At 44.0% G+C, this 144179-nt stretch overlaps 1 protein-coding gene across 1 annotated transcript; it reads right to left on the bottom strand.

Annotated features, from left to right (window-relative positions):
• Positions 1-47778: 47778 nt before the first annotated feature.
• LOC146860216 (uncharacterized) lies at positions 47779-111199 on the bottom strand. Its single transcript, XM_085646327.1, has 4 exons — positions 111158-111199; positions 49052-49284; positions 48192-48579; positions 47779-47930 (listed from the first exon to the last, which is right to left on the bottom strand). The coding sequence occupies exons 2-3, from the start codon at positions 49242-49244 to the stop codon at positions 48194-48196; spliced, it is 579 nt and encodes a 192-aa protein (XP_085502453.1). The 5' UTR covers positions 49245-49284; positions 111158-111199; the 3' UTR covers positions 47779-47930; positions 48192-48193.
• Positions 111200-144179: the final 32980 nt, after the last annotated feature.

Raw genomic sequence — 144179 nt, 5'->3', positions numbered from 1 at the left:
ATGCTCCATGACCTGCCAGTACCACATTGTGCACTGCGACACTCAACATCATAAGCCTTGGCCTCACCGTAGGGCAACCATCACCGAGCCGCTGCCTGCACCGTGGTGTAGGGGCACCGCATGCTGCACCACTTCCCCTTCAAATCACAACCCTGACCGACTCATAGCAACAGGATCATCCACAACAGGAAGGTACTGTCTACAAGTCTGTTGACGCTTTAGCTGGCCTGTACCGATGTGGTCTGCTAGAACTGTTAGACTCTGTCATTTTCAGCATCGCGGTTTCCCCCGACGGAGATACTGACTCAGAAGAATTGTGTTTTTCAGCTATTCTTGCAAATTGAAGGTTATCTTGCAAAGTAACTATTTTTATAGTACTTTACGTTAGATTTTTTTTGTCGTTTTGGTCTTGTTGGTTTAGATAAGGTTTTGCTTATTTTTCTAAACTGGTGTGATGTCCATTTGTAGTATTTTCACCGTGTTACTGTATGCATGCACAAATGCTTTACACACTGCCTCTGAGATAAGCCTATCTGCTCGTGCCAAGCTACCTAGGGAGGAGCAGGTTTTTTTAGAAGTGTATCCCCCTTACCCAGACTAGGAAGAATGGTCTCTACTTGGACAAAGGTGCAAACCATTGCCAACTAGAGACCCCATTTCTAACAAAATCATTAATGACATAATGGATGGCATCAATGACGACATCATTCGTATCACTATAATTCTCATTACTCAATAAACCTCCACATGATTTTTTTTAAACATATGTTAGTAATAAAGGGACTATAATCACAAACAGCATAAACCCTGAAGCCAAGCCTACCTCTGCATGGCAAAATGTTTATGGTGGATTGTTTACCTAACACTAAAGGCATGGGTGTAATGAGTACTTCATATTAAACCAGGTAAAAGATGAGTGCATGTGATTTGAGTTACAGATACACATTTCTAGGTAGGCTGTGGATTGAACATAAAGACAGTATCCGAAAAATGTCTGGGTAAAATATCAAAGCTTCTGTTCACAATCTATTATACCCCTTTCAATATGTGTGCACATGCCCATGTTAGATGCATGTCATACACTGCTATAAACAGATTGTATGTAGAATGGAGATTTATAAGCTGTGGATGATTAATTGCAGAACTACCCAGAAGATTTTGAGGCTTTCCACATTATTAAATGATATACAATGTAGGGTTGACCCACTTAGATATTGTGCACCTCACACCGTGGTTGTAATCATGACTTTAAGGTTGTGCACTCTTTTGCTCTTGTCGGTAATGTATGTAGTGTTTTTACCAAGCTAGGAGGGGTTATCCGAAGGCCTGGAAGAAGGTGCCTTATCAGTGGCTAATGAATATCTGTGAACCTCTTGACTCAAAATTGCAAGTCACGTGAGGTTTTGAACAGTGATCCTATTAAGGTTAGCAAACAATGAACAATATGTTGTAGGGTGTTCAAGGTTTAAAAAGTGATAGACCCTATTAGACATTTGGATGTATTTTGTTTCTATAGCTTCAATAATTGAAACCCGAGTTCAATAGAGAAATTTGAGCTATGGCACAGAGCAGACAGTCTTAACCCCTTCGCTGCTAGGCCTTTTCCCCCCCTGTGTTAGGCCTTTTTTTGGCTATTTGGGATAGTTAACGCTTAGGCCCCTGTAACCTTTTGACAACATAAGGAATCCACGCCAAATTTGCATCCTTTTTTTCCAATATCATGGGAATTCTAAAGGTACCCAGGGTTTGTGGATTCCACTGGAGGGGACTCAGAAATTAGCCAAAATACAGCAAAATTTTGTTTTTGGGGGGAAATATGCAAACAAAGAGCTACAGATGAAAGCGTGTGTTTTTTTCCCCCTGCAAATGGTATCAAAAAAGGGATTGTGGTGCTGAAATCACCAGCTTCACAGCTTTCATGGACAAGCAGACTTTTTTCAGAAAACCACATTTTTTTACATAGTTTTGGCATTTTTCTGGGACATTGCCTATTTTTGCTTTTTTTTGTGCTTTCAACCTCTTTCAAGTTAATGGTAGAAATAGGTATTAAAGCAATAATGGATCCAGGAAAGCTATACATTTTGGAAAAGTAGACAAAATTCTGAATTCAGCAAGGGGTCATTTGTGTAGATCCTTCAAGGTTTCTTTATAGAAACTAACAGTTAAATATAGAAAAAAATGAAAATTAGTTGAAAAAACAGCCTTTTGTGTCAACGTTTTCACATGTAACTTCTTCTAATTATGACAACTCTTTGAAAGCAATATACCGTTACATTTGCTGGACATTCCTGGTTGTGGGGATATATAGGACTTGTAGGTTCACCAAGAACCCGACCAACCCAGAGCCAAAAACTAAGCAGCGACTTGCAAGGGTTTTTTATTAGGTACCGGGTATATAGCAATTATTCTGGGACAATGTATACCTGGAAAAATCGGTATGGAAGACACCTATGTATTTCTGAAATGGGAACAAAATATAGAGTTTAGAAACAGTAGATATTTGCACATTTCCGAAATTGGGAATACTCATACTAGCATGAGAATTATCGATCATTTTTCAAAATTACTTCTTTTTTACACATTGTCTTTCATTTGGAAGGCAGAAATGCATCAAAAGTAAATAGGTAATAACAGTTGCTTTACAAATCTGAATTACCCTAAATCTCCTGATAAAAATGGTACCTCACTTGTGTGAGTAGGCTTAGTTCCCACGACAGGAAACGGCTCACAACGCAAGGTGAACACACTACATTTTCACAATGAAAAATTACCCTTTTTTTGAAAAGTGCCTAGCTGTAGTTTTTGAACACTAGCTCTGTCAGCACCTTGGGAAACCTAGCAAACCTATACATTTTTAAAAACTAGACATCCAGGGGAATCCAGGATAGGGTGACTTGACTGCCTCTCACCAGGTTCTGTTACCCAGAATCCCTTGCATACCTAAAACATTGTCAAAAAGAACAAATTTTACTCGCATTTCTGTGGTTGGAAAGTTCTGGAATCAGCGTGGATCCAGAAATTTCCACCCACCCCGCGTTCCCCAAAGTCTTCCAAGAAAAATGGTACCTCACTTGTGTTGGTAGGCCTAGTGCCCGCAACAGGAAACGGCGCAAAACGCAACGTGTACACACCACAATTTCACAGTGAAAAATGACCCTTATTTGGCAAAGTACCTAGCTGTAGTTTTTTAACCCTAACTCTGCCGGCACCTAGGGAAACCTAGCAAACCTATACATTTTTAAAAACTAGACACCCAGGGGAATCCAGGATGGGGTGACTTGACTGCCTCTCACCAGGTTCTGTTACCCAGAATCCCTTGCAAACCTAAAACATTGCCAAAAGAACACATTTTACTCACATTTATGTGGTGGAAAGTTCTGGAATCTGAGTGGATCCAAACATTTCCACCCACCCCGCATTCCCCACATTCTTCCGAGAAAAATGGTACCTCACTTGTGTGGGTAGACCTAGTGCCCGCGACAGGAAACGGCGCAAAACGCAACGTGGACACACCACAATTTCACAGCGAAAAATGACCCTTTTTTGGCAAAGTACCTAGCTGTAGTTTTTTAACCTTAGCTCTGCCGGCACCTAGGGAAACCTAGCAAACCTATACATTTTTAAAAACTAGACATCCAGGGGAATCTAGTATGGAGTGACTTGACTGGCTCACACCAGATTCTGTTACCCAGAATCCCTTGCAAACGTAAAGAATTGTATAAACAAACACATTTTTCTCACATTTCTGTTGTGAAACGTTCTGGAATCTGCGTGGATCCACAAATTTCCACCTACCCAGTGTTCCCTAAAGTCTTCGGAGAAAAATGGTACCTCACTTGTGTGGGTAGGCCTAGTGCCCGTGACAGGAAACGGCACAAAACGCAACGTGGACACACCACAATTTCACAGTGAAAAATGACCCTTTTTTGGCAAAGTACCTAGCTGTAGTTTTTGAACCCTCGCTCTGCTGGCACCTCGGCAAACCTAGCAAACCTATACATTTTTAAAAACTAGACACCCAGGGGAATCTAGGATGGGATGACTTGACTGGCTCATACCAGATTCTGTTACCCAAAATCCCTTGCAAACGTAAAGAATTGTAAAAAAAAAACCACATTTTCCTCACATTTCTATAGTAAAACGTTCTAGAATCTGCGTGGATCCACAAATTTCCACCTACCCAGCGTTCCATAAAGTCTTCCGAGAAAATGGTACCTCACTTGTGTGGGTAGGCCTAGTGCCCGTGACAGGAAACGTCACAAAACGCAACGTGGACACACAGCGAAAAATGACCCTTTTTTGGCAAAGTACCTAGCTGTAGTTTTTGAACCCTCGCTCTGCTGGGACCTCGGGAAACCTAGCAAACCTATACATTTTTAAAACCTAGACACCCAGGGGAACCTAAGACGGGGTGACTTGACTGGCTCACACCAGGTTCTGTTACCCAGAATCACTTGCAAACCTAAAACATTGTAAAAAAACCACATTTTCCTCACATTTCTGTTGTGAAACGTTCTGGAATCTGCGTGGATCCACAAATTTCCACCTACCCAGCGTTCCCTAAAGTCTTACAAGACAAATGGTACCTCACTTGTGTGGGTAGGCCTAGTGCCCATGACAGGAAACGGCGCAAAACGCAACGTGGACACACCACAATTTCACAGTGAAAAATTACCCTTTTTTGACAAAGTACCTTTCTGTAGTTTTTTAACCCTAACTCTGCCGGCACCTAGGGAAACCTAGCAAACCTATGCATTTTTAAAAACTAGACACCCAGGGGAATCCAGGATGGGGTGACTTGACTGCCTCTCACCAGGTTCTGTTACCCAGAATCCCTTGCAAACCTAAAACATTGTCAAAAAGAACACATTTTACTCACATTTCTGTGGTGGAAAGTTCTGGAATCTGAGTGGATCCACAAACTTCCACTCACCCCACGTTCCCCAAAGTCTTCTGAGAAAAATGGTACCTCACTTGCATGGGTGGGTCAAGGACCTGTGACAGGGAAGGGCCCAAAACCTATTGAGGCGACATCAAAATTACCTATCACAAAACAACCTGGTTTTGCTAGGGGTGTCCCATGAGTTTTTGGCCCCGGGTTCGGCGGCCATCAAGGGAAACCTACCAAACCCACACATTTCTGAAAACTAGACACCCGGAGGAGTCCAGCGAGGTATGGCTTGCATGGGTCCCCTAAAGTTTTCCTTACCAGAATCCCCTGCAAACCTCAAATTTAGCTGAAAAAGTCACTTTTTTCTCAAATTTCTGTGTGGGAAAGTTCTGGAATCTTCGTGCATCCACAAATTTCCTTCCACCCAGCGTCCCCCCCAGTCTCCCGATAAAAATGGTACCTCACTTGTGTGGGTAGGCAAAGTGGCTGAAACAGGATATGGCCCAACTCATATTGTGGAGACTTCAAAATTACCTACAACAAAACTACCTGGTTTTGGAGGGGGAGGCACCTGGTTTTTTGGCCCTGGGCTCGCCGCCATCTAGAGAAACCTACCAAATCCACACATTTCTGAAAACTAGACACCCTGGGGAGTCCAATGAGGTATGGCTTGCGTGGATCCCCCAACGTTTTCCTTGCAAACCTCAAATTTTGCCTACAAAATCACATTTTCCACATATTTTTTCATGGAAACACCATGCAGGCACAAATGTCCTACCACCCAGCGTTCCCCTTGTTCTCCCGAGTAAAAAAATACCTCACTGGTTGCCATGGAGTTTTTGGGGCAAATTTTAATTAGGCCAATGCCCGCACCCTAATTAAAATTGCCCCAAAAAATCCCTGGCTTCTAGTGGGCTTTTTGCCCCCCCCCAGATGGGGCAGATTGGGGGCTACTGCCCCATTAGCCCCCCAGGGGACAGGAAAGCTGTAATTTTTGCAGGGTACGGGCATACCCATTTTGGGCAGCCTCCACCCTAATTCAAATGTGCCCAAAAATAATCCCTGGCATCTAGGAGGCTTCTTGCCCCCCCGGGGGGTTGGTTGGGGGGCTGATGCCCCCATCTACCCCCCCGGGGAGGCAGAAAGCCCACTAGACGGCAGGGATTCTTTTGGGCAAATTTTAATTAGGGTGGGGGCTTCCCAAAACGGGCATGCCAATGCCCCCACCCTAATTCAAATTTACCCAAAAAAATCCCTGGCATCTAGTGGGCTTTTTGCCCCCCCCCCCAAGGGGGTAGATTGGGGGCTACTGCCCCATCTGCCCCCGAGGGGGGGCAGAAAGGCTGTAGTTTTTGCGGGAGAGGGGGTAGGGGAATGGGCATGCCCGTTTTGGGCAGCCCCCACCCTAATTCAAATATGCCCCAAAAAAATCCCTGGTGTTTAGTGGGCTTTGTGCCCCCCCCGTGGGGGCAGATTGGGGTCTAATGCCCCCATCTGCCCCCCAAGGGGGGGAAGAAAGCCCACTAGATGCCATGGATTTTTTTGGGCAAATTTTAATTCGGGTGGGGCTGCTCAAAATGGGCATGCCCATGCCCCTACCCCTATTTTTCAGTCAAAAAAAATCCCTGGCCTCTAGTGGGCTTCCTGCTCCCCCGGGGTGCAAATTTGGGGCTACTGCCCCATCTGCCCCCCAGGGGGGGCAGAAAGACTACATTTGGCCAAAGGACATGGGGGAAGCAAAGGCCCTTGCCCAAGGGGCTGCTCCCCCCTCCCTGGTGCTAGTGGGTGGATCCCTGCTTGGGGATCGCCCTCCTGGGGTGATCCCCAAGCAGGGATCCACTAGGAAAGGCTACCATTGGAAAGGGGAGATTCTCTCCTTTCCAACAATACCTCTCCCAAGTGTTTCAGTGCTCGGGGGCTGAGATAGCCCTACGAGCACTGAAACACTGAAACCGAAACTAAGTAGCAGTTCTGTTTTGATCATAGAAACAAAAACTCAAAATAGGCCTGGGGAGGTTGGGGGAGCTCTTCCCCACCTCCCCAGGCAAAAAAAAAAGAAGGGAAATCCCTCTGCTGCCTACAGCAGAGGGATTCTCTGAGCATGTGCTCATGATGGAATGGTTCCGTCATGAGCACCGCAGCACTTGTGCTCATGAGCACTGAAAGAGTTAATTGAAAAAAATGTGTAAAGCATTTGGAAGTACCAAAACATTTTAAAGGCAAAAACACAATGACAACCCCATTCCAATGTATACATATAGAGAATAATCTAATAAACGAAATATCACAGAATGACTAAAATCCAATAAGAGGAACCAGAGATTTGCATTTTTAAAGTTTTAAATAAATATTGCGCCAAGAAGCATTACGCACCAACCACCGTCATTTAGTTACACTTGACTAGGACCTACACATGATATGAGGCTAATCACGATGGAGTGACAGTCTTTCTCTCATATTAAAGTTAAACTCAGTGCAGGCTGTGGCTGAGAAGGGCTCCATGAGGCCGTATAGCTGTTGGACAAGGTCCTGGTGAAGCCATTGACTTTGGTGGAAAAGTTTAGAGAGGGAGAAATTCACAATTTGTTTCCATGAAAGGTCCCTCACCACCCGGTGAAGAATTTTATGTTCAGATTTAGTCACTTTTGGAACTTGGATTCCTCCAGTTGGGCAAGGCTGCAAGCTGTAGTTGAACAAGGGTCCACAATCTCAGATTCCTGCTCTGTGACATCCCACTGAAATGGATTTGCTGCTGTGGAAAATTTCAGAATGGGAGCAAGCTCATGCTTTGACCCAGACTTGACTTGGAAGGTATGTGTAGGAAGACATTAGAACCAAAACGCTTGCAAGTCCCACCTTTTCAGTATATTAGGAAAAGTAGACTGTAACACAGCCAATATTCCCAGGACCTCAGGAACAGCACGTGGGGGTCAAGACTCACTCCAGCAAAAGTACACCAACAGGGCCCAGGGCAGATCTAGTTGGAACTGGTCAGCTCATCTCTTTAAAAAAAGAGTTTCTTGCAGCTTTGTGTAGCCCTCTATCTTGACAGGAGGTCATCCAAGTAACCATTAGAGTCCACTTTCTTTCCCAGGTTAAAGGTTAGAGCAGGTTTAGCACTTCAGGATTCCTCACAGGTCTCAACAGCAGGTGCAGTCCTTCTCTATTCCATGCTTCCAGAGGGTTCTGAAGGGGAGTATCCTAGGTGTCACATTTATGCCTAGCACCAGCCTGTGATGTAGGCTGGCCCCTCACTTACCGATAGGGTAAAAGTTCCCAGGGGCAGCCAATCCACCTTTGCAGCTCTGCATGTGTGCTCTACAGCAAGAGGTCTTTGGAGGCCTGTGCTGGATCCCACTGAGGAGAAAGAGAGGAGGAGGTGTTGGTGGCGAGGCAGTGTGGCACAGGGTCCGGAGGTGAGAAGTCCGAGTGAACAGTCTGAGCAGGTCGCAGCACTATCTTGCAGTTAGCCTGGAGGGCTTTCCATTCTGCCCTAACCAAAGTAGGCCTACATTCTGTGTGATCATCTCTAAAGCCTCACTAGCCTACCAAGTCTATAATTCAAAAGCCAAGTGGGCAAACAGACACTGGGGAGGGTACCATTAGGGCTCCCCCTTGGAGGGGTAAGTGGTTCCGGTGTCGTGTGCGGAGAACACTGGTCCTGGTATAGGTGCAACTTGTGTGCCCCTAGTCCCCCCTAGACTCCTGGAACTGCAGAACCCCCTGCATCCCTTTGCATATTTGGCACTACTATGAGATCTGGAAGGCTTAGATCTGCCCCACCAGTGGCCTCAACAAGAAGACGAAAATGGCAAACACCCCAAGTCAGGCCCTATCACTTCAAGGGCATCTCAAATACAAATCCACAGATTTATAAACAGCTCTTTAGCTCCTACAGTGGTTGGCCTGTTCAAAAATTCCAAAGAAGAGTGCAGAGTTGTTTTATTGTATGTGGAAGGGAAACAGCATTTACATTGCATGCTTTAGATCACGTGACATTACAACGCGGTCGTTACAATGACTGCGTTGTTACAACCCAAACCATTACAACGCAAGTCGTTACAACGATTTGCTGTAGGGGGTAGAAAGTGTTGGATTTACAGTACAACACCTTCCCTGCTGTTGCACAAACTTGAGTAGGAATAGTAAATTATACTATCCCTAAGTCCAGCGTGCCCCTACTGCAAGCGTTGTAATGGTTTGCGTTATAACAACGCTGTCGTTGTAATGACTGCGTTGTAATGGCATGTGATCTAAAGCGTGCATTGTAAAGAGATATATTCTGTGTGGAAACTCCAATAGGCGAGGCCTTGAAAAGCAGTGACATCACTAACCCAGCCAATATTAGCAAAGGTCTGGAGGTGGCTGGAAATGAGGGTCAACACCCAGCGCACAACTCTAGTGTGAATTCTCTGGAGCAGAAACTACAGGAAATGGTGCATTGATCTTGCTGCATTAACCTCTCCTTCAACCTTTAGACCACATTATTGCCAGTAGGCCGGATTGTATTCAGTTTAGTCTGTCTGCTCCTCATGAACAACAAGATGAAGAACTGGTAATGGCGACTTCATAGTCAAACTCCCTCCCCTTTTTCGACCCAAACCATTTCCTTATAAGAACTAATCATGACATTGTGGAGGTTCATTTCTTACCAGAAGGCAAGAAGGGAGGCAGGAATGTGAGGATAGCTGGCCTATAAATGAAAGGAGGGAAAAGATTAAAAATATAATTCCTGGAGATACAGAGTCCCTCCTCCCATCCCCTGGCTGGGGTCATTTCCCTTAATTTTAAATAGGCAAGCAACCACTGCACATAAACGTGCAGTTCTTGAAGGGAGAGAGATTAGCAGCAATACAGAGTGTACATTCCTACATACATTACAGGCAACCGTGGAAACAATTAACTCGGGGAAGTTAGAACTGCATGTTGACCTTCTAAACACCACAGCAACATGCATCCTAGGATTGGACACCAAATTGGAGGCTCTAAACAAATTAATCTCCAGAGTACAGAGAGACCCTGAAGTCACATTCACCACGTGTCACTGGTCACCTATATTGGTAATGCTGGGTATATTGCCGCAGTTTCTAAGCAGCCTTGTTGAGGAGCTAAAGAAAAATTCAAGCCATGCACATTTATCAAACAGTGATAAAGAAAGAACTCAGTTAACACCAAACATGTCTCCACCTCGAATTCAGGAGGTGCAGGTTTTGACTTTCCTCCTCATGCTGTCCTTTCTGTGAAAATATGAACTCTCACCCGAAGCAAAACACCTGATGCCAAGTCCCACCACACTTGGAGTAACACCTGGCCTATGGTTGGACCCTCTAACCATTAATGCCAGTGATGCAAAGGAGGACACTTCTAACGCAATAATCCACCTGGCCCATCCAGTGGACCCCTAAAAGCAAATGTATACAATACTTGCCACACAAATATCCATCTACAGGTGCCTGCGTAGTCAGGAAATAATGTAGCCCCAACAATTGGCACTCAGGATCAGGCATATCAAACCCTTAGGGTCCGCAATACTGGGTGATGAGGCACTGGATTCAAGCAAGCCTGGCTGAAGATGGCTGAAATGCCAGAAACTGGTCGTAGGAAGCTTGTTTCCGGTCCAGGGAAGACATGGCTTGGCAGTTTGGGCTGGACTGTTACCATGAGGCACAGGGTCAGACTGATTTGCATATGGCCATGTCTGAACTGAGGTGGCAGAGTGGGCAAAAGAAAGGTGATGGATTAAACCCAGATCAGTTGACTGGGGGTGAGTGCTTGCAATGTTCAACACTCCGTCCATCATTTCCTTTGGTTTTTGATGAGGCATTCAGCCCCGCCGATGTGATCAGAGTCAACGCAGTCAGTCCACAGAGAGAGCAAAAAGGCTCGTAAAAGACCCTAAAACAGCTGTCCAGGAAATGAAGAGCACTGAAAGGAAATCATTTCCAATCTTCATCACAAATTCAGCTCGGACAGAAGCATCGGCTGTGGCCAGGGAGAATGCTCATCACCCACGCCAGACTGGAGCCAAAACTGCAGATGGCGACTATGGCACATCAAGTTCCAGCGGGGCACGTGTTAGCCCACCCACTGCAAATATTTACTTAGTATCAGTGCAGTCACCATTACTGGACAAGAGAGAGAAGAGGCCGAAAGAGCACAAACTACTTGAAAAAAGAATAATACAAACCGATCCCAGCCAAGTAGCCAATAAAATGCTCACACCACTGATTGGACACAAGCCAAGAAAATAATTAATAATGTCCTGCTTGCGCCCCAATATTTATCGTTAGAGCCACATGATATACTAAATCATGGTAACCTGACAAAAACTCTTTAAGAAAATTAAGACTTTAGAAAATCTTAATGCATCAAACATTTAATTATTAGCATGCATAAAACCCAGGGAAGGCAAGCCACAGAGCCCAGGTGGATAACTATGGCTTTACCGGAACAAGCGTAAACGCTTTTGGAGCAAAATTAGCTTTTTAGGAATGGGGCATCAGATCTCGCGCTCTTACGAACGTTGCTAGCCATCTCTTTTAGTCATCGCTTACGAGTCTTCGGGAGTAACGGACACAAAGAGTATGTTACATCGGTCTGTTTCAGCTTCACAAAAAAATCTATCCTGGGCAGTACATTATTGAAGAGAATAATTGTTCATAATTAGCAGACTGAAAAGAAGCAGTCGGCACATATCCATTTTTCCATCCATCCATTAGCACTGTAAAGTCGGTTCAACGGGAACAGCCCCAGCTAGATTCAAAGATGGTACACTCCATTCCGGAAGCATCACATTGGGTCAGTGTCCTAGCAAAATCCGATTGGTCCTGGCTTCCCATCGCTACTGGCAGAAAAGAGAGAATTATGAAATCGTAAACATAGAGCAACCACTTGTCACTAGAAGCACAACTGATAAAAATGGATCGATCGTAGCCTCATTTCACATCTGTTCATGGAATATAGCAGGTATGTACATGGAATTTTCCAAGACAACGACTAGATCAAGTTCCAAAAGACGCCAGGAAGCAGGCTTACAAATATACATCTTGTTTACAGGTCAAGCAGATAACCTGTCCAGGGAGTTAGCTCCACATAGTTAAAATTGAGGCTTGGGCTCAAAGGGTAAAGCATTCATTCATGTTGCTGAATGTTTATCTTAATCCTTCTCATAAGGCCAAGTTGTCAGCCATACCGATCTTGGAACTGATCCTCAATAATCTGAACTCAGCTCATGATGCACATTTATAATAATCTCCAGGGATCTCTATTCAGACCTATTCAAAGTGCAAGAGTATTATGAAAGAAAAAGTATTCCGATAAGTTCTGGGCAAAATTGCACCATACATGCAACGCCAGAGATACAAGAGATTTATAGAAAATAATTCATGAATTAAATAAGGATCATACTGCGGTTTATGATGCAAACATAAATGAGGAATTTTGGGCACACCATTTGGGAAAACACTACTCAATAAAGCCAGAGGAGACCTTGGAAAATAGGACGTGAGAAGACTCTCCAACAAATGGACAGTTACCCAAGCAGCGTTGCTAATGTCACCAGGGCCAACCAATTGTGTAGCTGACGGAACCTGGAGGGGATCTAGCAGCCCATCCATCCAGATGTCCACAATAAACAGGCTTGACTTGATGGGCACGTCAAGGACGGATGTAAATGAGGATGGGTTCCATTGAGTGTATAGTTAAGGCCAGGATGGGGCTATCTAACAGGCAATCAGGGCTAGTTGATCAGAAAGCAAGCTAAATAGAAACTGTCAAATGGAAGAGTAGAACAGACAGGGCCCCAGAACTTAACGGACTACCCCTTGCCCTGTTCAGAGTCTTCCCAGATTAATGGGGATTTGGTGCGATTCCTGGTTCAGATCCATAAGCCGCTCGGAATCTGTCTTGGTCCACGAACTTTGTTACCAGCATTCAACTCACCGGAGGTATCTGTTGGGCGGAGAAGTGCGGGAGTGGTGACTTTCTTCTTCCACACGGGTCCCCGGGACTGCGAGTACCAGCAGCCCTACTGCCTTGCTGATTATTTGCTGCAGCTGCTGGCTCTTCTCGGCCACTCCCTCCTCGATTACTATAACTGTCTCCCCGCCTACGCGTAAGCGGGACGCGTGCGGGGCGTACCCCGGGGCGAAGACCGGGCAAAGAGCGGGCCGTTTGAGGCCGTTCGAGGTCTGTGAGGTCTGGTCTGGGCTACCCCCTTTTGTATTGTTCAAACTAGTCCGTGCGAGTGTAATTGTTATACAATTTATTATTATCATATCCACACAGTAAGGTTGGGGGTTGCCCCTGTTGGTTGTTGAGCTATGTCTAGCAGGTTAACACGGAGCAAGGCCCCAATTGGTGGTCTTCCTATCAATGGTCCTATGGACGATTTTATTACTCGTACCAATACAGCTATAGACCATGAAATTTCCAAACTCCAGACTCGTGTTTCCCTGGAATTGGCGTCCGCTAGGAGATTGTCCCAGGTAATCGATTTGTCGAAAAAATCTTCCCTGGGCAATATAGCCACAGCGGTTACCCCGCCACGTCCAGCTATCCCCCATTGTGTAGTTACACATGTTGATGTCCACCACACTCCGGCTTTCTCTGTACTACCCCCCACATTGGAGCCACTGATTCAGGATAGTGCTGCGAACCTGTCCATAACCCCTCTCAAGCAAGATACTGGTTCTAATAATCCTACCTCGGCAATGTTCTCCTCTAGGCACACTCTTAGTAGAGCCCATCAAGCTAAAAGAAAATGCACCTCTCGGTCTGCTTACCGTCGTAAGAAGGCCAAAATTGTGATTACTGAACATCTGAATGCGACTAGTGCTCCGGTCTCAAATCCTATAGGAGGGGGTGTGACCGGGGAACATTCACATTTTGAGGGGGTTAAAGATGAGCCAGCTCCTGCTTCCTTGACCACCTCCTTGGTTATTGAGGCAGGAGAAGAGGGCATACATGTTGAGAGTGGGGACAGGAACGAAGGGGAATTTATAAGTTTAGTTTGGGAAACCCTTAAGAAACTTCTTTCTCCTCTTGATCTTAGACTCTCACGCATTGAGAACCATTTACTCGAGATGGAAAAGAGCATTATTGCTCTGGCCACTCTCGGTCTGAGAAGTCTAGAAAACCAGGGTTTTCCTGTTGCTGAGCCTCTTCCCCATGATATGATCCCTCAAGTTCCACAACCTTCCCCTCCTTTACCAGTTATCGCACGATCGGTGCCTACATCGGGGCCTGCGGCTGGGCATCATAGCTCAACCGCCTCTATACCTAAAGCTCCTAAATGTCCCACCCCCCAACCAGTAGTTAAACCTAATATAGGTGTGTTGCATAGACCCCCTCCTAGGGAAGCGGTGCTCCAATCAACCAAGAGCCCTCCTGCTAAGAATAACTTTAGAGGGGGTTTTATCGATCTCCCTCCAGAGGCTAATGATTATGTGGTTGTGCTGACGAATGTCCCCCAGTTAGGAAATGGCCAATACGAGAACCATTGGTCTCTGAAGAATAAGACAATCCATTGGCTCAATGCGAATAGACCAATCCCTAATGGTCAGAGAAGTAGAATTTTAATGGTACGTAGAACCCCCTGGGTGGGCCCCTCAAGGAAATCTAGCGCTGGGGATTGCATAGTGGTGACCTTTGAAGATCCTTTCATGGTACACCACATCTCTTCCTGGCCCATTGGCGAAGGTTCTCTCGTTATACCTAGGCCTTTGTCCTTCTTTTATCCACCGTGTCTTAGATCTACACGTGATGAGGACTGGTCTCTAGTACACCACCGCAACTGGAGGAGCCACCCCAAAAAATCCCAAGTTTTCCCCATAAATTGGAATGTCTTTTCCACTTCTAATCGGTTTACTGGGCTTGAGGAGGTAGATTGACTGGCATGTCAACCTGTTCCCCAGGATCCTTTACCACTGGTACTAGGGCATAATGAACCATCTTCCTCTCCTTGTGTGACCGAACCCTCGGCTGTTAGCCCACCAACTTCAGAGGGAATGCTGTCTGTTCCATCTATGGAGGCGGCCTCGATTACGCTGTATTCTTCTGATTCTCAACCTGTAATGGACCAACTGGCCCTACCTTGCCCGTTTCCCACGATCTCAATCCAGCATGTTCCTTTAGCTAGGAAGCTGACTGATGTAACAATGGCTCCCTATTACCATCAGATTGAGCCATTATCTAGGCCAAATAGATCTGCTGCGGGGGGGGCAGGTCCTGTGATTAAATTGGCCACATTAGATGACCCTCCAAGACAGACTACCTCTGCCGACCCCTTGATAAAGATCATATGTTGGAATGTGGCAGGGCTCGCCCGTAACTTCGAAATTCCAGAATGGAATGCCTTTCTGGCCCCCTACAACATCTGTCTTTTGCAGGAAACCTGGTGTCTTGAGCCTAGGCATAGAGTGGGCTTCACGACTTACTTTGTTCCAGCTTCCCACCAAAATGGAGGTAAAGGTCGCCCGTCAGGTGGCCTTCTCATATGGGTTAACATTGCTCTAGGTCTAAGTGTCACTCAAAAGCCCACGCATTCTCCTGATCTCCAGAGGATAACCATTCTATGCCCAGGGGGTAGGAAGTTGGAAGTCTTTAACCTTTATCTAAGGGGGGCCAGGGGCGGGTCATCCACATTATCCTCTACAGGTCTGGGCAGCGATTTAGCCGCCTGCAGTATCGACTCTTATGTTCTTCTGGCAGGCGACTTTAATTGCTGTTTTGAGCCATTGGCTGTGGAGGATATACTGGATACTTGGGATGAGGACACAAGGAGAGGTATTCCCATCCTGACCCTAGATCCGATTCCCAAGTGGACCCAGAGTGCGGTAGACATCATCGCGCTCTGTATGGAACATGACTTAAGACCAACTAACGGCCGATCTAAATCGGATATCCTGGGTGCGCACACTTACAACCGGATAGGCCGTACCTCCAGAATAGACTATGTTGTGCTGAATTATAATTTGTGGGCATTCCATTATGATATGGAGGTCATTGCGTCTTGTGATAGTGACCACAATCCTCTCTCCTTATCATTGATTCCGCCCTGGCAGGTGGGAAGTCAAAATAAGATTCCCTACAAGTGGAAAACCTCCCATGAGCTTGTCCCCTCGGCCTGTGGTAGGCGCCTAAAATGGGCTAAAGTAGAAGCGGATGAGGGAAGGATGGCACAGGCAGGGACCGCAATGTTAGCGGCAGGGCAGCGCCTGGATGCCCTGGGTGTCTCCAGCCAATCTGTTTTACCTTTATTCACAGAAACCATTGTGGTGCTAAGCGATTTGTTTATTATACCTCAATCCAGCGCAAAGGTTTCTGTGAAGGGTGCTCCCAGGGCAAGAAATAAATGGTATTCTTCAAAATGTCGGGTTGCCAAGGGGGAACTTATTACCGCAGTTAAAAACAAGGATCCAGGCACCATCAGATTGGCGAGGAATCTCTATAAAAAAGTTGTGGCAGAGGCGAAGGAGGCCCATGACTTTAGCTTTTGGTGGGATTTAGCGGAGGCAAGTACCAGAAAAGACTCCAAAGGGTTCTGGGATCTGCTAAGAGCCAGGGACAAACCCCTTGATTCGCAGTTCACTTGTAATATTTCTGGCGATCTCTGGTTTGCCCACTTTTCCAAATTGTACTCTGTTCAAAGTGGGGTACCCATCCTTAAAACGGGCCTTCATGCCAGCCTACCACCTGAGATTTCTACCAATGCCTCCCCCTTCAGCATAGAGGAAGTTGAAGGGGCAATCAGTCGTATTGTTTCTAGTAAGGCTGCTGGTCCCGATGGAATTCCGGGGGACTTGTTGAAGAAATATCCATCATTGTGGAGTAGATTAATTGCCGCTCTTCTGAATGAGGCGGTGTTGGGTGGTTCTCTTCCTGACTCATGGAGTGGTGCTGAGGTCGTCCCCATTTTTAAGAAAGGCAGTCGGGACGACCCAGCTAACTATCGCCCTATTAGCCTGCTTGATTCAACGCAAAAGGTTGCGGGCAAAGTGGTTCTAGGTAGGATCCTGCAGTGGGTTGAAGAAAACCAGGTTTTGTCAGATTTCCAGGCAGGTTTCAGATCTGGGATGGGTACTATCGAGCAGACGTTCCGTCTTTTAATGATTTACTGGAAGGTGGTTGTGCTGGGTGGGGGCAGCTTGTACTTGGTCTTTATAGACTTGCGAACTGCCTTCGACCTGGTCCCTCGAGCCCAACTATGGAATGTCTTAGATAGGTTGGGCATACCTCCCTATTTGCTGGCCTTGCTTATAAAGTTTCATGAAAGCAACTTTGCCCAGATTAGATGGGGTACCCAGGGGGATAAAACATCTCGTATCTCCGTAGACAGGGGCGTCCGCCAGGGTTGCGTGCTCGCCCCCACTCTGTTTTCTCTATACGTTAACGGAGTGGTGGAGCATCTGCTTCAACAGCCGTCAGATGCACCATCCTTGGCTGGTAGGAAAGTTCCTACGCTCCTGTTTGCGGATGATACCCTCCTAATTTCCAAGTCACCAGTAGGTATCCAAAAGTTGCTTTCTAGCTTTAAGGCCTTTTGTGATACCAAGGGCCTGTCTATAAACATAAGCAAGACCAAATTCCTCGTTCTTAATCCTCCCAGGAAAACGGTTGTTCCCCCTACCTTGGACTCTGTTCCTTTGGATAGAGTCAATGAATTTGACTACCTTGGTATTCGTTTGTGTGCCAATATGAGTTGGAAGGCGCACCACCAGAAGGTGTTTCTGACACACAAGAGAGTTTCAGGGGCCCTGCTCAAGGAACATCGTGCCTCAGCTTTAAAACCTATAGGGGCACTGTTTGATATCTATAGGGCAAGGGTGGTGAGTGCAGCATTGTATGGTGCTGAACTGTGGGGTATACAGAGTGTTGACACCTTGACATACCTCGAAAATAATTTCCACAAAGATCTTATGAGGTTACCCCATAGCACCCCTACTATTCCTCTTTTGTTAGACGCAGGCACACGCCCAATTTGTGAGCAAGCTAGGCTACGTCCTCTCTTATTATGGGCCAGGATATGGAATGTCCCTGAACTGAGTAGTTATGCAGATGCCCTTAGCGAAATTCTATCCTTATCTGGCTGGCATAAGGTTACCTGGCTCAGGGAGGTTAAGCGTCTCCTTTTGGACCTGGGATTAGGAGATGCCTGGGCAAATAGAACAGCACCCTCAAAACAATTGCTTAAGAAGATCTATTGGCTCTGGGTGGATAATGAGAGGTTGTGTAACCCTAACCATTGTAAATCTGTCGCCCAGTTTTTCTTGGTTAAGGAGATCCCTTGCAGAGAACCCTACTTGGATTCAATCCTTAACCCGGGTGACAGAGCATTATACTTTAAATTTAGGGTGGGCGTTCTTCCATTAGGTCTGTTCACGTCTACTTGGAAACCTCCATACCAAACTATACCCTATTGCCCCTTTTGTGATTCTAGGGTCGAGTCTACAGCCCATTTGTTATTTGAGTGCTATGCTTATTCTGTGCCCAGGTCGAGATGGTTAAAGCCCTTATGTAGGTGTCTAGGCACAAGATCCTGTCTGGAAGCTTTACGCATATTACGTTCAGACGCCCGTCCCTTCTATGCCTGTTGCTTGGCTAAATTTTTGGGCTGGGCTTGGAGGATAAGATCTGTAAGAAAACAGTTGTTACAGTAATGTACTCTTCTTAATTTTTTTAGATATTAGACAGTCATGGAATTTAATAACTTTTTACCTTGTAATTGTATATGTGTTATTTATTGATTGTTATGTGTTGTATTGTTGTGCTTTTATGACAAACTGTCGAAATAAAGCTTTGTGAATGGAATGGATCCATAATCCACTCAATTTTTAAAGGGACGATAGATGTGACCCAGTAAACTACTGATTAGCAGCCCTACCTGACTTTGACTCAAAGTACTATGCAAGTCTAGTACTGAAAGATTTGCAAGAATGGGTTTGCAACCTGCCACTTATTCCATGGAACCAAACGGGACTTCGTACAAGTCAGAGAACATCATCAAATGTGTCGCCTGAGCCTGTATTCAAAACGCCTTTATTGCAAAATCAACACATTACATCTGTTTCATCTATTTAAGGCAACATTTGACAGGGTACCTCAAGATCTATTTCGGAGAAACTCAATAGTATTGGGACCCCACTCAAATAATGACAGCCATTCACCTTCTCTACACCAAAACGTGGTTAGGTGTTAAGCTTGGAGATGACACCAAGCTCCCACTGCAGTCGGCCTGAAAGAAGGGTGCATTCTGGCCGCCTTATAGTTTAATAGCTACATTTAATGCCAGTCTACAGAAATGGATCTCATAAATGCACATCCTCCAAGATCAGTGGGCTGCAGTCTTACTCAAATCTTGTATGACAATGAGTTGCTCCTGTAGAGTATGAAGCCTGCAGGACTGCAATGGCTTCTAGATTCTCTTTCATGCTTCACAAAGCTACACAAACTTAAAATCAATTTAAAGAAACGAAAGCTGTGAAATTAAACATACCTAGATCATAGATTATCGATGCGTTCCAGTTATCCATCATATCAAAATATAAGTATTTTGGGAGAGTATCTGACACAAGAGGCACTTTTGCCCTGCACATGGGCAGGATGATATTTAAAGTCGCCTCCCTGACCTCAGGATTTCACATGCTTTCACGATCACTGCAAGACCCGATTTTATGGCTACTACAGAAGGCCATGGTGGCGATGTTGTTCCCGTCCATTGTCTATGGCTGCACAAGAATGGTAGTAAAGAATGTGGCATGGTTGGTAGATCTGCTAATTGCAAAAGCCTATCAAACTGTCTGCAGGCTTTTACACTATACATCACAAGCACAACTGCACCTAGAGCTGGGTTTAATAAATCATTAACTTGCCATAAAATGCTCCTTTCTATAAATGTGCCATAGATTCAGACTGGCAGAGTATAACTCATCAACAGCACATGTCCGGCTTGAATAAATAAACAGAACTCAGAATCAACATCCAGACGCTGCTTAGGCGATGTCTGCAGTCGCTGCAAGCCCCTGATTTCTGGATTACTAAGGGCTCAATTCACAGAACTAACTTAAGACAAAATCCTAAACCTACTACCATTTTGGTATTCACAGAAGTTACTTACTCATTTTGGTATTCACAGAAGGCACTTACTCATTTCAGTATTCACAGAAGTTAGGAGTCCTAACTTTAGGACTCCTAAATGCCTTCTGCGAATACCGAAAGTCTTAAAGTTAGATTTTTTCTCAGTTTAGGAGTAGTAAAGTTAGGAGTCCTAACTTTACTACTCCTAAACTGAGAAAAATCCTTACTTTAAGACTTTCGGTATTCACAGAAGGCCTTTAGGAGTCCCAAAGTAAGGAGTCCTAACTCTACTACTCCTAAACTCAGAAAAATCCTAACTTTAAGACTTTCGGTATTCACAGAAGGCCTTTAGGAATCCTAACGGTAGAAGTCCTAACTTTACTACTCCTAAACTGAGAAAAATTCTAACTTTAAGACTTTCGGTATTCACAGAAGGCATTTAGGAGTCCTAAAGTTAGGACTCCTAACTTCTGTGAATAACGAAATGAGTAAGTGCCTTCTGTGAATTCCAAAATGAGTAAGTGTCTTCTGTGAATACCAAAATGGCAGTAAGTTTAGAATTTTGTCTTAAGTTAGTTCTGTGAATCGGGCCCTAAATCCTTAACTGGTGAGTTTTAAAACATTCTCAACAAACCCACTTGATTTCTTTCTATGCAAGAAGGTAAACAACCTTGGTGAGGCTAACCCATGCTTGGCAAATCCTTAATTCCTACAAGACTCTAAAGCCACAGCCCTATTTGACTTTGGATTCCCATTTTACATTAAGCTTAAGCGTCTGCATCTTCGTTCAGGAATCCACCCAACTTTGAACCAAATATCCACCTGGTTAAAGCCTGGCAAGTCCGAACGTATACTCCAGTGCAGAAAAGGAAACCATAATACATCTTCTTTTCATCTGCCTGGTGATGTCACCTGACTGCTGAAGGATGTTGAAGGGTGCCTTCAATCAGGCAGCCATTCGCTCATATAGGCAGGCCCTTATAACAGCACTCAATCTGGAACACAGATGCCTAAGCATCCAAGTGGTAAAGTTCCTAGAAATATTTGAAGCAAGAACAAAGACCATCATAGGAGAAATAACAAAAATGGAAAGACTCCTCACAGCTCTGTACATGGTACATTAGCCAAATGTGCACAGCAGCTGCTATGGCCACACGTATGTGTTGCCTGGAAACTGCCACAGGTATGCCAGCCAGCAAAGGACATTACAGCTGAGCATCGTATCTCGGTCCATTAGACTCCAGGAGGCTGATATTGGCGCCAAAGACATTAGCGACTGTCACGGCTGAGCAGTGACATTCTAACAAATTTTTGCTCAGCTACGCCCATGGTTGAGCACTTTCACTTTAAGAAACCTGGCATAGCCACACCCACATCCCATCATGATGTTGGAGGTTGACAATTGCGCTGTGGTTAGTACAGGACGCTGTGGTTGAGCATTAATACTTTGATCAGTTTTGCACAGAAAGGCCCATGGCTGAGCACAGACTCTTTATTATACTTTGCATAGCCACACTCAGGACTTAGTATCTACGGAGAACACGTTGTATCTGCCTCTTTGTCTATTTGTTGCCAGGCGCCTGGCAGTGGCACTGTGGGCAGCAGTGGCTGCTGTGGCTGGGCATTGACACCTTGACAAATTCCTCATAGCCCCATTTATGGCCAAGCACTGTCAATTTAATGATCCTGGCTCTGCCATGCCCACATCAGTTGTGCTCCTTCTCTTCTGCAAAGCTATTGCAGCTGAGCATTGCCCTCCAAAAAAATGTGCACATCTACGCCTACGGCCGAGCAATGACACTTTAATACACTTTGCACAGACAAGTAAACAACTCAGTGTTTAACAAGAATATGTTGCATTTTAAATAGTACCTCATGGTTCTTTTATTCAAATAAATTAGCAATTATTATGCATTTGTTTCGTACTGTTCCACATATTTTCTAATTGTATTATTGTTTTATTGTTTGGAGGTGTAACTGTCTTAATTAACTATGCCCTTTAGTAATAAACTTGAAACTAGTAAACAATCCTACATTGCCTCTCTCTGTCTAAATCAATATGGTGAGTCATTCAGCCCTTGCGCAGAGTCTGTGTATTCACCCCTACAGGTATAGAGAGGGAAATAATCAACCCTAGACTGTGGACACTTCAATCCTGTTTTGGGTGCAGCTCCTCTACTACTGGGATTGGTCTGAGCCTGACTGGGGAAAAAAGTACGGCCCTGTTGAGGCATCAGCTAAAATTTGCTTGTGACAGTGTAGGCTAAAATTTCCCGGTGAGAGGGTAGGCCTCATTGAATTTAATCAAGTTCCTGGTCACAGCCTAAATGTTCATCTTGTCAGAAGAACAAAAACGCCTCCCTACACCTAAGGCCTTGGCCCTGCTCTGGGAGCAGTTTTCGCACCTCATGGCTATTCAGCTACCAGTTCACAGTTGGAGCTTATACAAATGGGCCTCCAGCAGCTTTAGTCAGAGAAAAAGTAACTTTCTAAAAGTATCTCTTCCTTAAATTGTATTTTGAACAACTTTAAAAATAGTAGTTACATTTTATTTCTAGATGTTTCCTAACCAAATTTAGCATCATTAAATTTAATAATGTAGAGCAGTGTTTTCCTATGGAATAGCCAGCCTTGCTATATTAAAAACAGCTATTTACACTATCTCATTTTAAGAATGTCTGGCTTTTACCTGTCCTACGTTTAATTACAATGCAGCATCCTTTATAAGCAGTAAGGCCGACTCAGATGTAACCTATTCATATTTAAAAGGCAGGTTTAGGTCAGTCAAAAGGAGTTATTTTGACAGGTCGAACTTGCAGTTAAAACTGCCACAGCCAGGCTACAATGGTAGGCCAGCAGTCCTGTTTGCGCTGTCACTGTAATGAGTAGCACAAAGGGTGCTGCAGTCCACTAATGACATCTAACGTACAGGCCCTGGGTACACTTTGAACCATATCATCATTGTATCATCAGTCCACAAAAAATGGGGGTGAGCATGCAAAAGAGACACTTTCCTACACAGATGTTAGAAGGAATCAAAGCAGAGGTAATGTTGCTAAAGGGGCCCATTTCTTTAAGATGGTTAAAGAGTTATTAACTAAATGGTTATAGGTCAAGAAAGCTATTTAGATACCACAACCCAATTTGGGGATGGCTAATATTGTAAGGAGAGGTAGAGGTTGGGGGTAGAAAAATGAAAAAGAGACAGAGAAAGAAATTGCAATTACTAAGTAATCAGGAAGGTTGTAACAGTTCATGGGCCAATCACCAACTACCAACAACCTATCTGTACTGCAGAAATTGACATTAGGATTAACTAATTATCTGTTTCTCATAATATTAGGTAGGGCCTTAAATTTTGCTGTATAGGAGCTGGACAGGAAATTCTCAGGGAAATCATGTGTATGTAAGAGAAGTGCAAGATAAGTTTGAGCATTAACACAGATAGAGACAATTGAAGAAATCTAATCACCTGTCCATTTAGTGTTCCTCTATCCATCCAACTTTCTATTTAATCGTTCACCCTCCAATCCATCTACCCATGCATCCATCCTTCTGTCCATCCTTCCACCCACCAGCCCATCCTTTTTTTGTATTAATCTATCCATCTTTTACCCCACATCCACAGTTTATCCAGTCATCCTTCCATTCTTACATTCACTCATTTATCCTATGTACTTAATCAACTCACCCACCTCTTCACTCATTCATCCATCCAGTCATCCATCTTAGCATCCATACACTCACTTTCACCCATCATGTATCCATCCACCAATCCATCCTTTTGTAGTCCATTCACCATTGCACTCCTTCATTCACCATATCACCCTTCTAATAATCCAACTATTCACACGTTCACTCATCCATCCAATCACACTTTCATCCATCCATCAATGTATCCACTCATTAATGTATCCATCCAACATCCTATCACCTCTCATGTACCCCTTTGTCACCCATACATGCATGCCTTTACCCATTCCTTCACCTGCACATTATCAATTCATGAATTCACTATTGAGCGCATCCATTCATTCACTCTTTCAGCCATCCTTCTACAACCTTTCTCACATGGATCATAGCCACCCATCCATCTACCCATTCATCCATCATTCAGTTATCCATTCATTCACCCCTACACCCTTCCATTCACCCATTATCCATACCTCACAAATCCATGCATGTCGTCATCCATCTGTTCATCCATTCAGTCAAACATTCCCTCACACATTTACCGATCCATCCATTCTACCTTTGACATTTCCAGTTGCACATCCATTCACTCTTCATCCATCAAGCTTCTTTTCATCCTACCACACTACTGTTACTCCATCCACCCTTTCTTTTATACATCTATTCACTCTTTCACCCATAATTCGACCTTTTCACCCATTCACCATTTTGCCTACCTACCTTTCCACCCATCCATCATCCATTCACCCTTTTACTCTCCCACCTTTCTACAGATTCGCTCTTTTGCCCTTTAGCTCGTCCATCTACTTTTTCAGCTGGCTGTTTTTCCAGCCTTCGTTAGATCTATTTATGCTTCCAACCTTCTTTACATGCTACCACCCGCCCTCAGTTTGAGCTGTCAACCCTTTCACTCTTCGTTTTTTCCTTTCATTAATTATATTACTCATTCTGTCATCCTTACTTTCTTTCACCCTTCCTGTTACCATTCCACTGTTTCACCCTTCCGTCCACCTCTTTACCTTCATTTCCATTTCCCCCTTAAATAATGACAGTCATTCTTTCTTTTGTTTTCCCGCCTCCTTACTTTTTCTTTTTTACCTTTCTCTCACCTACTCGCAGTGGACATCAATTTACTGAAATGCAGGGGTAGCATGTGACATATGACATTGCAGAAAGTGCCATCACATTACCTTTGGCTGCATTACATCACAGAAAGTGATGACATATAACATTTGATACTAATTACATCAAAGTGAATGGCATCACTAATTTTAACAAAATTCTATAATAAATGGGAAATTAAAAAACTAGAAAAGTTACTAAAAAAGGGAAAAATATTGTTCATTAACAAATTATACATATTAAATAGGGGTTAGCTATGATACAACAGTAGGCTAGCCATGATGTGGGATAAACAAAGTATTCATCATATGCGTAAGTAAAATGTCTTATGGGTAGATTCAACCTCAAATGTTGATGCCTATTCTAAATGTCCTTGCGCACTGTAGTGATAGAGGCACTCTTGTGATTTGGCACCCTATGATGACCTTCGACTACCATCATTTTAATTGACATTAGTGTGATATTTTACCCTAGCCTGGATATATGAGACGGTCCTGCATATGCATGCCTCTCTCCTCTCTTGTAATCTTGTTGTCTTTCAATGGGAGCAGTCACGGAGTAGAATAGTCTTGCCAAGAATAGAAGGTGTGGAATGTACTTTTTGGTCTCGAAGTGTTGTATATTGAGAGATAAAGTATGTGATGCTATAGGACATTGAGACATAAAGTATGTGATGCTATAGGACATTGAGACATAAAGTATGTGATGCTAAAAGCAGTTGTGCAGAAATGTGCATTGTGTTGTACATTGGTGAGAATTATGAAGGTCTTACTATTGGCTTTGGCATGGCCTCATGTCATCTTGTTTTCTGGCTTTGGCTTGCTGCAGTTTTTCTGCGTGCACAGCAGTGCTTGCAAATTGTTTGGGTTATTCACATTCAAGGTCTTTCTGTTTTTCTGAGCGATTGCTTTTGTTTAATGTACTCTGGAAGGCCTTGTGGGAGCTTTGTCAAGATAGAGGCTGGAAGATGTGAGAATGTACAACTCTGCCTCGGAGTCAAATTACAGGAGCTTGGCCAGCCTCCATCTTGGCCTTGACACAGACTGGTACAGCCAGCTCTGTTATTTCTAAAGAGAAGGGGGCTGATGTTTTCTAGAAACTTCGCCTCACGTTTAGTAATGGTATTTAAGCTGGGAACCTTCGATGGCCAGGTGGAAGCTCGCCACAGAATAGAAGTATTGCTGTGGAGGTGACGGAATTAGAGTGCTGACCGAACTCCTTCCTGGGCTAGTGAAGGGTTCCCCCAGCTTGAGTTGGCAAGGATGTTGCTTAATCGATCGGTGAGGTGTTCCTAACCATTTTGTACATATTTTCTACTCTTTGCTACGTGTATATACTGCATTTTATTCTAATTGTACATTTTAATCACTTGACATTTGGGAATCTGCATTTATTGATATATTTGGCCTACCGTTCTAAAATGTTGCATTAATAAACTTGTGTGCGTGTTATTTTAAATGCACCTGAATTTGTTTTCTTGCCTCGCCATAGGGAGTGCTGCGTCCTTTCCTCGTCTTTAGGGAGTGCTGCTCAAATTGTATTATTTAAAGGTACAGTAGTATATTTACCTTCAAAGTGGGAGTGCAGGGTTTGGGTGTGTCCTTTTAGCAAAAAGCACATTCATTACATCTTGGCGTCACTTTCACAGGATTCGAAAAAGACTTAAAGGGGAAAATGCTCTCTAAAATGCTTACAGGATCCCATATGCCAACTGAGTTATTTCAGAGGGAGCTGGTCTCTCTCAAAGACGGAAAACAGTGTGGTATTTCAGACAGAAACAGTGGTGTCATTTTGAATGCATTGTTTAGCATGTATCAAAAATGTGAACATTTAGAAAAAGAATGTAGTGAGCTGAGACGGGGGTTGGCTGATATTCAGTTTGAAAACAAGTCTGTGAAAACAAGGTTAAATATGTACCAAGCTCTGAAGCCGTTTGTTTTGACCAGCTAGGGTGAGTCATATGTAAAAAATGTGAACTTAGAGAACGTGCCAGTTAATCTGCAGGCTTCACAGACGGTCTTAATTAATTATTTTGAGGATGTTGCTCAGCCAGTAAGGAATGTGCAGGGAGATAGACAGACCAGTCTGTTAGTGATCACTGGTTGCAAGTATAATTCAGACATGGCAGTGAATGATGAATTTTGCTTTACATGGAAAAACGCTATCTTGAAAAAAGATGTTTTAAAAATATGGTTAATTCAGAAAGGAGACAGTGTATCTTGTGTGCCAGTTCAGAAGCAGTCTGAGATTTTTAGTTACTGTGAAGATCAGGGAAAGAAGAGTATACTTTTAAACTCAGATGCTGGGAAAATACAGATGCTTTTGTGTTTTTGCGCATTGAATGACACTTAGCAAAAGGCAATAGAACACAATGTGATTTATCAGTGGGAAGAAGCCAACGTAATAAAATGGTGTATTCAGACAGAGACTGCAGTTTTGCATGAACAGTTTGCGCAGGTCCCAACAGAAAGTCCAGGGGTAGAGTGTGAGACATAGGATTCCCCAGTGAAGCGGCAGATTGTACTGCAAAGTGCAGCTATTGTGCATGACAGAACATGTCATTCCCTTGCAGATGAAAAGGCTAAAATCTTGGAGACAGAGGTGGTGACACATGATTGCATGACTAAATACGAGCACCTAGGAGATAAGGACCATACAAACAGGTGGGCAGAAAATGAAGGGATCCATATCCCCCTAGATTTACTCAGAACTTTGATTCTTTTGTGTCAGAATACACAAGCCAGAGCAGTCCCACAGAAGGTGAAGGGCGAGCTGAAGAAAGGAAAATGACCAGAGCAGACAGAGCAGCTGGATTGCCTTGGGCTTCTGCCAATTAATAAAGGGAGCACGTATTGAGCAGTGAGTGGAGAAATAGTCAGGAAGGAGACTGCCCCAGCCCTTCTTACTGTGCAGGGAAAAAGAGTTTCACTCCAATACCAAGAATTCAGAGGCTAAAGCGAGGGTAGAATTCTCAGTCAATTCGCCTGAGTCAGCAGTGAACCATGCAGACAGGAATGAAACTATTGTGCCTTAAGACTTAAAACACGGACAGGAAAACGTGCGCTTTTTGAAAAATGTTTTTTGCAAGAAGAGTTATGCTTGTTTCTTTTTCAGGTCATCATACTGCGACATGTTGATGTGCCTGATGTCTCTGCCTGTGTATGAGTGCCCCGTATGGGTGGGACCCCCCCACCCCATCCTGGAGGGATTACCGGACAGTGCAAGCTGGCATCCTGTGGCTGAATGGACCAGACAGACCTCCAAGACCAATGAACTGATTCAGTGAACATGATGTATAATGTACACAGTTATTGTTTTAGGTGCGAGAAGGCTGTGTGTCTTTCACACAGAAGAACTGTTTGTTTAAAAGAAAAAGAACGACAAACATGTTCTGCATTTGGAGAAAAATGTTGTTTGGGTTAAAGAGTTGCTTTTATTTTTTGGCATAAAATATATACGTTTGGATGCTACAACAGTAGAAGTTCCAGTATTAGCCATTTGAGACATTAGGAGCATTACTGAGTTCATATGCTTGATTCTATTTGCATCATTTATTTTGTGTATCCATCAAACATTTATTCTTGCTGAGTATCCAAATATGCATGAGCTATTTTTACGTGCTTTGAAAAGATTATTACATGCTTTTATGATTTCATAGTTTTATATTTGTGCTTTCAGTTAAGAAATGCAGTGCTTCAATTATAGTTGTGATGACCTTCGACTACCATCATTTTAATTGACTTTAGTGTGATATTTTACCCTAGCCTGGATATATGAGATGGTCCTGCATATGCATGCTTCTCTCCTCTCTTGTAATATTGTTGTCTTTCAGTGGGAGCTGTCACGGAGTAGAATAGTCTTGCCAAGAACAGAAGGTGTGGGATGTGCATTTGAAAGCGTGAGAAGGAGAGAGAGGTGTGGAACGTACTTTTTGGTCTCGAAGAGCAGTGTTGTGAGCGGTGGTGCACACGTGCCTGGTGTTGTATATTGAGAGATAAAGTATGTGATGCTATAGGACATTGAGAGATAAAGTATGTGATGCTATAGGACATTGAGAGATAAAGTATGTGATGCTACAAGCAGTTGTGCAGAAATGTGCATTGTGTTGTACATTGGTGAGAATTATGAAGGTCTTACTATTGGCTTTGTTATGGCCTCATGTCATCTTGTTTTCTGGCTTTGGCTTGCTGCAGTTTTTCTGTGTGCACAGCAGTGCTTGCAAATTGTTTGGGTTATTCACATTCAAGGTCTTTCTGTTTTTCTGAGCGATTGCTTTTGTTTAATGTACTCTGGAAGGCCTTGTGGGAGCTTTGTTGAGATAGAGGCTGGAAGATGTGAGAATGTACAACTCTGCCTCTGAGTCAAATTACAGGAGCTTGGCCAGCCTCCATCTTGGCCTTGACGCAGACTGGTACAGCCAGGTCTGTTTTTTCTAATGAGAAGGGGGCGAGGTTTTCTAGAAACTTCGCCTCACGTTTAGTAATGGTATTTGAGCTGGGAACCTTCGAGGGCCAGGTGGAAGCTCGCCACAGAATAGATGTATTGCTGTGGAGGTGACGGAATTAGAGTCCTGATCGAACTCCTTGCTGGGCTGGTGAAGGGCTCTCCCAGCTTGAGTTGCTTAATCGATCAGTGAGGTGTTCATAACCATTTTGTGTATATTTTCTACCTTTACTACTTGTATATACTGCATTTTAATATTTGGCATACTGTTCTAAAATGTTGCATTAATAAACCTGTGTGTGTGTTATTTTAAATGCACCTGAATTTGTTTTCTTGCCTCGCCTAAAGGGAGTGCTGCATGTATTATATAAAGGTGCTATGATATATGTGCCTCCAAAGTGGGAGTGCAGGGTTTGGGTGTGTCCTTTTAGCAAAATGCAAATTCATTACAGCAGCCCGAATAGCTAAGGTTCAGTCTCAAACGCCCAACTGCAACCTGAAATTATGGGACAGGACTCTGGATGGCTAGTCAAAACCCTGTTTTTCCTGTCTTTGTCTGAGACGCAGTTTTCAGGAGCAGTCAGGTTCACCTGACACTAAGACTCATAATGGCGGCTAGCCACCAAGTGCCAGGTACAGAGGGCGTGGTCATACTCTGTAGGTCGTGCATACAAGACCAAAAAACAATACGAAACCCTGAGGTCTGAAAATACAAATAATTAAATCATGAAGTGAAGTATAGAAACAGACTATGGCCATTAGATTATTGCTAAGGGCAATCCCTTTGTAGGACGTAATCCCTCACTCACCATAGGTGACATGCTTCATCATTTGGGATTCTCCTCCCAGAGGAAAAACCTAGTTCCTCTGGGGGCTACAACCCCCTCTCTGTAAGGGAGGAGCTCAGGGATGTTTTGAGATCAACTAAAGGATAGACTAAATCCACAAATGATGAGCGTATAGTATGAGTGACGGGTGTAGTGCAAGAGAACAAACAGTGTATAGTTTAAACTAGTTTAGGAACGGCAGGCGAATATGAAAAATATAACTGTAAATATTCCACAACCGTGCAAGACCAGGATTAAAATCATGTACACCTGCAGTCAGAAAATTTTAGACTGTGGTAGTCAATCAATCAATAATGGTCGACATGTTTCAGCCATAGCGCCTGGATGAGGCTAGGCTTTCATCAGGACCAAGCAAGCTACTGCACAAATAAATCTGTGTGGAACCACACAGGTAAAGGATACATAGGACACACGCAAACTACTTAGTTTGTGTCCATCAGTAGTGCGTTTCAACTCCACCTAAAAAAGAAAATACAAAACACAAACTTAGTGTCAGTGCATCTGAGATACTGATGCACTGTACAACACTGCGACTGAAGATATTATGTATAACAACAGTAGACTCACTCACCCGTGAAGACTGGGTGAGTCAATAACCTCCACCTGGCAACCGCTCAGGAAGGGAACACCGCTCTGGAAGAATACGGTGAAAATCACTGCTAAAAAGACATAGGGCGTGCATATTGTGGAGGTGTAGCGTACAACCTCTGTTACACAATAATCACTAAGTGGGTGAGACATATTCTAATATAAGGGGAGACTAACAAATTAATCTGTAAAAGGTACTCTCATATTGTACTCTGTTAGCGAGAAACACCAAAGTGTATTATGTGACCCAACGAGGTCGCGCATTGCACATAAACAAGAGAAAAAGGCAATGAAAAGAAAAGCGAACCAAGCACTCAGTATAATACTGGCATATCAGCTTAGTCCTGGTTAGTGCATAACGAATTACACAACACCTAAAAGGTGAACTGTAGAGGCATATTTATACTGCTCACAGTGTAGCTCTCAAAAATAATAACAAAGCTAACAGTTTAGCCAAACGTTAGCAGAAAAACGCCTACCTCTCCGTCGGGGAACCGAGGGAAATCAGAGCCTGAAGCCGGAGGTCCCGTGGTACGGCAAACACTAGAGATTTAAGCCGTCCGCTACTACGGACTATCGGCCAATCCAGGGGCTCATTGTAGACGAACCAATCAGAAGCGGTCCTTCCTTGTGGGCCACAACAGCCCGTGGTTACGGGTTGATAGGTACGCAAATAAACAAAGAGCCAAAATCCCGGTAAGCCAAACAATAAAAATAATCTAAGTCACCTCAATGTAATGAAATAACTAGTGATAAATAAACGCGTACAGTCTAAATGGAGTCACTAACTACAGGAGCATGCGTCCGGCATAGTAAGTAAACGCATGCTATGTGTTGCTAATAAAAAATCGGAAACTCTCGCTAATTCAAATGTGACTGCAAATTTCACATTAAACGTGAAGTTGTGCGCATAAACAGCAAATGATGTGCTGAAAGTTCTCCACAGTCTTAAAGTAGAACAAAATGAATACAAAAAAACAAATAATGAAATCTTATTAGTACACCAAACACTGTGGGAAAAAAAGGGGCTGGCATATGTAAATATCAAGCACAACAGGCAAAGGGCCAAAAAAACACATAAACAAACCCACTGGATCTACTATCAAGTTTCTAAATAGAGAACCATAGCCTATCAGTACGAGATGGAAAGAGACTGATAGGAAGGGGGGCTGCCCCATTTAAAGTAACAGCCATGGGATATCATCATTCAACCCGCAGACGTCTGTCTGTAATTTATGTACCCACCATTGCTCACGTTTGAACAAAAAGGAAGAGCAATCTGTCAGATGGGGAGGTATGAATGGTTTCTCAAGAACTGTCCATTTCAAATCATTAGGGACATGTTTGGCTGTAAGGAAATGGTTGGTCAATTTGGTGGAAGACCGACCACACCGAATTGTACTCTTGTGTTCCAAGATCCGGGTTTTAACACGGCGGGTAGTCATACCAACATACCGTAATTGACACGGACAAGTAATCAGGTATATCAAATTGGAACTATTACAGTTAGTATGACATTTCAGCGTCCAAGGTCTTATAGAGCCAATGTCAATCTCTTTAGTCACAGAAGTATGTCTGCAAGCCGCACAAGAACCACAGGGATAATGTCCCAGGACTGGCAACAAACCCCATAAAGTATCTTGTGTGTCTGATTTGTGAATGTGTGGTCGTGTATGTACCAACTGATCTCTGATGTTACTGCTGCATTTAAAAGCAAAAAGAGGTCTAGGTAGTTTGACTTCACCAATATTCAGGATCTTCCAGTTGGTCAAAATGGTTTTTTTAATTTGATTCGAAAACTTACAGAAAGTATGTACGCAAGTTAACCTGCTGTCTGTGTCTTTAGGAACTTTAGGTTTAAGAAGTGCCTCGCGATTGTTATTGGAGGCCCGTTTAGAAGCTCTTCTGATCAGTTTCTTAGGATACTATCTGATCTCAAGTTGTTTAGACAGATGTTGTGCGTGTTCCTGATATTTCGCATTGGAGGAACAGTTCCTTTTCAAGCGTAAAAACTGACCGAAGGGCACGTTGTCACGCAATGCTTGTGGATGAAAGCGGTCATACAAGACAACAATGATTGGATCCCTTCCTTATTGGATACAGGTGACGCTGTACTTAAATACCATGAATTATGTTTAGTTTTCCACCAGGCCTTTCTGTCTCTGTGACTAGACCACTTCCCTTCATTTGTTGAAGATAGACCTGAAGTTTCTTATGATAAAAGTTGCCTTCATATTTTCCCAGATTTGTGTGCTTGGCAATGATTCATTTCCCTCAGTCTTTTCTGCAGATTCCTTTAGGAAAAGTTAGTTCTTCATCGTGAACTAGGTTTATTTAACTACAGTTGCTTCCATATGTCACAAGACTCAAAAGGTGATCTTTCCTGTCTTTTCCACCCCTTTCTTCTCCAGAGGAGAAGCTGTTGCATTCTTTGGATTTTTTCCAAGATTCTCCTTCTCTAGTTGGAGTGATCTCACCTGTTTTGTAAATCTGAGCTTTGTCACCTTTAAAAACGGCTCTTCATGGTCTCAACTCCTCCCATTTGACAACCAGTCAGTATATCCGTTTGACTATTATTCTAGCTACCTTGGTGGAGGTCCTGCTCATGGCACATATTAAGGAGTAACCAACAATGGGACCTCTTGTTCATGCTCCATAACTTAGTCCACCATTACCAGCTTCAAGAATGCTAATGGGGTGAATTGTGGTATTGACATCCACAATTTCAGTCTGTCTTAACAGGTTTTATTAATAAACTATTAAGTGGGTCGCACACCGCTCGTCATACTAGCAAGTAGCCCCATAGGATTCTGGACAATGAAGTAGCAGCGGCGAGTACACCTATGCTACGAGTGTTAAATAAATGCCATCCCTGGACACGTGTTTCGAGGTAGTTGCCTCTCGTCAGCAGGGAGCAGGTCTGTATGTGGGGTGCCGGTAGACTGCCAAATATACAAGGTTAAATACCTTTCACGGCGCGCGGGTGCGGGATCCTGACTCGTCAGCCGTTTAGCTCGAGGGAGCTTTAAATTCAACCATTAAGTGGGTCGCACACCGCTCGTCATACTAGCAAGTAGCCCCATAGGATTCTGGACAATGAAGTAGCAGCGGCGAGTACACCTATGCTACGAGTGTTAAATAAATGCCATCCCTGGACGAGCGGTGTGCGACCCACTTAATGGTTTATTAATAAACTATTAATGGTCACATGGGTTACAGGACTGGTGCCTTTGGTTGTATTTCTCAATGGAACTGTGAACCCTGGTGTGGTTCTTTGTTTTCCTCATGAGTAATGTCTGCAGAGAGGATGAGGGATAAAGAGGTAATTCTCGGATTACTTACTTCCTCTTAGTTCTTCATGCCTTTGTCCCAGTCATTATAACCCGCTTGTCGTCTCGTGACTAGTTCAGCTTTCGATGGGCTTCAATATGTCAAGATATATGAATGTCCATTTATGGCTGCCTGTAATGAGGTCTGCTTACAATTTCAGTTTCCCTAGTAATGACTGGGATGAGGGCAAGTCGGAATGTGTGTAATAAAGATGTGGACATTTTGGAGTATTCAAACTGAAAATGCATTACCATTAGTTGCTTTGTTTTTGAATTCACACATGTACATCAATATAGAGCTATTGTAATTGGAACAAAATCGTTATAATGTGTTTTTCATGTCTTAAGTTAACTAGGCCTTAGATAGGCCCAGGCGCCTATGATGGATGCCACATCAGGATATTCATTCTCTGTTTATATTTCTATTTGATACTACATGCATCAATATGTGGATTGTTTATTTTTGCATGACACTGTTCTAGAAGGTCTTGCAGAGGAAGCCTTTTGATACAATATTGAAGGTTTTTCCACTTTCACACTGTATAGCATTCATTCACAGTGAGTTTCTGTTGTTTATAAGGCTAGTTTGTTCTGACACCTCCGGACAACATTAGGTGAAAAGAGTTGAAGCAATATTCATATAGTGGGTTAGTGCTAAGATATTGGGTTATTTGACATTTTATAGTGTGAAAATGTGATTTGTTAGAACAATGATCATTCCATTCTGGCTTTGTGTCTTAATAATTTCAATGCACAAAAACTAAGGACCCCATTACGAGCATATGACCGACATCGTAAAGGAAACGGTCCTGCCCGACAAGGAGTCGGCTGTCTCACTTCCCAAATTACAATGCGACCGCCTTCATGAAGGTCGGTATGTGTATCTTTCCTATTACAGCTTGTGCTGCGGCCCGCAGCACATGCCAAAATACGAATTATACACTTTTAAAACATTCCTGCATCGTGTGGGTGCCCCCCAGGCCCTATCATGGAGGACCAAGGGGAAGAGGGCCCTGCAAGGGGCACCCAAAGTCACTTTCCACCTGCCCTTTGAAAGGGCATGCAGAAAGTGAAATCGTAATCCCAACGGCGGAGTCAAGGCTGGCTCCAGTGCCATTTGGGGATTACCTTTCCACCTGCCACCTCTGTGAGCACGTCAGAAGTGGACTGCGAGTATCCTTCCGACTGCCAGTATTGTAATACGGCGGTCAGACGGAAACCACTGATGTCGACTGGAAAGCCTCAGATGAGCTGTCCGATGGCTTTCCATCCTACATCATAATGGGCCCCTAAATATCACCCTTTTGATTTAGGGGTGAGTCTGAACTCTTTGGGACACCTTTCCTGATCCTCTAGGGATGCTACCCAATGTCTTAATGATTTTGCTGCACACTTGAGACTTGGGGCCTATTAGGATGGCGGGCGGATCGCAGGGGGTAGCCACGCCTACCGCCAGTGGGGGCGATCCGCCCGCCATCCACGCCTGAATGACCCCCCGCCATATTAGGAGGATGGCTGGGGGGTCCATGGCGGACAGGAATACCATCCGCTGCTTTTCCGCCCGTCGACGAGTCGACCGTTCGATAAAGGGGTTTAACATGCAGGCGGAGATTGGCCGTTCCCACCATGGAAAGGCATGCGGTCTTCGCTGTTTGGGGCCCATAGCGGGCCCCCAGGATGTTGGGGGTGGGGGGTGCATGTGGTGGGTACCTATGGTACCCATTGCATTTGCATGCACAAGGTGGCAGGTACCGCGCACTACATGCATTTTTTACATTGCGGCAGGTGCTGCTTACAGCACCACCCGCTGCAATGTAAAAAATGCAGGATGTGCCCGCCAGTGTGGCGTGCGCATCTTAATTCATATGGCGGGACCGCCGCAACATTGGCGGGCGATCCCTTTTGCCGTCTGCCCGCCATTGCAATAGACCCCTATGCTCTAATATACTTTTATAGTGTAATTAAATTTCTAATCTCAAACTTGCTTTTTTGAGTCAGTCTTTATTAATTGACTGTATTTTGAAAGGCTGTTTGGATTTTGTCCCTACGTACACCTGGCCTCATAACTTTGAGGTTAATACGGTCCAGATCCACAATTTGGGCACGCTACTGTCAATCAGATTTAGGAGGGCCATGTGTGCCCACAGTTTTTGGTCGGAGAGGATGGTCCACCTACCTCCTTACCCACATGGAGCTCTAAATAGGACTTTACTAAAGAAATGTGAACATAGAGACCAAATAGGTCGGTATTTTATTTATTTATTTTTATATTGTTCATTTGAAAAGTTTTATATAGCACGAACTAGACCCATGCGGGTATTAGACCACTTTACAAGATGAGGAGACAATGACATACAAAACATTAAGCATAGTAAAGGTACATACAGTATAACAGAAACAAATAGCGAAGTGGGGGAGAAAGTTGAGGATCTAAACCAGGAATCTGTTCATTAACAGGAGTTTGATTCTTTTCTTGAAGAAGGTACTGGAGGGAGGCAGTCTTATATCGGGGGGCGTTCCAAATTCTGTTCTAGATTTATGTTTTTGAAACGTTGTGGCTCTAGCAGGAGGGTGGAAGCACTTCTGGTGGATCTAGCGCCTCCACATAGCTCAAGCTTGCTGGCACAATAGTTTGGGGTTTTCAAAATATAGAGCTTTGTGTGTCATGTATTCAATTTTTAGCTGTATTCTTTCTTCGTAAGGGAGCCAGTTGAGGGATTTTAGATCAGAGGAGATATTATTGTACCTTTTTGACACCGTGATGGGCCTTGCCACATAATAGAGTGATGCCCTTAAGGGAGCTGTTATGGCACTAGGCAGGCCAGTGAGAGTAGTGCTTCTATATTCCAATCTGAGGATTACGAGTGCCTGCATGGCCAGTTTGAAGTCTGTTTCAGGGAGGAAAGGTTTTTGTTTTCGTAGTATACTCAGTTGTAGGTTAACTCCTTTGGTGGTGGCACTGATGTGCTCTCGCATATCAAGATTTTTGTCCAGGATTATTCCTAGTGGTTTGGCAGATTCAATGAATTGTGGTGAGCAATTGAAAGCTGTTAAATGCTTCATCCAATCATTCTTTGAGTGTATCTGATTGGGTGGGGCAATTAGGAGAAATTCAGTTTTTTAAGTGTTAAGTTTGAGGTGGTTTCATGAGAGCCAATTTTAGGTGTTGAAGAATTCTACTGAGAGATCGGATGTCTTCAGGAGATGAAATTTTCAAGTACAATTGGATGTCATCAGCGTAAAGATGATAGTGAATGTTGGTAGCCCTTAGCACAGTTAGTGGCTCCACGAATAAGTAGAAGATAGTGGGAGAAAGAGAGGAGCCTTGTGAGACACTGAGTGTGACCAGCATAGTGTTGGAAAGGGATTGATTTACCTTGCCTTTTTGCGTTCTGTTTTGCAGAAATGTGATTAATCAATTAAAGACAGACCCAGATAATCCCATCCTATGCTCTAGTAAATCAAGGAGGTATTCATGCTTTACAGAGTCAAAGACAGAGGAGAGGTCCAAGAGGAATAGTAGGCAGGATTTGTTTCCGTCCATCATTTTTAGGGCATCATCCACTATATGTATCACGGCCAATTCAGTGCTGTGACTTGAGCGGAAACCTGACTGGTGCCGGTCAAAGAGGTGGAATTGGTCGATATGATTGCAAAGTTGGACATTGACTCATTTCTCAAAACTTAGGCCAGTACCTGGATGTTTGAAATGGGGTGAAAATTGTCAAGGTTGGTTGGATCAGACATTTTTGTTTTTACATAGAGGTGACCTGTCCAGCTTTTAGGCAGTCTGTTATTTTTTACCCTGTTTTAGTGAGGCATTTACAATTCTAGTCCAGAGTGGGCGAATCGACATTTTGATATCTTTGAGGAGGATGGAGGAAAGGGGGTCACTAAAGTGGTTTGAGGGTTTTAAGTATGAAAGCATGTTAAGAATTATGTTTTGCTCAATTGTTTCAAACGAAATCCAAGAGGTATAAATGAGTATGGTGAATGGAAGTTTTGAAATTGACTGCACACAAATAGGATACTAACTGGACCCGTGTGAGGTCTTGACGAAAGCCAACTACCCATAGGCATTGGTGTGATAGCTGAAACATGTTGACCCAGGGATATGTAGGACATTAATTTCCTTATTTCATCCCCACCTGTTTTTGACTCCATCAGGGTGAATTTTATTAAAAAATGAATTTAACCCTCAGTACACCCTAGATTATTTTAAATCTAGGGTCCCACACAATCCCCACATAGCTCCCTAGGCTACTAAGGTTGAGCCTGAGCAGATGCAATAGATATCTGGAGGAGTACTCTGTAATGAAGCATGACACTTGGAATCCCAGTGGGTGAGATTCCTTTTTATACCATAGGGTGAGCCCCTTGGGCTGGCATGGAGAGATTGACTAAGCACGGTAGGGGTTCCCTCCTGTTTTTGTATGCAAAGGTAACAAGAGCCACACAGGAACTGAAGGAACCTGTTAATGCTTATTATGAAAGACTTGTGCAAATTTGTAGCAAGTACAGTGGAGTCAAAGGGTCACAAAGGGAACACATTAGTAGATTCATATTAACTTTCATTTTGGGTTTGCGCCAGGAACATATTCACACATTCAGCAGAGTGTAATATGTTTGCAGGATAAGAGTACTAGTGAGATATTGAAGAATGCCAAATATTACAGCAAATATTTTGATGAGAAGCAGAAAAAGGTCAAGTAAAAGTTGACGACTGAGCAGATGAAACAGATTCAAAGAAGTACTGGAAATCAGATGATGTGACCTGGATACAGGTATTGTGCCACCTGGAAATTTGGATGTGAATGGAACACAAGGAATGCAAGGTGTTTAAACGTGGAGTGATATGTTGCACTTGCAAGTTCAGGGTAGAAGGCCTGTACACAGTTCTGGGGTGAATGTGAATATCAGTTTCATGAAGAAGAGCACTGCTTGTCATTTCTGCAGGAATATTAAGCTCTGGCAGTGCAAGGGTAGACAGATCTAAATCAAAATGATTTTGGTCCTCAGATGCAGCAAAATACAAATCAGGTGCAGACACAGTTGGCTATACCTGCCTACCAGGCTCCTATGAGAAATGTGCAGAATCAGGGATATAGCCACATGAATATGCCTGTAGCATGAGAAATAAAATGCAATGAATGGTCAGTCAAGGTTCCTGAGGGGGAGGAAGATTGCATGCTTAGTGCAGTACTAGAGATACATCAGAGTGGTCCATACATAGATGGTGCAGTGAATGGACAACTCATATCATTTTCAATTGATACTGGTGCTACCAACTCAATTGTTCATTCTGTGGAAGTCCCAAAACTAACCCTCTCAGAAAGAGAAGTCCAAGGTGCAGGAATAAGCAGTAAATAGATTGCAAATTAGATTTCAGCAAATGTCTGAGTTAAAATTGGATCCATGGAGAAAGGTCACCAATTAATACTGTGTGATTCAAGTCCTGCTAATTTACTTGGCAGAGACTCTCCTTGCAAGAAAATTGTGTGATATATTGCAAACACTGGATGGTGTTGCAATTGAAACCTAAGATGAAGATTCAATGTGTTTGAAATAAATTGGAAAAAGTAAATAGTTCAGTTGTTCACAGTTCCTATAGAAACAACCCTGCCTCTTGATTTAAGACACACAGCTCAAGAAGATGTATGGGACTTCACAGGTAAAGAGATAGCATTGATATACGTGCAGAATCCGTACAGATACAGGTCAAGCCAGATGCTGTTTATCCCTAAAGAAAACAATACAAACCTTCATGAGGAACAAAATAAGTAATGAAGTTCGTCATTCAGGAAAATGCTTGCTGAGGGTCATTTTACTAGAGGGAGTGGTAGTCCTTGCAATTCTCCTGTGATGGTCATTAAAAAGCAGAGTGGAAAGTGGAGGGTAGTTCAAGACCTTAGAAAAATAAACAAAATTGTGGTCCCATGCTGTCCAGTGGTACCAAACACTGCTGTAATATTGTTCCAAATTACTTTAGATGCAGAATGGTATACAGGTATTGACATTTTCTAAGCGTTCTTTTTTATTCCTCTTCACAAGAATAACAAATATATTTTCACATTTGGGTTCCTCAATAAAGTTCTCCTTTGGTGTTGAATCTCACTAGGGTATACTGAAAGCCCCTAAATCGTTAGGCTGATTCTAAAGAAAGATTTACAGAGTTTGCATTGCCCGGTAACTCATTGCTGGTCCAATATATCATTGATTTATTAGTGAAAAGACAAAGGACTATTTGAAGTATGATACCATTTCGCTCTTAAATCATCTTTCAGTTAATGATTATACGGTTTTATCTACAAAAATTCAGTAAAGAAGAATACATAACCTGATCGCCACATTAATAAAGAGGCAGGGAAAGTGCCCAACGAACGTGTTTATGCAATCTTGAAGAGAGATCCTCCAAATACCCAGAGGGAAGTGAGGGTGTTTTAGGGAATTGTTGGCAACAGTTGTCGGTGGATTCCAAATTTTACCCGGATTGTTAAGTCTTTATCAAGGCTTATGTGCAGTGACATAGTGGATCCAGAACTGTTTGATGGTGAATGCATGAAAGTCTTCCGAGAGCTCAGAGAAAATCATTGTAGCATACCTACTCGCAGAATATTTGATTCGGACTAGGCGGTCTATCTCATTTGTCATTAGAAAAATGTTCTTGTTCAAAAGCATGGTCCGGTAAAGTGGCCTGCTGCTTACGTCTCTACAACCTTAGGCCCAATAGTAATAACTCTTCATGGTTGTTTTAAATTGGTGGCAGCAGTTTGCCTGCCAACTGATCAATGTGAAGGAATTGTTATAGGTCACACACTCATTATGTTAGTTCATTTCTCTGTAGAGATTTTTCTACTCATACTCAAACTCAGCATATGAACAGACAAAACTGGCAGCTAAAAATACTTCAATTAGAAGGTATAATACCTTGAATCCTGCAACATTGCTGACGATTCTAAACAACGATGAAGACGATGATAAAGAGCACAGCCATGACTGTGTCAAAGTAACAGAACTGTTTACCAAACCAAGACCAGATATCAAAGTTTTTCTCTTGAAATGGCTGATCTGACTTTGCTTGTGGATGGTTCATGTTTGAGAGACCATCAAGAAGTATTGAAAGCTGATTATACTGCTAGTTTATTTCTGAAAATGTTGAAGCATCATAATTGCCTGACAACTTCAGCATAATTAGCAGAGCTAATCGCACTGACAAGAGCCTGTTTTCTGACCAAAGAATTGAGTGTGATAATTTACATAGACAGCCACCATGGATGTGGAGTGGTACATGACTTTGGACATTTGTGTTTATGAAGGGGCTTCTTACATCCTTTGGTACACTGATCCATAAGGGGCATACATTCTGGATTTGCTTAAGGCCATACAGCAACCAAAAGAAATATCACTTGTAAAGTGCATAGCCCATATGTCTGGTGACACCATAATTAACATGGCAATTCAAGTTGCAAAGTACTGTGTTCTCAAAAATTTTACTTTTAGAGCAAATCAGCAAGCACAAAATACAGAGCAATGCAAACTGATATGAAAGGTGCTTATACAAATAAAGTGAGCATCTTTTTGTTAAATCAAATAAAGACCACACTGAATTAACTCAGAGAATTGCAGGAGAAAGTACCAGAGGATGAAAAAAAAGAGGATTTGGTTGGTTGTAATAGGAATTTTAATGTCATTAGGGATATGTCTTACCAGACTCCAAGCTTCAGGTTAGGTCAAGATACCTGCATGAGCATACCCATGTGGGAAGATGAGGTATGGTTAGAATATTTCAGATTTATTGATACTACCCCAAATTCAGGTTACAGCAGATTTATGTCAGAGATGCATTACTTGTAAGAGGATTAACCAGGGTAAGCATACATTGATTACAATACATCACATAGGCAAATCCAAAGGCCGATTCACTAGTCTGCAAACAGATTTCATAGGGATGCCTGTTTACAATGAGCTCAGATATGTTCTCATTTTAGTCTGCTTGTTTTCGAAACAGGAAGAAGCCTATCCATCCTCGAGAACTGACAGCATGACTGTGGCCAAACTCCCATTGAAGTAGATAATACCAAGGTTTGGCATGCCTACTTCTTTTGAGATTAACCTTTTAAAAGTGGGGCCCTAGATCTGCTGTGTACTGCATTGCAAACAACAAACATTTCACCGTAGTTATCAACCAGAAGATAAATGGCACTATTAAATCTAAACTTGCCAGAATGTGGGACTCGACAAATCTTCAGTAGCTAGATTATCTTTCTCTTGTTCTCATGAGAATCAGAAGAACCCAAAACAAACAAAAAAAGGTACAGCGATGGGGAGCCCATATGTCCCCTTAATGACTTTTGAATGGATCAGTGACTAAATATCGAGGGACAGAATATAGACAGCCCAAAATATTGACTCCAAAATATCGAGGGACAGAATATAGAATGCCTATCTACAAACAGGTAAGTAGTAAACTAAAATATCGAATTTTTTAAATGTAATAAAAATACTATAAAAGTAATTAAATAATAAACACAATTACATAAAACAGTTAAAATAAGGTAAAAAAGCTTAAACTGTAAAAATAATGAATGTAATGTAAATTTCTTTAAAAAATATATATATTTACTTAACAATATTATAAAATATTTATTAATCTTAATTATAAAATATTTAGAACATTAATAAAAATATATTGACATACATATATAAATAAGTTTATTATCTAAATATAAACATAAATAATATATAATCATTAAAATATTGAAAGTAATAATTTTTATGTTAATTAATAATGAGTGCAACAGTAGGGAAAGCGTTGGATAGCGTAGGGGTAAAACATACTATTCCCACTCCAGAGAGTGCAACAGTAGGGAAAGCGTTGGATAGCGTAGGGCTAAAATGTACTATTCCCACTCCAGTGAGTGCAACAGTAGGGAAAGCATTGGATAGCGTAGGGGTAAAAATTACTATTCCCACTCCAGAGAGTGCAACAGTAGAGAAAGCGTTGGATAGCGTAGAGGTAAAAATGACTATTCCCACTCCAGTGAGTGCAACAGTAGGAAAAGCGTTGGATAGCGTAGGGGTAAAAATTACTATTCCCACTCCAGAGAGTGTAACAGTAGGGAAAGTAATGATTTAATATTTAAATAAAAATTAATTATTTATCAATACCAATTTAAAATTAGTTAAAATTGATTAACAATTAATAAAAACTAATTACCAATTAATAAACAATTAATTATCAATACATATAATTAAAAATACATATTTACCTAATTACAATTAAATTACTTCACACCCTATTCCCCTATAAACCCACAACCCGCTACAGAACTAAAACGCAAAATGAAATTAAAAATAATTATTAATTCATAAAAACTAATATTTAATTTAATATAATTAAATTCTTCACACCCTATTCCCCTATAAACCAACAACTCGCTACGGAATTAAATTACGCAAAAATTAAATAACATAACATACATTACTTTAAAAATATTAAACATACATTACAAAAATAATATATATTTTTAACACATATACTAACATACATAACACTAAAAAAAATCAAAAAAAAAAAAATCGATATTATGGAAAACGATATTTTAAATTCAATATTATAGCAATCGATATTTCTTACCATAATTTCGATATTATGACCTACTATATTTTGGTAATTCAATATTCTGTCCACTCGGGGGCCAATTCCGATTCCGGCCGCAAAATGAACCGACCGACACGGACCCGGACCGAATAACGACCGGCACGGACCAGCGCCATACGACCCGTGCAGTACGATGTAGTGCGTGTAAATTACAACCAACACGTACGGAATACAAGCCATACGACCGAGCCGTAGGGAAAATAGTGATCCGGCCGGAAAACCGACGCGATTTTCACTGACCGACACGAACCCGGAATGAACCCGACCGACCTGTACCCGCGATGTACGATTAGCGCAGTACAAAGTAATGCGTGTAAAACCAGACCGACTCGCACGGAGACCAAGCCGCACGACCGACATGCACAGACAACCCGGCACACAAGCAATAGAGACCGCCGCGACCGATGCGTACCAAACACAGAAGACAGACAGCGTGAACGAGGCAGAGAAGCCCGCACGAGACAACAGCAGCGTCCGTTTCCGTCACATGAACATCTCCTCCATGCCTAAAAAACACAAAGGAAAAGACAAAAAAAGGACCAAACAAGCAATGACAAAGCCAATAAATACCAAAGAAAAAAACATGGGACAAAGACACACCCACCACTCCAACTATATAAAGGACTACAATCACTACCAACATCCCTTGCAAACAGGAGACACAGCCGGCAGCAAACACCAGTACACAGCAACCACAGACACACTCACAACTCACCCATCACACAACTAACACACCATCAACACCTCATACAAAAGCACACACACATACACAGCAAAACCAACACCAACCCACCATCACTTTCACCCTCACACACACATCACTCACCACCACCACCCATCACCATGCCTCCAAAGAAGAATCCAAAGTTCACAGATAGTGAGTTAGAAGTGCTGGTAGACGAGATCATCAGAGTAGAGCCACATTTGTTTGGTACATTGTTTCAAAGGACCCCCATCTCACAGAAAACCAAGATGTGGGCGAGGATTGTGGACAAGGTGAATGCACAAGCACCAGCAAGGTGCACAAAGGACGATATCCAGAACAGGTGGTATGACGTGCGCAGGAGAGGAGGGTCAAGAAACTCATCGAAAAAGATCACTCCCTGAGTTAGTGCACCAGCGGTGGCCCTCCTGCCAAACCAGTCTACTTCAGGACCTGGGAGGAGAAGGTGCGGGACATCCTCCTACCAGAGAGCGTCCATGGCTTTACACACATCCCAGAGCCTGGTGAGTACACAAACAACATACCCAAGATTGTGTGGAAAGGGGACAGTGAAACCATGCACCGCAAGCAAAGCTACACTAACCAATAGATAATCATCCCAAGATGTGTATGCCAGTCACACAAACACAATACCTGCCATCTCAGAGTGACTGGGAACTGTGTCATGACATGCACCAACCTACAAACAAATAGAGCAAGCTAGTGGTACTAAGCCAAATGCACCCTGCCAGACAGTTTGCCACCACAAACACACCACCTCACAGTGCAGCTGACTGTCATGAAGGAATAGTGGGGATGCAGGCGAAGTGAGTGTAGCCAAAAGCATGATGATGCCTGTAGTCACAGATAATGCACACCCTCCTGAATTGGCCGATCAAGACCACTCAGAAACATGCCCACATCACAGGGAGTGGAAAATGACTGACAAGAAGGCTGACTCTGGGTCCTGCTGTGGGGAGCACAAGGCCCTGCTAGGGGTTGTGTGCAAATCAGAAGCAGGACACCACTGACTGACATCCTGAAAGACAACTTGCACGCCCCACAATGGAAGCACGTGTCATGATGGGAAGGAGGGCTGACAGCCCTGACCATACTAATCAGCATGGGGTGACACCTCCCCTCAACACAAACTCCATACAACTCACCGGGTACAATGCATTGACACACACCTCATTGAAATATCAGCAAAATATACCCCGTACTGGGTGCTGCTGTGTGAAGCACAGGGGCTCACTTGGGACTTGTAGCCAAACAAACACCAGGATTTCACAGTCAGCCATCTTGCCATTGCTGTCACACCCCCTCACAGGGAAGCAGAGTCAAAAGGGAGGAAGTGTGGGCATGCTGGGAAGGGGGGTGTAGCCAAGAGTATGATGGCACTCGCAGTCAAAGACAACCTACACCCACCCACATGGCCCAGCAAGATCAAACTGAACCATACTCGCCTCACATGGAGTGGGAAGGGACTGACAAGATGTCTGACCCTGGGCTCTGTTGTGGAGAGCACAAGGCCATGCTGGGAAATGGCCAACAACAAATATCAGGACTACACAGTCAGCCATCTTGCCATTGCTGTCACACTCCCTCACAGGGAAGCAGAGTCAAGAGGGAGGAAGTATGGGCATGCTGGGAAGGGGGGTGTAGCCAAGAGTGTGATGGGACTCGCAGTCGCAGACAACCTACACCCACCCACATGGCCCAGTAAGATCAAACTGAACCATACTCGCCTCACAGGGAGTGGGAAGGGAATGACAAGATGTCTGACCCTGGGCTCTGTTGTGGGAAGCACAAGGCCATGCTGGGAAATGGCTAACAACAATATCAAACTCTGTCTGTGACAAGCTGGGAAAAAGCAGTGTACAGGCAGGCATCTGTTTGAAAAGTAGAAAATGTCATGTTTGTGAACCAACGATGCATTTAGAAACATAAATCACATTGTGTGTCTCTTCCAAGCACAGGTGGTGCTGGGCACCCAGCACCAAATGACGAGGATACCCAGGCCCAGACTCTGGTGGACACTGAGCTCTCTGGTCTGACTCTCTCACTGTCCTCTTCTGATGACGACCAACTCGCCCCTCCGGTGTGAGCCATCATGCAGCACCAGCAGCATCAACATCTGCCCCCCCTGTACCCACGCATCCAGCATCTGGACACTGACAGGGCACCCCCGCCAACATAGACATGCCAAGGACAATCAACACCCACAGCACAGGGACACAGGACCCCCCGGAAGCTACAGCCAACAACACCAGCAACACTACCCAAGGGGTCCCAGTGTCACCTATGCGTACCGCCGCTGGCCCAGACTGTGTGGAGAGGGGTGCTGGGAGGGGTTGGAGGCACAGGGCGCGCCTTGCAGAGGGGTCTGGACTGCATGATAACCCCCAACTGGCACACATCTTAGATGCGTACCAGGATAGCACTGGAGGATTTGGCCAGGTAGTGGGGATCCTCAAGGACATGCAACACGAGCAGGTCGCCCACCATGCCCACATAGAGGCCAAGTGGGATGACATCACTGCAGTGCATCGGGACATACTACAATGCCTCCGCCAGATCAACACCAACCTGTCCACACCCCCCTGTGTGCCCACAACATCTGTCGCAACACCATCTGCCAGTGCCACAGGGAGGGAGGAGGACTCTGGCGGAGAGTCCCCTGCACCTCAGAGGCCTGCACATGAGGATCCTCCCCCCCCCCGGGAGAAGAGTGGTCGTCCGAAGAAGGACATGTGAGAGGCAGATGTCCCAGCACATCCCCCAGGGCCTCCAAACCTGTTCTGGACAATGTCCTTTGTGCGCAACCCGTTCACCTTGTCCAATCGCACACAACTCGCCCACATGACATGGAGGGTTCATGTTGGGCCAATGTATTAGATGACTGGACTTTACTCTGGACATTTCACCTACCAGCACTTCCAACTCCAATGTGAACTTTGGATTCCCAAACCACTGTACAGCACCCACCATCCTGTGCACTTCCCTCACACATGTTTGTAAATAAACTCACCAGTACACCATACTTGCCTCTGTTGTGATTCCAACTTGTGATGTTCAGGGGGATGTCGATCTGTCACACAACACATTGCATGCCAAATACTGCAACAATGTGACCAACGTAAGGTGAGTCATGGGGATGTGACACATGTGAGGGACACACACCACTATGGCAACACAAAAGATACTCACCATGGCCATGTCACTCATCACACACAATGATGTTGACCTGAAAAACATTGCATGCACAGACACAACACCAAGCCCAGTCGGTGGTAACAAGTCCACAGGTGAGGTAAGCAGATGTCACTCAGATGTGGGAAGACAGACAACGCACAAAACAAAGCATAGCACAGGTTCATTACACATCAGCAACATGTTTATTCCACACTAGTTGCACGGTAATTCTACGTAACAGTGGACACAAGCTCCCAATGTGTTGGAGAATGGAAGTCCAGGGATGTGTGGTACATCAGTTGATGGGAATTGTCAACTTCCACACTGGTGTTGGATTCTGGGTGTTTGGGGTCAGTGTGGACCACACAACAGGCAAAGTACCCTAGGAAGGACAGACAAGATACAGTCAAAAGCACAGAAGAACAGGAGAGAAATGCAATACACATGCACAAAACATGTTGCAAAACACCTACACAAACACTAGTTAGCAGTACTACCCTATTGGAGTACACACCACCTGAATGGACACATCCTAGCACGCATCCAGTCAAGTGGCACACAGACACACTCAGACAGCAACAGAGCTGGCTCAACACATTCCAGGCTACATCCATACATTCAGATAACAACCCTGTAAACTCACATTCAGGTGAAGAAGTTGTTCATGAGCTGGGAGTGGACGTCACCATCATCTTCATCATCACTGGCATCTTGGACCAGGCCGGGATCCTCCACAGGTGCCGGAGGTTGGTCATCGTCATTGTCATCCTGGATGAGAGGCACCTCCTTCCGCACCATCATGTTGTGTAGCATGCAGCAGACAAGGATTATTTTGCACACCTTTGCAGGCTCATATGGGAGGGCCCCTCCGGTCTTGTCCAGGCAGCGAAAGCGGCTTTTCAGGAGGCCGAATGTCGGCTCAATCACCCTCCTGCTCCGACCATGTGCCTCATTGTTGCGCAGCTCGGCTAGTGTCACAGGGTTCCTGAGGGGTGTCAGCAACCACGGCATATTGGGGTATTTGGAGTCACCTACACACAGAAAAATGAACAAGTAGCTGAGTGTGGTAGGAGTGCGGAATACAACAGTGACAAACAGACACAATGAGAAACAGTCAGTTCACACCGACAAGCCAGGCATGCTGTGCTGGCATCTGTGACATCAGCGTTACAATGCAACTACTCCTCATAATGTAGGCATCATGCGCCGAACCAGGGAACCATGCACACACATGTGTGATCGACATGTCAGCAAGACAGACCACCAGAGCATTGATCAAATGGTTGTGCTTCCTGTTCCGGTGTGCCTGCTCATGTGCCTGTGGTGGTATCAGGTCAACATGTGTCCCATCAATAGATCCGATGAAGTTCGGTATCCTCCCCAGTGTATAAAAGGCATCCTTTATTTCAGCTGGGCTCGGGAACTTGATATACAGGTCGAGGAATTGCAACATCCCCTCCAAGACATCGCGTACCACCCAACTAAACATCGTTTGCGACTTACCACCAGCAGTAGCCACAGTGTACTGGAAATTACCGGTGGAAAAGAAGTGCAGGGCTGCCATCACCTTCACCTCTGGGGTCAGTGCTGTGGGGTATGTCCAGCCAGGTAGCAGATGTGGCGCCAACTGCTCCGCCAACTCCGCAATCAGTGGCCTGGTGAAGCGGTACCGTCTGATGCAGTCGCGTTCCTGCATGGTTGCAAGGTCTGGGAACGGACGATGGACAGCTGGTACCCTGCAGTACAGAGATGCACAAAGGAAGATTGTCAGTTCATCCACCCATGTGGCCATGACCACGATCACTATCACATGCTAGTTCATTACATTACACAATGTACTGAGGTGTGTGCTGTTGGGCATGGACACATATGTCACCTACAAGACCACCACCTCACATCTCAATTCCACATGTCCGCATGAGTCCCATGTGGTGCAATGGCCAATCATCTGGCTGTGTCACCCAACATATGTGCTGCTGCAACGTTCAAACCACACACCACAGTGACAATTGAGGCCTCATGTCTCCCAGGCATCACAGATCTTTGACATGCAGAAACCCAGGTTCCCTTTATTGCCACATCAACACAGCAATGGACATGGCGTAGCACGTACACACCACAAGGCAAGCGTAAGTCCCACAGATAGGGGCCACTGTTGTTCCTGCTGGCCCTACATGTACGTCTTAGACACACACCCCATCAAGGTTGATGCATATACCACATGGATGTGGAGACTGTCACCCATTGGGAACATTTGATCAGACACATCTGAGACACAACATGCACACAGACTGTGGGTGCACATCATTATTTTGGCTACAGGTCTCACTGTGACGTACATGCCATCACCCCAGGACTCAGGGTGTATGTGACATGTCCTAAACATATCCAACCTGACACTGTGGCCTTGACTCATGCCCATTACTGTACAATTGCACATCACAGTGGCAATGTGCACAAAACACAAATGATTCTGCCCCCATGTACACGTGCACAGCCTGGGAGTGGCTGCACAAAGTGCCAACCAAAAAAACAGCTGTGGCCCCCCAAACACCCAGGGAATGCAGCCTTACATGCCATGGGCCTCTGTGTGGCCAATGCTGCAGTGTGGCAGATGTGCACAGGTTTCCATGGCCAGTATATGTGTGTTGCATCGGTATAATAGTCACACTAATGAGGTCCGATGCGTGTGACAATGCGTACGCATTGCACGGGTCATGTCCGAGCTGTGCGTACGCTTTGTTACTAAATGCCATGAGGTCCGACGCGTGTGACAATGCGTACGCATTGCACGGGTCATGTCCGAGCCGTGCGTATGCTTTGTCATTGAATGCAATGAGGTTCGACGTGGGTGACAATGTGTACGCATTGCACGGGTCATGTCCGAGCCGTGCGTATGCTTTGTCATTGAATGCAATGAGGTCCGACGCGTGTGACAATGCGTACGCATTGCGCGGGTCATGTCCGAGCCGTGCGTACGCTTTGTCATTGAATGCAATGAGGTCCGACGCGGGAGACAATGCGTGCGCATTGCACGGGTCATGTCTGAGCCGTGCGTACGCTTTGTCATTGAATGCAATGAGGTCCGACGCGGGTGACAATGCATACGCATTGCACAGGTCATGTCCGAGCCGTGCGTATGCTTTGTCATTGAATGCAATGAGGTCCGACGCGTGTGACAATGCGTACGCATTGCACGGGTCATTCCAAGCCGTGCGTACGCTTTGTCACTAAATGCAATGAGTTCCGACGCTGGTGACAATGCGTACGCATTGCACGGGTCATGTCCGAGCCGCGCCTACGCTTTGTCACTAAATGCAATGAGGTCCGACGCGGGTGACAATGCGTACGCATTGCACGGGTTATGTCCGAGCCGTGCGTACTCTTTGTCACTGAATGCAATGAGGTCCGATGCGGGTGACAATGCGTACGCATTGCACGGGTCATGTCCGAGCCATGCGTACGCTTTGTCATTGAATGCAATGAGGTCCGACGCGGGTGACAATGCGTACGCATTGCACGGGTCATGTCCGAGCCATGCGTACGCTTTGTCACTAAATGCAATGAGGTCCGACACGGGTGACAATGCGTACGCATTGCACGGGTCATGTCCGAGCCGTGCGTACGCTTTGTCACTAAATGCAATGAGGTCCGACGCGGGTGACAATGCGTACGCATTGCACGGGTTATGTCCGAGCCGTGCGTACTCTTTGTCACTGAATGCAATGAGGTCCGACGCGTGTGACAATGTGTACGCATTGCACGGGTCATGTCCGAGCCGTGCGTACGCTTTGTCACTGAATGCAATGAGGTCTGACACGGGTGACAATGCGTACGCATTGCGCGAGTCATGTCCGAGCCGTGCGTACGCTTTGTCATTGAATGCAATGAGGTCCGACGCGGGTGACAATGCGTATGCATTGCACGGGTCATGTCCGAGCCGTGCGTACGCTTTGTCATTGAATGCAATGAGGTCCGACGCGGGTGACTATCATGCATACGTGTCGGACAGGCATGGTCCGAGAACGGCGTACGCCTTGGCCATTGAATCGTATGCAGACGGGTGCATGTGTATATTCAAAATACGCGTTGTACAGTCAGTTGAACGAGCTGGGCGCACCCATTGGCTCTGGACTGCCATGGAGACGGATGCGGATTCAAAACTTGTACGAGTTGTGCACAGGAAATTCAGTTGGATGCCTACAACAATGTTGCAATTTCAAGTGTTCCATGAAGGTGAAGATTTGAACGATGCGGAAGGCGTGTACGAGTCGTACTTTTAAATGGATTTTCCAGATTCATAGAATGCAAACGTGATGGACCTATCACTTGGGACACATGGCACAGATTCTGCCTCTGCAGCACAGATATAAGGCTGGCTGGCCCCCAGGGAGCTCACTTGTCTGCACTACATGCTACTGGACCATATACCTGCTACCACTGCTGCTGTCTCTGCATCCTCTGGCTCCTGCTATGGCATGTACTCTGGAAAGGAACCCATCCTTCACTGTGGAGGAGAACCAGGCCCTGCTGGACGGGCTCCTTCCAGAGTGCAGAAAGCTCTATGGGAAACCAGGCGAGCAGGTGAGTGTGCAGTCCACTGCCTTCCTAATTATGCCTTTTGTCTGACTAGCAGTACTAGCAGTGTGTCCATCAGTGGCAAGCAGTCTCATTGACTACTTTCATCCCCCAAAGTGTGTAGGTACATGCAATGAAGAGTTTTCCAGCTGCTAAAGTGCATTATTGCAAGCTTAAACTATCCAGGCATTGTTAACATGTCAGACATGCATGTTCTTTTGCAAACCCCATGGTTGCGCTACCTGTGTATTTTATTTCCCTTTGTGATGATGATATGTCTATCCAAATGTGTGCTGCAGCAATCTGGGGCATGTGTGTTCATGTACTTTTCACTTTGTCCTCCTCACAGGTTGATGCCCACCAGAAGCAGGAGATCTGGCTGACCATCGCCCGGACTGTTTGTTCTGTGGGGATCTACAAGCGCTGGATACGCAACTGCAAGAAGAGGTGGCAGGACCTTCGGGGCTGGACCCGGAGGATAGCTAGAGTCCAGCTGAAGCTGTCACCTCCACACAGGAGGGGTGGACACTGGACCCTGACTCCCCACGTGCTCCGTATCCAGGCGGTGGTCTTCCTGGAACTGGATAGGCAGCTGAAGACCAGACAGCAGCAGGAAGGGGGTGAGTCCATGTCTGATCTGTGTACTATGACATGCAAATAGCAGTCTTTTTTCCTGGTCACACTTCCACATTATGTAGCTCTTGTAGTCCCAAACTCAGGTCCCTCATTTGTGTGATGCACCCTCCTCATCTGTTCCACAGGTGTGGCCCCTACAACCTGTTTCTTGTGTCACTAGGGCACTGTGTCCCTGCAGTCAGCTATGCTTCAGGTACCGGTCAGCATCAGTTCCCATGAATCTGTTGTGTGTTTCATGGGTGGGTCAATTGTTTACACAATGCCTGAGATCTGACGTGATCTGTGTGTGGTCTTGAGATGTGTATCAATTGCTGGTCTGACTCGCAACATGTGGCTGGGGTATTCCAAACAAACCTATGCAGCAGGGGACGTCAATTTTCTGGGCCTCGCGAGTATGTATAGCAAGTATGTCACACTTTCTTAGCCACCTGACTACTGTCCAGGGCCAAACACTTTTTCACTTAGTCCTGGCCAGTCATGCCCCCTCAAGGGCATTTAGAAACACTCTGTAATCCCACTCCTGTGTATGAAATTGAAGGTTGTGCTCAGTGACATGTGCCCTCAGGTGTCTGCCTCTGTATCATTAGGGTGTGGCTTGTTGCTACGTACAACTGGGGTGTCCATGATTCAGAGGGTCAGCATGACATCTGCGATGTGACTGTGAGGGACAAGACCTGTGTGACATATAGGTGTGTGATCATCTGACAACGCACAATAGTGTATGCAACTGTGTCCTTCATCCAGCTGGGTGACATGCATGGCAGACTGTGCCAGGGTCTTCTGGGTCCTGGATGTGTTGTTTGCATGGGATGGGCAAGTGCGCCGGTCATCTGCTGAGTTTGCTTTACCCCAGAGCAATATTGTGAGTCAGTGCATATTGTTGTTGTCTGGATGCCCTGCCCCTGTGACAGGACAGGAAACAGTGTTGACTGACTTTCAGGGCATCCCAGTGCCATGGCATTTAACTTGCTATGAGTGAGCCTGCATTGTGTTCAAGTGTGCACCATGCACCACATTGTGGCATTGACCATCAGGACAGGAGTACATCATAGTGTGTGTTGCTGGCATGCATCACAAGCATGTGGAATGAGTCTCTGCCCATCCCTTCATCCGGACACCTGTACTGAGTCAGTAGCAAGAGATGTGCTCTGTGTATAGTGACATTCTCCTACATGTTCACTTGCATGTACAACTAATGTGTGAGTGGTGCATGTTGGCACATTGGGGTGTTAGCATCCAACATGCAATGGACATATGTGTGAAAGTCAAGGAGGGATATGTGTGCCATGGTTGATGTTGAGAATGACAATTGTCTTATCCTAAACAGTGTTGGCACTTTCAGCTGTGTTCAGCTGATGATGCCAGGGCTTGCCCTGTGATGTGATGTACTCACTGTGGTGTGTGCAGTCGGTGCAGGTGACTGATGTTATTCTCTTACTTCCTATTCCTATCCAGATACATCCACGGCCACAGGAGAGGACAGCTCCACGGACCAGGAGGAGCCACAGAGCCTTACAGGGACAGAAGGAGAGGAGTCGAGTGGACCCAGTGGACCGGAGGGCGAGTGGAGCCACACAGACGAGTCGTCAGCACCATCCCCCCAGCTGAGGGCCACAGCAGGTCTGAGGATGACTCCCTTGTGAAGGCGGGTGTCAGCAGCCACCAAACCCCAGCTAGTGAGGCTGTCCCCGCCACTGCCACCGCCACCACCACCACCACCCACCTCCCATCGGCTCCCATCCCAGAGGTCCCTGTGGGCTCATGTGTTCATGAGCATGTCTCCTTTGTGCCAGGCACCACACCCCCTGCCCCTGTGTCCCCTGCTGCTGTGAGTGAGGAGTCTGTGGACTTACTTCGACAGATCCATGTAGGGCAGACGTCGATGCTGAAGGTCCTCCATGCACACACAGGTCTGTTGACACAACTGGCTGGTGTCATTCATGGAGTGCATTTCCTCGAGCATGCCTGCCCTACAGAGGACCAATCAGTCCATGGCCACCACCCTGACGGCAGCAGTGTCCCGCCTCCAACAGTCCCGCACCTCTCCTACCCCTGAGCCACCCACGATTCCTAGCACCCTACCTGTCCCAAGCACAGGAACCCCCAAACCAAGGTCTAGGCGTGCACACAAGCAAGCGCAGGGGACTGAATCCACACTCACAGTCATCCACAACCACTCCGCAGTCCTCCGAGACCGCTCCTTCCCAGCCCCCTTCCCTTGCCTCACCTGCAACCCCATCCCTCCAGAAGCTCTTCCTCTGTGACCTTGGCCTCTTCCCCACTGACCCTGCAGATCCTGATTACAAGGGGAAGAGGAAGTCCCCAGACACAGAAGGGAGTGCCCCTCACAACTGGACACCCTCCCCCAGGCGCAGTCAGACAGAGACGCCCCCATCTGACTTGTGCCCCACAGTTGTGACAGCACCCACCACTTCAGTCAGCTCCACTGCAGTTGCAAGTGTCTCGCCTGCATCCCCCACTTCTTCACTGCCTCCTGCTGCGCCCTGATCCGGTCCCTGCGATGCCTGGCCTGCCCCCATGTATGCCCCTCCGAGGGGATGACCCCGGTCCTTAGCAGTGCAGGCAAGCAAGGTGTGACAGTTGTCACTCTACTTCACTCCTTGGCATTTGGACATGGACTGGCCATTGGCCTTTTGTTTGCACAGACGTTTAGATTTTCATATACTGAATTTGTCACTCTAGTTCACTCCTTGGCATTTGGACATGGACTGGCCATTGGCCTTTTGTTAGAACAGACATTTCACTTTTAATGCGATGAATAAAGCTTTTTCTTTATCCCTGTGAACTTGATTTATCTGTACATTATGTTGATGTTGTTTTACATGCCCTTGCACCTGTAATGCTTGGTTTACAATGTTGAATACTGATGTGTTGATGTGAGGTACTCCCTGTGGTCCATGAGAGATGTATCCTATTCTGGTGGGTATCCATGTCATCCTTTGCAGCTACCTGGGTGTGTCAGGATCAACTATTTGTGTACATCTCTCGGTGAGCATTTCATTTGCATGGTCACATCTGTGGTTTGCACCCCTGCACATATGATGTGCTTCCCATTGTCCAATTTGTCACTTCCACATACTTTGTGCTCATCATCACTGAACCTACAGGTGTGGGCATCATTGTAATAGGAGCAACTGGGGCCTCTGTGCAACTTGCTAGACATATGTTTTGGTTATGTGCAGATGACTTAGGGGAGACTCACATACCCAGGCTCTTGTGACCAGAGCCTTCATTGTGTGGCAACTGATGGCTGACTGACCAAGTGTTCTGCAGACATGAGTGGGACTTGCGGGGCCCGATTCACAGAACTAACTTAAGACAAAATCCTAAACTTACTACCATTTTGGTATTCACAGAAGGCACTTACTCATTTCGGTATTCACAGAAGTTAGGAGTCCTAACTTTAGGACTCCTAAATGCCTTCTGTGAATACCGAAAGTCTTAAAATTAGGATTTTTCTCAGTTTAGTAGTAGTATAGTTTGGACTCCTAACTTTAGGACTCCTAAATACCTTCTGTGAATACCGAAAGTCTTAAAATTAGGATTTTTCTCAATTTAGTAACTACTGAATTGAGAAAAATCCTAATTTTAAGACTTTCGGTATTCACAGAAGGTATTTAGGAGTCCTAAAGTTAGGAGTCCAAACTATACTACTACTAAACTGAGAAAAATCCTAATTTTAAGACTTTCGGTATTCACAGAAGGCATTTAGGAGTCCTAAAGTTAGGACTCCTAACTTCTGTGAATACTGAAATGAGTAAGTGCTTTCTGTGAATACCAAAATGGTAGTAAGTTTAGGATTTTGTCTTAAGTTAGTTCTGTGAATCGGGCCCGCGGTGTATATGTTTGGCACAGCTGGGCTTCCACAGGAGTTGGGTCCCCCTCAAGTATGTGTTTGTCCAGTGACATGGCCTGGGCCCATGGTGTGTGTTGTATGAGCATGTTTGTGTGTCCACATCCCTGTTCATACACATACAGTGTTCCCTTGATATGTTCCTGTTGTTGATGCTTGCTGAGTGGTACTGGGTTCTTTCCACTACTTTTCCAATGGGCTACCAGATGTGTGGGTGCATGACACATTACTGTTAATTGGTGTATCATTAGGATTTGTCAGTTCTGAGTGGTGATGATGTTGTCACACAGATGGGACACAGTCAGGGTTCCTCAAGGAACCTGTTTATTTGCTAAATCATGTCGTTGTCCCTAGGTGGTAGTTTTCAGTGATTGAGACATTTGTATGTGTGTGTGACTGCTCCCACTTGTCGGGTTCATGGCTGCGATGCTGGCAGGTGTCAGCATGTGTGCCTTGTGTTTCTCCTTGGCATCTGCATTGTCCTGGGACTGTCGCAGGGATTCTGAAGGTTACATGAGCTTTGAGGTCATGGCCATGTACCGCATACTGTGCAGTATGTCTGTCATTCTCCAGGGCAGTGAACTGTCCTTGTGTGATGTGTGTGTGCACCTTAGTTCCTCCCAACATTCCTGTGTTTGTAATGGGTGCATGTGCAATGTCACATGTCCATGTGGGCTTCACAGATACACATTGTTGCAGTTCAGGATGTGTGGTGTTGAGGGTGGACTGATGTGAATTTTTGCATAGGTGGTCCCCTAGCTCCCGTTTGTCCATGGATGAGGGGCCATGCTGAGTGATTTGTGTTTGTGTATGTGTGATGTACGTTTGTGGCACAGGACACATGTCTGGGTTTCCCAGTTTGTACGACATCTGCCTTTGTCATCACAGTGGAGATGTCATGCATGCTTGTGTCACCCCAATGTCTGTTCCCTGGGGGTAGTGGTGTTGTGTGTCAGTCTCTTGCTGTGTTAGTTCAAGTTGGTGTTCATTCCAGCTTGTGTCACATGTGTATGTTGTGCTCCCTCTCATCTCCCAATGCCTGATTGCCCACTGAGGGTGTCCCAATGACGGTTTACTTTTGTATGGCACTGTGTCCACATCTGTGTCACTGTAGTTCAGCCCCCCTCATATGTTGTGTAGTTGCCTGTGGATACTGTGACACACACACACACATGTTGTGTCCGATGTGCAGTGTGAGTTTGCCTGTTTGTGTTTGTGCATCTGCACCAGTACATTGGTATTGCTGTTGTGGGCCTTTGTCTGGATGCTGTTTGTGATTTTGCTTGCTGTCCCTGTGAGTCATTTCACATCATTGTGCACATTCATCCTGGTTGTTGGGTGCCATTGCTGGCATGGAATGTGAGTTTGGGATCTGACACCTACAGTCTACACATGTTGTTTTGATTGGTGTGCCTATTTGAGATGTGTGCATGCTTGGTGATGGTCACTTCTGCTGTTGTGTCATCGTACGCTGTATGCATTGTCAGCCCCCATGGGTGGTGCTTGTCTGCACATGGCCGAGAGTGTGTTATGTTTTTACAGCACTGTTAGCCTCACCACATCTCTGTGTGGATGGGACACAGCCACTAGTTTGCCCCAGAAGTGTTTGATGTGTTGGGTGCAGGGATCATACATGCTGTTAGTTATTTGCAGCTTTGACCATGATGACACTTACCTTTTGGTCACTGTGATGAGGGGGGTTTCAATCAATCAAGAAATTTGTAGAGCGCGCTACTCACCCAGAGGGTCTCAAGGCGCTGGGGGGGAGGAGGGACCACTACTGCTTGAACAGCCATGTCTTGAGTTGCTTCCTGAAGGAGAGGTGGTCTTGGGTCAGACGGAGGTGGATGGGGAGGGAGTTCCAAGTCTTGGCTGCCAGGTAGGCGAAGGATCTTCCTTTCATGGTGGTTCTTCGAATGCGTGGAATGGCGGCGAGGGCGTGGCTGGTCGATCGTAGCTGGCGGGGGGGAGTGTAGAAGGTCAGGCGGTTGTTGAGGTACCTGGGGCCCAGGTCGTGGAGGGCATTGTGTGCGTGGGTGAGGAGTCGGAACGTGATACTCTTGCTAACGGGGAGCCAGTGCAGGTCTCTCAGGTGTCCGGAGATGTGGCTGTGTCGGGGGATGTCAAGGATGAGTCGTGCGGAGGCGTTCTGGATGCGTTGGAGTCTTTTCTGTAGTTTGGCTGTGGTTCCGGTGTAGAGGGTGTTTCCGTAGTCCAGTCGGCTGGTGACGAGTGCCTGGGTGACCGTCTTCCTGGTTTTGGTGGGGATCCATCGGAAGATCTTTCGGAGCATGCGTAGGATGTTGAAGCATGATGATGAGACGGCGTTGACTTGTCTGGTCATCGAGAGGGAGGAGTCTAGGATGAAGCCCAGGTTGCATGCGTGGTCCATTGGTTTGGGTGCGCTGCCCAGGGCAGGGGGCCACCAGGAGTCGTCCCAGGCAGAGGGTGATGATCCAAGGATAAGGACTTCCGTCTTGTCTCAGTTCAGTTTCAGGTGGCTGTTCATCATCCACTCGGCTACGTCTTTCATCCCTTCATGTAGGTTGGTTCTGGCAGTGGCTGGGTTGTCGGTAAGGGGAGGATCAGCTGGGTGTTGTCGGCGTAGGAGATGATGTTGAGGTTGTGTTGGCGTGCGATGGCTGCGAGGGGGCTCATGTAGACGTTGAAGAGGGTGGGGCTGAGTGATGATCCTTGTGGTACGCCGCAGATGACTTCGGTGGCCTCGGATCTGAACGGGGGGAGGCGGACTCTCTGGGTTCTTCCGGCGAGGAACGAGATGATCCACTCTAGTGCCTTCTCTTGGATTCCGATGTTGCTGAGGCGCTGCACTAGGGTGCGGTGGCAGACAGTATCGAATGCTGCGGAGAGGTCCAGGAGGATGAGGGCCGCTGTTTCTCCGTTGTCGAGCAGGGCTCGGATGTCGTCAGTGGCTGCGATGAGGGCGGTCTCGGTGCTGTGGTTGGCTCGGAAGCCGGACTGCGAGTGGTCGAGGGATCCGTTCGTCTCGAGGAAGGCGGCTAGCTGTCTGTTGACGGTCTTCTCGATGACTTTGGCAGGAAACGGGAGGAGCGAGATGGGGCGGTAGTTCTTGAGGTCGGTGGGGTCTGCTGATGGTTTCTTCAGGAGGGCGCTGAGTTCGGCATGCTTCCAGCTCTCCAGGAAGGTGGCGGTGTTGAAGGAGCAGTTGATGATGTCCCGGAGTTGGGGTGCGATGACGGAGTCGGCCTTGTTGAAGACGTGGTGGGGGCATGGGTCGGTTGGTGATCCGGAGTGGATGGTGTTCATCGTGTGGATGGTGTCTTCGGTGCTGACCGGGGTCCAGGCGCGGAGGGTGGTGTTGGGGGGCATCGGTTCGGTGGTTGGGTGCGTGGTCTGTGCTCCGAAGCTGTTGTGTATGTCAGCGATCTTGCGGTGAAAGAACGAGGCGAGTGAGTCGCAGAGGTCTTGTGAGGGAGTGATGTCGTTGTTTCTGGCGCTGGGGTTGGAGAGCTCTTTGACGATGCTGAAGAGTTCCTTGCTGTTGTGTGCGTTGTTGTCTAGTTGTTCTTTGAATGCTGTCCTCTTGGTGGTGTGGATCAGCTGGTGGTGTTTGCGGGAGGCGTGCTTGAGGGCGGTCATGTTGTCTGTAGTCGGGTTTTTTCGCCAGGCTTTCTCGAGGGTGCGGCAGTTCTTCTTGGAGTTCTTGAGGTAGTTGTTGATCCAGGAGGCTTTCTTGCTGTTGGGCCTGATGGGATGGTTTTTCAGAGGTGCGAGGTCGTCAGCGCAGTTGGTGATCCACTGTGTGAGGTTGTTGGCTGCTTGGTTGGGGTCCGTTGAGCTGGCGGGAGGGTTCTGGCTCAGTGATGAGGAGAGCTGGTCGGTGGTGATCTTGTTCCAGCTCCTTTGGGGAGCCTGTTGCGGGTGGTGGTGAGTCGTGGTTCTTCTGAAGCTGAAGTGGACGCAGCTGTGGTCTGTCCAGTGGAGTCCGGTGGAGTGGCTGAAGGAGATGTACTTGCTGGAGGAGAAGACTGGGTCAAGCGTGTGTCCGGCGTAGTGGCTTGAGTCCGAGGTTGGCGAGGTTGTTCAGCAGGGTGGTGGTGTTGTTGTCGTTGTTCTCCAGGTGGAAGTTGAGGTCCCCTAGGAGGATGTAGTCAGCGGAGGGGAGGGCGTGTGGGCTGATGAAGTCTGCGATGTCTTCGCTGAATTGTGTACGGGGTCCTGGGGGTCTGTAGATGAGGGTGCCTCTGAGTGTGGTCTTGGGTCGGTGTGTATCTGGAAGTGAAGATGGTCGGCGTCTGTGAGGGTGTCGTCGGAGTTGGTCGTGATGCAGATGGTGTTCTTGTGGACGATGGCGATGCCTCCTCCTGTCTGGTTGACTCGGTCCCTCCGGGTGATCTTGTATCCGTCCGGGATGGCGATGGCGATGTCGGGCGCTGAGGAGGCGTTCATCCAGGTTTCTGTGAGGAAGGCGACGTCTGGAGATGTGGTGTCGAGCAGGTTCCAGAGTTTCACGGCATGTCTGTGGATGGAGCGGGTGTTGAGCAGGATGCAGTTCAGGTGGTTGCTGCTGGTGCTTGGCTTGGCGGGTGCGGTACGGGTCCGGATGCAGGAGAACTTGCAGGATTGGCAGGTGAAGGGTCCGTGGGTGCGTCTTGGGGCGGCTCGGCAGCAACCGGGGATCCAGCTGGTGTTGAGTGCGAGGAGGGTGGCAGCGTCGTAGGTCCGGCGGGTGGGCTGGCAACTGCGGGGGCCAGGGGGTCTGGCGCTGGGCGCGGTCCAGGCGCGGACGGGCACAGACGGTATTGCCTTTGGCGCGCCAGCGGCGCGCCAGCGGCGCACCCGCTGCGCAGCCTCCATATGAGGGGAAGAGGGAGGGAGAAGCAGCTGGGAGGTGGGAGCGGGGCGGCCAATGGGGTGCAAGGGGGCGAAGCTACCGGGACGCGGCGGCGGGAAAACAGGCGGCGAGGGGGTGACGCGGCGAGACGAGGGAAACAAAAAGTAAAAGGGAGCACAATCAGGGCAACGAAAGTAAAGGGAGCAGAAATCAGGGCAACAATACCAAGGACACAGGCACTCTGGGCACAGAATGAAAAAGCGGACACAGGCACTCGGGGTTTAGTCCCCATCACCACAATGCTCGACATCTGCTGTATTTTCGGAGCCCCCACTTAACTTCTGTTCTACACAGTGACGGGGTGTTTTTTTTACATTGCCACAGTGCTATGGTGATTAGGGGTGGGCGGAATTTGCGAAATCCACTTTCGCAAATTATCGCGAAAATGTTTAAAATTATCGCAAACAAGCGGAAATATCGCGAAGATGCGGAATTTTTTTTCCCGCATGTTCGCGAGATTTTCTGCATGGTTGCGAGTCGCCAACTTACCCATGTGGTTGCTCGCGGGCGCGGCCATCTTGTTTTGAGTTGTCTCGCGGTGCATGATCGCGAGAAGAAAGACGTGATCGCGCGACGCATGACGTCACTGCGGGCGCGAACTGTCGCGAGACAGCACAAATGGCTAAAAACAATCCAACATCTCATGGAGAACGCGACCGGATCAAGAAAACTTGTCGGCGAACGCAGGGATTCAGGTAAGGCGATCGCGTGCGCGCGAGAATGTATTATTTTACAGCGCGACCAAGAAACAAATTATCGCCAAGCTGCGGAAAGCGGAAATTTTGACATTTTCGCGCTCTCCGCGGAACGCGAAAATGTCAAATTATCGCAATTTACGCGAACGGAACGAAATTTTTGCCGAGGCTTAATGGTGATGCTTGCCTTGTGTATGTCAAACTCATCTGTTGGTCACACATGTGCTGTTACTTACATTGTATGCTCGTAGCCATAATCACTGTTGTGGGCATTTGTCACAGACTACACACTGTTGTCATGATGTTAGGGGGGATGTATTTTGCGGACATACCTGATGTTGGAGTATGCTGGATGTGTTGCGCATCACCCATCCTATGGCTGGGGGTGGCTGTAGTGATGGGCAACAGGTCCCCTATGGGTGTGGATGGCAGTAGTAATGGGCAACAGGTCCCCTGTGAGTGGGGGTGGCAGTAGTGATGGGCAACAGGTCCCCTATGGGTGTGGGTGGCAGTAGTGATGGGCAATAGGTCCACTATGGGTGGGGGTGGCTGTAGTGATGGGCAACATGAGCCCTATGGCTGAGGGTGGCAGGGGTAATGGGCAACATCAGCCATATCGGTGTGGGTGGCAGTAGTGATGGGCAACAGGTCCCCTGTGAGTGGGGGTGGCAGTAGTGATGGGCAACAGGTCCACTATGGGTGGGGGTGTTAGTGGTGCTGGCCATGCAACCCCTATGGTGGGCTGTTAGTGGCCAGGATGTGGATCCCCTGTGTGTGTGCCATTTTGCGGGTACTTGTCATTTGTTTGTGTTGTAGGTGTCTGACTTACCGCCTGCGCCGTCGGCGTCGGTCCCTGAGCCGGTCATAGATGTAGAGTACTGGTATGACCTGCGCGATGGGATTCATGATGTGTTTGTGTCGTACACGCTGCTTGTTGCTCCGTCTCGTACCCGCTGCAAGCTGGTCCGTCTCGTAGCCGTGGATTGAGTTGTGGCGCGAATCGTAGCTGATATGCTTGTTTTCCGGATGCTGTGACGTGCCATCGTACTTGTCATGCCGGAAACTGCTATGGATATTGCTTTCGGGCGACTCGGTTTATCTTTAGGAGTTACGGCTCGGATGGAGAATGGGGCTTGATTCACAGCCTATGTGTCGGTCGTGTTTTTGACAGTTATGCGCATCGTACTTACTCTACAGGACGGACCGGCTCCGGGTACGTGTCGGTCGCATGGTAAGGCTACGGACAGCTGTCCGACCGGCTATCGGAATCGCCCCCTCTATATTTTAACTTCGATATTCTGGGCAGTCGATATTTGTGAATCGATATTTAGGGTGTTCACCCTTTTGAATCGATAACTGATGGTATTGTATTGGATTATTGGCTGATGTGGTAAAATCTATCTCAGTGATCCTGGTGAGTGCACAAGTGGCCAGTTTGAATATCAGTAAATTGAAAATCAAACAAATACACTGTTATAAAGTGAAAAGCAACAGAATTAAGAAGAAAATTAAACTGTTCCTGTTCATGAAAAAAAAAAGCTGAAAATCAGAGTATCAAAAACCCATAAGAGAAAGCAGTTCACAGAGAGCCAAGCTGCTGATACAAGTGTGCGTGAAGAAGATTCAGCAGCAGTCAGAAGTGAAGATACAGAAGTCAAAAAGTCACATCAAGGAGACAAGTGTCCTGTTTCTATGAAAAGCAAAAAGAAGATTGCACTGATAAACTCAGAAAACTGAATCAATTTGAGAAGAATGAGAGGCAACTGAAAATGATTCTGATAATAGTGATGGTGAATCACATGTAGCCAAAAGACCAATAAGGAGAGTAGCAACAGAAAATCTATGGATCACCTGGTTGGACCTATCTAGCATCAGTTTCTGAAGAAGAAGAGCCAGATATGTAAATCTGCATTTTAACCATCTGTTATCAATTCATCTTTGAGGATGAACCAGAAGTAGAAAGACGACCTTGAAATTTTACAAAATCATGATGAGTTTTTGAAACTGAAAGGTTTTCCAACAAAATCATTTTTTTTTGTTTTACACAGACCCAGGTGAAGATAATAACATTTCCTGCATCTATTTAAAAACATTTAAAAAACTTTTTTGAACTCTTTAAATTTTTGTTTTCCCTCAGTAGAAGATGGCATACAACAGATGCAATAACTTTTTTATTATGGTTTTACTAATTGAGGTAATAATAATTCTAATTGGTCTAAAGTTGTGTCTTGTTTCTCCAGTTAGATGCATCCCTCCTTCACTAGACACACCTACTACAATATACAACAAAGTACAAAATATGATACCAACACATAGGACTAGATTAAAGGATAGGTATAAATATAATATTTATGCTAATTTGATAAATAAATATGTCAGGGTTATATATAATAATTAAAATAATTAAAGTAATAATTTTTATGTTAATTAATAATGAGTGTAACAGTAGGGAAAGCGTTGGATAGCGTAGGGGTAAAAATTACTATTCCCACTCCAGAAAGTGCAACAGTAGGGAAAGCGTAGGGCTAAAATTTACTATTCCCACTCCAGTGAGTACAACAGTAGGGAAAGCATTGGATAGCGTAGGGGTAAAAATTACTATTCCCACTCCAGAGAGTGCAACAGTAGAGAAAACGTTGGATAGCGGGAGGGTAAAAATTACTATTCCCACTCCAGAGAGTGCAACAGTAGGGAAAGTATTGGATAGCGTAGGGGTAAAATGTACTATTCCCACTCCAGAGAGTGCAACAGTAGGGAAAGCGTTGGATAGCGGGAGGGTAAAAATTACTATTCCCACTCCAGAGAGTGCAACAGTAGGGAACGCGTTGGATAGCGTAGAGGTAAAAATTACTATTCCTACTCCAGTGAGTGCAGCAGTAGGGAAAGCATTGGATAGCGTAGGGGTAAAAATTACTATTCCCACTCCAGAGAGCTCAACAGTAGGGAAAACGTTGGATAGCGTAGGGGTAAAATTTACTATTCCCACTCCAGTGAGGCAACAGTAGGGAAAGCATTGGATAGAGTAGGGGTAAAAATTACTATTCCCACTCTTCAGGTTAAGGTGCAACATATCTTCAACTGCTTACAGTTTGTCTTGTAATGTTTTTGTCAGTATATTTAATAAGCAAGTGTGTTTCTGTATTTAGCTTTCAAACCTAATACTTCAAAGGAAGGACTTTCTGTTTCTGAACACTCACAGAATTTTGTAATGTATTCCAAATGCTTGAACAACCCAACTTAAATACTTACCAGACTAAAAAAATACCATATATGTGGTTTGAGGGAAAAAGCACCTGAGTTTCTTAAGGAAAATATTGAGAGCAGAGAGAGAGAGTTTTGAGATATTGAAGAGACAATGTTATTATTAGTAGGGGGACATTGTAGACGGTTTGGTGTGGTCAAACTAAAAATGCTTTACTATTAGCTTCTTTGTAATAGAGCACACGTGTACATCAATATAGAGCTCAGCAATTTAAACAAAACCATTAGTTCATGTTTTAAAATCTTTTTCAAATCTTACATTACCAATGCTTCAGATAGGCGTAACAGTCTCAGATGGATGCTGCATCAAGCTTTCATTTTCTTTTTATATTTCTGTCTGATACTATATGCAGCAAGATGACTATTGTTAATTTTTGTATTACATTGTTCAAAAAGGACTCACAAGAGGAAACCTTGTGATACAATATCTTAGGTCTTTCCCGTTCACACTGTATTATATTAATCCAGAATGATTTTATGTTGTATGTAGCTAGCTTGTTATAACGCTTCCGGATAGTATTAGGTCAAACGGGGTGAATCAATATTTATATAGTGGGTTACTACTAAGTTGATAGGCTTATGTGAGGTTTTAAAATGTAAAATATATGACAAGTTGGAGAAATAGTCATACCATGCTGACATTGCAGTTTTAATAATTTTTATCAACGAAAACTGTATATAAACCCTTGGACATGGGTGTGAGCCAGAACTCTTTTTGAGACATTTCCTGAGCCTCTTGGAAGCTGTCTGATTTCTTACTGATTTTGCTGCACACTTTTGGCAGTGCAGGACTGGGACCGTCCTGCTCCCGCACCGCCAAACCCATGTACAAACCGCACGCCAGATCAGGAGTTTTCTCCTCGTCTGGAGGGTGGTTCTTTGGCGTTCCCAGGGTGGTGACTATGAAATAGGTACCGCAATGGGAATGTCAAAGGCAGTACCAACATGGCATGGACTGCTGCACTCCATGCCATGCAGATACAGGGGTGTATGCACACAGGGGGACACATGTTAGGTCCCCCTGTGTGCTTCCACATGGCGTGAGGCACCAGGGGGTCAAGTAGGCCCCCTTTATTTCTTCTCCACCACGGTTTGCTATGAAAACCGTGGCAAAGAGGAAACTTGTGATATGCTTGGCATGACCACAGTGGTCCCACCAAGCATATTACTGCCTCAGGACCACCGCTCAACCACCAGAGAACAGCGGTTCTCTGGCGGTTGCATCAGTCCGAGAGTGGTCCAACCGACCTAGTCAGAATAGGGCTGTTGGGAGACCGCCATAGTGAGTCTGGCAGTCCATGGGCTGCCAGACTCATGATAAGGCCTTATGTTTCCTACACTGAGAGCCTTCATGGCAATTGACTTTCTGATTATAGTTGCATCTAAATTTTTTAGTTCTATATTGTGCGTACATGTTTTAATAAACTTTCATGGTTTCATGGATCTTGAACTCCCTTTTTTGAGTCAGTCTTCATTTATTATTTTAAAATGACATTTGACTCAGGTCTCATAATTTTGAAGTTAACACCATCTAATCCGCATTTTTGAACGCACCATTGTCATACAGGTTTTCCAGGGCCCTAGGCACCCGCAAAGATTAGTGGTTCCTAATCATGTCATTCATTAATCATCTATTCAGTAATTTCATGATGTAAAATTGTAGCTTAGCTATTTTAAAAGCAATTGGCCTTTCGCTAATCAGACCCATTAAGTGTTCATTTTTGAACTGACCTTTCTTCCTCAGAGGCCTAGCTGTATGAAATGTCAAATAAAGTTAAAGTACATTACATATTGTAGAAACACAAATCCATTATGCTGTCCTGAATAGAATTATGAAATAAACCGTGAACACTGCCCATAAGAATGTTACCAGAATGCAGATATGTGTTCTCACTGACAAAGAGGCTTCTCAGTTCAGGAGTGGGCAGATAAGTCAAAACAAAAAAGAACCTGCAAGGGCATACTAACAGAACAGGAAATGAAAGTTTGGTGGAAGAATGAGATTTGATGCAGTGCTGGGCTCTTAAGAAAACCTTTGCCCCACTGCCCCACTCTCATTGAAGGTACCCCTGGGTAAAAACATTATTTCAACGCTGTCACCATAAATCACAATTTCCTCAGTGGCGTGCAAGGTCCAATTTTCATAATAATTATTATTATAAAAGTTTTATAAAGCGCTCAGCTACCCCATTGGAGTTTCCCAGCGCTAAAGCATCAGGATAGGTCTATTCCAGTCACACTAAAATTAGAACAGCCATGTCTTGAGCTGTTTGCAAAAGGTCGTCAATGATGTACAATTTCTCTAAAAATCAGGGATCACATTCCATATTATTGGGCCCTCAAACGCAAAGGACCTGCCTCCCATACTTGTACATTTCATTGAAAGAACAACCCATCAGGAACTTTCACTAGAACGCAACATCCAGGAAGGTTGGTAGGCTTTCACAAATTCTTGCTGCAGCTTGGACAAACCCCTGCTCCAGCTCTGTGCACATAGCACAAGGTCTTAAACCGAATTCTTTTTTCTACTTCTAACCAATGTAGTTCCCATAGGATACCAGACGCAGACAGTGCTTAATTTGTAAAATATGAAGTGCAGGTGCTCAAATGTTTGTCGGAAGCCACACCCACGTTTACCGGCTCCACCCACTTCCTCCACTGGCTCCACCAACTTACTCTATTGACTCCACCCACATCCTCAACTGGTAAAAGTCAGATGTAATACCAGATCTGAATTTCAGCAAGGGAGCCTGCCTCATAGTAAGGTTTTGATGGGCGGTTCCAAACTTACACATTTGAAAAAGAAACTTCAATGTAATGAATTTAGGGATTAAGAATAGGAGGCCTAAATTATTATAGATATTTTGGACTCTGGTTTTGTTGCAGGACACACTAGAGAACTATTTTAGCTATGGAGCAAAATAGAGTACATTTTCAGCATAACCTTGTCCAAAAAATTACAAACATCGCTCAAAGGTGTTGAACAATCATGGACGCGCAACACCCTGTTTGGGAGCATAATGTAGCGGATGCTTTAATAAAGTGTGATGATTTAGCTCAAAACGTAAGAGTCAGACAATCTCAATGCACAAATGGGTGCAATGTCTGATATTTACATGTTTCTCTCATCTTCATTGCTAGATTTTGCTCCCCAGAAAGTGTCATTCATAGTCATTGAAATGTCACTCATAATTACACTGAAATGACAGAAATGATGAAAATGGCACTCATAGGAATCTGAAACCTTGGCAGCTATGCAGCGTGTGTCATTGTCACTGGGCGAATGGTGCACTGCGACAAGAGCAGAAGGACTTCATGACCTGGCAAATGAAACTCTCCACTGAGAGACCAGACCTCCGACTCGGTTCACTTCACACTTCATACCAAGTAAGTGACTACCCTCCATCACCTACTGACTCTTCTCCACATTACAGTGGTGCCTTTCCCCTGTCCTATAGTTTCCTAATACTAAAGACACTCATCTCCTCCTTGATCTGGTAAGCCATGCCTACCTACCCCACATCACATTGAGATCATCACGGTGGCAAGATCATCCTGCACCGTGGCGACGCTTGTTCCCGTCACTGTCTTGCTAGAGAAATCTGCTCCTTTCCAGTTATGGCAAGATGGTAGCTTTACTCTTTGCTAAGAAGGCCACATTGGTGCTCTGGGAGGCTACTGTGATGAGCACCAGAGGTCATGTAAATGGAACGCCGGCAACACCTATGATGCACCCCGCTCCAGGTGCACTCTACGGAAGTTCCTGAGGGTTTCGATGCCCTATGGCTAGCACTTTGACTGATGTGCTGGAACTCTTCCTAAGATCAGGGGTCACACACTGTTCTTGCGACCTTCTCCCCTGTCAGTCTATGCTCATTTTCCTCTAGATTCAGTTATATCTACTCTTCCTTGACGTTGGCTAACAAAAATGTTAATTGTTTACATATCCAAAGGTAATGCAATGATGGAAAGGTGAGCAGTAAGGGGTAAGTAGCACAAACATTAGCAAAGGCAGTAGATCTGGGTTTACTTTAAGAGGCATTACCACATTAAAGAGAGATACTTGGGAAGATTCCAGTGGTAGCTGCCAGAGAGGGTAACAGTTGTAATGTAGTCCTTTATGCAACTCAATGCAAGAACTGGAGCAGAGGCGGGGAGGATACAATGAGGCAGCCAATAACATTAGGTGAGAGATATTTACGCAGCAGGATTGATGCAAGATGTGGTTTATAAAGTCTCAAGCCATTGGCTCAAAGAGGCTAGTCGAAGAAAGACAGTGGTTGAAGGGGGTGGACTCAAAATTCACTCTATAGTGTTAGACATGTGTTAGTTTTACAGCTGCGATATAAGAGCACCTGAACAAAAAGGACAATGTAGGTTAGCCTGACAAGTCAGCATTGGCCAGAAACCAGGTGCCCCGAATCACCAACGTTGAAGTGCTCACAGGTTTACCATACTTTACACCGACTCTTAGAAGCAAGCACAGGGCCAGTCACAAAGAACCAGGCCCAGGGTAACCCTCAATCATTTTCGAACTGCAGTGATTTCCTGCATACTAGCCCGCAAGTGGAACAAGCAGGTGACTCATTTTTGTTCCGCACTTTGAGGCCGAGGCCGATATTTGAGCACAGCTCGCGTTATTAGGGGAGGGTGAGGGGAGGGCAGGGGAGAGCCGGGGCACTGCCTCAGCACTGTGGAGTTTGGTTTAACCAGTGGTCGAGGTGGGGAAAAAAAAGTAGGGGAACTCTGGGAGGAGAATCAGAGGGCGGGAATAACCCAAGGATTGGATCAGTGGGCAGTGCCAGAGGTGTGTCCAGAATGTGCAAACATCCCAACTTTTTGTATTTGTTTGGCATTTCACTGCCCAGTTTAATCAACCAATGGATACACGTGATTAATTAAGGTTATTATGAGTTATTGACATTAAAACACATTCACAAAGAGGGATATGCTTCTAATCACAGAATGTCCCAAATACGAGAAAATGTGGATGCACAAACCATTTGTCGCCGAGCCATGGAGTTTCTGTTATCAGCACTTCACCCTTTTTCCACAATAGCAGTTCAAACATGAATGGCAAAATATCCTAGTTTGCAAATGTTTTCTATATAATTATGGCTCTGCCATATTTGCCTCATAATGCAAGATCTGCTGCATGATCTGACCATTTAAACTAATAAATTGTTTATAGCTCAAAAAAATGTGACTTGTTTTGCTGCGGAGTAGATGGCTTATTGCAAAGGTTGACCGATCACCTTTCTCACTGTTGCCTTTGTATGTTAGACTGGTACTAATAAGGCAAAATCTTTCCAGAGACTGTTAGCATGTGTACACATGTCAAATAATAAAATATCAGAAAATATACTGCATTACTCTGCAGTCTTTTTTAAAATTCATAATTTAGTCAACACTGCGGCATAGTTTTGTCCTCCTTTGCTTGCTGCATAATTAATTCCAGTGGCCCCCAAGCAGGCAGCACATGGTAAAGTGCTTGTGAATGAAGCAGAGAGACTGAAGTTTGCGAACTTAATTTGGTGTGCTTGCAAATTCTGCATTGCCAATCCCTGGTGAGTTGCAGCTTCTACTTCTGAAACAAGGCCAATGGAGGTACCTATGGGTGAGGCAGACTGGCCTCAAGGGCAGGGCGCCCTTAGCACTGGTGGTGCCTTGTGCATTAATGTTTGTTATTGCCCCCCCAATGACCACCTCTGCCATGGATTAACCTCACTACCTCCCTTTAACAGTGCCCCTCAAGTCTCCATAACCACACTCTCTCTGATGCATTTAATTTGATTTACAGCGCCGCTCATACCAGTGTAGGATGTCAGTGCACTTTACATCACACACATTACTCAGAGACAATCAATATGTGTGTAAATCACTGTATAGACAATGTTACATAAGACTAAGGACTACAAGGTGTAGGAGTCACATGACAACCATACTAGTAGGCCATATAGGTTAATAGTGATTGGTCTGGAGAAACACAAACTCAGAATTAAAAACGTAATACCGTGGTTGGGGGTTCTCTTTAATAATCAGAATTGATTTCTGTCCAAAAGAACACTTTGCAACATTAGGATAACCAAAGACTGGGGGAAAAAACACAATGCTCTAATTTATATCTTGCAGTTTGTATGCAGCTCTTAGATGACAGTTAATAGCGCACTGTTCTATGTTAGGATTTTAACTTATAAACTGCAAGCAACAAAAGGATTTTTCTGACAAAAGCAGTAGCCCACTGACCTATTTACATTATGTGCACTTTTGTGATCTGCATGGTACATGTTCTTTGCAGGAGACACATTAAGCCTCTGTGCTACCTATACATGAGTCAAAACTTCCACTAGACAAAACTCCGATCTCTCTCTAGGAAGAACATTAAACATCAGCGTCATCATGACATTTTTATTGTTGCTGAAAATTGCTGGAGGCCAGGAAGGAGGCAGCAAGCACTTTTAAAACCTTAATATACTTGCAAACATAATGCTTCCACCCAAAGTCAGCGCCCGGTCACACCGGTTGCACTGCCCTAGAGCTGGCCCTTCTCAAGGGTCCTGTGACCCCAGTTGTTCTTGGCTGGGCTGCTTCATGGTGCCGGCCCGCAAGTCTGGAGGGGAACTTCAGTATGGACTGTGGTGAACAAACCTTGAAGGTTAACCCAGACTTGCCAGTGCTAGGGTCCACCTGCTGGTGCTAAAACACCAGCACTTCTAAGGTCTTGCGAAGCCTTCTAAGGTCTAGCATGGGATTGTGCTCTCTCAGGAGAGTCGTCTGGTGGACTGGTTATTAAGGCTGAACCTTGTTCCCCAGTTCCAAATTCAGCAGCTCTGGCCATAGTGCCACATCCTCTCCCCCACTGAACACCATACTGCCCCCACTGAGAAAAACACACTGCCTTCAACTACAACCCAATTGCTACCAGCTATAAACACCTGGATGAGGCTCAATTTAAATGACGCAATAGACAAGAGCAATATGTGGCCTACAAAAAAAGTAACATCATCCTGGATAAAGCAAACACTCATAGGGAATGCAAAATTTAGCAAACCATGTGAAATGTAAGCAGGAACAACATGGTTACCTTAACGCTTTTACACTCACTATTCAGAAATCAGTGAGTTCTTTTGCCTGAAAAGTTAAGGACATGACTACAGGGCCTTGAATGGACCCATTTTAACGTCCATTACTGATATCCTTACAAAACGTTAGCAGTATGGTAAAAAGACCACATCCCTGGACGCAGAGCCGCAGTACACATTTTGTTTTCCAATCCACACTTTGCAGTACCTCCAGGATTGATGCACTAGTTGCAAGCCCAGGGAAAACAAAGACAAGAAAACAAAAATAGCGCTTCACTGGCAAACTCTGAAAAAGTGGCGCTAATGTGTTTGGGTGTGAATACAATCAATCTGGCCAGTTTGCTACCACTGTCTTACTTTATTTAGTTATTTTTCATATTTTTAACCTTTTATTCCAGATGCTGCACTTTGGAATTAAAATACGATATTTCCAGCAAAAATTATTTTCTTTTTTGGATCCATTTCACAGGGGAGCACATAAAAGAAAGGAGAGGAAAGAGAGTGAGATCCCCGCCTTGAAGTCACTGGTTTCAGTAAGAGAAGAACTGCTAGACAGAAAGAGGGAAGAAGGAAAGAGTGGGGGGGTGGGCAGCTGAAGCGGCAGAGCAGAAGTGACACTGTTTTTTTCTCCTCTGAGCAAGAAGGGAAAGACAGAGTCCTGTTACTTCTCTGCCGCCCGTCCTCTAACGCCAGGAAACGCCGAGATTTATTTAAAGGCGATGGTGATTTCTTGCGTCCTGGGACGCATTTTCAAAATAAAAAAGTAGTAGCTGTTTGTAAATCTGTTTTTTTGCAAGCAAGCAGCATTGATTTGGCTACTTATGGTTACTGGTGGGCGGCACTGCCTAGGCCTGCTGCTGCCAGCCATCGACGTCGAGATGAACCGATGGTGACTGTCTGGTGCATGATTGGCAGGGCATGGCAATTTGAAAATGATCTATGCACGCACGCTGCGCACACAGCCCCTACCAGCAGAACCAAATCCAGCCCAATTTTACTGTCACGCCCACCGGCAACACGGAACTAAAGGCCTAATATTTTGAATATAGCTGGAATCTTTCTATCATTGGCTCGCACAGCCTCAAAACTCTTTACCGGAGAGCGGAGACTCGGGGGAGGAACAACAGTGTCTGCTGTGAGTCAGGAGGTAATTTTATATTTACTTTAACACAATGCCTTATGACGTGCCTACGCATAGTGTAGACCTGGCCCTGAAGAATAAGTGCCAGTGCTAAGCACCGGAAAGCACCGGCACAAATTAAGCACTGGACGCAGCGGCATTTTTCAGCAGTCTGAAAAGTGATCTAGCTGCTGAATTCTGGACTAGCTGCAACCATTTAATGGCAGCTTCATTCACTCCTAGGTGTAATACATTGCCATAATCCAGCCTAAATATTACCAGTGCCTGAATACCTGTCCTCTGAGCTGAAACTGGCAGCTTCCAGATAGTTTTTCGCAGCTAATTCAAGATGGCAAAACATGTGGCTGCTAACTTCATCACCTGTTGTCTCATGGATACCTTGTCATTTAATATCAAGCCCAAATTCTTTGCCTTTGTCACTGGCACCGGGAGAGTGTCCAGACGTTTTGGCCAGCGTTGAAGAATTCACAGGCAAGGGTTCTTTCCCTACAGGGAAGAATCCAAGGCAAGCACTTTCATCCTTCTCTCAAACTTTATACAGCTATAAAACCATAATATGATTTAGACTTTTAAACTCCAGACATACACTTAGAGAGAGCGAGTGCACATTGTAGAGAGTGGGGATCATACATTCTAAGTCACATTGGTCATTATAATATATTGTGCACAATCACCATTTTTTCTTTGCCTTAGTGCACCTTGGATAGCGAAAGCAGTTTAGCAGCACAGATGAACTCTGAAGTGTTTGATTAAACATGGCTTTACCTGTGTCTTAAATATAGAGTTGCACATTATTCACAAATCCATCATGTTAATACAATGGATGAATGCATGCACTATTTGTGAAGACTGGAAAAGCATACAGTAAATACATGTGTTAATTCGCCTAATTCAGGCTAGAATTGTGCCAAATGGTAGAAAAATAGATTATAAGCTACATCATCTTCTATTTAGTGTTCAGTGTGAAACTCTTAATGAAACATGAATTGTTCAATATATAGGAGTCAGAAACTAGATTAATTATACTGCTACACAACGTTATACTTTTCAATAAATGCATAATAAGGGGTGCCTATGATGTCATCAGTAAAACAACATTCCAAGCCTAGTCTTCCTGCCAATTCCTTGTGGGCGCAGGTGACCCCACAATTTCGACACATCAAAATATTCCCTCAACAGAATGCCCACAATTTGATCAATGTGAGACAGCGTTAAACTTCACTTTCATGAAGCAATGTGTCTCGAAGGTAAGACACTTCCCAGCTCATCAAAATAGTTAAAAATACAGTCAAATAAATAAAGGGCCCACATTAATAACTGAGTTCTGGATCAGCAGAATAGTGTAAGGGTGTTATTACAAAATTTAAAGCAGTATGGTACAAAATCAATGACATTAAGGATCTCAGCAAATTGATCATTACAGAGAAGTGAAAAATAGAAAATTATTCTAAGTCCCAAGTGCGTAGCAAAATCAAAAGAGGAATGGACGGCATCTGTAGCAGCATCTAAGTCTTCGGGAAAGACTTCTTGCTCATCCCAAAAATCGTGGATTTTTTAGACATTGTTTTCACATACGAAATTACTAAAATTGCAGAATCACTGTGGTGTAATGAAAAAGGTACTTTTTCAGTACATCAGTGCACAATTTTATTAAAAGTCATATTTCCTTAGCCCCTAAGCATTATCCCATAACATGAATATTGATTCTGCCCACTGTATGCTAATGTCACCCAGAGATGGTAGAAGAAAGGAATTAATAGGGTACAGTGAACTGAAGAAAGACATTGAACCAAATGTTGCAGCTTCATGACTGAACAGGGGAAGATTCATCAAGAATAGCATGAACAATGACATTAAGATTAATATGATTCTGCTTGACTGGTGCTGTAGAAATAACAAACAATAAAAAGTGGAAGGATGAAACCATTTTTTTAAGCAAGATGGCTGCTAGGCCCTTACTGAATCTTAGTTAACAAAAGTCAGGAAAGCACACCTCTGTATGTTAAAGGAAAATCGTTTTAAAGAATACAGCACAATATCAGTGTGTACATGTAGAATTGGGTATAAAATCTTTTTCTGCACATTGTTAATACTGCACAGAAACACAAATGTAGAAAATATCTTAACATCCTCTACTCAATTAATGAATCTGTCTTCCCTGCCACAGTTATGAAGCCCTGAAGTCTTGTATGGCTCAATTCACAAACTGCATTTTGTAGTATGTAAAGAAGTACTAGAGCACTAACTACTAACTTAAAAATCTCCACCTCTCCAATATTTTCTATAGAGAGATATCTGCACATGAACGTTTACTACTTAGGGGCCGATTAGGATGTCGTTCGGAAACTGTACGAACTAATTGATCTTGGACTTATTTCTGAACGAATCGGGTCCTGCAAATCCAGACGACCGATTACCATGTTTCTCAACATTGTTCGATCGGACTCAAATTGACTTCAATGGAAGCCTGTGTACTAAACAAGAAAACAGGCTCCCATTGAGAAAAGGGGTGGTTGGGGAAAGCCTTGCCCCCTGTGGTGGGCACCCCATGGTGCTAGCCACATTGTGCATGGTTGGGAAGAGGAGCCTTTTGGGTACCCCCACGGGCCCCATTCGTATGCCTCTGTGTGAATGGGGACCCACAACGGGCCTCCAAAGCGAGATTCCGACAGCTGTTTCGAGTCGGGCAGACCGAATCGGAACGGCTGTCCAAATTGGTCATCGTAATCACTCATCCAACAACTGTGTTCATAGAGCTGTACAACTTGGCTCTGAAAGACTCGGGCTGTCCGACTGCCTTTCGGAACCGATTTGGACTGCTCAACGGTTACCAGGCATTGTAGTCGGTCATTGGGAAATGTGTACAATTCGTTCAGAAACATGGGTTCTGAAACAGATTTTGCAAAACCAAATCCCATTCGGAGCCTTTAAGGACGAGATCATAATCGGCCCCTTAGTAGTAAATGTAGAAGGGAATAGAGTGAGTGGTGGTAAATGGGGCATATCCACTACTAAATGAGGGAGGGCTTAGGCAGGGTTAATGAAAGGATAGGGAGGGGTAAGGAGGAGTTTAGGGTGAGGCAGGCTAATGCAAAGACTAATTCACAAAACATTAAGACTGTTGCTATTCACAAAGCAGCATTAAATGTACCCCAGTCTAGCCTTGGAGAAAGTCTAGCACCACACAAGGCCATCCACAGGTACTTCAATAATGGAGGCAGAGACTTAACATAACACCCATAGAAAATAATCTTGAAATAATAAAATAGTTGAGACTTTTAAATCGCACATAAAATTATGCAGAACGAATAATTAAATACTGTATTAGTTTAAATAATAATAGTTAACATATTTTTAACTAAATACATTGATAAACATTTATCAAAAATAAGATGTAATTTGCAATAATTAAACACAACTTTTAATTAAATACAGTCAATATTAAGAATAAATGGATGGTGTTTCCATTTAGGTTTATTTTTATTCAAACATATTAATTATAAAATATATCAATAAATGTAAAATATGTCATTATTTAGCAAATATTTACTTTGAAGAGATAATCTGTTGTTACATGTTATTTTATTATTTATGGGTTGAAATGAATTATTTTAATTAAGGTTACCTTTATAATTTATAACCAAAAATAATGTTTTTTACAACACTTAACAAACTTTTATCATTTTTCTATTCTTTCAAATAGAGATATCTCCACCACAGAGGTGAAGATCTACACCAAAGCGGAGGACTTCTCCGCTTCTGAATAAAAACTGCAGGTAGTTACTTTACATTTTTATATCTGGCTCCACTCTGATTTTAGGGGATGGAAACATGTGACTGCACTCTTTAGATTAAATTTACACTCAGAAATGGTGAATTACCAAAAGTAGTAAATTTAGTCCAAAGTGTAAGAGAAAATTTACCTGTGTAGATACACTCATGTGTGTATTTACCTTTGTGAATTGGCCCTTACATTTTCAATCTGAAACTATGACTTACATTACCACTTAGGCCCCGGTTATGAGTCATGAGGAGCAGAATTATGATATGGAATTCCACTTTGCCTGGTTACTACTGACCCAGTGTTCCTATACCTGGTTTCTCAGGTGTGGGAACAAGAAGGCTGATTTTAAAGGCCAGTAATTCCGGCTAGTAAAACCACATGCGGCTTCGGCTGCAACAGCAGCTAAGCCTTGTCCCTCACACCAACTTGACTTTTTTCTCTCGGTCGGAGGGGCCGTTTAATGCTCACTCCTGCCAGAAAAATGAGTGGACCAGATGAAGTTCCTTGATATCCAATAAATACTCTTGTATAACAAACTATACGGTTTTGTAGGAGGCTCATGGGATTACTTAAAATAGTTTTAACCTAGAACCAAATACGAACATTTTATGCCACACACGACAATGTGATTTATATTGTAAAAGCATTTTGGGATGTTTTTGACATGTGAGAAAGTAGTCTGTATGGGATTATAAAAAAAAGCACGTCCGTTCATTAGCTTTCCGGGTTTCCAGATAAAAAGCGTTCTAAATACTCAGCGCTAATTTTAACGAAATAGTCTTATAAGCATACTATGGTATATTTTCAGTCCCTTCATGAAGGTGTGACAAAAAAACACTATTTACTAAGCAACGATTTATCGAGGATATATAGCATCGACAAATCAGCATCTACATGGCAGCTTCACTATGATCCGTGCGTATCAAGGATGAACAAGGGCATGGAATCTCTTTGACTCTATGAGAACCACCCTCTTTCCTGCACCCCTACAATCCCTGGTTTCCTCTTGCCAATGAGCTCTCCCACCGCTTTGTAGCACCTCAATTGTATTTATAGAAACTGCTCAGGCACCCCTTTGGATTTCTCTTCCTGATTATTTGTGTTCAGAAACTGTGTTCAAATCCTTTAGGAAAAATCTTAAAACATGGCTGTTCAGACAAGCTTATTGCAGCTAGGTTTGACCTTTTCGATTGCAGCTTAATAACATCCTCAGGTAGTTAGGGCCTTTTGTTGAATGTGCTCTTTATCAGGTATGTCTGACGTAACATCATAACATAACATTAAATGCACTTTGTAGCAATTAGTGCAGTCACTGTCGCTATAATGAGTGGTGGTGGATGAATACTTCCGTCAGGGAGAGTGGAGTTGAGACAATGGCTAAAAAATAATTCCAGACCAAATTCAGGTGAGGCTCCTGAGTCCAAGTAATGTGTGTGAATAACCTTGCCGAGAATGGGGATAATTAGTACATCCAATATTCTTTCTTCCACAGAGAAAGTGATTCCGCATGGGAATGGGTCCTATGGAGAGGTACAAGTATTTAATATAACTCTATAATAATGTACGTGTTTGTGTTCAAAATTCATTTGAGAATAATGCACAGATTTATAGACTTTATAGACCCTTTACACAAGAAAAGTAGTAAATCCACGGTTGTAGATTTATATCTATGTGCAGGTGAAAATGTACTACTATTTTTTATAAATCTTTATGAGCGCCCTGCATCACTTTTGCACCACGTAAAGTGGTACATGCATGACACATGGCTCTCATAAAGATTTATGAAGCCACGTGAAGCCACCCTGAGTGGCTTTGAGTGGCCTCATAAATCATGAGCCCACTCAGCTCCCGGGGTGGCGTGCCATGGGTGTTGCAGTAGGTTTTATCGTGCAACATCCATGGAATTTGACACTGCCCCAGATTTACAAATTTATGAAAAACTGGGGAATATGGTCCCCAAGGTGAGGCATAGTGAGGAGAAATATGTTAATTTCTCCTAATTTTTTCCAGCACACATGGAAAGAGAAAAACGCCTTGTGCAGCAATGTGCCCCTTCCTGGACATAAACACTCCTGCCTGCAACTGCGGCACCCTTGCACCATGGTGTAAGGGTGCCTATATTGGTGCTAGGCTGCCAAAATGGCGCCAGCGCATGCAAAAAGGACAGGAATGCACCATTTTGCTTAAATACGGTGCGTTACTACTTTTCACTTTGGTGCAGGGCAGCGCAGCAAGTTGCCTTGCAGCACTGCCCTATACCAAGATGCCACAAATTAGGGCCTTGTATTCCCAGTAATAAGCCTCAAAAGCTTTGCCAGACGTAGGTGTCCATGCATACTAACGGGAGTGTCAGGTGACTCTTACAATGAGCAAATGCTCCCGCTGTGAGTTCTCAATAGCAGAGAAGTCTATAGCGAGGGAAAGGAGCCCCTGTGGAAATGCAAATTCTTTTCTTCTCTGCACCATGGAGAAAGCTCTGTCCATCCACCTCCACCATATCTGGGGTGACTTCTTCCCATCCTAGAGGAGAGTTACTCCAACTCTTGGCTGGGGTAAATTAATGACCCTTTCCAGTTTGGAAAGGTGATGGAGAAGAGTTTCGGAATCGCCACAAACATTCATGAATGTTGCTGGTGAAAATGTCTTAGACAAACTGCACTTCTAAATGCCCTCTTTCCAGCCCATAAGTGGAAGTTATGCGTGGTGATGTCTGCACATTTGTGGTAGAGAAATAACTGTCAACACATTAGCCAAGAATACCTTTAAGATGTTCAGACAGACATAAAAAGGATACATTTGTTTGTAATCTTACATCTACAACACCTGCAATTCAACTATATGCCATGTAATTTATGTCCAGCTTAACAGGAACAAAAGGTATTAAAACTGATTCACAATGGTGTCAGGACAAACACTTTGCAAATGTTAACTGATCACCTTCATCTGTTAATTGTATTAATTACCCATTTAAAGATTTGACAATATTTCAACATGATGTAAACATCCCAATTTGAGGGACTTGGGAAAGAGTTTTTGTCTGCAGCACAAAGTTAAAACTTTAAAAAGCTACATGTAATTTAAACAAGGTGAATATAATGACTTATTCATAGTTGTAATTTTTATTTATGTGTTAAAACAAATGTATGCTCATATTGCAGGCACTCGTCTCAAAACTTTAAGTTAATTCAATAGGTCACTTGGATTTCAGAAGAATCACAAGTGCCATTAGCCGCTGTCATGAACCATTAGAGTATTTTCCATCCTGCGATCTCAGAGGTCTGCGGTTGTGTTAGTCTTATATCTGTGCTCTCAAGTGGCTGCATGACAGTGTGAAGACTGCACAAAAAGATATTAGCCACATAAGAAGAAAATATCAGTGAAGTTTATATTTCATAAATCACACCTGTCTTAACCTTTTATAAATCAGCAATTGGGTCTGTAAATAAATTCAAGTGACACCAATAAGAAACAAAGGGGAGTTAGGCTTCAAGACAAGTGGAAATCGGGTCCTTTTTTTATTTAACAGTTATGTAAAACATGCATTTACCTAAAAATGGAATCTAGCTTAAGACAAACTACTGGACCATTTTTGAGGACCTCATGAGTATCTGCAAAGACGGCACCTCCTGCTGGTATATATATTGGCTTGTGAGGCTGGCCAACTGTACTGAAGGAGAACATTACTATATTTATTCAAAGACTTACCAATAACACTGCCCAAATCAAAGCTAAAGTCAAAAATTCCTGTGACAAATTCATTTTGGGAGGTGGAAGATAGAATTTCCAGAAAAATACAATTAGCTAAAGTAGAGGGTGAACTAGGGTTGCCCAACCTAGAATGTTACTTTGCTACCGCTCAACTGATAATCGATATTGAATTGTCCTAGAGGAAGACAGAAAAACACTGGCCACAAATGGAACTCAGACTACTGGGGTGTCCATTTGGGATCTGATATGGCTTCTTGCACGATGCAGATCGAGAAGTGCTTACACCTCAGTTTAATTCTCCTCCTCATGGGACACACTATCACAAAACCCTAAAACCACTATCTTTCTCTCACGTAGCACTCATATATATTATTACCCATATGTTATCTTTCCATTGGAAACTGTGGTCTATCGGGGATGGAGAGAGTGGGGCCTCTTCATGCTGAACACTAAGGGGCCTATTAGGATGGCGGGCTGACGTAAGCGGTGCTGGGACCGGCTGCCAGTGGTGCGGCGGTCCCGCACCAGCAGTTAGAATGCCACCACCACAGTGGCGGTGGCATCCCCCATCCACATCATTGTGGCGGGCGGTGCACACAGCACCACCCGCCACAATGCTGTGGCTGCACATTGTGCATTTGCCTGCACAACGTGGCAGGCACCGTGCGGTGCCTGCCACATCGTCCATGCAAATGCAGGGGGTACCCCCCATGTGCCCCCCACCCCTCCAACATCCTGGGGGCCCGCAACAGGCCCCCAACTGTAGAATCCGCATTCCTTTCCGTGGCAGAAACGCCGCCATGGAAAGGCTGCTTCCCGCTGCAATTGTAATATGGATGGCGGTGTGTAGCAGACACCGCCACCATATTCAACCCTTTTCTACCCAGTCCACTCGTCGACCGGGCGGAAAAGCGGTGGACGGTCTTCCTGTCTGCCGCAGTATCCCCCGCCATCATGATATGGTGGGCGGAAAATGGGAGGTGGACGGGGGATGATGTCGGGTGGATCGCCACCGCCATGCGGGCGGTGGCGATCCGCCCGACATCATAATAAACCCCTTTGTTCCTTTAAGGAATAATGAAGTATTTTGATTCTTGTAAAAGAGATTTTGAAGTTGAAGAAATGGAAAGGTTTCACTACCTTCGGCTGGGTCACTGGAGCTCAGCGACGAGAAATTTGACACATTTTGAAAAACTCTTTCGCACATATGATACAATAGGGACTCATTTCCGATACTTATGCAGTGTTAAATCAAGCATAGGCACAGCCCGAAGAGCAATACATGACAAGATTGGAGAAGATATTTGGAAAGGCCGTAACACAAGACAAATGTCAAACGCTGTGGAAGGAAATCCTGGGTGCCTCATGTAGAGTACAGAACATAGTAACTTTCGACAAACTAATATTCAGCTCGTACTTCAACACCAAAGGAACACAAGCAAATGTACCCCAATCAAGATGGAAGGTTCTGCGGCGAGGGTGGGAACTCAAGTTCACAATTGATGGGACTGTCCAACAATTTCAACTAACTGGATAGAAATGTTATGCCACATCAAAGGATACCAGTAGATCCAGCATTTATAATTCTAGCTCTAAAGAAAACGCCTATGCCAGTAGTCAAGAAGAATGAGAGGACGCCTTCAACACATATGCTGTTAGAGGCTAGACACACAATAGCAGCTCAATGGAAACAGATGGCCTCCCCTACTTTGAGGGACGGGTCAAGGCGACCCTGGTGGCTGACAGGCATGAAGATGCTCTCACACTGTCTGCTAGGTGAAAGGAACAAGTGTGAGACCATGCAGACACTGCTAATAGATGGCCACCATCCTTAGCGTGCCCCGGGACGCTGAAAGCCCCAAAGCTCTTGTGGGACCCTGAATTCATGGGACACTACAGCGCTGAGTGACAGGAGGGTAAGCTACAAGGACTTCCTAAGAGGTGTTATTAGAAGGGTTGTTTAGCTAGCATATTACTCTTGTTAGGAAGATACTTTTCCCCTATAAAGGTGGATGTGGGTATTTCCTAATGGTTACGGGGAGATCTGTTGATCAATTTGAAAATGTGCGTTTAGTTTCAAATGAGCCATTGCTGTCCTTTGTGTTCATGTACATTAAATCAATATAATATAGTTAAAAAAATCATTGTAGGGCTAATGATATAGCCGGGGGAATAGACAACACTGAGGTTCTGCAGAAAACAAGAAGGTTTTTAAGGCTCTTCTAAATTGAAAATATTGGGAATTTGCTCTGAGGTTAGAGGGAATAGTGACAGTGAGAGACAGCAGCCACCTGCACGCATTTTATGAATTGTAGCTGGTTTAACTGGTTAATTTGCCTATGCAGACCAAAGAGTCCTAGGAGCTTGGTATAAGGAGAGCAAGTTATGGATAAAGAATGGGCTCTGGTAATAGATGGCTCTATGACAGATATAGAGGGCCACATCGCATAAAGTGGGCCCTCGTAGCAGCCACTGTTTTGTGGTGACTAGTGCCTTACATGGTTTACAAGCCAGAGCAGCGCTATTTTACCTCCTTAGAATGTGTCAAATGGTTGCTCCTCACAGGAACTTACAAGGCGAGTGCTGCTTTTTACTGTAAATATAGCAGCGTTTGATGACCTTTAATAACATACACAAAGCAACATAAAACCACAATTAAAACATAAAATTGTACAACACAACAAAAGAGTTAAAACAATGCATACCAAAAACTGCAGTAGAACAAAACCACATTGCAATAACGCAGCACAGTTTATGTCAAGTTACTATCTTGAGAATCTCGTTTTCATAAAGCAATTGTAAAATGTATTTAGAGCAAGCACATCCTTAATAGTACTAGTCAAAATGTGTTGTGATGTGCTACAGAGTCTTTCGAATTTTAATATTTTCTGAAATGGAAGCCAATAAAGTTGCTTTAGGCAATGACATCTTAAGGATTTTGGGGGCCCTAGGCCAAATATATATTGGAGCCCTCTGCAACGGCTTGGAATTTGTGATCCAGTTCCAGCTCTTTCAGCCCCTCCCCCCCTTCAAGGCTGGGGCCCTGGACAAGTGCCCACTTTGCCCATGCCTTAAAACGTCGCTGGGTTTAGGTGATAGGCAGGGCTTTAAGTAGGCCGGGTCTCACAGGTGCTGAGCACCGGCAGTTTTCTAAAGGAGGTCACGAAACGGCTCTCCCTCGGGCTCGGTTTTGTGCCTTCGCACAGGTGGTCCGGTTTTTTTTCTGGACTGCAGTGACAGCAGGCACACGATGTGCACTGCTCACTTCTCACTAGTGGAGGAGTTACGGCATGACGTCATGCCAGGTGAGCTGTAGGGGAAGGGAAAGAGCATCATTTTCTCTCTGGATGTCCCTTCTCTTTTTGAAACTCAGGAGCAGCAACATTGTCGTTGTGTCACCAGGCCTTTAACCCCTTCCATGCTGCGCAAATTCCGCCGCTGTGCTGACGGAATCTTGCGCGGGCGTGGTCATGACGGAACGGTTCCGTCATGAGCACAGCTCAACCGTGGCTCATGACGGAACCGTTCCGTCATGAGCACCGAGGGGGTTAAGTGGAAGCCTTTTCAATATTATATACAAGACATAGTTGCTGCTTATTTATCTTTATGCAACTAACAACCATTGACAAGGCCAATAGTGCTGACTTTTTGCAGGTATTATGTTACTTGTATCATATATATGGATGCAATGGCAGAAACAGCAAAATACAAGTCGGGTGGCACACTATGCTAAGCACAGATTTTTAGTTTAGGTGTTTAAGCCACGCTCTTAATTACATTGACCACGCCCCTTTGAGAGACCCCCCCAGTTTTTTCATCCCACTTAAAGCCCTGGTGATAGGAAATATGTACAGACAGCCCCGGGCCTAACACAGCATACGTCCCATTTTTCGGATAACTCTCAGTGCCTTTAGCTTTGCTAATCATCATATTTAACATCTTCACATTATAAACCTGGCACTAGCAGAGCCAGCAATGGAAGGCAATGCTTGTTTCTTCCTCAGTTCCCCTTCTCTCTCTCATCTTAAAACTCACTCCTCCAACACAGCCTCCTCCGCCTCCTCCTCCTCCTTCACCTTTGGCGAGGTCAAGGCCGGGACCAGCCATTCAGGGATACTTGTTCTTAGGGGACTTTGCTATAAAATAAATATAGGAACAGCATTCCGAACAGTTCCCAACCACTTCAATCTCTTTACACATAGGGGGGTTATCAATTCTCAGCTGGAAATTGACAGAGAGGCTTGATAAAGGCAAACCTAGCAACAACAAGGCTCTAGGCAAGGTTCCTCAACCCCACATCAAAAACACAACATTCACTGTAATACAAAAGCTGAAAAGAACCAAACTGTTTAACCTTTACAAACTCCATCTGTCACAGTGAAGCTTATTTGTAGTGAACCCACGGGTTTGCACCTACCTGGTGATTACGCCTGCTGGACTATGAATGTGCAGGAAGTACTTGGCAATAATTCTCACAGCTTAGTCATGTTCTGCTTTATGCAGCATTGCCTCTATACATTGAATTTTTTCTATGCATGCTCACTTCTGCGGATATGACTCAGCAGCCGCAGGGAAGCGCAGTGTAAAGTCCTGAAACCCGCTGGAGGTAAAACGCTGTAATTGGTTTGTTATGCGCGAGTTTGGTATTTTAGGCTGGAAGTACGACATTAAACAAAGATTTCAAATAACAAAGATTTCAAATAGTCTTCAGAAGATGAACTTAACAACAACTAGCTTTCTGCTGCTCTCCTTATAATTTCTATATTTTTGTTAGCCTGCAACGCTATAAATAGAGAGATGTTCAGTGTTGTTTGTACAGATTCGATTTAACCGGCAGTGAACAGCAAATACAAAATTCAACAGCGACCTCTGGTGCATGTTTTAATATCGCAGAGATTTTTGCTCCGGTTCACTTTGTGCTATGTAGTAGGTATACTAATATTAAGATGAAAAGTTCCACATTATATCGCACCTCAGGTCAAGTCCACGAAAGTCATCCAGGGCAAGTCCTAGACAATCCACGTTCATTTCGTGTAAAAACACATGGACGATTCATGCACTTGGGTTACACTGGTTTTCTTTTTAAAGATGAGGTCAAACCAATCACACGCTACAGTTGCATCGATTTGATGGATCAGGCCGAGCTAACAGGTGTCCGAACACAGGGCGATGCAAAACGACTGTTGAGGGGCAATACCGCCATCCTCGTTTCTAGGCGCTTGCAAACGACAAGTGCTACTATACCCAATTTAAGATAGTTTTTTGACGAGAGCTTGGAAGGACTGTAAAGCTGAAACTTCTATGCCGGGAGTCAAACTCATGACCCCCTGAGCACTGTAGTTATCAGTGAAGATTGTTCAGCTCACTGAGCCATCGTTCCAGTATCAATAGCCATGTGGGTGGTAGAGCGGCCTGTTAAGTTTCTGGATCACTTTCATGCCATAACCATGTCCCAAAAATCTCTCCATGCTAGCAATGACTGATTGCTGTTGTTTGTATTTGATGAAAAATGTATAAATACAATGTAAACATTTTTAAAAAAAAGTTCTAGATCACTTTCACAGAATGCTGGCGCCGGGTTTTTGTGTGCAGGTTTTACGGTAAAATGCGGCCTCCTTGCCTGTTCTGCTGAAAGTGCGCGTAAAATAAAAGATTCTTGGGGGCTAATTGATAAGATTATTAATTTTAAATTTTTTCAATTACCTCCAACTGCGACTGTGGTTGAGGTGAAAATGATATATATATCAAATGGAATAATCATGGAGCTAATCTGACAAGCAAGTGTCCACCTAAGCCTGCTGTGAACCATAACAATTTAAAGCAAACAAGGACAACCCTACATAGCCACGGAGGCCAGGGTTATTCAATATAATAACAAATCAGTTGTCCCGGACTCATTCCAGGAATCCATAAAGTTCAGCTTCAAGATATTCAGTTGAGTTGTATGACACTCTTTGGTATAAAGTATATTGTTCTTTCATATAACATACATACATCCAAGGTTAAAAGTACACAATGCAAAAGTGCAGATGGTGCAAATGATGATGAAATAAGCTTTATTTCGATAAAAATATCTTAAAAAGCACATACAAATATAAATTATACAAACATGTGATACCAAAAGACGAATCATTAATATAATAATGACATATTCCCAAGATATACAAAGAATTGTAAAATACATATAAACATTATAAATAGGACAATATAAAATAGATATGCAGACAAACGATAAAAACAGTCTGGCTACTTAGTCGGGGGCTGCAAGGCCTTTGGATCTTAAGAGCCAGGACCACCTCAAATATTTCGATAGAGCGCAAACGAACAGAGATCGTGTGTCTGATTTAAGAATGCGCAGCGCTATGAGGTGGTCGCGTGTGCCCAAGATTCTGCATAAAGGTTTAAGCCAATATGATCTTGGGATTTTGTATTCTGGGCATGCAAAAAGCACGTGTGCAATAGATTCAGGTTTGGTTACACAAAAAGGACAGGAGGGCGAAGTTTGGAAGGGAGGTTTCCAGCGAGCAGTCAGCTCGCGTACCGGAAGAGTGCCGATCCTAAATTTGAAATAGAGGGCTCGGTCGTATGGCTTCTGGATAATATCAAGATAAGGCTCAAAGTGAACGTCATCTTTGAGCAGAAGAAATTCAGTAGTGCATCTACTGGATTGGGAGCTGGAATTCCTTTTTCCTATAAACCAACTCCAGTAAAGTTTCTTCAGCTCAGCTTTCGGGGGCGAGGTTCTATTTACCCAAGCATCTTTTAGGCCAAGATCAAAGAGCAGGGACTTTACCTCTTTCAGCCATTTGATTTTATTCCAAGAAGGCATAGAGAGTATTTCGGATAAGCCCTCAGCATACTTGGCTAACTCGGGGGTCCGCCAGAGCCGGGCCCAGAGAAGTAAGGGGCGTACTTTTGCCAAATCTTTCAACGCATGGCACCCTAGATCCGATAACAGGGGCCCTATAGGTGTGCTCTGCGGAAGTGCCATCAGTTCCTTATAGAAACTGGAATCAGATTTGGCAAGTTCCTCAATATTATTTAAGCCCCATAGTTCAGCACCATAGAGTGCCGAGCTCACGCCCTTAGCTTTGTATATGTCCAATGCTGGGGCTATTGGTCTAGATGAAGAGGAACGATGTTCTCAGAGAAGGGCGCCAGTGACCCTCTTGTGAGTTAGAAGCATTTTTTGCAGATGAGATGTCCAGCGCATAGTGTCTGTAATGCGAATGCCTAAATAGTCAAACTCTTTGACCCTTTCAAGAGAGACTGCATTCAAGACTGGAGGCTGACCTAATTTTTTGGGGGGGATTCAAAATTAAATATTTTGTTTTGGGTGTGTTGATGATGAGACCTCTATCATTACAGAAGGATTGGAAACTGTCGAGAAGGGTTTGCAAGCCCATGGGTGTTTTGGACAGGAGGAGAGTATCATCAGCAAACAGGAGAGTTGGAACACGTTCGCCCGCCAGGGATGGTGCATCAGCAGGAACTTTCAGCAAATGGTCCACTACCCCATTCACATAAAGTGAAAAAAGGGTGGGAGCAAGAACACACCCCTGACGGACGCCCCTGTTTACTGGAATTCTCTCAGTTTTCTGGCCCTGTGGACCCCAACGTACTTGGGCATAATTGCCATCATGGAGTTTTATTAGCAAGGCCAACAGGTAGGAAGGAATGTTCATGTTGGTCAGAACACGCCAAAGGGTGTCGCGGGGGACAAGATCGAACGCTGTTTTTAGGTCTATAAAGGCTAAATAGAGACTGCCTTTTCCAAGGAGGACAACCTTCCAATAGATAAGGAACAATCTAAAGACCTGTTCTATAGTACCTGTCCCGACCCTAAAACCTGCTTGATAATCTGAGAGGATATTGTTATCATTTGCCCAAGTTAGTATCCTCTCCAGAATCACTTTCCCGATGACCTTCTGAGATGAGTCGATCAGGCTTATTGGGCGGTAATTAGCCGGATCTTCTCGGGCACCCTTTTTAAAAATGGGGACGACCTCGGCCCCCTTCCATGATTCAGGGACCGGGGCGCCATTAGTAATAGCATTAATAAGGGTGGAGAGGAGCTTCCCCCCAACTAGATGGGTCAAGTTTAAGCACATCACCGGGGATACCGTCCGGACCAGCTGCTTTCTGCGGGACAATAGACTGGATAGCACTGTGTACCTCCCTGTCAGAGAAGGGGTCAAATATCGGGACGTCCACGAGGGGGAGCGCCCCCTCGGGGAAGAGCTTCTCCACCTTCTCGGATCGAGTGGAATATAGATTAAGGAAGTGCTCATACCATGCTAGGCCAGTGATATTGCATGTCAGAAGTTCATGGGCTGGTCTATTCTTTGATCTGATTGTGTCCCAGAAGGCACCGGGGTTGCGTTTGAGGGAAGCCTCCCTTAGGGTCTGCCAAAACTGTTCCTCCCAAGACTTTTTAGCATTGGAAACCGAGGTCTTATAATCCTTCCTGGCTTTCTGGATCGTGGATATATTCCCGCTTTTTAAAGCCACTATTAGAGCAGATTTCTTAATCCTGCAACTTTGCGTGTACCAACCATTCTTGGGGGTGAGCTTTGGCCCTCCCTTCGGTGGGCCACCTTTGCTTTGTGTTCGAAATAAATTTCCCAGTTTGAGAATGGTGTCTTGAAAGACAGATGGAGCCCTATCAAGGACGGCCTGATGAGTATTGGTTGAGGTCAGCTCGACTTGTGTAACATATAAGATTGACCTGATTGATTCGACTTTACCATCATCCAGCATGACTTTGCGCCATTTAAGGCGCCTCTCACAGTTGGCAGGAATAACCTCAGAAGATTGAAGGGGATTAGCCACTGATGAAAGCAAGGACCCATGTGGTTCTGCCCAGAGTGATTTAATACAGAGAGATAGCGGATTATGATCGCTATCATGAGAGGGAATTATTTCCATGTATGTCCAGAGCTTGAGAACGAGAAGTATGTAGTCGATCCTTGAGGTGTGATTAGGCCTATTGTACGTATGTGCGCCCTGGAGGTCAGAAGATGTTCTGCCGTTGGCCGCCCTTAGGCCAAACTCTAGAGTCATGGTGTTCAGGAATACAACAGATTTAGTCCATCTCTTGATAGGGGGCAGTGTTAGTGACGGAATACTTCGCTTGGCGTCATCCTCGAGTAGATCGGGAAGGTCTGCTGAGGCAAGGGGCTCGAAGGAGCAATTGAAATCTCCTGCTACCAGGACGTAAGATGCATGGTGGCACTTGCATAATTCGCTCTCGAGAAATACAAGTGCAGGTGATAAGGCTCCTCCACTAAGGCCCCTCGCATAGACGTTAAATATCTCAAGAGACTTCCTTCCCTAGGCTCCCTTAAGGGTAAGCCTTAATATATCAGGGGAGACAATGTGGGCCTGCCTAATGGTACACCCAAGGGAAATACTAACCCAGATCAGCAGGCCACCCGAAGGACGACCTCTTCCTGTCAGAGATAGAATGGCCGGTATGAAAAAGGTGGTGTAACCAAACATATGGTGCGGCTCTGCGGCCCAGGTCTCCTGAAAAATACAGATGCTGTAGGATGTTATAAAGGAATTCCAATAGGGGAGATCTAATTTGCTGGCGAGGCCAGCTACATTCCAGTTTAGAATCCTGAAAGAAGGAGTAGTGATGGCTGCATCTTGTAAAATAAGTGAGTTGGAAAAATTAGGAGTAACCTGGGTCGAGCTGCAAGAGGAAGGTAATAGGAGATGGTTAGTACCCTGGGGAATTGAGGTAGGCTGGAGACAAGGCTGCTGAGCGTATGGACCCAGGCTGGTTTGAAGAGGATCCCTGTCAAGGTCAGTGGCTACTTCGAGATCATTTGCATTATTTTGGGCACCAGCAGAAAAAGGAATATCAGCCTCTGCGGAGATTCCATGTCAGTAATGCTCATAGCGGCTATAAGTGTCATAATATTTGCTTGGGGCAAATGTAAGAAAAGCCTTATCGCTGGTGTTCCAGACTCCCTTAAAATACCCATCGCAAGGTGGTTGGAAAAAAGAATGTTGGTAATGGGAGTAAGCAGTGTCAAAGTAAAATTGGCTTAAGTCTAGGCATCCTATGGCACTCATAGTGGGTTGATGGTAGTTACAGATTAGCCTTGCAACCCGAGGAGCTCTGAAATTTATGATAACACAGTCACCAGGCATATTTTTTGGTTTGTTACCCACCCAGGATACCCTTCTGACATGAAGAACATGACCGTCCAGATGATTTGGAAGCGGTCTGTTGGTGTTCAACCAGTGTGTTGTTTTATTACGCAATTCGGTATAAGATTCTGGCTTGCCAGCTTTAGGACGTGGAACTCCAGTCAGAACGGCAACAAAGGGTAGGCACTCCGGTGGAAGGTTAACATAGGGTAGGCTCGGTTCTTGGCCGGTGGAGGGGACTTTGGGATGGGCTTGTGTGAGATGATTTAGAGAAGTTCTGTGCAGGCTCTACAGAGCTACCAGTCGAGCGGGAAACCTGTTTTTTATTAATAGGAAGGCTGCCCGGGGGAGTTATGGGTATTAGAGGCCTTGGGCCTGATAGGGGAATTCCATTCTTTGGGCCTAAACTTGAGGCAGCGTTTGGATTAGACAATGCAGCTTGAGGCATAGGCTCATTGGGGATAATTAAAGAGGGGTCAACAGTGATGCCATGACCCTGGCCCATCTTTGAATACAGTTTGATTAGTGACTTAAGAGAAAAGAAGTTGTCCAGAGAGGCTTGCTCAAATCTCTCAAGCCTCTCGGACAATAATCTCACTCTTTCCATCATGGGAAGTAACAGAGATTTAATCATTAGTTCGAGTTGACCAATAAATGGAGGTTGGGGCTCGAGGACAATTTGTGATCCAGATTGTTGGGGGGGTTGCTCTATGGGAGTATGGGTGGTCGAGTTGGTCGGATGGACAGGGGATGATCTTATTCTCTGCTGATGTGAAGTGGGCAGTACTGTTCGACCCGCTTTCTTACCCGCGGTGGTGCGTGATTTACTTTTGTATTTCTTAGATGCTTTTGTATGATCCTCCTTGTTGCCACTACCCGCTCTTTTCCTTTTACTTGGAGCGGTTTTTGGGCCTACTACAGTGGGTGACTCAGTGGTCGCAAGGGTTACAGGAGGTGACGTGATAGTAATGGCAGAATCGGGAACAGCCTGGGAAGTGACTAACAAGGGAGAGTATGAGAGGTTTAGCGGTGTTACAAGAGCAGGATCAATGGGATTGGCAAGATTTATGTCCGCACTTGTCGGTGTACGCTGCATAATCTCTGTTATAGTGCCATCCACTTGAGTGTTCGTTTTGACGGGAGAAGCAGCTCGTGCAAATGCACCCATTGAAGAACGCTTGTCTTTTAGTGCGTCGAGGGAGAGTCTCCGCTCTGTAAGGGCAATTTCTTTCTCTAGTACAGAGCAGGCGCGAATAATAAAGTGGTCAAGAGTGCCACTAACAGAAGCCCCGCCTCCCTTTCCTGAACGTGTGGACATTGCCATGGACAATAAATAAATGCGCTAGTCACAACATGAAGTATAACAAACAATCAGTCACAAATGCAATACGCCAAGTCTATGGAACAATGAAGTTCTTTTACCGGATAGTGGGTTGAGGCGGGGACAAGAGGGGTGGCCCGGCCCGGCCTCCTTTGGCCCCTGACGGCCTCAGACGGCCCGCCCTTTGTCCGGGCTTCGTCCGGCGCCCGCCCGCGCGCGTCCCGCGACACGGAGGGAGCGGCGTGCTTTTGAGCGCCTCCGGGCGCTTGGGTGACGTCGATGGGGCGCTAGGGCGCCTGGGAGCTGAAGTCTCCTCACACCGGGGCCGCAAGATGGTATAGCGGCAACAGCAACGGCAGGGTAAGCCCCAGCGGAACACCAACGGAACTTCAAGGTGAGCGAGGGAGGGCAGGACACCAGCAACTTCCCCGTCGCAGACCAGACTCTCGACGATATCAGGGCTCCAGGTTCAAACTTCCCCTTGTCTTCGCCACCTTCCTGCCGGCATCCACTAATCAGAGGGTTAGGTCCTTCGGAATGCGGGCGCAAATATAAACAAGGGTGATGCAAAAAAACACTACAAATCCCTGGATATCAACAGTTCTGAACCTAGTTCGCATTGGAGGATAATATTATAGCCTTATAACCCGCCGTAGCGGGCTATCCGGCTATTAAAGGCCCGCTGCAGCGTTAAAGGCCCGAGCCGAAGGCGAGGGACATTAACAATAGCAGCGGGACTTTAATAGCGGTATAGCCCTGCTACGAAGGGCTATAAGGCTTTTAGAACATTCTGCCACTAGAGGGAAGAATGTTCTAACAAATTAAACAAAGGCTTCTCGAAGCTCGAGGGGATTTAAATCCCCTCGAAACTTTGAGAGGCTTTTGTAAAACATTGGAATGTTGCTCTGCGGGCCTTTACCGGCCCGTAGAAGCATGGAGCACTCCATTGTCTACAATGGAGTGCTCCACATTCCAATGTTCTAATAATTCATATAATCCCTCCATGTGATTCCGTAACCAGGGATCGGGCGTCAACGTTTCGACCCAATCTCAAAGTGTGCCCTGTCACTCTATAATAATGATGGCACCAGAAATCAGGACCTGTTTGCAGTGTCCCTCCACTTTTTGCCCCATTTGAGACCCCTGGATGCTGGTATTCTGACTCTGCTCTGGGAAGTGCTATGTTGAAAATACAGTGAAAACACACACATACATGAGAGTACACTATATATTAGGGTACACTTATAATTGGCCTGAGCTACCCTATAAGTCCCTAGTAGATAATAGGGCAGGGGGATTAAAACTACCTTTCTGTCTTTAACATGTAATATGGCATAGATGTTCAGAAGCCAACATACCTTTCTGCACTTGCATGTGTGCACTGCTGACAGCCTGGGTTCATTTTAAAAGCAGTCCTGTATTGCAGCACTGCTTTTAAATGTAAATTGTGCCCAAACTTGACTTTGTGGTGGTAGACGCAATTAAGAAAGGAGAAACTACAATATGTTGGCATATTAGGTACCCCCAGGGTTTTATAACGAGTATCCTTATAACAGATGTTTTATGTGCCCTGGTGATAGAGAAACTGCACCTTTCATCTTCCCCATTGTAGTAAAATGCTTTGCAAAGTTAACTTTGGTGCTAGGAGCACCGTAGAGTGAGAATCTATACTATATTTGCATATTCAGGACCCCTAAAGTCTCCCCTTGGTGTCCAGGAGTGGATGGGAGTGAGGTCCTGGTACTTTAGACAGGGCCCTTATAAAAGATGTTTTGTATGCCCTGGTGATGGAGAATTGGACATTTCAATACCCCAAATGGAAATGAGCAATACTGGAGGTTGATTTTACTAGTTCAAGCTCCTCTGCTGAGATGTCGGCCATACTGAATTTTGCGGAATAGTGCTTTCTGGGAGAAGATTATGCCACTCTTTGGTGAAGTGGTCATGGCTGGAGTGTTGCCGGGCACCTCATTGGACAGGAGTGCTCTCCTGCTTGATCCCAGAGAACATTGAATAAATATATGAGAGGAGCAGAGCCTCTCAGATCTGCTGCTTGAAACTAATAGAACAAGAAAGCTTACCAAGCTGGAAACTTGATTTGCACTATCAGGCCCTGCATTCTGAATGCCTGCCCCTGCTGCATTATCTGGGAATCACAACCCTTTGGATGTACCTTACTTCAAGAGGAATAAAGGGTGGACTCCCTGCAAGCTACAGGTTAACAGAGCTCACCAGGACCATAACCATCAAGAATCCCCTGCCTGGGTCAAACCAAGGGTCCGAAGTCCTCAAGAACATCACTTAGGGGTCAAGACTCACTCTAGCAGAGGCCACCAGCCTGGTCCCAGATTAAGTCCAGTTGGCACTCATCAGCTGTACTCTTCAGGGAAAATTCATCTTCTAGCTCATTGGTATTCTATAGCTTACACCGGGGTCAGCATACTAACCCTTGGATTCCACTTCTTTGTCCTGGATACAAGTGAGAGCAGGTTCAGCCCCTGAGGTGTCATCATAGGTATCAAACAAGTGGTACAGTCCTTCTGTTCCTTAACAGGCCCAGAGTATTCTGATGAGGGTGCCAGAAAATGCCACATTTATGCCTGCCACTTGCTAGTGAGTGGGGGTGACTGCTGGTCCCTCCCTTACCAATAGGGAAAAGTTCCCTGTGGTAATGCTACCCACCATTACAGCAGTTCCTATGTACACTACAACAAAGAATACCACAATGCCCTTCTTTGCTTAAATCCAAAACGGTGAAACTCATATCCCCTTAACCTGTGTGCTCACCCCCAGAGGTGTGGTAACGGCTCTTCTTTGGTCACTTCAAACAAGATCTGGGAACAGCTCTCTCCCCACTGGAATTGAACCCTGTCTGATTCTTGACCAAAGAAGGAGACAAAGCAAGTGCCATCTAACATCTGCCCATGACATGAGAGGCCCCTTTGAAGTTAATAAAGTTCCTCAGCACTGCCCAAACGGTCATCCTGCCAGAGGAACAGAAACACCTTCCAAACCCAGTTATTTGCCTGTGCTCTGGGAGCATTTTTCACATCTCATACAGGGCTTGAGCACTCAAAGGGCTGCAGCTGATGGCTACTGCAAATTAGCCTCCATAGGTTTTTGCAGAGAAAACATAGCTTTCTAAGACTACCTTTTTGTTAATATTCATTAAAAAAACCTCAACTTCACTGGTGAGTTGGGCTTTTAGTAAATATTCCAAGAAAGTCATTCCTAGGGGTTCCTTAACCGCAAATAGCATTATTAAATGTAATAGTGCATTTTAGTGTTTCTCTATGAAACAGCCTGCCTTACCACAGTAAAAATAGCTTTTGTGTACTAGTCAGTGTATGAACATGTTAACTTTAAATTTCTACATGTACTACTTTTAAAATAGATGCACTCTGTCTTGTGGGCTACACTTCCTACCAAGAGGTAACTTATAAATAATGTAAAAGGAAGTTTTTCTTCTCTTTGAAATGGTTTATTTGGCAGGTCCATTGCAGTTTTAAACTGCAGCTGCCAGTCGGCAGTGGCAGGCCTTGAATCATGCTTGTCTGGTCAAACATGCGGATGGCATAGTAGTGCTGTAGTCTATAGGTGAGATTTAACTTTCAATGCTATGGGTGTAATTTGTGCACTGTATTCTATGACACTTTAAGTAAAGTAAAATATGCCATTAAGAGCGGACCTGGTTGACAGTGTCCCAGTGCACAGAGAAAAAAGCAGCAGCATCAATCCACAAAAAATAGGGGCAGCCACATAAAAAGAGGCATTATCTCACAGTGCCTCATCAAATACCTTCTTGGATTACAGAAAACTGGACAGCGATTTACTCATAGTTTTTTCATGATTTTAACTGGGAAGGGAAAAGTAAAATAGAGCAGTAATTGCTCAAACATGACTGTATGAGTGATAGTTTTCTTAAGCAATGGAAACATTATCACCTTCTCCCAAGCGTCAGGGACTGCTACCTTTTCAGTCAATTTATAGCAAATATCTAGTAAGTGTTGCAAAAATCAAGGGGCAGCCTTTTGCCAAACTGCTGCTGGTAATGGATGGGGGAAGAGAACCTCATGAGATGGACTTCCCCATGTCCATAAACATTTCCATTGTAAACAGATCAACATACTGAAGAACAGATATCATTTTCTCTTTAGTTGATAAAAACAGATTGGAACTACCTGAAGGACTGATGGAAGTCTCCAATGTGTCACATATCTTATGAATAGTTTCATATACAGACAGTCACACAAATCTTGAGAGTGATGTACTGGCTGACTAACACAAGTTGGAGCAGACATCAATTGAACAATAGAGAACAGCTCCCTAATGGCATTGCCAGCAGAGAATATTTTATCCACATAATATTTGGCTTTTTCAGATTGCACCAGTTTCTTGTGCATATTTAAAGTGGGCTTTAATTTTTCTCTCACTTCTGTGGCATAAGCATTATGTCATTTCCTCTCTAAATATTCCAGCTGTTTTTGGCTTCACTTGGCATGGCATCAAGCATGGGGCTGATGTATGAGTGCAGAGAGATGGATGGAAGACAGTGCAATGACCAAGTCCAGGGACCAAGATGGAGAAGTTCTCATAATCTGCATCCATTGAAGCATCCTGTATGAAAAATATATTTTCCTTCAATAAAGAAGATAGCTCATTTACTGACAATCTACTCCATTGGCTATAGGGAGTTGCAGCTTAAAAAAATATATAACTTGCCTAAGGCACAATGTAAAACAACCCAGATTTTTAAAATAAATCACAATGTGTTCTGAGCAGACTATTGGTTGAATCTGACCATAATCCCCCAGATTTTTCTGAGGGGAAAATTCGGTCCAGCCTATGGCCATCTTGATTGTAATGTCCCTTATTACTTGAATAAGATTAAAGGCTGCTAAGGAATAATTTTAGGCTGTTGCATTTTTAAGGAGCTTTGCCCAAACATTATGTTGCCTAAACCAAAACGAGAGTAGCTGATTAATAAGAGAGACAGAAAATCGGCCAAAGATTCAGCAAAATCAGGGCAAGACCCCAGAGGGCGTTGGCACAAAATACTATCAATTGGGGGATTTCTCAAAACCATGATAGCAAAACCTAGTAGTTTTGCTCCAGAGAAAAGGGTTAGATTAAGAATATTGACTTTCAAGACTTCACTATATAATTACATGGTTGCCGCCATTTTTCACAGGACGCAGGATTTGAATAATTTTGTAGCCTGGAGGACAACCGAATCCCAAAACAGGGGCAGACTCTGACAATGTCCAGACTTCTGTGACCAGAAGCTTGTCCAGTATATTAAATGCAATAAGGGTGCATACATCTATCATGGGTTTAATCAAGAAGTGCACATTTAGCCAATCACAAGTAAGTTAAATCTTGTAGGAGTGACAACCAACGCCATGAGCCATTATTCCTGATGATTTAAGAATGGCTTGAAAATAAGTATCTGATACTTTCAAGATATGATTGTTCCTGATGACTTGAGGAGGATTTGAAAAGGAGTATGTGATTACTTCACAAGTACCATCTTGTTTTCAAGAAGACAGATTTTTGTCTGGTGATTTTAGCATGATTTGCTGATTACTGCAAGAGCATGCCCAAAGCTTTGGTTTCAGTTTTCTTAGAATAATTCAACCTGTTGAATGAAACCAGGATTATTTGCAGATAAATTCACAATAACAAAAGGGTTTTCTTTTATATGCAACTGAGCATACAATGTGGTTCAGAAATATGTGTGTGAGTCTCAGGTTATTTTTTATTAGACTTTTTCCTTTTTGATATTTTGTTTAAATAAGATGTAAAACAATGATCCACTATTAAAACAATCACTGGATAATATTAATAAAATGCACTTTGGCCATCATGTTCATGGTCACTGAAATTAAGTGTCAATGGAGTATGACATTATGTGGCAGGATTGACTAACTAACTTAGCAGCAAATGATAACACATCATATTTAGTGATCACTGAAGGTACATTATGCAGCACATTCTTTGTCTAGCTATCTTGATATTTTAACTATGGGGGTGTGGAGTTGCAAATTGAGGTGTAACACCACTTTGCTAATTTTTTAGGTTTTACCTTCTACACAAAGCAAGTAAAACCTACAAAAATTGAGGGTGTAGAAGAGAAAAAAAACAGCTGCACATGCCCTTCCCAGCTATATGATTCAGTGGATTTACTGCAGTTGCTTGGTGGCTGTCCACTACTACTGTACAAGTCCAACATCTGGCACTGTACCGCCCACCACGAGCAACCTCTTTCTCCTCTGCAAGGTCACAGTCTCTAGACATTATGCCTAGCAGATGAGATCCCACCACACACCAGCCACCGCACCTTGCACATGGACACACAAAGTAGTTCCTTTTAGTAGCAGGAAATACTAAAGCAATGTGTTTTTCAGATCAAAACATTATTTGTTTGTATTGTTTAGGGCCCAGTAGCTCTCCCTTCAATATAAGTGTATCAAAACGAGTACTTTCAAAGCCAAAGGTCTGGTAGCCAACACCGGACTTATTGGCTTTGGCAGTGCTTGTTTTTCTTTGTTTTGAGTATGAGTACAACATAGACTTTCAGCCACGGTTTTCTTGAAGTGTCACATTTTGGATCAGCCCAAGAGACATCATACAACGTGGTGATGCAGAGTCATCAGAACATTCACAATCTCTACATGAGGGTGTGTTTGGGATGGGCAAATGTTAAGGTGGCTGGGTTAGTCCTAGTGAGTTCTGGACTAGTTGGAGCTCTCTTCAGGCTGGCAAAGCTAATAGGTCTGGCTTTTTGTTAATCAAATAAATGTGACTCTTCTGTGATTAGTGATTTTGTTGATGATCAAGTGGGTCAACGCAAAAATTACTGAAAGGGTGGACAAATTGAAAGATGGCGGATTGAGTGCATGAAAGAGTTCACAGAAGAGTGAGTGCATACATGATCAGATGTCTGGAGGAATAGATGAGTAGATGGATGGGTGAGTGAATGTACTGATGCATGAATAGGTAAGATGATGAGGGAGTGTGGGGATGACTACTGTTGTGTTGGAGGCAGGAGGCTTTTTTCACTTCTACGGCTTCTGCTTAATGCTTACTCTTTTAGGCAGGTTACTAACTAATGTACACCGTAGGCATTTACATAACACTTAAACTTATTGTAAAGTCGATAAAATTACTAAGAAGCCAAACTGGGTCTTTATTTGCAAGTAGACAAAATAGGGCTGTTAAAATTAGGAAAGTACCAAAAGCAAAAGTTCCTAGTCAAACTGGTGTGATCTTTTATTTTCCATGGGTTGATGATTTCAACCTGTTTTGAAGCCTCGATATTAGTGCTGTTTACACATTAATGTGAAATGAGTAGAGGGACACTGAGAGAGGCATGATGCATCTTGTTGATATGGCATCTGCCAGGCCCAGTTTTCAAATATAATAAATTATAGCCCTTGTGGCTCCGCTGACAAAACAGTAGTGGTGTGCAGTTAAAAAAGCACCAGCCTAGTTGAAGATGAAACTGATCTTGAATGGCCAACAGGTAGAACAGCTTGCACTGCTATATTGATGTTCATTACTGACCTACCAATGGCCCCCCTAGTAGTTAAGATGTAATATTCCTGGTGGCTGTTGCAGGACAATGATAGAGGACGGTGGATAGTGATTTTGCCCAAGCCTAAGTAGTAGCCAAAGTCACTCCTGGCCATGCCTCGGTTCATTACCACCTGGAGAAGATTCATTTTGTTGAGTATACTGCATATGGTTTGATACTCATTAAGTGACATAGATGGTTTCTTTAATACAGGTTTTTCCATTCCTCCAGTTTTTAATACAGCCATCTTAAAGTCATAACCATAAAGGGTAGGTTTTAAAAATATGAAAGTACCTATGAATTAAGAGAATGCACATCTATTTTATGGGAACTAGTTACAGTTGTTATTGTTCTCATTCAGTATCTAGATCAGCACTTCTTAACTTTTGGACTTCTGTAGACTGCTAATTAATCTAAACTGGAATCTTGGAACTCCTGCATGAATCATTATTGAAATCTAGCGCACTGGCCCAAGCAATTTTGATCATTTGAATTGCAAAACAATTTGCAAATTTTGGAACATAAGAATCCATCACACAAATACACATATGTTGATATATTTTATTTAATCCACACAAAAAAATAAACAAAATCAACATTTTACTTTTAATGGGAAGGTTGGGGATTTTCTAAATTCAATGGAGGCCACCCATCGTCCATACTCTATTCTGCTTGAGGTACTTGCACTGCTCCAATAAATCAAACTGACGATAACAACTCAATTTCCAGCCTCCAATTTCAAATTGATGCACATTTATAGAACATTTTACATTTTCAATTGTACATTTAGTTTCTGTATTAATATACCTTTTATCAATCTGTTAATAATATTTAATTTTTTAAGCAGTCACGGACCCACTTAAGAACTGCTGACTTAGATTATTTAAAATCAAATGTGGTTTATCAAGAAACATACATGTAAGAGAACTTTGTATCATGCTTTGACTTAATCTATTTCAAATCAATTTGGCATTTCACTTACAAGTGATTCATTTTCTACATGAATGTAAAAGCAGACGCATTTTATCATTGATATGCTGATAGCTGTGATGTTGTTATCTTCTACCATATGAACCAGGTCCATAATGTCATGTGATTAATTCTTAAGTGGGTTGCTGAGCACCAGGTTGATAAACAAGTCTATCTGCTTACACTAAATGAATCTAGTGAATCTTCAATAGGAAAACAGCCCAACTTCTGTTACATATTGTATTACACTTTGGTCTCTCCTCTGAATATGGGCGTGATGTAAGCTGGAAACAAGAAGATTTATTTTTTCGAAAAATGTTTTGTTATATTCTACTACATCTAGGGCTGAGATATTAGAAATCTGAGTTACTGCTACATATTCAATCTCGGTTAAACTGCAAGAGAGTCTTGACCCCACACTGTGAATACAATTTTCTATTTTTAAGTATAGTTTCTTATATTGTGAACACATTATACTCTGCTAAAATTCTGTCCCAATACTATTAGGAGGCAAATGATTCTGCATCAACCCATGAATTACTTGTATCAAGTCTAGTGCATCTAGAACCAGCGTTTCTATGCCTGCTGCAACATGCACATGTTGTAAAAGGAAACCATTAAGATCTTCAAAAACAAAACAATTAGCAGTAAACAGAGGCCCTGCTGCTCTGACACTGTCTAGTAAATGGACCAGTTGATGAACCTCAATTGTCAAAACCTTTTTTCATATAACTCACTAAACAGTTGCACAAATTATGGCAAACACTGTTCTGCTACATTTAATTTCTTCCGCGGTAATGTTGTCATTTAAAATAACTTGTGAATTGCTTTTAAAGTACACAAAAGTGTAAATAGTGTGATTAATCTCAAACATGTTTAACACAAATATTCTATTGAATAAAAGAAAGTTTCGAAACTCTAAGGCCTTCCAGTACGGAGTTCCTCAGCAGACCTTGAAACTTGACTAATATCCAGTGTGGGTTGTATATGTCTCATTAACTACTTGACTTTTACATAAAAAGCGTATGAATGATTCTTATGTTCGATAGTGATCCAGATCAACAATTTAATAACGCCACAACAAACACCAAGCATGTCATCAATCACAAATCATTTGATTAGACACAAATATTTCAAAAACATGAACTAAATGATACCTTTGATCCCTTTTGCACTGTAATCAGAAAGTCTACTCTTGATATTAACTATTGCACTGATTAAGTCAGATTTAATACTATAAAGTGTCCTCGTGGACCTTTCAGGTTTTCAACATTGCAAGGAAATACTCTACCGTTCCCTTTTCCCAACACCTCTTTTAGACATTACCGACACCTAAACTTGCCGATAAACTGGGTGCTGTTTGAAACAAGACAGTCAGCTGGTAAGTAAAACTACAATTGTGATCTTTAAATGGCACTCCACCTTCCAGCTGTGCAAGTTCACTATATAATGGCTTTAAGGATGATCACATTATTGGCTTTCTAGAGGAAACCTAAAATATAGAGGAAAATATATTGACCGAGCTTTCTCTGGGATACAGACAGGTCATTTACCATCAGGTACACTAGTCACAATGATATTTTTGAACTTTTAAACACAAGAACACGGTTTGTGTTCATTGCAAATGTAAGACTGTTAGGGGTGTTTAGAAATCCACTGTCACTTAAATCCAAATACATTTTCCATTCATATACAGCTTATATTGTTTGTTCCCCTTTCTCCATAAAGTGATCAAATCAATGTTTCCTCACATTTTCTGTAAAGTGTTTTCACTAAAACACAGTCTGTAACTGAGCAATTAAACTCTGCTAAATGAAATAAGACACAGTCACTTTGAGTCAAATGTTTCACTCAATGTTAGCTAGCTCAGCCTAAGGACGTGATTCAGACACTTTTGTATACGTTTACAATTGTTTGCTATTTACAAAGGCATTTACAAGTATTATCTCTATGAGTGCGAGATCTCCACACATAAAAAGAGAGGTATTTTTATGTGCGGAGACTCCTCTCTCTTAAATATACTACTCGTGAATCCCTTTGTGAATAGCAAAGAATCCTAAACGTACACAAAATTGTGTGTTTACCTTTGTAAATTAGGCTATGGTTTTTTTAGCAATATGTGTATAGCAAGTGGCAAAATAGTAAGTAATATTAGGGGCCTTAATTAAATATTTTCTGTAAATGTTTGTGAAGGTGATAGATAGTTTTGAACGTTCTACTGTCTGTGGTAAGAGCAGTGGGGGTGTCCAACCCCCCCTAGACGGCAGACACAGGACTCTCGACTCCCATGTAATCTCTGACATCAGATGGCCTAAGCTTACATCGATGCCCCAAACCTCCTTCAAATGCAACCTAGCTACTTAGTGAATGTTCCAGTGCATGTAGTGGAGCGGAGTATAGCCCTCGGGCAATGAGCCGGCTGCATGGAGTGGGTATCGACGTGGAGGCGGCAGGCTCAGGCAGAAGCATACCGCAAGTGGGTGTGCTCTGGGGGGCTGTGGGACCTAACTAAAGCCTACTCACCTCATCTGCAGAGCAACTTGTGGCTGTGCCCCGGACTTTCACCACAGTGCGCTGTCACACGCTTAGATTGGCCCTGGCATCGGGAGCCCCCGTGGGGTTTACCTCCAGGGTTCTGTCTGTGGCACCTAAGGGCTAGTGCTGCTGCTGAGTATGTCCGGGAGGGCCTAAGTTAAGTGCCGGCACCCTGACTGCGTATGGCGCTGCCCCGGGTTCATGCCTCTGCTCTGGTGGGCAGCTGAGAGCGGCAAGGCTTCCCGGTTCACCCCTTTGGCCCATGAGAAGGTATGGCCTACTAGCTGGCGTGTCATCAGTGATGGCCCTGGCAATAGCAAACTCGGCCGGGCGAGCTGTGGGCTATTCTGCCACCTCCGCAAGGCCGGCCAGCCTGAGGCGCCCGTCTGGCATATGGCGGAGGCTTTGGAGACTCCTGCATGGCCATCCTGCATGCTCGCCTTGATCGGCTGGGAGCCATCGGGGCAGTGGAGAATGTGATGACAAAGGGTGAGGAGCCTAGCCATACAACAGGCCTACAGTGGGACTCGATTTAGCTCATATACAGGACGTCCAGGCTGCACGGCAAACAACGTTAGCACTGTGTACCCTTCTTCAGCCCACCAATTCCTGAATACCTGCAGAGGTTATTGCAATCGCTGCTATTGGGGATACCGGCCTGTTGATGGGAAAGCAGTGAGGTTTTGTTCTTCAGCTCTCAAGGGGCACAGTGACAAGAGCCTGCCATGGGTCACACCAAGCGTAAACCTCCTGGGCAAGACAAAGAGCTTTCGATCCCACTCACCACCATCTGATTGCTCGTCCACCCCGACCCTAGCGGATTGCATTTCCCCTACAATAGGAGCACCCCAGTGGATAAACTAGACATAATCCTACAATAGATTTGTGATTCTAGAGCTGCCATGGAACAACAACAGGATGTGATTACCACAGACAGCAGTTTCCTTAAAGATCAACACTGCAAATTGGCTGACCGAGTCTATGCTACCGAAAAATCACTGTCAACCATAAAGCGAATCGTGGTGGAACAATGATCCTTGGTGACACACTTGCATGAACAAGTGGAGCAGTTGCAGTATCACACCCATGATGCCGGGATAATATACGCATGGTGGGGCTTTCCAAGGGCACTGAAGGCATCACCACATGCAGTTCATAGAGACATGGTTACTTACACACGGTGGTGTTCCCATCAATCTTTCTGATCTCTTTACAGTGGCAAGGGCACATCACCAATGCCAATCACATGCCAATGAGGAGACCCATACCTGGGGCACTCTCATGCCCTATCGTGGCTAAGATCCTAAACTACAGGGACTGAGATCAGTTGTTGTGTGCAGCAATGGAGCGAGCTCCACTCATTGTTGATGATGTAAGGGTCTCCCTGTTCCCTGATTATACTCTCGCAGTACAGTGTCAGTATTTTATCGCTCATTGAAGCGAAGAACCTTCCCCGTGCAGCGGGCTTCATCTATGCCTTAATCTTCCCAGCTAAACTTAAAATTCTCCATGAGCAGCGCTCACACTTTTTTAACTCCCTGGAAGCTGCAAAGACATGGCTTGACTGCAATTTCCCAGACTCCTAACAGCGGGCCAGTCATCAATCACCACCTCCAAAGCCTCATCTGCAGTCTCGGCTCTGGCGTGCGCCATTACAGGCCATGCACCTGTTGTGCCCTCCCCCCAAGAGGCATGTGAGAGTCAGAAGGGAGCTCTTATTACGGCGACAGCACTGCGGACCATGACAAGACGATCTGGCTCGAACTCTTTGGAAGGTAGTATCTCGGACACAGATGGCAGCATGGCACTCTTCACTTCTATAATGCCACAGGTTGCCACTGACGTTCTAGGCAAAAGGGTTGTAAGTATACTTGGACAATGTGTCAAATGCATTAAGTTGGGCAATAGGGACTTAGACCTGTTGTCAAGTTGCTTCTTCTGTGACCCAAATAAGCATCCATTTATGCTCACTGTACACCTTGTTGGAGTATCTCTGGTATTGTGTAGGGCTAACAAGATAACACTTTGTCATTTTTGCTGAATTAATTAAAGGATAGATGGTTTGCATTAATCTCAAGGCAGATAACGTATTTGTAATGTTACCTTGACTGTGGCCTGGGTCCAGTCATACAGTAAGTATCCAGTAAAGAGTTACGAAACCGGAATATGTATGCTAATGTTTGTGCAATATGCCCCATTATTGTAGGCTTATGTTTACCATTGTTTTGCATGTTAAGTATCATTTGGTTGTTTGGTCGAACAAATGTTGCTTGCTGGACCAAGTATTGATGATGTTGCTGCTTAGCTTTAAGTCTGTCATCAATATTCATCGAAAGCGAGAGGTCAGGTCTCAGACGCGGGTCAGACAATGTCAGCTGCTTTATAAGCTCCTATGGCTGCTACTCCAAATGCTTATAATCGACTCGCCTGAAACATATATGGGCAGGGCTCCCTACATAAGCGACACAGGGTACTGACCCACTTACATAGGCCCAGGACACATATCACTTACTTACAAGAGAAACATGTCACACTGGTGGAAGCCCAGAAAATGGAAGGGTCAACTTTTTCACATCTTATACTCAGCTCATGCTAGAGGTGCAGACATTTGGGTGGAGGTGGGTGTCCCCTTCGTGCTCCAAGAATCTAATATTGATACAAAAGGCTGTTATACCCTAGTACATGATAGCCTAGATGGTGAGCTGGGAAGTTTGGGCTGCATTTATGCTCCAAATCAAGAGCAACATGTATTCCTTTCCCACATGTTATCAACACTAGCGGACTTGGCACATCTTCCTGGGTACAGTGAGGGGACTTTAATGCAATAATGGATGTAACGTTAGACCGCACCCACACCCCTTGCCGAGTGCGGGCCCATCCCGGCAAGCCAAGGGCCTGCAGTGTTGGGCATCGGACTGTAATCTTGATTGTCTAGTGTGACCGCAACCTAGGGATGAGAGGATATTTGTTCTACTCCCTACCACATGCACTATACTCCAGCCTTGACTGATTTATTTGCATTTCCGATCCACAGCCTCAAGTCACCCACTCCACTTACCTTGCCCATTTTATTAATGTGGAACTCCTGCCTACCCCAGTTCTCCTTATATTCTTACCACATCACGGCCCAAATACTACCCACTTAGAGAGCAATAATGTGTTCAGAGATTATTATACTGATGTATATAGCACTCCACCCACATTGATCCGTACACAATAACAACTTACTTCAGTCACTAAGCCCTCCACCATGTGACAGCATCAGACCGGATAATACTTTAGGCATCGATTTCAACAAATGAAATACGGGGTGCCGTTAAAGAATTGGCCAGAAATAGGATGCCGGGCACTGATGAACTGCAGATGGACTTTTATGCCACATATGCCACGAGGCTGATTCCTTGAATTGTTAAACTTTATATGGACTGCTTGGAAGCAAAGAGGCCCTGGTAACATCAATCATTAAACCTGGCAAGTCCCATGACGACATGTCCTCATACAGGCCCCTTTCCTGTTTGAGCCAGAATACAAAATCCTCAGCAAAGGTGGTGGGGCGCTGGCTCCTCCCTCTGCTCTCTCAACTGTTGCATGTAGACCAGTAAGGCTTTGTACCCCGTCGCAGTGCCTCCTCAAACATACGCCATGTATTCCTCATCATGGACTCGATGAAGGACCGGCACCCAAATACAGGCTGTCTTTCCCTTGACATTAGGCAAGCATTTGATTTCCGAATTTGGAGACCTGTCTGGTCTAAATGCGAATAAATTCTATGAGTTCTCCTTCAATGGGACATACCGGGACCCACTAGTCCCGTTCGCACCCTTACAGATACAGCTGGCGGCGCAAACATTTTGTTACCTTGGTATACAAGTCTACCATAGTCAAGATGGTAAATTACTTCAGGCGATCACGTCACTCAGGTCCCAGGTGGGTTTTTGGATTACTCTGTCCCTGTTGGTGGCCGTCTACTATATTACTTCATGAACCTGCCAATCCTGATCCCACCCAGGGTGTTTATCACACTAAATTCCCTATTAATAGAACTAATATGGGGCACGGGTTGCCATAGACTCAGCCTGGCAAAAACAGTTGCCACCAAATAAATGTGGTATGGGTGCGCCTGACCAGAAGTACAACGGTTAGCCTACTGGTTGGCAGGTCGTAATCTGCAGGACATTGACTATACTACCTTAAAGGTGCGATTTGGTCAATTATATAAACTACTTTGCCCTGGTCCCTCATGGCCCAGTACAGGACGGCCCTCTTTTACTATAGATAGCTCTATCCTATTAGAAATGTGCCGTGATATACACACATTCGCCGGTGCCATATACTACAAATATACCTCTGCATCGCCTGCCCACCTCTCTGGGCACCCTGATGTCCAGAATTCTACTTCCCTGAGATCGGGGTGAGGTGCTAACTGTGGGTTCCCTTTATGCAGATTTTTCCCTGATGCCTCACCTCAAGTTTACACAACCTTATCAAAGTGCCCAGAAACACATTTCCTAACACATGCGAGCATTATTGTCAACATTCACCTGCATTGTTCCCCGGATAGTTTGGAGCCCGGAACACATAAGTTATTGCAAGCACTACAGACTGTGGGTCACAGCAGACACCCAGTGAGATGGCTATAGCAAGGACTCTGTGCCCATCTTAGAGTCTCTCTTGACTCACTTAAGTGCAGGTGGGAGGTAGACATTGGTCGGGGCGCATAAATAGAGAACGGTCCTTCCTGTTACAGGATCCGAAGCAGATCTCGTGTAATACAAGCTTTAAATTCATACAATTCGCAATTTTTCATAGGGTCTACCTTAAGCCCCACATAATCAATCCGTTTTTGTAAAGCGCAAACTACTCGCCCTTATGGGTCTCAAGGCGCTGGGGGCCATCCTGGAAATTAAGGGGCACATTTACAAGCAGGCGATAAAAAATTATCACCGCTTTTGTGGCCATTTTCGGACGAAAAAACGATAAATTATTGCCTAATTAGCAAGGCCACGCTAATGCGTGAAACCTTGCTTTAGCGTGGGGATTCCTAACGCCCAGCTTTGCATCTCTAATGAGATGCAAAGTGGGCGTTCCTGACCTAACATGACAGGAGAATGTCGCTAAGCGACATTTCTCTTATCATCAAGCCCCACGCTATGAAGCATAGCGGCAGGAAAAGTAGCGATAACCCCTGTTATCGCTACTTTCCTTACGCCTGCTTCAGGACTGACTTATCCATGATATCCTATGGAAGGTGGATATCATGGCTAAATTTGTGAGTCCCTATCAGCAAGCTAATGCCACATTGCGTGAGATTATCGCTGGGTTTCCAGCGATAATCTCATGTTAGGCAGTTAGCGTCAGGATTTTTATCGCTGAGGAGATAAGCGTTGCTAATAGCACGCTATCTCAGTGATAAAAATCCACGTTACCCGGCGAAAATTATCCTCACGCTAAGAGCGCTGAGCGATAATTATCGCCGGGTGTTGCTGATCTGCCCCTAAGTGAGCTATTGCCCAGAGTCACATGGTGCTGAGTTGAGCTGCCGCCGGAGCCGAGGATCGAACTGTAAACCCTGTGCTCCGAAGTCAGCTGCCCTGGCCGCTGCACCACACCTCTAATCAACAAAATCGTCCCCGTGGCCCCCGTGGGGTGCTCCAGGTGTCATACATTGGACGTAGATCTGACACATAAAATATGGCCTGTCCTTCACAAACAACATACTGGGTAGAAGTGGGCACTAAACTATCAGCACAGACAGAGCACGATCAATGGCGCACACTTGAGCAGTGTATCCTGGGCCTATACCCCAGACCTAAATCTACTAAAGTGGCCTCTTGTTTCGCAGATTTGACTCCACTACTAGTGAAATGTTTGCTTACAAGGCACTCGACGTCGCATGGGTCCCCTGTATTGACCGTTGGAGGGGGCACAGTGGGGACTAGCGGAGAATGCGGCAATCCACCGTGAGGAGAACAAAGGGTTGCACAAGAAACCGATATCACTGGAATGGAGCACATTATTAGAAAACTTGAAAGTACATGATATCTAGGAAGACGTGCTACATTGATAACATATAACACCCCCTCATGTTGGGCTCACATTGGGTTATCTGCACCTCCCTTTTAGTGGATCCTATCACACCCTACTTTTCACCATCTCATATCCACCTCTGCCCCCGTTCTGGGTGGACATGCTTTAGCCAATGATGTGGTATCATACTGGGCCCTTTCAACTAACGATAAACACAAAACAGTCCCCTCCAGGTTCCTTTGGCAGAACAATGTGCTCTGTTTTAAAATGAACAATAAACAACAAAAACTCCCCCTATTAATTTATCATAGGTGGTACATCCAAAAAGTCATAGGTGAACCTCATTGAACCACAGAAAATATTTTCATTTTAATTTATTCAATGACATAAATATTGAAGAATAGAAATCTACAAAAATATATTCAATTTAAACGATAATCTACGACACTATGAAATGTGAAACAAGCCAGTCATTTTGGGAAGCCCTAAAGAGCAATATACAGAATTATATCTCACAGAGCATACCTCGTCAGCAAAAACAATAAGCAATACACCATAACAAAAAGAGATAAGAAAAAAAAAGAGAAAGAAAAAAGACAGAATATATCACATAATTTCACAAAAATGTGTATAACCATTTGCATGTATACAACTGTACATCACAAAGGGAGTCATTAATTTCCTTATGTATACACATAGAGCGCCGACGCGCGTTTCGGAAAGGACCGAAGTCCAGACAAGTCCTTCGTATAATATATTGCTGGACTATGACTACTATAATACGGGGGTGTATTTCTTAAGTTTTTAAACCGATTTAGCAACGCATGAGTCTGTCATACATTTCAAGACCTGCCAATATTAATCAGTTAATGCATAGCCGATTTATATAAGAACGCATAAGTTTGTTAAGATCCTTCAAGATCTGACAAGGTAAATCGGCTAATATTCCGACATGATTAAATACTCCCAACACATCAGCACAAATCTATTTATAAATAATGCCACTATATAGATTTCAATTCATGATCCTAATTATACCAGACTTAAAGATAATGGCACCAATAGACATTTACTGGCAACAAATACCACGGTACCAATGTAATATCTGTTTACGTTAAGACCTTGTCAGCGAAATAGTAGCATACGTGTAATCTGTAACACGTTGGCTTTTCCATAGGTAGTGCTGAAACAACATAAAACGCTATCGTTAAGTCAAGCGGGCACCACCCTACCGTTATCATATTAGAGCACGGCGACCAAACAAAACATCCATCCCAACTACATATGGGTTCGGGATTTTAATATAAAATTACGAACTACAGGTCCCACCCCCTATGTAGCATATGCATGCCTATATACTTTATACAGCGCGATTCTATACTTACGGCAACAGTGCTGCCCTCTGCAGAAATATGGCAATCCGGTTCCCTCCAGGTGGCGATGAACCGAACGCCTGTGTTCTGCCTCATTTTATACAGATTGCCAAATGCTCTAACCTGTGAGCATCTCATGTCCCCTGACGGTCACATGACCTCCATATACAGTTTACGCGCCATCTTTTAAGGTGCAAATTTGCCGAGATTCAAAGTAGAAGTAGTCTAACAAATAGTTTAAAAACAGCAGACACAATTGTTTGGCCAAAATTCCATATCGTCACCTCAATATGGTAGATTAGATTTATCCCCGCATACAATTTCAATCATAATGAGCTCAGTCTGCCAAAATTTTTGGAACGAACGAGCAGTGTGATTTGACAATGCCTACCGGTCTTGTGACCTCCGTCTAAGGTTATGCGCCATTTTATAAGGTACACCTTTGCCAAGATGCAAAATCGATGTAATCTAACAGATTATTTGGAGCGGGCGGACATAATGATTTGCAAAAACAACAGTTGATGAACAGAATGCAGAACAATGTCATACATTCACCCCAGTACAGAGATCTGGGCCTAATCCCATCGTTTTTTTGCTCACCATACCGTTCCAGTTTGAACCCAGCCATATGCATAATGGTTTGGCCAAAATCCAATATCGTCACTTGTGTAGCGTGGCGGGGCCTGTGTCGCAATTGTAGCGGGAGCGATAAATAACGGACACAGGACCACCACTCACTTCTCGTGGCCGGAAGACCCCGAGCGGTCTTCGACCTCATTTATTTATACCCTCGGGGCGAGCCCGCCCGAGGGGGGTATGTATGCGTGTTTAGATGATACATTGTAAGAGAAAGCCCGGATGGCTCTCTACATCCCAACTTTCTTTCAGTTCAGGACTATCAAGTTCTCCCCGTTCATGGGGATGTATATACAAAGTCCTTCAGCCTCTGACTCGGGACTGGATTTGGCCGGAGACCATCCTTCTGGCTCCGGACACAGGGCTCCAACGAGATACTCCCAGTTACCTCGGTGGCAGTGTCCTGGTTGGTTGGCCGGACAGTGACAGCATGGCCCGAACCGGTTAGCTGAGGTGTGATCAGTGGGGTGATCCTCTCACTAGGTGACGCAGGGGTAGAGAGGCTCAGAGGCGATCCTTGATAGCCGGACACATCTCGATCCGTATCAGCCTCCGAGATCTTCTTGAAGCCAGATACGTTCCTCATAATGGATTGTTGTCCCCTTTTAGCCATGACCATGGTCCCTCAAACACCTACCACGGTCCACACTTCAGGCTCATAGGGAGTCCGGAACTTCCACCCAGGGTGTCGGTCTTTGATCACCACGCGGTCTCCCACTCTCAGCTGTGGTTCTTGGGCCCTTCGGGCCTCGCTGGCCTTCTGATTGGTTGTCTCCCTCCTCGCTTGGATGGCCGCGTCATCCCGCTCAACGGGTATCCACGTCGGATCTGATGGAATTCTGTCCCGTGGGGCCCTCTTGAACAGAAGGTGAGCCGGAGCACACTTGGGGGTACTGTGAGGAGTCTGGCGGTATGCACCTAGGAACTGGTCAAGAGCTGCTTCCGGGTCTTCTCTGTTCTCCATAGCGATGCGCAGCGCTTGGTTAATAGTTCTCATTAGTCGCTCCACTTCCCCGTTTGTTTGGGGCCATAGTGGGGTGATCTTCCTGTGGCGTACCGCTATATTTTCGAGGTATTCCTGGAACTCTCGCCCCTGGAAGGGGGTCCATTGTCCGACTTGACCTCTTCCGGCAACCCCATCATTGTGAAAACTCGGTCTAGGACCCTCTTCACATGAGTGAACGCTGTTGACGCTATCACTTCATTGATAGGGAATTTCGAGAACGAGTCGACCATGACCAGCATGTGACGGCCGTCTGGAAAACTCCCAAAGTCCACGCTGAGATGCGTCCACAGAGTCCTACTCGGTTTTTCGGTGATCACTGGGGCCAGCGCTGGGTCCCCTCCGGTGATTGTACAGGCATGGCATTGCCTTACCATCTCTACTACCTTGGAGTCCATCGCCGGGAACCAGACTTTGTTGCGCAGCCTGGCTTTGGTCTTTGACATTCCTTGATGGCCCACATGTGCCAGCGCAAGGATTCTTTACTGTAGACTTTCCGGAACCACTATCAGGTGTCCCCTCAAGACGACTCCTTCTTCCCCCACACTGAGTTGGCTCCGGGCATGCCACAATTGTTGGCGAGCATGGCTGACCTCTTGCTGTAGGGCGCGGGCACCATCAATGAAATGGGCCCATCCATTATTCTCCAGTGCTCTTCGAACTCGAGAGAGAGTGGGGTCCTCTCGAGTTGCTCGACCAATCTCTTCCAGCGTCATGACCTTGGGACACGCCCCTTGAGACACCATGTTGACGAATGCTTCGGTGCTGCAGGTGTCCGCCGATGGGTTGGATAGCACCGCTGACTCCGGGTGATGGGACAGATAATCCGCTGGGTTGTGGGCCCCGGGACGGTAAATTACCTTGAAGTTATAGGCTTGTAACTGCACCGCCCATCGTACGATCGTCGGGGGTGCTAGCCTAGATGAGCCAGCAAACAGCGGGAGCAACGATTTGTGGTCAGTCACAACATGGAATTCTTGTCCACACAGATACAGGTGGAAATGTTGGCATGCCCATTTGATGGCCAATGCCTCCCTCTCGATTTGGGCATACCTGGTATTGGTATCCGTGAGAGCTTTGCTGGCATATGCGATGGGCTTCCACACTTCCGGGCCGTGTTCTTGCAGGAGGACTGCTCCTAGGCCCACCGGGCTGGCGTCAACGACTAGTTCTGTTCGCCGTCTGGGGTGAAAGTAGGCCATGACCGTCTTGTCTAGCAGCCCTGCTTTGATGTTTTGGAACACCTTGTTGGCAGTTGGAGTCCACTCCCACTTGTGATTGGGGCGCGTGAGGGCGCGCAACGGCTCAGACATGGCTGCAAGATTGGGGATGAACCGTCCACAGTATGTGGCCATGCTGAGGAAACTCCTCACTTCGGTGGGGCTTTGAGGTGTGCTTGCCACCCTGATAGCTTTGGCCTTCTTCGGGGCTACCAGTAGTCCTTCCGGGGGGAACGTGTACCCAAAGAAATCTACGCTTTCTTGATAAAAGGAGCACTTGGATTTGTGTAGAGTCAGTCCACAATCTGCCAGCCTCTTGAGCAAGGCCCGGAGGTGGTCGTGATGTTCCTCGAGCATGGTGGAGAACGCAAGGATATCGTCACTGAGGTTGATCACCACTTGCAGCCCTGACAGTGCTTCGCGGATAGCATTTTGGAAGACCTCAGCAGCTGATGATACTACGAAGCTGAGCCTTTTGTACCTCCGGAGGCCAACATGCGTTGAAAGGATGGTAATATACCGGCTTTCCGGGTCCAGTTCCAGCTGGTGGTAGCCGGCGTTCAGGTCCAGCTTAGAGAACCACTTCCTCCGTTAAGGCCTGCCACGATGTCATCTATCGTGGGGGTGATGTGACGTTCCCTCTTTACTGCGGTATTGGGCAGTCGCATGTTGACACAGTCTAATGGCCCCGGTTGTTTGGGCTTGGGTGCCACGACCAGCGGGGACACCCAGGGAGTGGGGCCCGAGACCTTCTCAATTACGTCTAGCTCTTCGAGCTTTCGCAGCTCCTCCTCCACTTGCGGGCATAAGTTGAAGGGCACCCTCCGGTGCCTGAGAGCCGAAGGGTCTATGTGGAGCTTGAACCTCTTGCCCTTGAGTTTCCCCAGGCCGGTGAAGAGCGCTGGGAATTCCTTCAGTATTGCTTCCGCATGGGAGTCATGGATCTGATTGGCGAAGAAAACAAGTCCTAAGTCCTCTGCTGTATGGCAGCTGAGTAGAGTTCCTTTCTTGCCTTCGGTGATGTGGAACTGTGCCTCGGTGGAGTAGCTCCCACTAGCGATGGTGGCCTGAATGACGCCACGGAGAGGGAGAGGGTCAGTGCCTCCATACGTGTATATTCTCGCCGTGGACGTGGGGATCGCGGTGACAGACGGTTGTACTGGTTGGAATCCATCACGTTGACAGATGCACCGGTGTCAATGAGGGCTTGTACCTCCATGCCCTCAACTGAGACTGAGCACATGGGAGGTGGTCTTCGCCGGGAACCTGCCTGGCTGACATACGACACTACGAACACGTCATCGTCTTCGTCCTTGTATATCGGGTGTCGTGCCTGTGGCTGGTCATCTGGCACTGGCGGTGGGTCGTTGAGGGAGATCTGGTGAACGTGCTGTGGCACGCTTCTGGGTCTTGTCGATGGCTGCCGGAAACGCCCGCGGTGGCACACTCTGGCATAGTGGTTTAGCCTTCCGCAGCGGGAGCACGTTTTTCCTTTGGCCCCACAGACGGCTGTTGCCGGGTGATCTTTGCTGCAGTATCCACATGACCCACCTGATGGCGGCTTGGGCGCCTGGCGAGGTACTGCGGGGCGCCTCTGGATGGCCTCCACCTTTTCTTCTTTGATGTGCGGGGTCCTAGGCACCGACGCCGTGGCAACCGGAGTGTGTAAGGCAGCTTCCATCTCTTCTGCCCGAGCGTCAGATAGTTCATGAGAGCGAGCTAGGACCAGGATCTCGTCCAGCAAGATTCCGGGTTGTCGGAGGATTAGCTTTCACAGGAGCTTTGAGCGGCAGCCTAAGATGATCTGATCCCGGATTTCCTCCTGCTGGTCTGTGAAGGGGCACGTGCTAGTCAGCCGGCGTCGCCGCGCGTAGAACATGTCGACCGATTCGGTTTCAGTCTGCCACGCCCTCCGGAACTTAAATTTCTCGAAGTCGGGGTTGAGCTGTGGGTCGAAGTGTCTATTGAGCGCGGTGACTGCCGCTTCATAGTCGTCATCATTCCCTGTGTTGGGGAGCGTCTCAAACAGGTCGTAGATCTCTGCTCCTCCATAGTAGATAAGGAGTGATCGTTTTATGGTTCCATCAGTTTCCCGTGTCCCTTTAAAGTAATGATTTAGCCGTCCGACCCAGGCCTTCCATCTTGGCACAGCAGTGGCGGGATCCGAAACCTCACTGAACGGGGGTAGCGGTGCAACTGCGGTGTGGGTGAACATTGGTGGCGGTGGGTTGGCATCGACGACGGGATTTCGCCCTCCATCTTGCTGGGTGGCCACGCCTGCGGCTGGTGCTGTGCTCATTGCAGCCAGGCAGGGGCTCGTAGGCACGAGGGCGCGGCTTGTGCGTCAATGTGCAGCTTTGGGGCGTGTGCCTTCGCCCGTGTCCTTGTTGTGCTGACTGTGCCGGGGACCGTGTTACTGCAGGTAGGGGCGCGGCTGACTTTGCGGCGCAGTTCTGCGCATGGGGTAACTGGGCGCCAGCAGGGTCTAAATACCACAGCCCCCTTCGGTTGGCGCACTGACCGTCCTCCTGGTCAGAGACGCCCACGTGGCGCAATCCTGCAGGTGATGCCTGCCGCCCTCGACTAGGCCACGCTGCCCCTTGGGTTGAAGCTACTAATGCTTGTTTGTATGCAGTGTCCCTTTTGATGCTGCCCATACTTGTTTAAACTGAGTGTGTGTCCCTTTGATGCTGCCAATGCTTGTTTAGACTGGGTGTCCTTCCCCCTTATTTTTTTTGTTTTTTTTGTTTTTGTTTTTCTATTGTCCTCAGGCAGTAGAGGGGGAAGCCTTTCCAAGGCCCCACAGCACTCCGGCAGAAGCAGGTGGGGGAGCCAGCGTCAGGCAGAGCAGGAGCAGAGCCGCTGCAGTGCCGGTGAGGGCACTCCACTTACCCCTCACAGCACGTGCATATGCGCCACCAGCTGAACGCCCTCCCGTTGGCAAGGGAGACCCGTGGGCAGGCACAGCGCGATCGGGCCAGAAAGCGGGTCCGACGCTCAGCACAGGCGGCCAGACTGGAGCGGCGCGTGTGGGCTCAGCGAGCTCCCGAGAGGAAAACCAGGTCAGCAGCGATGGAGCAGGCAATGCGGGTGGGCTCCGCACGCTCGCCAGAGGGAGCCGCAGGATACGGAAGGCACTCGTGGGGTTCGACCGGCCTCGTCGCCAATGTAGCGCGGCGGGGCCTGTGTCGCAATTGTAGCGGGAGCGATACATAATGGACACAGGACCACCACTCACTTCTCGTGGCCGGAAGACCCTGAGCGGTCTTCGACCTCATTTATCTATGCCCCCGGGGCGAGCCCGCCCCGAGGGGTGTATGTATGCGTGTTTAGATGATACATTGTAAGAGAGAGCCCGGATGGCTCTCTACAACTTGTATACGGTAGATTCGCTATATTCCCACACTCAATTATAATCATGATGGACTCGGTCTACCAACAGTTTTTTTTAATACAGACGGGCAGTATGGTTTCAATTACTATCATAGTGGACTCAGTCAGCCTAGCTTTTTAAAGCAGATGACCAGTAAGGTTTCAATGTGGTAGAAACGATTTATACCAGCAAGCAATTACATCTCAATATTATTCATGAGGCACATCTCTCGGTTAGTGCGTTTACACCGCATTAATCGAAGTTAAAACAGGCCGCCATATTGGAATATTTTTTCTTTCAGTATTACTATCCCAAAAATATCTTAGGCATGTCCTGGTTGGTAAAAATTAAAACTTTTTTATTAGTGGACCGCCTCATTTTCAATGTACAGGCTGCTCAACATCACCAACATCACTGGTATCACTAGATAGGCTTTCAAGCCCATTCTTTAAGATCGAAGATGATCTCTTGTATGAACATCAGCAAGTGTGGTTTGTGTAATTTCTTTCTTTCCTGAACTCAATGCTCTGTCTCCACACTGCACGAATTTGAAAAAGCTTGCAGTGAAATGTTAAGTGCTAATCTAACAATAATTTCATTACTTCCATGTTCTTTCTATTAGGACGTTGCATAACTAAACTATGAACTCAAAGGTAAAGAAAATGGCAGGATGTAGAGCAGATCATATTTTTTTGTGAGGCGGCCTGTTTCATTCACACTGCTGCCTCACTTAAGGGCATATTATCAAGGGCTTTATCTCCGCTTTAGCGGCACTTTTCGCTGCTAAAGCAGAGATAATGCCATCGCCCTATTAACAAGGCAGCGCAAACATGCATTAGCGCATGTTTGCTGCCTTTTTAGTTACGCCTCGCTTTGCATCGCTAATGAGATGCAAAGTAGGCGTAACTTCAGGAAACAACAGGAAAATGATTGCTGACCGCACATCGTTGTATTTACAAGCCGGCCGTGAAAAAGCTTAGCGACGTAAAAGTCTGCGCTAAGCGCGGATATCGCCTAATACTAACGTCTGCTAAATTCTCGACTTTGCCATGTACATAATGGGAGGTGGATTGTAAGGTCACATCCACTTCCCCTATTAACAAAATTTTTCTAAGCGCTGGTCAAACATCGCTGGTTTCCATGCGATGTTGATGACAATCGCGGTATATTGCCGGATTTCACATCGCCTGTGAGCAAATCGTTGCAAATACTCCGCTAACATGGCGATGTGATCCGGCGATATACAGCGATAATGAAAAATGTGCTAGATGCATTTAGCGATATTTATCGCTCGTTTTTGATAATATGCCCCGAAGAAAGATGTCTCAGCCAAAGTACTATTGATTGCACCCTACAGCATCTCAGTGTCTGGGACAATTGCTATCTTCGGAATCGCAAAACTCTAGGCAACCCAAATTCCAAGGCAAATGTTCATCTGAAAGTGACTAGTGTTGAAATGTAGAATTGTCACTATAGCACAGAGTGACATGAATTTATTTTAAATGTAAAATGAAAACAGGCAATGGCAATACCAGCAAATCTGGCTTTTTTTTATAATTAATAGTGCACCTGCCTAATGTCTCTCATATGCCAAAATGCCACTTTTTGTTACATGGACATACAAAAATGACAAACACAAAATGCTCTTACACACTGAAACACACAAGAACATTCTGATGATAGTAAACATGATGGTGATGGTAGTGGTGGCAATAGCAAAGTAACACACATTCTCAGCATGCAACCTCTCAAGCTACACCAAACATCTGCAGGCCATTGCCTTGTGCTTTCCGATGGCTGCTCCAAATCCCCCCATAGAGGTCTCTATTACTTATTGAGATCATTGGCATTACTGAATTGTGCTCGGCCATAGGCTTAGTACTCTTTGGTAAACTCAGTACAAAAGTGCATTTCACATAGAAGTTTTCCAAATATATTGGCTGAAAGATTAAAAGGAGCAGGCTCCATGGCCACAGCTCAGGGTCGTCGTACCTTTCCAAAAGAGAGATGCACTAGGGTCGAAATAAGGTGGTAACACAGTTTAGGACAACCAGGGTCTCGGCAGGTGACCATATCAAGGAAAAGACTTGTGAGAAAGAAGGGTGAGATCTATCTGTGGGGGCTGGGTCTCAACATAGTTTCCCCATAAAAGGCCTAATTGGAATCTCCTGTGGTTTGGAATGCTTTCTCTTTTCCCATCCTATGATCCATTCCATATAAGTAGTGCTTCAGACGAGTGATCACGATGGAGTTCAGCTACCTAAGCTAGATCCTACTAAAAGTCAGGGAGACAACAAGGGAGGCTTTAAAAGCTTATTGCTGATCTCTTTTTCCACTGTCTCCAGGCCAGTGGGACAGACTGGGAAGGGTGGAAAGGATGCAATTATGGTCTTCCTAGGGGACGTAAGTGGTGGTTTCTTTGAGGTCACACCATCAGTGCATTTGAGCAGGCATCACAGATCCTATTTCTGAAGTTTCTCTGGTTTTTGTTAGGTTGAACCCTCAGTGTTTCTGGGTACTCCTCAGAGACTCAGGCTTCTGTGATTTGTTTTAACTTGAGACTTAAGTACTTTTAGGTTAACCAATAAACCCTTTACTCAGGTGCCTGTAGTTTACTTTGCAATGTGCCTCTGGATGGATCCCAAAGTCCTCTGACTGACACCTATGTGAACTTTTGGCAGCTGCACCTCCTACAGTCTTTTCAGTATGCTTTGTTAAGGAAAGAAAAAACGGTCTTTCTGAAGTCTTTGTCTAATGAGCTGTGCTACTTCATTTCACTAAGCAGAGCGAGGCTTATGTCAGGACTATCGAGTAACACAGAGCAAAAGTAGAACACCTACAGTACATGGTCACATCGTACTAGCACTAAAGTGCCAAACTTCTGCACTTTACAGATAGGCAGATCTGGCCTTCTTCACAAAGCTGATTTTGTGAACCTCACCAAAACAGCACGATGGTGAGGAAAAGCAGTCCTTCATCTAGCAGTCACCTACTGCAGATGAGCAAGCTGGTCAACTTTTCAGATTGCCTACTGGTAAAATTTCAGGGTCTTCAGTGTGCTTATGTGACACATCAAAGTGTGACAGTTTATGGTGAGTAGAACCATGAAGTACTGTCCTTGTGATGTGATAAATTTCAGAAACTACCTAATTTTGTGATTGTAATGCTCTGGAAACAGATTTACAACAGTTACTACACTCACGAAGTGCTACTGCAGTATTACAAATTTACCTCCAATTTGAAGTTAGAAGTATTTATCACGTTTAGTAAACACATAATTCTGGAGTAATAGGATCCACAGAGTGTGGTAATCATCCCACCCTAATCACTAAAACTTTGAATATGGGCTTTTGGCCCTTATTACGAGTGGCTGGTTTGATCAGCTGAAATTTTGCTACAGGGTCGAACTTTATTACACCTGGTAATTACCGGGTGTGTTTAGCTGCATTACACATGTCATTTTTAGGTCGAGCATTTGGGACCTCTTGTATATATATACGTATATGTGTATGTACTTTGTGGGCTCTGGAGATCAGCCCTAGGACTTGTCTGCTTTCACTTAGGGACTTTTCTTTCTGTTCAACTGCCTCTATTTACCTGGCTTGATAGAAAACGACCAGTAGAGGTCAGTAAAATACCAGAATTGCTTTCTGCTTGTTCAACTGACTCTATTTAACTGTCTTGATAGAAAATAACCAGTAGAGGTCAGTAAAATACCAGAATTGCTTACTGCTGAGGGACTTCTTTTATTTTTATTTTTATGGCAACTGCCTCCATTTAACTTTCTTGAGAGAAAACGACCAGCAGAGGTCAGTAAAATACCAGAATTGCTTACTGCTGAGGGACTTAATTTTTGTAATTTTACTGGCAACAGCCTCCATTTAACTTTCTTGATAGAAAACGACCAGCAGAGGTCAGTAAAATACCAGAATCACTTTAGCATTCTCTAGATTCCAGTCCATAGAAGTTGTCCTCCACGAGCACCCGGAGACAATAATATTTTTTTCAAATCTTGTTTTTTCAATGATCTGACCATCAGAGTCCCTGATTTTATAATAAAAACAGTGCTTTGGACTATACCATTTCCTGCTGAAAGGCCAAATTTCTCTCCATGTGCTCCCATACGTGGCATGTCACGCAGTCAGTTTAGTGCTTACTTTCCCTCCATGTTAAAGAACAGTAGATGTTTTGGAACCCAGGCTAATCGGCTGCACAGCTAAATACATATAAGGTCCTAAAGGCGGCTTGAGACCCTCACGGGTGTGTAGGGTGCTTTATAAATCCCTGATTGACTGATTGAATGAGGGCGAGACCGATTGCATTTTAAATGCTTGTTTGGCAATGTAGTAAAACTAGCACTGGCAATGCCAAGGTGTTTGGCTTATACTTTAAAGCACCCCTTCAGTCACTGATGTGTTTAGGCACTTAGTAAGTCAACCTACATGCATTTATGCATCAATGTATCTACCCACTAACTCATTCCTGCATTCACCAACTTACTGATCACCAATAAACAGACACCCAAACTCAATTAGAAAAATCAGTGAAGAAGGAAAAAGAGAACATTTGCCTCCACCTAAACTTAGTGGTCACACGCTTCCAATAGAAAAATACAAAGAAACATAGCAGTGGTTAAACATCTTGCAATGATACTGTACATAGTATATTGTTGTTCTAAAGTTCCAATGTAGCAATGTGTTGGCCATCTGGGAATGAAAAAAAAATAAAACACAATGCACAATACAATTCCATGTTTGCTCAGTAAACATTGCAGAGGGCAGCCATGTTTAAATGCTATAGTGTAAAATGAATCACTGTTGTACTCATCCAAGGTGGGCAACATAATGGCTCTAAACATGGTGCACAACTTGGAATAGTAAATCAATGATATATTATAGACATTCCAAGATGGCCACACAGTTTAGAAATAGAGGCTGCAGAAGATGTGGCACACTGCTAATGAAATGAACGACAAGTGACCATCCTGGAAGGACTGTTTGGGGAACTGCAGACTATTCACAAAAAAAGAAGGTAGAAAGAAATGAAAGAGGACCTTTAGAAACACAGGGCAATTGAATCAATAACAGAAATTGCCTGACCCATTATCCCATGCATTATGCTGCCATAGAGAGAAACAGAAAGTTAATGGTATCTAAACAGACTGAAAAAGGTGGCCCAAAGATCCTCTATAATAACGTATACATATTTTTGATTTTTTTGCCATGACCGACCCAAATATCCTCTATGCCTCTTTGTATGTAATTCTATCTATCTATCTATCTATCTATCTATCTATCTATCTATCTATCTATCTATCTATCTATCTATCTATCTATCTATCTATCTATCTATCTATCTATATCTATATATTATCTACTGGCGGTCGCCAGTAGATAGTTATAGTTAGGACCGTGTTTCCATAGGAAATCTCAAAATTCTATTTTGAATAACTTTGGCGCCGGTTGACGAATCCTCGCGAAATTTTCAAAACTAATGGGGCGCTCCGCTCAGCTCCTACCCTGAAAGTCTCGGGGTGATTCGTCAAGTGGGGGCCGAGAAAAAAGGGGGGTCCCAAAATGCGTTTTCCCCATGCATTTTTCCATAGGACCGTTAGTCGCAGCTACAGCCCGAACGGCTGAACAGAATTACTTGAAATTTGGCAGAGAGGTAGCCATAAGGTCAAGGAAGTGCCTTTCGCAGGTCTTGTGTAAATCTGTTCAGTATTTCTTGAGAAAATAGCATTTAAAAGCATATCAATATCTATACACGCGCAGGGTGCGCGCACTGTGCAAGCCCTGTGCGCGAACCCTGTCGTGCGCGAGCGTAATTCTGATTGGTTGTTAGATGTCAGTAAACATTCGAATCGGTCGAAATCAGGAAGTGGCGGCCGCCATTTTGTCTGTCGCACTGAAAAGGAAAGGTGGAGAACGTGAATAGGGGGCAGAGTAGGGAGTTCTTGACCCCCTAGCCATTGTCAGGGGGTCACAGTAGGACCACGAAGGGCCAAAAAAAAGATTTTAATTTTTTTTAAAAACATCGCGAGGTGCACGCACTCTGCGCGCAACCGAAAAAAACCATTTAATAAAATAGAAAAAAAAATCAAGTTTAAGTGTTTAGATATTAGGTGGCTCTATATATATATACATATATATTACCTACTTATGGTCGCCAGTAGGTAGATATAGTTAGGACCTAGTTTCCATAGGAAAAGCGTTTTTTGTTTTCCCAATAACTTTGGCGCCGGATGACGAATCTTCGCGAAATTTTCAAAACTCGTAGGGCGCTCTGGTCAGCTCCTATCCTGAAAGTTTATATATATAGCAGCGGGCGTTCCCAATCGTTTGTGGACTATATATATATTCACTGAAAAAACCATAGGTTTCACACACGTTATAGTTAGGAATTAGCATTTAAAAAACCTTGCAAATTCACTTAAAAAACCATAGGTTTCACACATGTTATAGTTAGGTGGATATTTCACTCGTAAAAAACCCATGAAATTCCCCCGTTATAGTTAGTTCAGATAACTATAACTCGCGCGACCGCCACTCTATCACAAGGATGATTTCATCAGTGATATCATGAGTGATGCCACTGACCATGTCATGAGTGATGTAATATGTGACGTCATGAGCAGTATTGCGGGCGCGCGAGTTATAGTTATCTGAACTAACTATAACGGGGGAATTTCATTGGTTTTTTACGAGTGAAATATCCACCTAACTATAACATGTGTGAAACCTATGGTTTTTTAAGTGAATATATATATATATATATTACCTACTGGCGGTCGCCAGTAGGTAGTTATAGTTAGGACCCCTTTTCCATAGGAAAACCTCAACATTCTATTTTGAATAACTTTGGCGCCGGTCGACGAATCCTCGCGAATTTTTCAAAATAGGTGGGGCGCTACGCTCCACTCCTACCCTGAAAGTCTCGGGGGGATTCGTCAAGCGGGGGCTGAGATAAAAGGGGGGTCCCAAAACGCGTTTTCCCCATGCATTTTTCCATAGGACCTTTAGACAGGGCTACAGCCCGAACGGCTGAACAGAATTACTAGAAATTTGGCAGAGAGCTAGTCCTCAGGTCAAGGAAGTGCCTTTTGTAGGTTTGGTGTAAATCTGTTCAGTAGATTCTGAGAAAATAGCCTTTAAATCAATATATATATATCTAAGCGCGCTCCGTGCGCGCTGGGTGCGCGCACCTCGCCGTGCGCGAGCGCAATTCTGATTGGTTGTTAGATCTTAGTAAACATTCAAATCGGTGGAAATCAGGAAGCGGCGGCCGCCATTTTGTCTATCGCATAAAGAGGGGGTGATAAACAAAGGGGGAGAACTTGAAAAGGGGGCAGAGTGGGTAGAAATAGACCCAGTAGGCATTGTAAGGGGGTCAAAGTAGGACCTTGTAGGGCAAAAAAAAAGATTAATATTTTGTTAAAAAATATCGCCGAGTGCGCGCACCCAGCGCGCACCCGGAAAAAAACTTAATAAAACAAATTTTAAAAAAAACGCATTTAAGTGTTTAGATATAAGGTGGCTCTAAAAAGAGCCCTTGTGTTTATTGTTTGTTTTTTGGTACATACAAGTAAGTACCGATGCAGAGTCTGAGGTTCAAGAGGAAGACTCTGTTGCTTCCATCTCTTCTGCCCGAGCGTCAGATAGTTCATGAGAGCGAGCTAGGACCAGGATCTCGTCCAGCAAGATTCCGGGTTGTCGGAGGATTAGCTTTCACAGGAGCTTTGAGCGGCAGCCTAAGATGATCTGATCCCGGATTTCCTCCTGCTGGTCTGTGAAGGGGCACGTGCTAGTCAGCCGGCGTCGCCGCGCGTAGAACATGTCGACCGATTCGGTTTCAGTCTGCCACGCCCTCCGGAACTTAAATTTCTCGAAGTCGGGGTTGAGCTGTGGGTCGAAGTGTCTATTGAGCGCGGTGACTGCCGCTTCATAGTCGTCATCATTCCCTGTGTTGGGGAGCGTCTCAAACAGGTCGTAGATCTCTGCTCCTCCATAGTAGATAAGGAGTGATCGTTTTATGGTTCCATCAGTTTCCCGTGTCCCTTTAAAGTAATGATTTAGCCGTCCGACCCAGGCCTTCCATCTTGGCACAGCAGTGGCGGGATCCGAAACCTCACTGAACGGGGGTAGCGGTGCAACTGCGGTGTGGGTGAACATTGGTGGCGGTGGGTTGGCATCGACGACGGGATTTCGCCCTCCATCTTGCTGGGTGGCCACGCCTGCGGCTGGTGCTGTGCTCATTGCAGCCAGGCAGGGGCTCGTAGGCACGAGGGCGCGGCTTGTGCGTCAATGTGCAGCTTTGGGGCGTGTGCCTTCGCCCGTGTCCTTGTTGTGCTGACTGTGCCGGGGACCGTGTTACTGCAGGTAGGGGCGCGGCTGACTTTGCGGCGCAGTTCTGCGCATGGGGTAACTGGGCGCCAGCAGGGTCTAAATACCACAGCCCCCTTCGGTTGGCGCACTGACCGTCCTCCTGGTCAGAGACGCCCACGTGGCGCAATCCTGCAGGTGATGCCTGCCGCCCTCGACTAGGCCACGCTGCCCCTTGGGTTGAAGCTACTAATGCTTGTTTGTATGCAGTGTCCCTTTTGATGCTGCCCATACTTGTTTAAACTGAGTGTGTGTCCCTTTGATGCTGCCAATGCTTGTTTAGACTGGGTGTCCTTCCCCCTTATTTTTTTTGTTTTTTTTGTTTTTGTTTTTCTATTGTCCTCAGGCAGTAGAGGGGGCAGCCTTTCCAAGGCCCCACAGCACTCCGGCAGAAGCAGGTGGGGGAGCCAGCGTCAGGCAGAGCAGGAGCAGAGCCGCTGCAGTGCCGGTGAGGGCACTCCACTTACCCCTCACAGCACGTGCATATGCGCCACCAGCTGAACGCCCTCCCGTTGGCAAGGGAGACCCGTGGGCAGGCACAGCGCGATCGGGCCAGAAAGCGGGTCCGACGCTCAGCACAGGCGGCCAGACTGGAGCGGCGCGTGTGGGCTCAGCGAGCTCCCGAGAGGAAAACCAGGTCAGCAGCGATGGAGCAGGCAATGCGGGTGGGCTCCGCACGCTCGCCAGAGGGAGCCGCAGGATACGGAAGGCACTCGTGGGGTTCGACCGGCCTCGTCGCCAATGTAGCGCGGCGGGGCCTGTGTCGCAATTGTAGCGGGAGCGATACATAATGGACACAGGACCACCACTCACTTCTCGTGGCCGGAAGACCCTGAGCGGTCTTCGACCTCATTTATCTATGCCCCCGGGGCGAGCCCGCCCCGAGGGGTGTATGTATGCGTGTTTAGATGATACATTGTAAGAGAGAGCCCGGATGGCTCTCTACAACTTGTATACGGTAGATTCGCTATATTCCCACACTCAATTATAATCATGATGGACTCGGTCTACCAACAGTTTTTTTTAATACAGACGGGCAGTATGGTTTCAATTACTATCATAGTGGACTCAGTCAGCCTAGCTTTTTAAAGCAGATGACCAGTAAGGTTTCAATGTGGTAGAAACGATTTATACCAGCAAGCAATTACATCTCAATATTATTCATGAGGCACATCTCTCGGTTAGTGCGTTTACACCGCATTAATCGAAGTTAAAACAGGCCGCCATATTGGAATATTTTTTCTTTCAGTATTACTATCCCAAAAATATCTTAGGCATGTCCTGGTTGGTAAAAATTAAAACTTTTTTATTAGTGGACCGCCTCATTTTCAATGTACAGGCTGCTCAACATCACCAACATCACTGGTATCACTAGATAGGCTTTCAAGCCCATTCTTTAAGATCGAAGATGATCTCTTGTATGAACATCAGCAAGTGTGGTTTGTGTAATTTCTTTCTTTCCTGAACTCAATGCTCTGTCTCCACACTGCACGAATTTGAAAAAGCTTGCAGTGAAATGTTAAGTGCTAATCTAACAATAATTTCATTACTTCCATGTTCTTTCTATTAGGACGTTGCATAACTAAACTATGAACTCAAAGGTAAAGAAAATGGCAGGATGTAGAGCAGATCATATTTTTTTGTGAGGCGGCCTGTTTCATTCACACTGCTGCCTCACTTAAGGGCATATTATCAAGGGCTTTATCTCCGCTTTAGCGGCACTTTTCGCTGCTAAAGCAGAGATAATGCCATCGCCCTATTAACAAGGCAGCGCAAACATGCATTAGCGCATGTTTGCTGCCTTTTTAGTTACGCCTCGCTTTGCATCGCTAATGAGATGCAAAGTAGGTGTAACTTCAGGAAACAACAGGAAAATGATTGCTGACCGCACATCGTTGTATTTACAAGCCGGCCGTGAAAAAGCTTAGCGACGTAAAAGTCTGCGCTAAGCGCGGATATCGCCTAATACTAACGTCTGCTAAATTCTCGACTTTGCCATGTACATAATGGGAGGTGGATTGTAAGGTCACATCCACTTCCCCTATTAACAAAATTTTTCTAAGCGCTGGTCAAACATCGCTGGTTTCCATGCGATGTTGATGACAATCGCGGTATATTGCCGGATTTCACATCGCCTGTGAGCAAATCGTTGCAAATACTCCGCTAACATGGCGATGTGATCCGGCGATATACAGCGATAATGAAAAATGTGCTAGATGCATTTAGCGATATTTATCGCTCGTTTTTGATAATATGCCCCGAAGAAAGATGTCTCAGCCAAAGTACTATTGATTGCACCCTACAGCATCTCAGTGTCTGGGACAATTGCTATCTTCGGAATCGCAAAACTCTAGGCAACCCAAATTCCAAGGCAAATGTTCATCTGAAAGTGACTAGTGTTGAAATGTAGAATTGTCACTATAGCACAGAGTGACATGAATTTATTTTAAATGTAAAATGAAAACAGGCAATGGCAATACCAGCAAATCTGGCTTTTTTTATAATTAATAGTGCACCTGCCTAATGTCTCTCATATGCCAAAATGCCACTTTTTGTTACATGGACATACAAAAATGACAAACACAAAATGCTCTTACACACTGAAACACACAAGAACATTCTGATGATAGTAAACATGATGGTGATGGTAGTGGTGGCAATAGCAAAGTAACACACATTCTCAGCATGCAACCTCTCAAGCTACACCAAACATCTGCAGGCCATTGCCTTGTGCTTTCCGATGGCTGCTCCAAATCCCCCCATAGAGGTCTCTATTACTTATTGAGATCATTGGCATTACTGAATTGTGCTCGGCCATAGGCTTAGTACTCTTTGGTAAACTCAGTACAAAAGTGCATTTCACATAGAAGTTTTCCAAATATATTGGCTGAAAGATTAAAAGGAGCAGGCTCCATGGCCACAGCTCAGGGTCGTCGTACCTTTCCAAAAGAGAGATGCACTAGGGTCGAAATAAGGTGGTAACACAGTTTAGGACAACCAGGGTCTCGGCAGGTGACCATATCAAGGAAAAGACTTGTGAGAAAGAAGGGTGAGATCTATCTGTGGGGGCTGGGTCTCAACATAGTTTCCCCATAAAAGGCCTAATTGGAATCTCCTGTGGTTTGGAATGCTTTCTCTTTTCCCATCCTATGATCCATTCCATATAAGTAGTGCTTCAGACGAGTGATCACGATGGAGTTCAGCTACCTAAGCTAGATCCTACTAAAAGTCAGGGAGACAACAAGGGAGGCTTTAAAAGCTTATTGCTGATCTCTTTTTCCACTGTCTCCAGGCCAGTGGGACAGACTGGGAAGGGTGGAAAGGATGCAATTATGGTCTTCCTAGGGGACGTAAGTGGTGGTTTCTTTGAGGTCACACCATCAGTGCATTTGAGCAGGCATCACAGATCCTATTTCTGAAGTTTCTCTGGTTTTTGTTAGGTTGAACCCTCAGTGTTTCTGGGTACTCCTCAGAGACTCAGGCTTCTGTGATTTGTTTTAACTTGAGACTTAAGTACTTTTAGGTTAACCAATAAACCCTTTACTCAGGTGCCTGTAGTTTACTTTGCAATGTGCCTCTGGATGGATCCCAAAGTCCTCTGACTGACACCTATGTGAACGTTTGGCAGCTGCACCTCCTACAGTCTTTTCAGTATGCTTTGTTAAGGAAAGAAAAAACGGTCTTTCTGAAGTCTTTGTCTAATGAGCTGTGCTACTTCATTTCACTAAGCAGAGCGAGGCTTATGTCAGGACTATCGAGTAACACAGAGCAAAAGTAGAACACCTACAGTACATGGTCACATCGTACTAGCACTAAAGTGCCAAACTTCTGCACTTTACAGATAGGCAGATCTGGCCTTCTTCACAAAGCTGATTTTGTGAACCTCACCAAAACAGCACGATGGTGAGGAAAAGCAGTCCTTCATCTAGCAGTCACCTACTGCAGATGAGCAAGCTGGTCAACTTTTCAGATTGCCTACTGGTAAAATTTCAGGGTCTTCAGTGTGCTTATGTGACACATCAAAGTGTGACAGTTTATGGTGAGTAGAACCGTGAAGTACTGTCCTTGTGATGTGATAAATTTCAGAAACTACCTAATTTTGTGATTGTAATGCTCTGGAAACAGATTTACAACAGTTACTACACTCACGAAGTGCTACTGCAGTATTACAAATTTACCTCCAATTTGAAGTTAGAAGTATTTATCACGTTTAGTAAACACATAATTCTGGAGTAATAGGATCCACAGAGTGTGGTAATCATCCCACCCTAATCACTAAAACTTTGAATATGGGCTTTTGGCCCTTATTACGAGTGGCTGGTTTGATCAGCTGAAATTTTGCTACAGGGTCGAACTTTATTACACCTGGTAATTACCGGGTGTGTTTAGCTGCATTACACATGTCATTTTTAGGTCGAGCATTTGGGACCTCTTGTATATATATACGTATATGTGTATGTACTTTGTGGGCTCTGGAGATCAGCCCTAGGACTTGTCTGCTTTCACTTAGGGACTTTTCTTTCTGTTCAACTGCCTCTATTTACCTGGCTTGATAGAAAACGACCAGTAGAGGTCAGTAAAATACCAGAATTGCTTTCTGCTTGTTCAACTGACTCTATTTAACTGTCTTGATAGAAAATAACCAGTAGAGGTCTGTAAAATACCAGAATTGCTTACTGCTGAGGGACTTCTTTTATTTTTATTTTTATGGCAACTGCCTCCATTTAACTTTCTTGAGAGAAAACGACCAGCAGAGGTCAGTAAAATACCAGAATTGCTTACTGCTGAGGGACTTAATTTTTGTAATTTTACTGGCAACAGCCTCCATTTAACTTTCTTGATAGAAAACGACCAGCAGAGGTCAGTAAAATACCAGAATCACTTTAGCATTCTCTAGATTCCAGTCCATAGAAGTTGTCCTCCACGAGCACCCGGAGACAATAATATTTTTTTCAAATCTTGTTTTTTCAATGATCTGACCATCAGAGTCCCTGATTTTATAATAAAAACAGTGCTTTGGACTATACCATTTCCTGCTGAAAGGCAAAATTTCTCTCCATGTGCTCCCATACGTGGCATGTCACGCAGTCAGTTTAGTGCTTACTTTCCCTCCATGTTAAAGAACAGTAGATGTTTTGGAACCCAGGCTAATCGGCTGCACAGCTAAATACATATAAGGTCCTAAAGGCGGCTTGAGACCCTCACGGGTGTGTAGGGTGCTTTATAAATCCCTGATTGACTGATTGAATGAGGGCGAGACCGATTGCATTTTAAATGCTTGTTTGGCAATGTAGTAAAACTAGCACTGGCAATGCCAAGGTGTTTGGCTTATACTTTAAAGCACCCCTTCAGTCACTGATGTGTTTAGGCACTTAGTAAGTCAACCTACATGCATTTATGCATCAATGTATCTACCCACTAACTCATTCCTGCATTCACCAACTTACTGATCACCAATAAACAGACACCCAAACTCAATTAGAAAAATCAGTGAAGAAGGAAAAAGAGAACATTTGCCTCCACCTAAACTTAGTGGTCACACGCTTCCAATAGAAAAATACAAAGAAACATAGCAGTGGTTAAACATCTTGCAATGATACTGTACATAGTATATTGTTGTTCTAAAGTTCCAATGTAGCAATGTGTTGGCCATCTGGGAATGAAAAAAAAATAAAACACAATGCACAATACAATTCCATGTTTGCTCAGTAAACATTGCAGAGGGCAGCCATGTTTAAATGCTATAGTGTAAAATGAATCACTGTTGTACTCATCCAAGGTGGGCAACATAATGGCTCTAAACATGGTGCACAACTTGGAATAGTAAATCAATGATATATTATAGACATTCCAAGATGGCCACACAGTTTAGAAATAGAGGCTGCAGAAGATGTGGCACACTGCTAATGAAATGAACGACAAGTGACCATCCTGGAAGGACTGTTTGGGGAACTGCAGACTATTCACAAAAAAAGAAGGTAGAAAGAAATGAAAGAGGACCTTTAGAAACACAGGGCAATTGAATCAATAACAGAAATTGCCTGACCCATTATCCCATGCATTATGCTGCCATAGAGAGAAACAGAAAGTTAATGGTATCTAAACAGACTGAAAAAGGTGGCCCAAAGATCCTCTATAATAACGTATACATATTTTTGATTTTTTTGCCATGACCGACCCAAATATCCTCTATGCCTCTTTGTATGTAATTCTATCTATCTATCTATCTATCTATCTATCTATCTATCTATCTATCTATCTATCTATCTATCTATCTATCTATCTATCTATCTATCTATCTATCTATATCTATATATTATCTACTGGCGGTCGCCAGTAGATAGTTATAGTTAGGACCGTGTTTCCATAGGAAATCTCAAAATTCTATTTTGAATAACTTTGGCGCCGGTTGACGAATCCTCGCGAAATTTTCAAAACTAATGGGGCGCTCCGCTCAGCTCCTACCCTGAAAGTCTCGGGGTGATTCGTCAAGTGGGGGCCGAGAAAAAAGGGGGGTCCCAAAATGCGTTTTCCCCATGCATTTTTCCATAGGACCGTTAGTCGCAGCTACAGCCCGAACGGCTGAACAGAATTACTTGAAATTTGGCAGAGAGGTAGCCATAAGGTCAAGGAAGTGCCTTTCGCATGTCTTGTGTAAATCTGTTCAGTATTTCTTGAGAAAATAGCATTTAAAAGCATATCAATATCTATACACGCGCAGGGTGCGCGCACTGTGCAAGCCCTGTGCGCGAACCCTGTCGTGCGCGAGCGTAATTCTGATTGGTTGTTAGATGTCAGTAAACATTCGAATCGGTCGAAATCAGGAAGTGGCGGCCGCCATTTTGTCTGTCGCACTGAAAAGGAAAGGTGGAGAACGTGAATAGGGGGCAGAGTAGGGAGTTCTTGACCCCCTAGCCATTGTCAGGGGGTCACAGTAGGACCACGAAGGGCCAAAAAAAAGATTTTAATTTTTTTTAAAAACATCGCGAGGTGCACGCACTCTGCGCGCAACCGAAAAAAACCATTTAATAAAATAGAAAAAAAAATCAAGTTTAAGTGTTTAGATATTAGGTGGCTCTATATATATATACATATATATTACCTACTTATGGTCGCCAGTAGGTAGATATAGTTAGGACCTAGTTTCCATAGGAAAAGCGTTTTTTGTTTTCCCAATAACTTTGGCGCCGGATGACGAATCTTCGCGAAATTTTCAAAACTCGTAGGGCGCTCTGGTCAGCTCCTATCCTGAAAGTTTATATATATAGCAGCGGGCGTTCCCAATCGTTTGTGGACTATATATATATTCACTGAAAAAACCATAGGTTTCACACACGTTATAGTTAGGAATTAGCATTTAAAAAACCTTGCAAATTCACTTAAAAAACCATAGGTTTCACACATGTTATAGTTAGGTGGATATTTCACTCGTAAAAAACCAATGAAATTCCCCCGTTATAGTTAGTTCAGATAACTATAACTCGCGCGACCGCCACTCTATCACAAGGATGATTTCATCAGTGATATCATGAGTGATGCCACTGACCATGTCATGAGTGATGTAATATGTGACGTCATGAGCAGTATTGCGGGCGCGCGAGTTATAGTTATCTGAACTAACTATAACGGGGGAATTTCATTGGTTTTTTACGAGTGAAATATCCACCTAACTATAACATGTGTGAAACCTATGGTTTTTTAAGTGAATATATATATATATATATTACCTACTGGCGGTCGCCAGTAGGTAGTTATAGTTAGGACCCCTTTTCCATAGGAAAACCTCAACATTCTATTTTGAATAACTTTGGCGCCGGTCGACGAATCCTCGCGAATTTTTCAAAATAGGTGGGGCGCTACGCTCCACTCCTACCCTGAAAGTCTCGGGGGGATTCGTCAAGCGGGGGCTGAGATAAAAGGGGGGTCCCAAAACGCGTTTTCCCCATGCATTTTTCCATAGGACCTTTAGACAGGGCTACAGCCCGAACGGCTGAACAGAATTACTAGAAATTTGGCAGAGAGGTAGTCCTCAGGTCAAGGAAGTGCCTTTTGTAGGTTTGGTGTAAATCTGTTCAGTAGATTCTGAGAAAATAGCCTTTAAATCAATATATATATATCTAAGCGCGCTCCGTGCGCGCTGGGTGCGCGCACCTCGCCGTGCGCGAGCGCAATTCTGATTGGTTGTTAGATCTTAGTAAACATTCGAATCGGTGGAAATCAGGAAGCGGCGGCCGCCATTTTGTCTATCGCATAAAGAGGGGGTGATAAACAAAGGGGGAGAACTTGAAAAGGGGGCAGAGTGGGTAGAAATAGACCCAGTAGGCATTGTAAGGGGGTCAAAGTAGGACCTTGTAGGGCAAAAAAAAAGATTAATATTTTGTTAAAAAATATCGCCGAGTGCGCGCACCCAGCGCGCACCCGGAAAAAAACTTAATAAAACAAATTTAAAAAAAAACGCATTTAAGTGTTTAGATATAAGGTGGCTCTAAAAAGAGCCCTTGTGTTTATTGTTTGTTTTTTGGTACCTACAAGTAAGTACCGATGCAGAGTCTGAGGTTCAAGAGGAAGACTCTGTTGCCTTCATCAGTGAAGTGCACACCATCTCCACTATAAATGTCTTGCATGTCGTAACGCAAGTTGTTGTGGTAAATGGAACCCATACCATAGTCTCTGAGGAAAGCAGAAATAGATTTGTTGACGTGCTTCCTTGCTTTGTCAATCTGCGGACAAAATTGGTTGGACCAGTTCCACTTTTGCCTTTGGCATATGTTAGAATATACAAAGGCAGTTTGTGGAAAAAGCGACATCAATTGCACAAAGGTGTCCTTAATAAGCATTTCCAGACCTACCCCAGTTAAAGTGCCTAGATCATTACCACCACAGTGCACAATAATAAGGTTAGGCTGTGGGAGATGTTGAAAGGTTTTCACCAAAGGCATTAATTGGTGCCACTTTAACCCTCTCTGACCAATCCATTTGATGTCTACATTTGGCAAAGCAAGGTCTCTCACCATACCTCTTTTCTCTGCAAATTTTTCACTCCAGAAGACATAGCTGTGTCCTACAATCCACACTGTGAACATCTTCAAAGGAGATCTGGATGCACTCAGGAGGTGTAATTCAGTAGAATGGTAAAAAGAAATGAAAGACAGTTTGGAAATGGAGGCATACATATTTTTTTATAAAAAAAAAGAACTGATTGGCTGTTTCATACCATTCTACACTAAAAACTAGGCTGTATGTGTAAAATAATAGAAGCATGTTTTGTATTGGTACAGAAAAATGTGTTACCAAAGAACAGTATTTTGGATTTGCTGTTAGGTTTGAAAAGTCAAGCACTCTTGCTCTGTGGAATTGAAACATTGTGTGGCGAACTTCTGACCTAACTCCACACAGCAGTGTTCCATGAGCTGTTGCTATGGTAGCAGGCAGAAGTCAAGTTGGGGGAAGGGTACTAGGCAGAAGTCAAGTAGGGGGAAGGGTACTTTTGGAAAAGGGTTGGTTTTCAACCAATAGAAATGTGTGATTACATTTGAAAAAAAGGGGGAAGCAGTGAGATTTGAAATTAACATGTATATGTGTGGAAAAAGAGAGGGAAAGTTTGCCATTATCTGGTTCTGCTGAGAGGAGAGAGGTGTAGAGAACAGAGATCCTGGCTCTGATAATCTGCTGTTTGAGTGCCACATTTCTATCACAACTAACTAATTTTAAAGGTGAGGTTAGAGTTTGAGAGGAGATGTATATGGTAAATTAAGAAATGAATAATAGAAATGTAATTCTTTTTGTTGAAGTTGTGTTTATTATTTTCTGTTTTGGGAGAAATTTAAATGTGAGGAACATGTAAAATAATATGGACTATGTTTTCACGATAAATTAAGGTGTATTGGTCTGGACATGGGCTTTTTAAAAAATCTGAAAAGTGGATTCATAATGTGTCAGTCTGTAAAAGTGATTATTACTTGTCAAAAAAAAAGAGCAGTAAGTGTGCTTTGAAATTGGCAAAGAAATTTCGTTTTGTGACTAATGTGAAAACATGACTCTGTGTCCAAATAGGAATTACAGGCAGAGATTTATTGCGTTTTGCTCTGGTGATTTCACAGTTGCATTAGTAGGAAAAAGGGGGAGCGATTTTTTGGTGCAGAAGCAGACTCTTAGCACACACCCAGCTAATTTCCATGTATAATCATGCACAGTATTCACAAGCGATTGGAGTTTTAGGTTTCAGTCTGTAATGCAAATACATTCAGCATCACTAAGGCTGGTTGCCCTTGCTGGAGTGTAGGCAGTCACCCAGCATACACATGGTGGTGGTCTGAAAAAGCAGTCTGGACATGGGCTTTTTAAAAAATCTGAAAAGTGGATTCATAATGTGTCAGTCTGTAAAAGTGATTATTACTTGTCAAAAAAAAGAGCAGTAAGTGTGCTTTGAAATTGGAAAAGAAATTTCGTTTTGTGACTAATGTGAAAACATGACTCTGTGTGCAAATAGGAATTACAGGCAGAGATTTATTGCGTTTTGCTCTGGTGATTTCACAGTTGCATTAGTAGGAAAAAGGGGGAGCGATTTTTTGGTGCAGAAGCAGACTCTTAGCACACACCCAGCTAATTTCCATGTATAATCATGCACAGTATTCACAAGCGAGTGGGGTTTGAGGTTTCAGTCTGTAATGCAAATACATTCAGCATCACTAAGGCTGGTTGCCCTTGCTGGAGTGTAGGCAGTCACCCAGCATACACATGGTGGTGGACTGAAAAAGCAGTCTGGACATGGGCTTTTTAAAAAATCTGAAAAGTGGATTCATAATGTGTCAGTCTGTAAAAGTGATTATTACTTGTCAAAAAAAAAGAGCAGTAAGTGTGCATTCAAATTGGCAAAGAAATTTCGTTTTGTGACTAATGTGAAAAGAAATGTAGTAATATATTTAAATAAAATAAAGGATTTTTTTTTAGTTTTTTTCAGGTATTGCTGAAGAGCAGTGAACAAAATTTAAGATGCCTACAAAATCCAGAGTTAAAAAAACCCAGAAAAAAAACGTATATTTGAAGACAACTGGAGGACCAAAGTTAGTAGAAGATGCTCATGTTGGGAAAAAGAAAAAATCTTCTGGTAAGCAGAAACAACAATTTCTTAAAAATATATTCAAAACAAGGAAAAATGTACAAAATGTCTGTACTGGAAAGAATGTTATGAAACAAAAAGGACAGGAAAAAATTGAGAATTTACTTAATGCAAATATACCTTCTGCAACTGAAAAGATTTACATAAACAGAAAAACAGCGTTTAAAGAGATACGTAGAAAAATGTTTCAGAGAAGAGTTATGTCCAATTTGATAAAGGATGTGAAGAAATATAAGCAAAAGAGTAAGTTTTATAAAAGAAAAAAAGAAATTGAAGTCATTGCAGCAAAGGCATTAGAATTAAAAAGGAAACTATTCATTTTAATTTTGAGTAGGATGCGTACATTAGACAAAATGGTTAATGTACTGAAATCACATAGCAAAAGGAAAAGAGTAGTGAACAGAACAAACTTTTGTAAAGTGTTTTTAGGAAAGTGGATGCATAGTTCAAGTAGTGAACCTTTTTTTAATGAAGAGAGCTATTTTCAAAGTAATAGTTTGCTGCATGCAGTTGACACCAGAGGTCGTGGTTACGAAGTGACAAATGGTTGCATAATGGAGAAGGAGATAATGGTTCCAAGAGATGAGGTACAAGTGGTGGTGGATGAGGCTATGGGGAGACGTCCTAAAGCCCCAGTGTACACTTGGAATTGTAGTAGTATTTGCACTGTGCGTCAGGAATCTATTGACAAATTTCGTGAGTTTCTAAGAGAATATAGCAAAAAAAGTGTGAAACAGAAGATTAAGGTGCTTCAAAGTCTAGATCCATGCAGAGTGAGAGAGAATACTGGTTTGCAGGGTCATTCTCTGGCTTGTCTATCTAGAAAAGTGTGTAATAGTGTTTTCCATCATTTTAGGATGCTGGCTGTTCATCATACTGAAATGAGAAAGTTTGTGAGACGGTTGTATTTTGCAAAAAGTCCAGCAATAAAGTTAAATGAATTGCATAGGGCTCTGTTCCGAGGAACGGTGTCAGATGTAGAGAAGGTTGTTGATGAAATTCAGTTTTGTTACTTTGGTCCTGAACAAAACAGTGCAGAGAAGGACACAGTAAATGAGGAAGAAGTGGAAGAGAATGTAGAACCCTCTGTAAGTAACACATTTAATGATCACATAACAAAATTTGCAATAATCTCTAATGAAAGACCAAATATTACTTGTATTTGTTGCCGCAGAACTCATTATAGAAAACAAACCAGGTATGTTGATCTCTACAGAAAGAGTGAAAATGAAGATAATTATAAGTGGAAGGATTTTGCCACATATATATTTCTTGAAAATTGTTTTGAATTGGGTGAAGTTCAGCGTATTTGTAAATACTGTTATAATAAGTTAGAAGAAAATAGAATGCCGACCAGAGCTGTACATAATAATTTAGAATTGGATGCTATTCCTGCTGAACTTTCTGAATTAAATACATATGAGTCTATACTCATTCAATGTGTTCATCCGTTCCAGACCATAGTACGTATGGAGCCCAAAACTGGTAAATTACCTCCTTCAGATTTACTGAGAGGTTTAAAAGGTAGAGTGGTGTATTTGTCCTTGGATTTGAAAAAAAATATGGAAACTATTGATGCGGATACTTTGGAAACTGAACCATTAATTATTCTAGTTAATGGTGTACCTACAAAGAATAAGAAGATTTGGCAGGAGCTGGTAGATGTGCGTAAAGTACAAAGAGCAAATTTGTATTTGAAAAGGAATAACAAATGGTATGAATCAATTTATATAGAAGAAGAAGAAGAAGAAGATTTACAAGAAGACACAGAAACACCAACTGGACAAATTGAAAAAGTGGACAAGTCAAAGGAAGAAGAAATATATGAACATTTTAGCATACATCCTCTCCATTCAAAAGAAGTTATGGGAGACAATATTGATCTGTTTCAGATGAAGAAAGCAAAAGGAACTCCCGTGAGTGTATGGGAGGAGAGCTTGGAAGCTCGATGTTTTCCCCAGCTGTTTCCTAAAGGAAAAGGAGGACGATACGATGAACGTCCGGAACAGATTCCAGCTTCTGAGTATCGGACTACAAGACTATATGCTGAAGATCCCAGATTTCGACAAAGTATTCCTTATTTGTTCCATCTTTTATTTGAAAGCGACTTGTCTGCACTGTCTTATGCAGTAAATCACATTTTAAAAAGTGGAGTACATTTACAAAATGTGTCTGCTAAGGATTTTATGGAGAAAGTGCAGCACCGAGATGATCATTTGGAAACACAACTGATCAATCTGATGGCTTGTCAGCGTGGGACAAATGAATATTGGTACCGACGCCATGGTGAATTAAAATGCATGTTACGGAATTTAGGAACACCAACATGGTTCCTTACCCTAAGCTGTGCCGAGTACGCTTGGGATGATTTACTGGATTTTCTACGAGAGGCAAATTCAAACATTAAAAACATCGAATACAAGACAGCAGGAGAACTGTGCTCATTGGATCCAGTTAATGTTTGCAGATATTTCAATCATAGATTTGAGGCTATGATGTCCTTCATCTGCAATAAAAAAAATCCACCTCTTGGAGAAGTTGTAGATTTCTTTTGGAGAAAAGAGTACCAGGCAAGAGGTGCTCCTCATATTCATATGCTGTTGTGGATCAAGGATGCCCCAAAGTTTGGAACAGATGCTGATGAAGCAGTGTTATCTTACATTGAAGAATATGCAACATGTGCTATACCAAAAAGCACAGAAGAGAAAAAGTTAAAGGAGCAAGTTTTACATTTCCAAAGTCATCGGTGTGGAAAGTACTGTCGACGGAAATACAAGAGCAAAGATAAATACTACACTAAATGTCGATTTGGATTTCCTAGACCTGTTCTTTCAAATGGAAGAGTAAACAGTTTTATGTCAGCTGTGAGACATACTATCACAAGAAAATCACCTAAGAATACCTACAACCTAAAAAGAAAAGAAGAATCAAAAAATATAAATGACTACAACCCAGTCATTTTATCCATGTGGAACGCTAACATGGATATACAGTATGTAGCTGACAATTCCATTGCTGTTGCTCGATATGTAACGTCTTACATTACGAAATCAGAAAAAACAGAATTGAAGGAAATGTGGGAAGAGATTTCTCACGAGAAGACTGTCAGTAAGAAGCTGTACAGTTTCAGTTTGAAGATGTTATCGCATCGAGAAATTGGATCCTACGAATGTTCAGATAGGTTATCTTCTGCAAGTCTCTACTCGAAATCAAGAAGAATAATTTGGGCAAGTTTAGGCCTTGCAGCAATGAGAAATCGGGTACTGAAATCTGTTGGAGAAATTGAATATTTGGCCGAGAATGACCCACAAAGTACAGATATTTTGAAATCAAACATGTTGGACACATATTATCCAAAAAGAAGTCAACATCTGGAGAACATGTGTCTCTATGAAGTGCTGCAGAACTACATTTATTCACGGAAAGCCGCAGAAGACATCAACAATGGAAAATATAAAGTGATTGGTGAGGAAGGATGTTTGGTGAAGCAAACAAAAGGAAGTTTGATAAATCACAGGAAGCTGAGTTGCGACACTACTGACAAAAAGGAATTTTACTACTTGCCTCTTTTACAGCTGTTTAAACCATGGCGTTCAGAGGACGAACTACTGGGAGAATTTCAAAGCTATGAAGATTCTTTTAATGCTTGCAAAGACAGCATACAATGCAGTACATTCACAACTTATCTGCAAATGTTAAATGAAGAAATTGAACAGGAAACTACAATTGTAGCAGAAGTAGCTAGAGACAGTTCTCAAGACAGCCAAAGTTCAGGAACACTCAGTCAAGATCCTCTAGGACAACCAATCGTTGAAAATGAAGCATCAATAGCCATGAATGAAGTGGAAACGGCTATGAATCAAGCTCAAGAAGAATTTATAGACTTACAAAATTTGGAAAGACAACTGAATGAAGAGCAGCAACAAATTTATGAAGAGATCAGAAGCAAAATTGATCACGGATTTCAACATGAAAAAAAAGAGTGCTCATGCACATCATTTCATCCAATCAGGATGTATGTAAGCGGACAAGCTGGAACTGGGAAAAGTTTCCTTATAAAAGTCATCAGAAGCTACCTACAGCAAAAAACGGATTCTACTTTGTCTTGTGTGGTTACTGCTCCAACTGGGTTAGCAGCATATAACATAAAAGGAATCACTTTACATCGTTTGCTAATGTTACCAGTGGAGCATGAGAACAAAATACAATACAACAAGCTAACTGGAGAAGCATCCTTGGAAGTTTCAAGAGTATTGAAGAAGATGAAAGTTCTCATTATTGATGAGGTGAGCATGGTATCAAACTTAATGCTTGCCTTTGTGCATTTAAGAATGCAGCAAATTTTGAAGACAGACTATGACATGTTATTTGGTGGAAAACACGTCATAGTTTTTGGAGATCTTTTGCAACTTACTCCAGTTAAAGGACAACCAGTGTTTAATACTGTCACACATGAAGACACGAAGAAGTCATTGGGAAGCATCGGTAATACAAATATTTGGTCCTTCTTTGAGTACAAGGAACTTACTACTAATATGAGGCAAGCAAACGATGAAGAATATGGAAGTATTCTGAAAGATATCAGAATTGGACTACTCACTGAAGCTGGCACAAAAGCATTACAGAGTCGGCTGCTACATAATTTATTTCCAAAGGAAGAAATAGTTGCTGAGAAGATATACAAGAACATTGCAGAAAACAAAAGTGTCATCTGCTTAATGCCAACTCTACGTGAATGCTCAATATTCAATGAGGAGCTTTTGAAATTGGAAAAGGAGGAGATCAGGAAATTGGAAGCAGTTGACAAAATTGAGGATGGAAGAATTACTGTCACAGTAACAGGCACACTGAAAAATAAATTAAATTCACTAGAGAAGAACATTTCCATAACAGCTGGTTTAGAAAAAAATCTATATGTTTGCATGAACTGTAGAGTATTTTTAAGGAGAAATTTGGATGTTGAAAAAGATTTAGTTAATGGAGCTATGGGAAGAGTTGTGGGTTTTATTAATTATCAGAAAAAAGATGGAATTGAATGTTTAAAAATAAAATTTGATCAGATAGAAGAAGTTAAAGATATTTGTCGTTGTTCAGTTCGTTTCATGCTTGTGAAAGACTTATATGTACGTAGAAAGCAGTTTCCATTTTCTCTAGCATATGCTGTAACTATTCACAAGTCTCAAGGATTGACTGTAGATTGTGCATTTGTGAACATTGGTTCAACTGTGTTCAAAGAAGGTATGGCTTATGTAGCTTTGTCACGAGTGAAAACATTATCTGGTTTATTCATGATAGACTTTGATGACTCAAAAGTTAGTGCTGATGCAAATTGTGTAAAGGAGTATAATAGATTAAGAAGAACCTATGCTCCTCATTTAGGTCAGTATCCTGTGTTGGAGAAACATGTAGTTTCTCGTAAAAGGAGAAATGAGAATATCTGTAATGAAGATGTAGAGAGGAGGAAAAAAAAGAGGAGTGATGTAATTGCAAGCAAAAAGAAAAAGGAAAATGAAGAACAGGTTGTAGGATGTCATTTTGAAAATAGCTCTGGTGTCAACTGCTACGCTAATGTAGTGCTGAATGTTGCATTTTATCTGGAAAGTTTGCAAGAGCAGATAATAGTAAATCAAAGAAAAAGATTCTGTTCTGAGTTGAGTCTCCTTTTTCAAAAGCTGAGTAATGATAAAACTCAAATAGAAAGTGCTACTGAAATTAGAAGACTTTTAGATGTATGTTCAGGACGAACACAGTTTTCTCAAAATGAACAGCAAGATGCACATGAATTTTTGATGTATTTTCTTCAAGTACTGGAAGAAGAAGAAGTTGCAATTGATATTTTATTTGGTCTCTCTTATAAATGGGAACATACTTGTGAAAACTGTTATAATATATGTGGCTCTAGTGTTGATAATGAAAGGTTTATTTATTTGACATTACCAGAGAGTAAAACAGTCACTTTTGCTAAATTAGTTAAAGATGCTAATCATAGCATGCAATGCGGTGAGTGTCAATCTGACATGTTTTCAACATTAATTTTAAAGGAATACGGACAGTATGTAATTTTAATGATGCAACGATGTAGAGCTGATGGTTCAAAATTGGATACTTTAATAAAGAAGTTTACAGGACAGCAATTATCAATTTCAGGAAAAACTTTTGTAACTGTTGCAATAATTTTCCATGAAGGACCTACTGTTACTTCTGGACATTACACAGTTTATCTTAAATGTGAGAAAGGCTGGACACTGTGTAATGATTCCCAATTGGTTTTTAAGCAACGTTTGCCTTTTGATTTAGCAAATTCCTATCTAATCTTCCTGAAACCTAAATTTTAGAGAGACTTGGCAAAATCTGGACAAAACAATTTTACCATTTTATTGGATTACCATTGGAATTTTCAAAAAAAAGATTTTTTAAATTATCATTTGGCCTAATGGAAAGATAACCAATTGTAATGTGGACTTTTATAATTTTTTATGAAACTTTCAAAAACCAAAAATTTAGATAAAATTGGTAACATCTGCACAATTCAAATTTTGGAATGTTATTGGAGTGCCATTGGAAATTTTTTTCAAAAAAGAATTTTAAAATTACTATTTGGCCATGCGGAAAAGTAACCAATTCTATTGTGGACCTATTAAATTATTAATAAATCTTTCGGGAACCAAAATGTTACAGAGAAACGGTGAGATCTGTACAAATTTAACTTTAGAATTTTATTGGATTACCATTGGGAATTTAATCAAAAAAGAATTTTAAAATTACTATTTGGCCTAAAGGAAATGGAATCAGATGTATTGTGGAGTTATTTGAGATATAATATTGTGATTATACTTCTGAAACAAAAATATCAGACGGTATTTTAAAGAAATAAGTATTGTTTTTAGATGATATTTTTTTAGACTATTATGCATTTCTATAATGTTAAGTTTAAGTGAGAAGAGATTCTGGGCTTTTTTAATACAATCTTTGAGATTGTTATTTTTTTTTTGCCCGCTGTTAAATGATGAATGCAATTGCTTTCACAATTTATAGTGAAATGCAATATATTCTGAAAACAGCAAAAAAAGGCAAAATTTTTTTTTGATAAATATGTAAATATGTGTACTGTATTATAAAATGTTTTAAAAAATATTAATACTTTTTTTTTTTTTTCAGATTGATATAGAAAATTTACGAAAAATAGAACCATTTTTAAAGCAATTTTTTAGAAAAATAAATGAAAAATTTTTTTTGAGTGGGTATGGTAAGTCACCAATATCATGGTTCCTTTTTTTCTACTTCTCTACAATCACATTTTCA

This window comes from Triturus cristatus, chromosome 3_1, assembly GCF_964204655.1.
Source record: "Triturus cristatus chromosome 3_1, aTriCri1.1, whole genome shotgun sequence".
Lineage (NCBI taxonomy): Eukaryota > Metazoa > Chordata > Amphibia > Caudata > Salamandridae > Triturus > Triturus cristatus.
This window is presented reverse-complemented; position numbering and strand designations above follow the sequence as displayed.

Coding starts and splice junctions, on each gene's coding strand:
- LOC146860216 (XM_085646327.1), bottom strand. CDS start 49,244: ATGCAGGAACGCGACTGCATCAGACGGTACCGCTTCACCAGGCCACTG. Junction 48,580..49,051: donor CACTGTGGCTACTGCTGGTG/GTAAGTCGCAAA, acceptor TTCTGTGTGTAG/GTGACTCCAAATACCCCAAT.